General features: G+C 38.4%; 7 protein-coding genes, 1 long non-coding RNA gene and 2 pseudogenes across 19 annotated transcripts; 7 read left to right on the plus strand and 3 right to left on the minus strand.

The window, feature by feature from the left end:
• Positions 1-20,304: 20,304 nt before the first annotated feature.
• On the minus strand, positions 20,305-22,737 carry LOC121995419. Its single transcript, XM_042549164.1, has 8 exons — positions 22,704-22,737; positions 21,848-21,939; positions 21,676-21,762; positions 21,396-21,611; positions 21,149-21,319; positions 21,006-21,059; positions 20,774-20,917; positions 20,305-20,697 (listed from the first exon to the last, which is right to left on the minus strand). The coding sequence occupies exons 1-8, from the start codon at positions 22,735-22,737 to the stop codon at positions 20,305-20,307; spliced, it is 1,191 nt and encodes a 396-aa protein (XP_042405098.1).
• A 942-nt stretch (positions 22,738-23,679) lies between these two features.
• LOC121998443 (60S ribosomal protein L7a-2-like) lies at positions 23,680-27,914 on the plus strand. The gene is made up of 7 exons (XM_042553377.1): positions 23,680-23,795; positions 23,887-23,934; positions 24,022-24,223; positions 26,937-27,106; positions 27,213-27,341; positions 27,420-27,512; positions 27,595-27,914. The coding sequence occupies exons 1-7, from the start codon at positions 23,793-23,795 to the stop codon at positions 27,724-27,726; spliced, it is 777 nt and encodes a 258-aa protein (XP_042409311.1). The 5' UTR covers positions 23,680-23,792; the 3' UTR covers positions 27,727-27,914.
• A 1,165-nt stretch (positions 27,915-29,079) lies between these two features.
• On the plus strand, positions 29,080-75,224 carry LOC121998447 (peptidyl-prolyl cis-trans isomerase CYP40-like). 7 transcript variants are annotated; one of them, XM_042553384.1, is made up of 10 exons: positions 29,081-29,438; positions 33,252-33,752; positions 34,022-34,109; positions 34,213-34,265; positions 38,063-38,167; positions 38,900-38,975; positions 39,087-39,124; positions 39,192-39,283; positions 39,393-39,496; positions 39,562-39,860. In XM_042553384.1, exons 1-9 carry the CDS (start codon positions 29,220-29,222, stop codon positions 39,484-39,486), a joined length of 1,266 nt encoding a protein of 421 aa, XP_042409318.1. In that variant the 5' UTR covers positions 29,081-29,219; the 3' UTR covers positions 39,487-39,496; positions 39,562-39,860. The 7 variants fall into 7 exon arrangements, 5 of the variants coding, with proteins under 5 accessions (XP_042409316.1, XP_042409318.1, XP_042409317.1 ...); XM_042553383.1 differs by having other exon boundaries at positions 39,565-39,860; XR_006116500.1 differs by having other exon boundaries at positions 29,082-29,438; positions 39,192-39,272.
• On the plus strand, positions 40,034-50,434 carry LOC121998444. 2 transcript variants are annotated; one of them, XM_042553378.1, is made up of 18 exons: positions 40,034-40,465; positions 41,575-41,756; positions 42,121-42,228; positions 42,338-42,412; positions 42,503-42,650; positions 44,096-44,178; positions 44,267-44,322; positions 45,869-46,005; positions 46,112-46,202; positions 46,410-46,475; positions 46,567-46,789; positions 48,138-48,239; positions 48,512-48,597; positions 48,683-48,805; positions 49,605-49,674; positions 49,768-49,859; positions 49,951-50,055; positions 50,122-50,434. In XM_042553378.1, the coding sequence occupies exons 1-18, from the start codon at positions 40,137-40,139 to the stop codon at positions 50,236-50,238; spliced, it is 2,193 nt and encodes a 730-aa protein (XP_042409312.1). In that variant the 5' UTR covers positions 40,034-40,136; the 3' UTR covers positions 50,239-50,434. The 2 variants fall into 2 exon arrangements, with proteins under 2 accessions (XP_042409312.1, XP_042409313.1); XM_042553379.1 differs by having other exon boundaries at positions 40,035-40,465; positions 42,124-42,228.
• LOC121998446 (probable dipeptidyl-peptidase 5) lies at positions 52,704-70,157 on the plus strand. Of its 2 annotated transcripts, none has more exons than XM_042553380.1 (18): positions 52,704-53,134; positions 54,227-54,405; positions 54,771-54,878; positions 54,988-55,062; positions 55,151-55,298; positions 56,678-56,760; positions 56,848-56,903; positions 59,170-59,306; positions 59,419-59,509; positions 59,716-59,781; positions 59,873-60,095; positions 65,583-65,684; positions 68,205-68,290; positions 68,376-68,498; positions 69,304-69,373; positions 69,465-69,556; positions 69,652-69,756; positions 69,825-70,157. In XM_042553380.1, exons 1-18 carry the CDS (start codon positions 52,947-52,949, stop codon positions 69,936-69,938), a joined length of 2,046 nt encoding a protein of 681 aa, XP_042409314.1. In that variant the 5' UTR covers positions 52,704-52,946; the 3' UTR covers positions 69,939-70,157. The 2 variants fall into 2 exon arrangements, with proteins under 2 accessions (XP_042409314.1, XP_042409315.1); XM_042553381.1 differs by having other exon boundaries at positions 54,774-54,878.
• Positions 71,288-71,821, minus strand: LOC121998449. The gene is made up of 3 exons (XR_006116502.1): positions 71,800-71,821; positions 71,491-71,734; positions 71,288-71,362 (listed from the first exon to the last, which is right to left on the minus strand). It is a non-coding gene; the product is annotated as an uncharacterized LOC121998449 (long non-coding RNA).
• A 671-nt stretch (positions 75,225-75,895) lies between the features above and the next one.
• On the plus strand, positions 75,896-104,257 carry LOC121998448. Of its 2 annotated transcripts, XM_042553387.1 has the most exons (17): positions 75,896-76,306; positions 96,652-96,833; positions 97,198-97,305; positions 97,415-97,489; positions 97,586-97,733; positions 99,092-99,174; positions 99,261-99,316; positions 100,081-100,217; positions 100,327-100,417; positions 100,685-100,750; positions 100,841-101,063; positions 102,579-102,664; positions 102,750-102,872; positions 103,637-103,706; positions 103,787-103,878; positions 103,974-104,078; positions 104,144-104,257. In XM_042553387.1, exons 1-17 carry the CDS (start codon positions 76,119-76,121, stop codon positions 104,255-104,257), a joined length of 1,947 nt encoding a protein of 648 aa, XP_042409321.1. In that variant the 5' UTR covers positions 75,896-76,118. The 2 variants fall into 2 exon arrangements, 1 of the variants encoding a protein (XP_042409321.1); XR_006116501.1 differs by lacking the exons at positions 96,652-96,833; positions 97,198-97,305; positions 97,415-97,489; ... (11 more) ...; positions 103,974-104,078; positions 104,144-104,257 and adding exons at positions 77,321-77,416; positions 77,501-77,682; positions 79,277-79,346; positions 79,439-79,530.
• A 1,162-nt stretch (positions 104,258-105,419) lies between these two features.
• LOC121999028 lies at positions 105,420-105,531 on the plus strand (annotated as a pseudogene).
• A 13,193-nt stretch (positions 105,532-118,724) lies between these two features.
• Positions 118,725-128,926, plus strand: LOC121995420 (annotated as a pseudogene).
• Positions 128,927-128,951: 25 nt separating this feature from the next.
• On the minus strand, positions 128,952-132,890 carry LOC121998450. Of its 3 annotated transcripts, none has more exons than XM_042553390.1 (7): positions 132,731-132,890; positions 132,339-132,647; positions 131,593-132,262; positions 130,876-131,230; positions 130,676-130,757; positions 130,367-130,610; positions 128,952-129,331 (listed from the first exon to the last, which is right to left on the minus strand). In XM_042553390.1, the coding sequence occupies exons 3-6, from the start codon at positions 132,251-132,253 to the stop codon at positions 130,398-130,400; spliced, it is 1,311 nt and encodes a 436-aa protein (XP_042409324.1). In that variant the 5' UTR covers positions 132,254-132,262; positions 132,339-132,647; positions 132,731-132,890; the 3' UTR covers positions 128,952-129,331; positions 130,367-130,397. The 3 variants fall into 3 exon arrangements, with proteins under 3 accessions (XP_042409324.1, XP_042409322.1, XP_042409323.1); XM_042553388.1 differs by having other exon boundaries at positions 130,876-131,242; positions 132,731-132,889; XM_042553389.1 differs by lacking the exon at positions 132,731-132,890 and having other exon boundaries at positions 130,876-131,242; positions 132,339-132,658.
• Positions 132,891-143,610: the final 10,720 nt, after the last annotated feature.

Raw genomic sequence — 143,610 nt, forward strand, 5'->3', positions numbered from 1 at the left:
GTTTAATGTCTGGGCTAGACGGCGCGGATATTTATAGCCGATCGACGCGGCTCTCGATCTTTAACGACGGTGCTCGTCGGTCTTCCGCTCGGAGGGTTTATAGACGCCGGCTCGTCTCTACGGTTTAACGTCTGGGCTAGACGGCGAGGATATTTATAGCCGATCGGCGCGGCTCTCGATCTTTAACGACGGTGCTCGTCGGTCTTCCGCTCGGAGGGTTTATAGACGCCGGCTCGTCTCTACGGTTTAACGTCTGGGCTAGACGGCCTTCGAGGTTGACTCCTTACCAGGTCAAGCGACCTTGGCCTTCATATCCCGCGCTTGAACAATATTTATGCCCGGCCGAACAGCACGGGTCATTCGCTTGCGAACCTGATCGGCAGGGAGGCTTTCACTATTCGGGTGCTTGGCTCGGATAATCCTTATGCCCCTTTTACCCAAGAACGTACTCCTGGCCGAACGGCTCAGGGTCTGCTCCGAGATTTGATCCTGTCCGAATGGTACGGGGCTTCCGTTTTTAGAGCGTTTGGCGCCAATTTGATCCGTATACCTCCGGCCGAGCGGTTCGGGGCCTTCGTTGTCGAGCACTTGGCTCGGAAAACCATATACCTGGCCGACCGGCTCAGGCCTTCGCTCCAGGCAATAACCTCCCTCTATCATCCTGAGCAGCGCAGGGCTTTGGTTTCCTTCCTGCCACACTAGTATGCAGCCCGGCCGAACTGCTCGGGGTCTTCGATTTCGAATGCTGCTTATATTCTATACGCAGCCCGGCCGAACGGCCTGGGGTCTTCGGGTTCGAGCTCCCGACTCGGATACAAACCTCCCGGCCGATCGGCTCGGGGGCCTTCGGTTTACGATGATAATGCCTTATATTCGATCTTTTGACTTTTCATCTCTGCATTTCAAGTATTTAGTCGAAAAATGAAACACACAGGGTGATTTACAGTGATACACCTTTCACCCCGCCCGGTAAGGCTGGAGGTGATTCGCACTCCACGGCCTATCTAGCTGCCGTCCGTCCTCATCCTCCAGATAATACGCGCCCGAGCGGAGCTTTTCGATGATTTTGAAAGGGCCTTCCCATGGAGCTTCAAGCTTGCCGACGTCGCCGACCGGCTTGACTTTCTTCCAGACAAGATCGCCGACTTGGAACGATCTGGGAATTACGCGCCGGTTGTAGTTTTGCTTCATCCGCTGACGGTATGCCATCAGCCGAACGGACGCCTTTGCCCTCTCCTCTTCTACCAAGTCCAGCTCCATGTTTCTTCGTTCGGCGTTGTCATCATCATAGCTCTGGATCCTGGCTGACTCAACGCCGACTTCGACCGGTATAACAGCCTCACCGCCATATACCAAATGGAACGGTGTGACTCCCGTCCCTTCTTTTGGCGTCGTTCGGATAGCCCACAAGACGCTCGGCACTTCATCCAGCCAACTCCCTCCCAAATCCGAGAATTTTCCGGTTGGCGACTTCAGCTTGACCGTTGCTCGAGGATAGGCCACGGACGTGAAATGTTGCTCAATGCCGTAGCTTTGCACCAATCCTCTAACATCTTCCCCGTGAACTGCCGCCTGTTGTTCGGACACTAGTCGGCGAGGGATGCCGAACCGACAAATGATGTGTTGCCGGATGAATTTTTAACCATCTGCTCGGTGATCTTGCTGCGGCCCGGCCTCCACCCACTTGGAGAAATAGTCTACCGCCACTAGTAAAATTTCCTCTGCCGGCCGCCATCGGAAATGGACCCACAATATCCATTCCCATTGATCGAAGCGGACATGAGATGGTTGATGCCTTCATCTCCTCCGCGGCCGGTGGGAGAAGTTGTGATACTGCGGCATGATAGTGAAGGTCCGAGCGGCATCTGCTTGTAAGTTGGCAAAAGTATCCCGCCAAGAGGATCTTCTTGGCCAATGAGTGCCCCCCGGATGACCCCGCATGATCCTTGATGTACTTCCGGAGGATGTAAGCTAAGTCCTCCGAGCTTACACATTTCAACAAAGGGCGCGAGAAAGCTTTCTTGTAAAGTCGATCTCCGATGAGTGTGAACCGACCGCTCTTCTTCCGAGGAGCCGGGCTGCATATTCATCGGATGGTGTGGTGCCCGAACGGAGGAATTCTATAATAGGTGTCCTCCAGTCACTGAAATGCGAGGCCTTGCATCCGGTCGACATGCGCCACCATAGCGTTTTTCAATTGGTTGCTGAACGGCGACCGGCGTTATTGAGCTCGCTAGTTTGGCTAACTCATCGACTGGTTCTCCGTTCGGGATCTTGTGAATAAGCACCTCTCGGAAAGTAGCTTTGAGTTTTCAAAGGCCTCGCCAGAGAGTTTGAGCGAACACGCTTGATTTCAAAGGTGCTTAAAGTTGCCGAGCGCCAACTGTGAATCGAATAGAGTGTCACCCAGTGCCTCCCACATGCCGTGGTCGCCTGCAATCCCGCCATGAGGGCCTCATACTCGCTTCATTGTTAGTAGCTTTGTAATCTAGCCGACGGATAGGTGCATCTTTTCTTCCCGAGGTGAGAGTAGTAATATTCCGATCCCACTTCCAAGCCGAGCTGAGGATCCATCCACATATTCTCCACATAGCTTCCGGCTCCGGCCTTTGCACTTCGGTCACAAAATCACCAAGGATTGGGCTTTAATCGCCAAGCGGGGCTGATATTGGATGTCAAATTCACTTAATTCGTCCACTTGATAAGCCGTCCGACGCTCGATTCAACAAGACTCTTCCAAGTGGACTGCTCGTCCTGACAATAATGGTATGAGCCAAGAAATACGGCCGCAGGCGCCGAGCGGCTAGAACTAAAGCAAAGGCCAACTTCTCGAGCCCAATGTAACGAGATTCAGCATCTTTTAAATGTGGCTTAGAAAATACACCGGTCTTCGCCGTTCGCCCTCACAAGTGCCGAGCCTACAAGATGCTCGTTGACGACAGATACATATAAAGTGACTCACCCCGACCGGCTTGGCTAACACTGTAGAGAATTAAGATGTGTCTTCAACTCTTCAAATGCTCGGTCACATTCTTCATCCCATTGAATTTAGTAGCCTTGCGAACTTGAAGAATGGCAGGCTCCGATCGGTGTCGGAGATGAATCTCGATAGAGCGGTTATCCGACCGTCAACCTTTGCACTTCTCTTGTATTTCTTGGGGGTGGCATGTCTTGCAGTGCTTTAACTTTGCTGGATTTGCTTCAATTCCCCGTTCGGTCACTATATACCCCAAACGCCTTTGGCTCCGAACAGGCACTTTTGGGGGTTTAGTTTGACTCCATATTTGCACTTCGGAAGGTTTCTTCCATATCCTTGAAAAGATCGGCCGCTCGGACGGATTTGATAAGAATGTCGTCCACATAAACTTCCAGATTCCGCCCGATCTGCTCCTTGAAAACCTTGTTCATCAAGCGTTGATAGGTGGCTCCGGCATTCTTCAATCCGAACGGCATCACATTGTAACAATATGTGCCATCAGCCATTACGAAGCTTACTTATTCTTGATCTTCCCGGGCGAGCGGTACTTGATGATATCCTTGGTAAGCGTCAAGCATGCAAATTAGTTCGCAGCCGGCCGTGGAGTCCACCAGCTGATCTATCCGGGGCAGAGGATAAAAATCCTTGGGGCATGCCTTGTTTAAATCTCGAAAGTCGATGCAGACCCTCCACTTGCCGCCCGGCTTGAGACCAAGACTACGTTGGCCAGCCAGCTCTGCACCTCGCGTATGTGGCCGACCTTCGAAGTTTTTCCACCTCCGCCGGATAATGGCATCGCGGCGCTGAAGTCCCTTTTTCTCCGCTTCATCTGGTCGAGCGTCCGGCCGGACATGGAATTCATCGCGCTAGGCTCGCGAAATTCCGTGTAACTCATGTGTCACCAAACGAAGACATCATGATTTCGTTGGAGGCATTGAATCAGCTTCTCCTTCTGTTTTCCCGATCGAGGCGATAAAGTCGTGGCCTCCGATCGGGTCGGATGGATCGGACTTCCTCCCTTTCATCATAAATTAAAGCAGGAGGTTTCTCGGTTGCGTGTACCTCAATTCGGGCGCCTTCCGAGCGGAACAAGCTTCGCCCGGATCATCTCTATATAGCACCGCCGAGTTGCTAGCTGATCTCCCCGCACTTCTCCTACTTTGTCCTCCACGAGGAACTTTATCTTCGATGGAAGGTTGAGACAACCGCTCGGAATTCGCCGGTCGTCCCAAAATGACGTTGTAGGATGAGGGAGAGTCGACCACCACGAAGTTTATTGTCCCTGGTCCTCCCGAGCGGCTCTTCTCCCGAGGTGGCTACCGGATTTGTCCGACCTACCGAACTTGCTGTCTGTAAACCCGAGAGCGGGTCGTCATGGCGCAGCCGGCTTGATCAATTTGCACTGATCGAACGCTTCTTGAATATGATGTTGACCGAGCTCCCCGTGTCAACAAATATGCGTGAATGGTGTAATTTGCTATTACCGCTTTAATGAGCAAGGCGTCGTAGGGCACTTCAACTCCTTCTAAGTCCCCGGTCCGAAAGTGATTTCGCCCACTTGCCCGCCTTGCACCGCGTGGATCTCGCAATGACGGACGCCCGCCTTTGCTCGGTTGGAATCTCCTACCGGCCCACCAAGAATAATGTTGATCTCGCCCGGAAGTATTGCTCCTATTTTCCTCCTCCCGAGCGGACGGTCGTGACCGTTTCTCGACGCCCGGCGATTCTCCCGCCTCGGGATCGGTGCCGATCGGTGTCTCACTGTGTCGTCCCTGTGCGGGTCCGGCCACCATGAGTCCCACGCCTCCGCCGATGGGAGGCGCACTGCTGCTCGCTTTCCGGGAACAGGATTGGTCACAAAGGGAAGGCTTCGCAATCCCTCGTGTTGTGCGATCCGTCTGGTGGAATTTGCGAACATAGGGTCCACCTCTTCTTTGGCTTCACGAGCGGCACCACTTTGTACGCATGCGATCCGACGTGAGGATCGAATTGCTCGCCCTCGGTCCTCCTGGGTGGTGCTGAGCGGTGTCGCTTCCGCCGCATGAACAAAGGCCACCGAGTTTCCTTTTTCCGAAGCGGCTTGCGCTTCTTCCACATTTATATATTCGTTGGCCCGATGTAGCATGTGATCATAATCTTGGGGCGGCTTTGGATGAGCGACCGGAAGAAGTCCCCATCCACAAGGCCTTGCGTGAAGGCATTCATCATCGCCTCCGATGTGGCGTTGGGATATCCATCGCCACTTGGTTGAATCGAATATAGTCTCAAGCGATTCTCCGGCCTGCTTGATGGCGAATAAGTCGACACTTGTCTTTGCGGACTCATCGCGAAGTGGTGGAGGAAGGCCGTTCGGAATTCCTTGAAGCTCGTGATGGATCCGTCCGGCAACCTCCGAAACCACCGTTGAGCCGATCCCGAGAGGGTGGTAAGGAAGACTCTACACTTTACTCCATCTGTGTACTGATGGAGCGTGGCTGTATTATCGAACTTACCCAGATGATCATCCGGGTCCGTTGTTCCATTGTATTCGCCGATCGTCGGAGGCACGTAGTGCTTGGGCAGAGGGTCTCGTAGGATAACCTCCGAAAATTGGCGATTGATCCGCTCGGGGGAGGAGTCCGCTCGGGGAGCTTTCCCCTTCCTGTCATCCCGCCTTGGCATTTCATCTGAGGAAGATCCTCTATCTCTTCGGGCTGGTATGGCTTCAGGGGTGCGAAATAAGGCCCGATGGAATGCGAGGTGGTTGGAGGTGCTTCCGCGCCACCTGACGCAGATGTTGCTTGTTGCTCCTTGCGGATGCTTTTTGTTTTGCTCCATGAGTTTGGCCCTCATCTCGACCGAGCCTCGAGTTCTTCTGAAAGCGCCACCGTGTGTTGTCGCCCAGCCCGTCCATTGTCTCCGATCGGATGCGTGAGCTGCCCCACAGACGGCGCCAATTTGATCCTGTCCGAATCAAGAATCAAGGACGCTGGCACGCGGCGCTCTCCTAGTCGCTGGCGAACCTGCAACAAAACCAAGCCGGAGGGGGTTCCGGCGACGGTCCTCCGATGCTCAAGTCAGGTAAGTGGTGGAGAAAGTGGCTGCCAAATTCGTATCCTGCGTACCTTCGGCGAAGTAATAGCCTCTTTATATAAGACGGAGAAGGAACTGATGCACGCCCACCGAGGTGCGTACGTGTCAGCAACCCATACCACGGTATGCACTTGTCAGAGAGCTTACCTGACACCATGCTGCCACAGTCCGAGCATGTTCTTTGATGGGACGGCAGGACCACCCGTTGTCAGACTAGAACTATGGCACAGCCATACGACTTGACGGCTGTCAGAAGATGTCCCCGTCTTTTACCCACCGTCTGACTGGGGTACCTGGCCCGCCGAGCGGGCGATGGACGTCGTCCGGACGACCTTGATTCTTTGCGCCGTCCGGGCGGCACCTCCTTCCGCTCGGTTATTACGCACTGCTTTATTTGAGCGTCGGACCCCTGGTCCCTACCAGGGTGCCTTTTACTACCAGATTTCCCTTTCTTCTGAGTCCGGTCGGCTCGCCCTTTTCCGGCGAGCCACTGGACCCTTTGACCTCCCCTCAGCGTTGACTTCTTATGGGGTTCCAGATTTTTACCGCCGGATCAGTGTCGATTTAAATTAAGTTCAAAACCTCAAAGTTTGACACATTTTACTCTTCCAAAGAGTAAACATCTTACATTAGGATCTAGATTTTCCTTTAATTACCCTAAGAATATACCAAACCCCCAATTTGGTATTTCTTATGTTTTTCCACATTGTGCCAATTTAATTCAAACATAATTCCTTAAGATTTGACACATGTTACTCTTTCCAAGAATGACAATTTGGATTAAGGTTTGCATTTCCCTTAATTCCATAAGAAAATGTCGAATTCCAAATTTGGCATTACTTTTGTTTCTCTCTAGTGTGTCAATTTAAATTATATTTAACTCCTCAAATTTTGACACATATATTACTCTTTCAAAGAGTAACCCAATAACCTTTTTCTTTTTCAAAGGTTAACAATAACCTTGGAAATGCTCTCAAGTGTCAACTTTACAAAGGTTGGGTTAACTACCTTTCCAATTGGAGTTGACACTCTCTAACCTATCTAGGGTGTAGAGAATATGCTCCTAGGAACCCAAAACCTATTGGTGCTCCTTGGATGCTCTAGGTACTCACTAGGGATGACTTCCATAGATACCTTCCTAAGGACCTTTCTAGACTTCTTAGAAATCTTGGTCACTTCCACTATGTCACTTCTAGGGCTAACTCCCCTTGTAACATTATTTATGACTTTGTTTAGCCTTTTTGGAGCCTTAGTCACCTTTACTAAGTCAACTCTAGGGATGACCTCCCTTGTGACCTTCTTTGTGACATTATTAGACTTCTTAGAAGTCTTAGTCACATTGGTCTTTGTAAAAGTACTTTTAGGGACAACTTCCCTTGTACTTTTAGCTTGACCACTAAACCTAGGGTTGGTCCCATAACTATATGGAACTCTATGAAAGGAAGTCACATCCTTCTTGGCTTTAGGTCTGTATCCCAAACCTATATATCCATTGGATGGCTCTTGTCTAGCTTTTCCTAGGTTATGCTCATTTTGACCCCTAAGAATATTTTCCATTCTTGCTAGGGTTCTTTCTAAATTATCAAGTCTTGACCTCAAGACTTGGTTTTCCGTCATTGAATCCATAGACTTGGATTTTTCTTGACCCCTATGAGTATTTCTATATCTAGGCATATATCTATAATCCTTAGAGTTATTGGCTAAATCATTATTTATCTTCCTAGCCTTAGGTGTGATAAATCTAGCATGAGGAGGGATATATTTATCCTTAGATTTATCATGCATTCTATTTTCATGATAAATAGCATTATAATGATTTAAATTTGAACTAGCATTCAAGTTAGGGTTTACCTCCCTTACCCTTGAAGCTCTCTTCTTCTCCCACTTCTTCAAGTGCACCAATTTCTTGAGCTCTCCTCTCCTTGGGCACTTTGTGTGGTAGTGACCCCACTCACCACATGTAAAGCACCTAATGTGCTTCTTCTCCTCCTTCTTCTTCTTCCTACAACTCACATTAGTTTCTAAATTAACTTTAGTGAGTTTAAGGTTTACCTCCTTTACCTTCTTGAGTGAAGGACACCTACTCTTGTAGTGCCCCATCTTACCACACTCAAAGCATTTGATGTGGTCCTTTGTGCTCTTCTTGGTAATTGAGGTGGAGGGTTGAGCTTCCAAGATCTCCTCTTCCTTGGATTGCTCTTCTTCCTCTTCACTTGAAGATGTCGATGATTCCACTTCTTCCTCCCTTGAAGATGTGGATGATACCTCCTCATCTTCCTTCTCCTCCTCGGATGTTGACCTTATGTCAACATCGGATTGGTCATTCTCTTCTTGGACCAATGAACCCTTCCCCTTGGACTCCTCTACTCCTTGGAATTGTGACGGGTCTTCATGATAGGCAATGATCTTTTTCCAAAGATCACATGCACTTGTGCATTCACCTACACTCACAATGATATTAGAAGGTAGTAAATTATGTAAAATTCTCGTTACCTCCTTGTCCGCCTCCGATTGCTCTCGTTGCTCTTCGGTCCAATGCCGAGGTCGGAGGCGTTTACCCTTCTTGTCCGTAGGAGCTTCAAATGGGTCACTCAAGACAACCCATTGATTCCAATCCATTTGGAACCATGTCTCCAACTGCTTCCTCCAATAATTGAAGTCTTCTTTGTCATACGGAGGTGGAATTCGGATATCCCATCCGAGCGGTCCTTCGGACTCCATCTTCTTCTTCCTCTAGCTTCTTGCTCTCTTGGCGGTTAGTCCGTAGAAGAGCGACCTCGCTCTGATACCACTTGTTAGGACCTTGACGTCCGCTAGAGGGGGGGGGGGGTGAATAGCGTCTCACCCAAAACTTTACTTCCTATAATGTTAGTGCACAGCGGAATACAAAAACAAACTAACAAATACGAAAGTTAACCTAAAACAAGAAAGAAGAAGACAACAAACCAAACACAAACCCTAACACAAGGTGTTTACGTGGTTCGAAGATAACTTGCACCTACTCCACGGCGTGTCCGTAAGGTGGACGATCCCTCAATCCGTCGGTGGATTAGTCCCCGACAAACTCTGGCTAGCTCAACCTCCTTGTGGGTGGAGAAACCTCACCACAACTCCAACCAAGATCTCTTGGCACACAAAGATCTCTTGAGCACAAGTAGACTACTAATTAGACTTTAACCAAGTCCAATTTCGTCGCCTTGGCCGGCCATACCAAGCTCCTTCTTATAGAACTTGGAACAAATCAACAACCTGATTTGCCCGTTACCAGTCGATTGGTCCTTGCACCAGTCGACTGGTGCCAGCCCAACGGCTATCTCAACGGCTCTGCTACAGTGCATCAGTCGACTGCTACATTACTGCTACAGTAACCCCTAATTCTAGGATTTTACCTCGAGTACATTCACTCAGCACTCGTTCTCGCCCGACCAACCTAGATCTAGCCTTCTAGCCTCCTCCATCAGCCTTGCGTCCCTCGGATGTCTCCCCATCTTTTACGTCTTGCCTTCTGGAGCTTCCATCGGCCTTGTCATTGTTGTCGGGTCTTCCTTTTCCAAGAGGTCGCACCTCCGGGACTTCATCCATTGTCAAGTCACACTTGGACTTACGTTGCCAAGACTACATGCTTGGACTTACACCGCCAAGATCACACTTGGACTTACGTTGCCAAGACTACATGCTTGGACTTTCACCGCCAAGACTCACCCTTGGACTTTCCTTGTTGTACCTGTATCCTGCACACTCATAATGCATATCAAATACAACAATAAACCTAACTTAAACCTTTGCCCAAACATCAAAACTTAGGGCACCTAGATTGCTCCAACACAAGTCACCTTATAAGTTTTTGTGAGATGTAAAGTTTGGTTTTTCCCTAAACCAGGGATCATGCATTTCTAGCTAGGCATTTTGGAAATTTTGAACATCCACCAAGGATGTTGCTTGTTAATAAATGTCATTAGTCCTTAATTGCAAGGAATTTAAAGTGATGCATGATGAGTTATGACATATATCAAAATAAATAATTTTCAGACGAAAATTTGTTATGACTACATGATGTATGTATAACATGACATGGTATTTTTATGTTTTTCATAATAAAGCATGAATGTAAAAATGATGTTATGACATGTGATGGGCAAACAAAGCATGACAGTTTAGCTTAAATAAAGTACCTAGATTATCTATCTAAGTATCCTTAAATCCTTAACTAAACATAAAAATAATCCTAGATTGCCCCTTATCTACTCATGAAAATGCCAAAATCCAAATTGGCATTTCTTTAACTTATGATTAAATTTATGCCAATTAAAATTAAGTATATTCCTCAATGTTTGGCACACTTTACTCTTTCAAAGAGTAATAACTTAAAATTAAGGCCTAGATTTGTCTTTAAATCCCTAAGAAAATACGAAAACCTCAACTTGGTATTTCTTATGTTTTCCCAATTTTTACCAATTTAAAATAAAATCAATATTTTCAAATTATGGCACATTTTACTCTTTTAAAGAGTAAATGAAAATTCACTTCATTTTCAAAGGTTAATAATAATCTTGAAAATGCTCTTCGAGTGTCAACTTCATCAAAGTAGGGTTAACTTCCCTTCCAATTAGAGTTGACACTCTCTAACCCATCTAAGAGGTAGAGAAAATGCTCCTAGGAACTCAAAACCTATTGGTGCTCCTTGAATGCTCTAGGTACTCACTAGGGATAACTTCCCTAAGTACTTTCCTAATGACATTGTTAGGCTTCTTAGAAGCCTTGGTCACCTTTTCTAGGTCAACTCTAGGGATTTCTTCCCATGTGACCTTCTTAGTGACTTTCTTAGAGTTCCTTGAAGTTTTAGTCATATTTGTCGCAAAAATACTCTTAGGGATGACTTCCCTAGTATTTTTGACTTGACCATTAGACCTAGACTTGGTTCTATTGCTATATGGAACCCTATGGTAAGAAGTTACATCCTTCTTAGCCTTTGATTTGTAACTCAAACCTCTATGACCATAGGATGACTCTTGTTTCTCTAAACCTAGGTTATGCTCATTTTGCCCTTTTAAGATATTTTCCATCCTTTTTAGGGTCTTTTCCATTTTATCAAGTCTTGACCTCAAGACTTGATTTTCTTTCCATATAAATTTCTAGATTTTGGTCTTTCATTAAATCCTTGAGCATTTTTATTTTTAGGCTCATAACTATGATCCTTAGTTTTCTTGCATAGATTTTTATCTACCTTCCTAATCCTAGGTGTAGTAGTTTTAGCATGAAGAGCTACATGCTTTTCCTTAATGCTATCATGCTTTTTATTTTTATGATAACAGTATTAAAATGAAATAAATTAGAGCTAACATGCTATTTACCATTATTTAAAGGGGTATGCTCAATAAATGATATCTTGGATTTTACCTTGGAAGCTCCCGCTTAACTTATGCTTCCTCCTTTAGCCTTGACCGCTTTCTTCCCTTTAGGACATTGACTTCAGTAATGCCCTTTTTGATTGTACGAAAAGCACACAATGTGCTTCTTACTCTTCTTTGTTGTGGGGACGGTCTCTTTGGGCTTCTCCTTGCCCTTAGGTGCCACCTGACCCTTCTTCTTGGCCAAATTAGGGCACTTACTCTTGTAGTGCCCATGTTTCCTACACTCAAAACATATGATATGATTTTTGTTATTAACCATTGAAATTTTTATACCTTTGCTTGTAGGGGTGGTGTCTTCTCCTTTTGATTCGGATGTAGATGGTTCACGCTCCCCCTTAATCCTGGAGGTGGAAGCTTCTTCCTCTTCATCATCGGATGTTGAGCATCTCTCAACTTCCGAATCCTCATGCACATGAAATAAGGAGTACACTCCTTTGCCTTTATCTTCGTGCTCTATTGAGGATGGACTTTCTTCTTCTTCCTCCGGTGCTGGGCACCTCTCAACCTAGGAGACATCTTCCTCTTGGTCTTGCTCCAATGAGTTGTCCTCTTTGAATTCGTCTTTATTTGGTACAGTGGAGGGTTCTTCATGAAACTTGGCCAATTTGCTCCATAGCTCTTTGACATCTTTAAATTCTCCAATTTGCTCCAAGATGTTGCTCGGCAAAAGATTGACAAATAGCTTAGTCACTTTATCATTGGTCTCACATCTTTGAATTTGTTCTTGGCTCCACTTGCTCCTCTTGAGAATTCTTCCTTTTGAATTTGTTAGAGCCTCAAAACCTTCCATTAGATTAAATCATTGCTCTATCTCCATCATCAAGGAATTTTCGATTCTTGATTTCCAAGAATTAAAGCTCGTCATAGTGAATGGTGGAGGCACCCTTGTGTCGAATCCGAGTCTATCTCGGAATTCCATCTTGAAGTTGAGCTTTTGATGAATTCTTTGACTTTTGAATTTGCTTCAACTTTTTCACCCTCTAGCTTTGTTGCCCCTTCTGGCGATGATTCCGGTGAAGAGCGACCTTGCTCTGATACCATTTGTTAGGGTCGAAATGTGCTAGGGGGGTGAATAGCTCGTTGTGTGCTTGTCGTCTTGTCGTAACTTGTTTCTTGGTGATGATATGCAACGGAAAATACAAGAAACACAAATATAATGTTAACACGAAGAATTTACTTGGTATCCACCTCAAGAAGAGGTGACTAATCCAAGGATCCACACACGACATGCACTCTCCACTATGAAAATACTCCTTTATGGTAACTACCAAAGGATGAGAAGCCCTACAACACTCTCAGTACAAGAAGAAAGAAAGGGAAGCAAATACAATAGAAATCTTACAAGACTTACACTTGAAACCCTAACTCTAGCTTCTTCTTATTGTCGTAAATCGCCTCTTAACTTGGACATGCACAAGCACTTGCCTCCAAGAACCTTTAAGAACTGGCGTGAGAGCTCGGAGAAGTTGCTGTGAGGATCAGAGATGAATCGGGTTGTAGTCGTGTGACCAATGCGAAGAAGAACGCTCGCTAACGAATATAATCTACGCCAACGGTCGAATCCCAATCTATTGGATTGCTCCCAATCGATTGGGGAGGCTTTGGAACGATCGGTCGATCGATCTAGAGCACCTTTGTGCTCTCTGGAAATCGCCTGAATCGATCAACCGATCGATTCAAAGCTATCGTGCGATTTCCTGCGCTCCAATCGATCGCCCGATCGATTGGAGGCTCCCAATTGATCGGGTGATCGATTGGGAGGGCTTCTGTGCGACAAACCTTCCCAATCGATCCACTGATCGATTGGGAGGAGAGTTTGTCGTGAGATACACCCAATCGATCAACCAATCGATTGGGCATGAGCCAATCGATCGGTTGATCGATTGAATCAGCTTGATTTGCCCTAATCAAGTCCCAAGCCCCTAAAACCCAATATCTGGTCAACCATGACCTGTTGGGACATCATGCCTAGCATCCGGTCACCCTCGACCTGCTAGGACTTCCTTACCAAATGTCCGATCAATCTCTTTGACCCATTTGGACTTTTCTGGACTTCTCAATACCAGGTGTCCGGTCAACCTTGACCCACCTGAATTTCCGTGTGCCTGGCTTCACTCACCAGGTCTTCCCTTCTGCCTAGCTTCACTTACTAGGACTTCTCATCTACCTAGCTTCACTCACCAGGACTTTCACCTAACTTCACTCACTAGGGTTTCCCATCTGCCTGACTTCACTCACCAGAACTTTCACTTAGCTTCACTTACTAGGATTTTCATATTGCCTAGCTTCACTCACTAGGTCTTTCACCTGACTTCACTCACTAGGATTTTTCAACTGCCTGGCTTCACTTACCAGGACTTCTCAGTCAAGTATCCAGTCAGACCCACTTGACTATTTTTCATATCTAACTGGTCAATTTTGACCAGAGGAGAATTGTACCAACAATCTCCCCAAATGAACGATTGCACCTACAATCTTCATGTATTATCAGTTTCCATGTATTGTCAAACATCGAAACTTAAACATCAAGACTCAAGCTTGTGCCTTCTCAAGCTTAGTCAACCAGGTCAATCTTAACCTAGGGAATATTGCACCAACATCTGGTACCCCGATGCTCGAGGCGGGTTCCATGAATATATAAGCAGTCGAATAATAGCAGAGCAATGAGATAAATATAGGATGAGTATGGTGACGTACCCTGGCCCCGGGGGCGCCCTCGGATGGATTGGTGAGCTAGTCGCGATGCGGATCGAGTCGTCGCGGTTCTGACGAGTAAACAGATGTGAGGCAGCCGAGGAGCTGGATCTGAGGGCGACAACACGGAATCCAGTGTAGCATGGATCCAAAAGGCGGCATGTCAACCGAAATATGACAATGGCTCCTAAGCCGGAATACCACCGCGGCTCGTAGGCCGGAACATGACACGCAGGCCGGATAATACCAATAACTCACGATCATAATAGCGATACGAAATATAGCGGCTCGGTGGCTGGAACACAGCACACAGTGCAAAACGTAGGTCACAAAGGTAGAGTGACATAGCAGTAGACCGAAGGGTGGATCAGCGGTGGCTCGAGAGCTGGATCAATGTCCGATAGGAGTGCCGACAGCGACGATGGCGCTGTGCCCCCGACGAAAGCCAGGGGTCGGCTGGTGGTTGTCACTGGAGGTGGCATCGGAGGGCGACAACGACCACTAGAGGTGGCCGCAGTGGTCGCTGGACTCACCGACAACAAAGGATGGCATCAGCCGGCGGGGGCGACAACGCTCACAGAGGCAGCGTGGATGACGAAGGTGGCTATGTCGTCGACGTACAGGGGGGAGGGGAGGGGCACTGGATGCCCTGCATAGGTTGCCAGAGTCCGGTGGGCAGCGGTTGTCGGGGGCAGTGACTGTCACAGGCATCCTGAACCTGACCTCGCGACGACGGCGTGCGTTCGAGAGTGAGTAGTCGGCAGCGGCAATGTCGGGGATGCGTGACGGGCGCAGGGCGGAGACGGCGCGATGGCGTTGGCCTGGAGAGACCTCGAGGGATGCGGACCAGCGATGTGCCGGCGAGTTCTGGCGGAGGTGACGGCCGTGGGTGCCTCGCCCGTGGCGACGACGGAAAAAGCACGGAGGAAGCTCTCCCCTTCGCCCATGAACAGTGCTGCCTTTAAAAACAAAACCCTAATTCCCTAATTGCTCCTATGCCCTCAGTTGTATCCACATCAAATATTATAAATGATGATAGGTGATGGTTGGGCAGTCAGTGACTGTCTCGACCACCTAGGCTGTTGAATTTTTTTCCCCACTATTTTTACCTAATTAAATAACATATTAACTAAATGATAAAAAATTAGAAAAAAATACTATAAAATATATTAACTAAAAATAAAAAGTTAATATAAATATTTTTTTAAAAAAATAATAAAAATACCAATTATATATATCAGGATTATTTTATTAGTCATCATTAAGTCTGTTTAAATTATTTAATCATAGTTAGAAGTTGATTAAATTATTAATATAAAGTTTCGATTGAATCGTAACTTAAAAAAAACCCTATGTTTCAGCTTTGGCATTTCGACGTAAGACGTGCCACCGGACCTAGGCGACACGTCATCAGACCTAGGTGATGCATCCGGATGTGTCGCCTGAGCCTGGGGACGCCTCACCGAACGCAGGTGACGCGTCCGAACGTGTCACCTAAGCCCTACGACGAGTCCGGACCTGTTGTCTAGGTTTGACGTTGAGTCTGGACCCATCGTGCGAGCTTGGATGCGTCAATTAAGCCCCACGACGGGCCTAGAAGCGTCACCCGGGCCCATTAGAAGCATCGCACGATCATGTCGGCCACGTCGCCCCGAGTCACTCAGGCCCGTCGTACATGTCACCCAAGTCGGTCGGATGCGTCGCTTGGGTTTGACATGCATCCGAAGTTGAATCATCGAAATTGAGAGTTAAAGCCTAACGTAACGATGACAGCAGGCGATGGCGGCAGCAACAATAATAGCTATGGCAGCGACAACGGGCAATAGTAGCAGTTTGAGGCAGAAGGAGGAGTTTTTTTTTTTTTAAACTTGCATTGACTTTGACCGCCGCCTAAACCACCACCTTTCACAAATGTGGTGCGGTTGAGGTTTGCCTCTCGCCTAGGCGCTACGTAGTGTGCGTCTTTGTGAGATTATGCTGCACCCAACTTTTTTTTTATTTTGTATTTTTTTTGACTTACAGTTAAGTCATTTAGGATTTTTTCCTTAAAGGTTTTGTTTTTAGAGGTTATGGGTTGGGTTATAGTATTAAAAAAAAATTAAAATAATTTTTTTTTAAGTACTCACGGGGTGTGCGACATTAAACTAATGAGATAATTTTATTAGGATTTAATTAAATCTATTTAAATTATCTCACTCATAATTAGGAGTTATATTTACTAAAGCCTAAGTTAAAATCACCATTCACCCATCCCTTGTGTTATACTGTTCCGCAATGACTGTGAACACATGAGGCTCGTGCGACATGTCTGGATGCGTCATCGTGCTCACATGAAATGACTCAAGATTTTAATCAATTCCTAAAACTCTATTTCATTCCCTAAGATTTACTCTTCATAATTACTTGCCATTTCCCATCAGTGAACAAATGTAGTATTAGGTTTTAGGGATTATATGGGAGTTAGCTTCCTCTTGTCTCAAACAGAACTATCTTATAACAATTCAATAATTCAAGGAATATAGATTACTAATTAGATAAGAGGTGCTAGTCAACTAAAGCATAGAGTTGAGATGTTGTTGGTATGCCAGAAACCTATCTTTTGTTTCCTTTTGGTAGATGAATACTTTCCATGCTCTCTCAAGTAGAGGTGTCGATTTTTGCTTGAATCTCCTAGGCAAACTGATCAGTTTAGACTTTCATCTTTAGTATTCACGATCAGGCTTGAGTGAAAAGGTGATCAACTGATCATCTAGTTGGGTATTTCCACTACTAAAATAAGACTTTTTAAGGACACATATAAACGTCCTCAGAGTATACTTTTAGTGACAGTAATACTATGGTGACATCATCAAATAAACACAAGAAGCAGGTCGATGAGCTTGATGCATCTAAGGATGATAAACTACGGAAGAGTACACCGTGGACGAGAAGAACGTGCACGACGCTTTCGAAGACGAGAAGTTGGGGAAGATGTCTGCTAGAGGAGAAGATTAGAGTTGGGTTCAGGTGAATTCAACTCTGGACGGCCGGAGTATCACCCAAACTATCGGATGAGAAAATGATCAACTCTGAGTTGACAATGTCCAAGCGACCAGACCAAGTCTAGGTGCCCTTACTCTAGGTACACGGACCGGGTCCAGGTACTCGGATTGTTTCGCCACGTCAGCGAGCCGTTTCTATGAAGAGTATCAACATAGAGTTCACATTAGCCTACTCCAGTGCCCAGATTAGGTCCAAGTGCCTTGGAAGCGAAAATCCGTTGGAAAGAAGTTGTTGCAGAGTAGATCGAGTCGACCAAGTCTAGGCACTCGGACTGGATCCAAGAGCCTAGGAGGTTCCATATCAGCCAATAGCTAGCTTCGATCAGTGGTTGTAATTAGAACCGTGGCACTCGAAGTCAAATACAACACAATTCTACTTTCATTTAGAAACTTTATTTTACTTTTCTTGTTCTTAATCGCTGTAAGCAAGGGCGGAACCACCCTTGGGTTAGGGTGGACTCGAGCTCCATCTAACTTTTACTTTTATTAAAAGTTAAGAAGGAGAGGGGATGCTGAAAAGGGGTTGCAATTTACCGTTGGTGAAAAAAGAGAAAGAGAAGTAGATAAGAAAGGGAAAAAAAAAGTAGAGAGACACATTGAGTGAAGTTGTTGGCATGTGGAAGAGGGTTGACGCAAAAGAGAGGAAGAGAAATAAAAAAGAAAGTTTTCAAAAACATCCTAATTTATTTTAAATCAATCGAACTAATTTAATCTATCACTTGGTCTATAACTTGACCAAATCAAATCTAAATCAATTCTGGTTTAAACCAAAGTAATATTTATTTCAATATCTACCCATTAGATTTAGTTCGAATCTAATCTAATATTAATTCAATACCCTCACTTCTTGTTCCATGAGTTGGCTTATTTGTTTTGTTTTTTTTAATTAGCACTTAACAACTGCTATAACATTTAAGAAAAAATATCTGTTGCTCTTAGTAGTTATGAGTTGTAGATTTATAATATAGGAGGACAAAAATATGATGATGTTAGTAATATAGGTGACTCTTGTAATGAATTACAAGTTCTTTTCTTGAAAGATTATTCATATGCATTTATGTACATTGTTTCGCTTACTGATTTCAACTAGCATTAACTAGAACTTGAAAAAAAAAATAGTTATTTTCTTTCAAAATTTAATTTCATTAATACATATCTTAAACTTCATGTTGAGATACATTATGCTCAAAGAATTGAATTTGCGCATATAGTAGCTACCGGTGAATGTGATACTGGTAGAGGATGTAATCAAATTGAAAATTTACTACGACTTGAAAGATTTGTTGGAGTTCTAATTTTGACCTAATTTGTAATATGATTGATATGTATGGTTATGTGATTACTATATTAGAAAACATGATGGAAGATGAGTCTTCTAACTTAATCTATGGTGAAAATAGTAATTTATTGATTGCGATAAAGTCTTTTGATTTCATATTTATATTACACTTGATACAAATCATAATGGGGAAAACAAATCTGCTTTGCCAAATATTACATAAGAAATTTTTAGATATTTTTAATGCAATGAGCTATTTTTTAACTACTAAAACTTTGTTTCGTTCTTTAAGAGAATAAAGATTTGTTATTCCATTTAGGTGAAAGAAGTTTGTGCCAATAGAAGAAGCATTTTCAACTATGAAATTTATTAAAATAATTTTTCATAACAAGATAAAAGAAGAGGTTTTTTTTACAGATTCTATAGTCATTTTATTGAGAGTTGGTTATAAAAATTAATAATGATATAGTAATTAATCAATTTGATTTTAAGAAAAATCTAAAATCACAACTTCAATAATAATTTTACTCCCTGCTTTTAAATGTATTGAATATTAAATATTTTATTTCATATTTTCATAAATTAATGTTCACATACTTTTTATTTTATTTATATTTTTAAATTAATTAATTTTTTATATTAATTATAGTCTACAGTTAGCCCCAAGTAGTTTTGCATTCTGGCTAGTGTGGCTACGCCCATGGTTGTAGGAGCTACTCTACCTTCGACCGTTGTCGAAGAAGGAACTACTTAGTGTGCATTTTAACATTTTGGATTAATAGTCATCCATGTTATAACCAAGTAAATAATTGTGTCCCATACTTTCTGTTTATGTCTTTTATATTATTTAATTAATGTGTGTTTATCCTTGCTAAATTGGGTAACAAGACAAGTGTTAAATTTTAATTACAGAGTTATTCATCCTCTCTAGTTGGCCTGTCCAAACCTACAGTCAATACACCTGATAACTGCTTTCTATGTCGTGCATGTTTGCAATTTAATTATTGAACCTTGCTACATTAGTGTAACACAAAGGTATTGCTCGGATCATCTCTCGAAGAACATAATGGTGAATATTAATTTCTAGACAAGGTTTCCGTGGGATTTTGGGGGTTCAATTAAATCCTAAGATCAATTCCAGTGCAATTGCACTTAATGAGAACCTAAGCACCTGACCAAGGTCTTGACAAAGGAAATGAAACTAATCCATGACCACAATGAAATCAATAGAGAAATGATCCACAACCAACTAACAAGCTTAACCAACTTGAAACACATAAAGAAAATATTGCAGGAATTTAAATAAAAGAAAATTGCATGACTAAAGCAACACTATTGTAAGAAGCATTTCATCAAACACATTATAAACAGGAATTAATTAAATGAAGCTAAAGTACCAAACTCAAATGTAACAACTAAGAGCAGGGAAAATGAATAGAAAACTCCAACAATTAACAAGAGCAATTACGCCTAAAAGTTAAGTGGAGGATTGGATCGTTGCTTGAGGACGAAGAACCTCTTGCGGTTGTGGTGCGCTGGAAGAGATTGTAACCCTAAATCTCGCATTTGGTCTATTTACAGCCCTGAAACATCTGACTTTTTTAACCATTTACCCCTTTTTATAATTACTTTCTGTAGATGGCCATATTTTTTATTTAAATTCTAACTTGGTTCATCTACAAGTACATAAATTCTACTTAAAATAGAGATTATGGAGATACAAAATTGTCCATGAAGAATGATAGAACAAAGTCACCACCAACACCTTTCCTTTCTTATTCGATAAAGAGATGAATTGCAATTATATCAGTGATAAACACAATCAGTATACTACCCAGTAGCAGCAACCAACCCACCCGGTCCGCCATAATAAACATTGAAATCACCAGTTTCTGGAGGATCCCCAGAAACTTTATAGTAATTGTCCAGCGAGTCATTCTCTGTATACACTGAGCCCTCACTCGGAGTGAAAGCTTGGTGGTCTGTCCCAATGAACTGCGCTTGCATAAAATGGCTGGCTCTGCCAAACCCTTCTTCGGGAAAACTACCACTCCCCATGGGAGGAGACGCTACATTGGTGGGCGTATAAACTTGACCTCCAAAGTCTATATATGACGAAATCTCTAAATTCGGGAAAAGCTCCTTCGGCCAATATCCAATATCTACACTCCCAGTTAGCCCCCCACTCGGAAGAGTCAACCACCAGTTACCACTTTTAGGATCCTGCAATCCATTCATTAACATGTTTAAATAATTACTTACAAAAATACTAGCTATATAATTAAACAAATAATACTACCTTTGCTATGAGTAGGTCTAAGTATTCTGGTTTGCCACGGTACAGAGAAACTTTGGGGAAGGCATATCCAGGTGCATAGTTTGCTGAAACTTGCACGAACCCTTTGCAATTTAAGTTCATGCAGCCCGTCCGGTAACCGTTAGTCTGAATATATATATACATTATCATATGTAAGGTAATTAGTCAAGCACCTAAAACGCAGTTTAGTTGTTTTAATTTAGAGTATACTTACTGTCCAATAAATGAAAAAACGAGTGAACGTATCGTTATATATTTGGGGATGAACCTGAAATAATTAATAAGAAAACACATCATCAACAAATTGATTTTACGATCAGAAATATGTATGCATATGAATGCATCAAGGTAACTTACGTGCCATCCTGATTGAATAGCATTCAGGCTTCCATCAGGACCATCGATGTCTCCCATAATCCATACTTGACTGGCAGAGACTTGATCTGACCCCACATTTGGTAGTGCCCACGTAGAGATCTTTGATCGAAAGCCATAGAAACTACTTTTCTTGCTCCGAACTATTGCATACTTCACCCACGGATACAACAGGATGATTATTCGATTTAATTGTAAGGAAAGATATTTGTGAGTTTTTGGAACTTACATAATTCTGGCCCACAGAATCATCACGAACACGATATCCGGAGCCATAGTTTCTAAAGTATTTGGTTAGTTCTTTCGATATGATCAGATCTTCTTTTCGAGTTCGCCTAATGAGAACAGTTCCCGGAGGACAAGTATCGTTGAAGCCTGGATCTAGAAGTGATTTAAAATTTTCATCCATAGTTACATTATTCTTCGTTTGAAAACTTGGCCGTATCTGTAAACATAATAAAATAAATCTATTTGTTGGATAGTTTAAAAAATCTATTTGTTATATATACCTGTAGCTTATGGTTTTTCAACGCAGGATGATCGAATGCAGGTTGCTTGTCCTTTTCGATACAGTCAAAAAGATCTCCACTGAAGGACTGCAACGAAGTAAACATATATATAGAGAGAAAAAATTATCATTAATTTGACAAATAATAATATCAAAGTGAATAAGACTGACACCTGCTTGATGATTTTGACAGGGGGTTTGTTGAGACTTTGGAGTTCTTTGTCTAACTCCAGGTCTTCTTCCTCGGTTAATGGAATGTTTCTTCCTTCAATTGAACAAAGCAAAAGAGAGAAGATCAATGACAAGTAAATCAGGCACATGAATGCCATGATGAAACTATTTTGCTCCTACTTCTCATGTACATATATCTATTTATATTATAAGGATTCTAATTAGATCTGTATATTATTATTATTAAATATAAAATATGTATTTTTGTAAATACAGCTGTATATCAAAATTCTGTGTACTATATATATACGTACTATATTTACATAAATATAACAAGCAATAACTTATATAATACTACTAATAAAATTTGTACCGCAACTTTCTCTTTTTTTTTTTCAAAACATATACAAAGTATTATTTTCAAACTGTTTAGTCAGTTCTCCTTATACATGGCATATGGAAAAATATCACACACGCTGCTGACTGTAAGTATTTCACACGATTGATCCCACAACTATATATAGAGAGATAACTCATGTGGGGGCTGTGGCCTTGATGCAATGACCCATGTACGAAGGAGGTCATGAACTTAATACATATTTCATCGTTGAATATTGATCTTAAAATCTCACATGGAACCTCTAATGTAATTACCATCTGTACCATTTAGGATTGATAAATCATATATTATTATTAGTCATTAGAATAATGATTAATACATGAAAAAGACATTTATCTAGGTTTTAAATCATAAATTTATAATTGATCTTATCCGTGCGCTGAGTCGATGAAAGCTGGGGGCGTGCGCTTCCTACTACCTTCGGGTGATCTACACGATGATGTGGACCTCTGGTGAACCTGCAACAAAGTCGAGACGAGAAGGGATTCCCATTGACGACCCTCCGATGCTCAAGTCAGACAACGACGAGATGAAGTAGAGACAAAATAACGACTGTGGCTACAGTAGATGGGAGAAAAAATCATACCTCCGTCGAAGTCTAGGGTCTTTATATAGGACCCTGGAGAGGCGCGTGCACGCTTCTCAAGACATGCACGTTCCTCAAAAGCATACCTCAGAATGACTGTGTCAGAAAAGCGTGTCTGACACCATACCGCAACTGCCCGAGCATATCTCTGTCACGGCAGCGGAAACTTCCCTTATACGATCCTTGGTACGGCTCGGCCGCCGACCATGTTGTTTGTCAGCGGCAGGTGTCTCGAGAATGATATCACAAACTGTCCCTTTCGTCTTCTTCTAAGCCTTTTGTCATTACGTGGCCCGGATGGGCTAGTTGCTCGGACTCCCAGGCCCTCGGTCCAAGCGAGACGGACGCTCGGTCACATGCTCGGACAGGGCACCAGCTAGTTGTTCTGTAGTTCGGCCGAGCGGCTCGACCACTTGGCAAAACGACTCCTCTATAAGGGAGCTTGTGAGCGTCGGAAGCTCGACCCGAGGTCGAGCTGTCTTCATGTCGGCTCGCCAACTACTCCGGCCGATCGACCAGATGACTTTCGCCCTACTCAACTAAAACTTTGACTCTTCTATATAATTAACCCCCGATCCTTACCACCGGATCAATAACATCACATGCTAATCATTATATCGTCCGAGAGGACGTCCAGTAATCTTAAGGAAAAAATAGTTTGTTGTCATCCACCTCGGTTTGCTCGGGTTTGATTTAAATGGCGTGGTCCGTTTGATGACGATTAACTGATGATTCACCCCACCCCTTTCCTCTACTATCCTTCCAAGTAAACAAAGAGAGTTATTGGGCTTCCTTAAATATTATTGGACACAGGCTTTTGGGCTTTTGTCTTTCCTTCCGAAACATCTCGCCCTTTAAAAAGTATTCATTGCACGTGACTCGAACATAAACCCTAGCTCTATAAGAGGATCGCCGTCTCTGCCGCTCCTCGACGCCGTCTCTACTGCAAAGCCGAGAGGAAATGGTTTGTTGTCGTCCTCCTTTTTCTGCTTGGATTCTTTTGGTTTTGTTTTTGAGATTAATGAACTCCCTTTGTGTGATTGTTCGTGTTATAGGCCCCAAAAAGAGGTGAGAAGGTGTCTGTTCCTGCGAAGAAGAAACATGTAAATTCCCATTTTTGTTAACCGTCATGCACTGTGTGTTGTTTGAAATTTGGATTTTGGTGCTGATTAGTGGTGTTTGGACAACAGGAGAAGGTTGTGAATCCTCTGTTTGAGAAGCGTCCGAAACAGTTTGGAATCGGAGGAGCAATACCACCGAAGAAGGATCTGAAAAGGTTCGTGAAATGGCCGAAGGTTGTCAGGATCCAGAGGCAGAAAAGGATACTGAAGCAGCGGTTGAAGGTTCCTCCGGCTCTGAACCAGTTCACGCGGACTTTGGATAGCAACCTCGGTGATTTGAAATTCACTCTCGTTGCTAATGCGTTATATCTATTTTTTACTGCTATGCATACATTCTGCGAACTTCCTTTTATGCTAAAGTACGTCAGATCAATTTGTTAAACATCATTCCTTCCCTGGGTTTATGTTTGTGCCCTTACAAGAAATAGTTATCTGGCTACTTTGGTAGTTAAAAAAACTATGAAGATGTTTGTTTGTTTTACATTTCGCTATTTTCTGCTGGCTAACTGATATTTATTGCTTAGACAACTATAGATATGCTCAATCGTGTAATTTGTTTGATCAAATTGCCTATGCAGTGTAGGTAGCCACGTTGATTACTAGAGTATGTTAAATGTTAAATGTCATTGTGCGGATCAACTTGTGTCAACTTTTAATACCTTATCAATGTACTATATGTTTGTATTAGTAAGTTGGTTAGCATGTGCCTTTGGTAATCATGAAATTGCAGAGGGTTAATATCTGAATCTATTGTATGCTTTGAGTGAATTTTCCAAAACCATTACAATATTTCAAACTTTTAAAATATATAACATGCTTTAGACCACACTAACAAACCTATCACCCATTTCCATCCATCTGTGATTAATTCATTGAAGTGACATTGATGTGTACAACACCAACTTAGGTAATATAGCTACATCACCTACCAACTCAAAAACTATTTTTTAAAAAAAGTTATGATTAAATACGCTAATTTATGACTCTCAATCCCCAATGATGCATGCATTTTTGCTTATCTTCCAGTCCATCTACACTTGTCTTTCAATGACTGAGAGTTTCAATTGTCAATTCTGCATGACTCATTATGGTTGGGCAGTCAACAGCAATAACAACAGGGTTTGAATTTTGGTGGTGTTTGGGGATGTTCTTCATGATGGTGATGAACCCTATGTTTTTCGGGTCAAGGTAATGATTGGGTTGCAAGTGTGACTTTCACACAATTCGATTTCATGAGGGAAATAAAGATAGATAATATGATGGGATTGAGGGCGGAGATGAAAAAGTTGACAATGACAATATTTCTGTTTTTGATCCTGTCTTTGGGTATTTTATGATACGTCTTGTTTTGTTTATTTTTCACTAAAATTTTATAAATAATCCAATTTAATCCTGGCTAGTAAAATTTGCTAAATTTTGATTTTTTTTATTAATCCTTCCCAAGTCCCAAGATTGTGCTTCGCACCTTGTACTTTTGGACACAAGACAGTTGCTCTTCTGTGTTCTTGTCCTCCTCATCCGCCTTCTTCATGGATCACATTAAGGGGGTGTTTGGTTCGGGGTTATCATTGATATCCTTGGTTGGTTATCAACAAAAACATTGTTTGGTTTAGGTAATGAGCGATTTCTGATCATGAGCGATTCCCGCCATGTTAGCAATTTGGGAATACAATCCGGAATCAAAAAACTTTAAGTTTTCACAATTCCAGGGTTAACAAATTATTTTTTATTTTTTATTTTCCAAAATTACCTTTTGATTTTTTGTTTGCCCCTCTTCATCCTCCCTCGTCACGTCACCCACTTCCTCCATCTTCCCTCCCTCCCTTGGATGAGGCGGCGAAGCGAGAGGAGCAGTGAGGAGGAAGCTGTTGGTGAAGCTGGTGAGGAAGCAAGAGGCGGCGAGGAGGACATGGTGGCTTCGTTAACTCTTAGGATCTACTGCCTCCTGCAAATCTTCTCTCCCTCCTTCAGCGGGGCGCTGTCATGGCTCTGCCTGCTGAGATGGAGAAGCCAAAGGAGATAGGAAAGAGAGGGGAAGGACGTGGTGGATTGATTGTGCATCGAGGAAGATGAATCCGCCGGTAGGTGAAGGTGATGACAGCGATGCCATGGCGGCACCAATAATGGTAAATCAGAAGAGAAGAAGAAGAGTAAGCAAGGATAAATCAGTAAAATGTAAAACTAGGTTGTTGCATAATTTAATTTGAATCAAATAATATTAAGGTTATATAATTGGTTATGTGATTATCAGGCAATCACATAACCAAGGTTATGAACGATAACTTGAACCAAACACGCTTTAAGGTTTCATAGCTTTTGCTCTTATTAAGAAGAAAAATGTCAAAATCTTCTCAAGTTAACAATTAATTGACTATAGTTTATCTGGTATAGACTATTTAATGTCACTGAAAATCTAAACCATACTATATTTTTGTCAAGTTTGAAATGTTATGATCTGAAAAAATTGGTATAAAGTACAACATATGTATATACTAATCAATTTATGGATGATATAGACACACATGAGGAAGCTTGATTATTTATGCTGAAAAATGACAAAAAAAATCAGATCATTTGAAGGTCTTCTTTGCTATGGAAAGCACTGTTTTCTTTCTTTGCCTTTGTACATCTTAGTTCTAGCACATGTAAGATGAATTATTTTTAATTTAGTAAAACTCATAATATACTTTTCCTTTTCTGAATCTATCTTTGTTCCATTAAAAACTCTTGGGCTGCTTCTCATATTTCTATCTGCCAGTGGAAAAAAATTATACGTGTCTGTTTATATATTAGAGCATTACTTATATTTCTAGTGGGTCTCCATCTTATATTCAAGTGTTATGCTGAATATTTTTTGTACTGTCAGTTTATTTTGTAGACTACTTGACTTACGTGTTAGCTTTATGATTTATTATGTTTTAGATTGGGTTTCACTCAAAAAGAGGACTGATCGATCTAATACTTGAATCATTTTTGTTCTGCAGCGAGAAATCTTTTTAAATTGCTTTTGAAGTACAGGCCTGAAGATCGAGCTGCAAAGAAGGAAAGGCTTCTTATGAGGGCACAAGCTGAGGCAGAGGGAAAGACTGTTGAGTCGAAGAAACCAATTGTCGTGAAGTATGGGCTCAATCATGTCACTTACCTTATCGAACAGGTATTTATCTATCTTCACTATTCTCCCTAACTTCAGTACTAGATAAACAATATGTAATTTTTATTTAGAATGTTAACTGATGTGATCTTCAACTTATATATCATAGAACAAGGCCCAGTTGGTTGTGATCGCGCATGATGTGGACCCAATTGAGCTTGTTGTTTGGTTGCCTGCCTTGTGCAGGAAGATGGAAATTCCCTACTGTATTATCAAAGGGAAATCCCGTCTTGGAGCGGTTAGTATCTTCTCTGTACTCTTGACAATCTACTAAACTTTATTTGTTTTTGATCCTAATATATCAATTTGTCGACAGATCGTCCATAAGAAAACTGCATCAGTTTTGTGTCTGACTACTGTTAAGAACGAAGACAAATTGGAATTTAGCAAAATCCTTGAAGCTATCAAGGTGAATAGAATAGTTGAAATTTACCTGATTGTGATAGCTGTATGCATTGTAGAACGCCTATACTGACTTTTAGTTTCTTCAGGCCAACTTCAACGACAAATTTGATGAGATCAGGAGGAAGTGGGGTGGTGGAGTCATGGGCTCCAAATCCCAGGCTAAAGCAAAGGCCAAAGAGAAGCTGCTAGCAAAGGAAGCTGTTCAGAGAATGACCTAGTCTTCTTGACTATCTGGTGTTACCCTAGACATCATGTCGTAGGCTGTTTCTTAATTCTGTAGTTGGAGTGAGGAATCATGGAATTTTATTGGTACGTGGAGTTCAGTTTCTTGGAACTTTGGTGCTTATCTGATAACTAAGTCTCTTTCCTTATATTCTATTGAAATGCATACTCTGGTTAATTTGAAGTGGTTGACTTGTCCGTGTTTGTGGTAGATCATGTATTTAGAAAGGCTATTTCTTCATGTTTGTTGATGTTCTAAGTTTCAACTAACATTTGTTTTTTTTGTGTTTATTTTCAGGATTCAATATAGGTTCTCATAATATGAAAGCTACGTTTTTTTTATTACGAAGTGGAATAGATTAGATTTATTTGAAAAAAAATTGCTTTTGTATTTGAAAATAAAAGGGCATCTTATTTTGAGTTTTTTTTATCAGAAGGGCCTTTTACTACTGTTTACTATTGTTATTTTTTTTCTTCTAAATTTCTTGTCAAATTTTCGAACGTTCACAAATATTAAGCAGTTAATTTAGTTGGTATAACGTTAGTTTAGGCCTTGAATTTGCTCGTTACGTTTTCTTGGGACGGTCTAATCGTTGGTCCATAAGGTGTTGTCGTCATAAAATTTAGGATTTGAATCTCGATAATTTAGGATTCGAATCTCGATAAAGTTGAAGTAAATATCTTTTTTATATGTTAGTTATTATTTTAAAAATTAATAATCATTCGTGATTTATCTCTTCCGTGTTGATCTTAAGACAGGTTGACGGGGTCGTTGGGATGAATATATTCATCTTTTCCATCTTGAATCTGCTCGTTACTAAACTATAATAATTAATTCACTGTTATAGTAATTATGAAATCAATGTTATTCTAACTATGAAATCAATGCGATTCAACTGCTATAATAATTGTAGCAGCTTACAGATCCTTCAATCTGCTCGCTGCTCAGACATTGTTAACAGTTTGCTTATCTGCTCGCTGCACGCACCACTGAAACGGGGGCACAATCAACCAACCGCTCGCTACGTTGCTGGCCTTCCTTCCTGACTAGGACAAATTGCAGCGCTTTTCACAAGCTTTGCCTGCTCAGAACATAAATTAAAATCTACCGCAATTTAATTCCACCAAAAACAGAGCGACAACAAAATAAATTAAAAAAAAAATAAATAAATTGAAACGTCAAAATGCATGGATGATTCCAGAAGAAGCCAGGCTAAAGAAATCTGTTGCAGGCTCTTTGCGCAGGCCATTCCGCTAAGGTCCCCACATGGGGACCACCTGCCCCAAGATAATCATAATAATTACCAAGCAGTACACATGCCCCATATTTAGTTCATGCAGTTAAAAGGACCGCACCTCTATTTTGTGTGTGTGTGTGTGTTTCAAAGCCTTTTAACGAGTGAGTTTGAATTGAGTAAAGGGAGCGGCCATTTCTCGCGAGAGGAGGAGGATTAGGAGTGAAGGTAAGGTTAGGGTTTCTTGGGTCAGGATGGAGACGGAGAGGCGCGATGCGGACTCCTCGGCGACGGCGGAGGGGAAGAGGAATCCTCGGTGTTACATGGACGTCAGCATCGGCGGGGAGATGGAGGGGCGGATCGTGGTGGAGCTCTTCGCCGACGTGGTTCCGAGGACGGCGGAGAACTTTAGGGCGCTATGCACCGGGGAGAGGGGCATCGGTCCCAACACAGGCGTTCCGCTCCACTTCAAGGTGAGTGCTGCCGCCTTTGTCGTCGCCTTCTGACCTATCTGTAGGCAGTCTACCGCTACCTGCTTCCATTTGTCTTGCTCTGTCTTGTTTGCCCTTGGAGTTGACATATATGTCGTATTTGTCAACTGTTTTTCTGGGTTTTGGTGGGGATATTGTTGTCTTTTTGTTTGAAGTTCGACCGGGTGGACCGTAGGCTTGGCATTTGGTTGATATTCGAAGACTTGGTCGATTTTGTTTATTTTTGGCCCGATCTTTTCCTTTTTTTTTTTTTTTTTTGCTTTATTCTTCTTATCGAGTTTCATATCTGGTTGCATCAGGGATGTAAATCTACGGATGTATAGTAAAGCGAATTTCCGTGTGAATCACCTCATCCTTTTCAAACTGAAGATAATGTTGTCGCCTAAGTTTTTGATCAAGATCGCTGAGGCTTTAGTTAACTATTACCAAATTTAAATATCTTCCATGTATGTTAACTCTATTATAAGAGGTGGTAAAACAGCTGAAGGATTCTTTCAACTAAATTCTATGTATACAACAAAGGAAAGACAGAATTTGACTCTTGCTATTTGTCTTCTCACCATCTTTTATACAACTCTAGGATTATTCTTTAGCTTCACATTCTGCCTATTTTTATTTTAGGTTTCAAAAATAGGCATATATATTTATGATTTGGCAAGTAGTTTCTGTTTGTGGGTGTACAACAACATGAATATTTGAATATTATTTCATTTAAAACTCATCAATTCTTGCCCAAAAAACCTGAGAGTCCAACCGCACCAAGGAGAAGCTTTCTTCATAAAGCAGTTCAACAATAAGAGAGAAAGGGGGGAATCATGAAGGAATCCACCTTCGAGAGATTGAGAAGGAATCCAACTTACTCTAAACATACAAAGAAATTCATCTTTAAAAAAAATGCTAATTCATTTATTCCAAACTGTCATCATTTGAAAGATCTACAATGAGATTGTTATATACATAGGCAAATTTAGAGAGTATAAAAAGATATAATGATTAAGAAAACGGGTGCCTATGCAACTCAAATACTCATTTCAAAACAATAAAAAATTCTAGCTATCAGAACAAGCATGCTTGTATTTCTGCATGCAAAATATTCCCTATTGCCGCTTTTTTAGATGTTTGAGAAGGACGGCTTACTTTCAAAATTTATAGTATCACCATCATACAATTCTTTGAATGTGACAAATCCACTACTTCACTTGCATAGTGGTAAACAAATCATGTTTTTACCAAGAATTATTCACCACTTGATTTAGAACACTTGCTTGTGCTTATTCGAAAAAATATACACTTGAAAAAATTTGATCCATTTCTTCAAATAAGAAATAACATAAGCCTTCCTAGAGCCTTCTGATTTCATAACAAATCAAAATTTTAAAAGAAATCAACTATCCTATTCTTTATAAGATTTGGGGTTACATAAGTTTGAAAGAGTCTAGGGTTATCTTTATTCCATCTTTAACAAAAGAGTCGGTATCCTTTCTTTTGATCATGCATAAAGTATGTCATGCCATACTTTATTTTTTGTAATGAATGTGAATGGAAAATCAAGGAGACAATGTTTATTGACTTTTAGTTCTTTGACCTTTTGAAGCCAAGAAAAATTTATAGGGTTTAGGCTGCTCCGCCTCCTTGAGCATAATTTCTCTATCATAATTTGAGCTGCATATTCTTACAACTTTCTCCATCATTGATACTACCATAAACTTTGCCATGAGAAATAAATCTAGTATGGAAAATGTTGTTGGGAAGACAATCATTATCATCTTGAATTAGAGAAGTTTTCAAAGCTTGATGAGCAAAAAAAGTTTCACAAATATGACCATACGTGAGATTATCCACTTAAATCTTCCATCATACTTTGAAGTCACATTTTTTTTTTCTTTTTGAATAATATGAAATAGTATAACCATAGCTTTTGCATTTAAACATTCCATGGATGCCCATATATATCTCTTGATTGTGGTGGGCTTATCAGGCTTATCAGGATAAGTAGTCTTGGGCTGGGGAACTTTGTGCTTTATGAAATTCTTCCATGAACACAAGATTGAGGCCCACCAACATTCATAAACTGTTGAGCCCTCTTTTGCCTTGAGTTGTTTCTCCACATCTGTAGCTAACATAAGAATATCATTTTAAGAATAAAAAAGTTGAGCATTGATGACATAACTCCTCTTTTGCCTTAAATATGTAAGATATCACACTATTATTTATTCCATTGGCTTGGGAATGCTATATTTGATCATAAGTTGATTGAACTCCTTTGTGCATTCTCCAACAAAACAGAGGACAACACTGAGGTTAGTGATTTGCAAATAGTTCTTCAGTAATAATGTTTCTTCATTTTCTATCATGTTCTATTGAGTAGCTTGCCTTCATGAACTCTTCGACGATGTTCCCACCAAATAGAAGCATTATTAGTAAATTTGATAACAAGTAGGATCATTAGGTACATCCTTGTAATCAAAGAGACTCAGTGGAGCTGAGCCAATCTATAAAAAGATGTAGATGACTTCTATACTTTAAAATCAAGGATGTTCAGTTTGAAATTAAATTTTCATTGAAATTTATTTCACCTTCTAGTACATTGTCAGGAAAGAGCTTCTTTATCATTTCATATTTATTTGTAGCAACATGAAAGGGGTTATCCCCATTTTTTTTTAACATTTTGATCTTGAAGCTTCGGAACATTCAAAGCAACAACATTCCCAATGTTCAGCTTATCCACGTAGTTTCACTATCTTTACATCATGCAAATCATGTTCATGAGACGTTGGGAGATTGAGGTTGGATCCATTATACAAGGCGCTCTTGGAGAAGCACAACTTATCCACTTAGTTTCACTATCTTTACATAATGCAAATCATGTTCATGGATCGTTGGAAGATTGAGGTCAGATCTATTACATTTAGCCATCCGCCCTAGGCTCTGATACTAAATACTGTCGACATCCAGTGAATGAGGAAAATGAAATGGATGATTAGTAGTCACTGCTACACTAGATAGACCAAACACATCAAGGAATTTTTTCCCCTTATAAGAATTATACCAAGAAGAGAGTAAGGGGATAATTATAAAGTAATATGCCTTACTCGGTAGACATAAAAAACCCATCTTTAAAAGAAAGTTAAACTAATTCATCCATCCCATATTATTATGATCCAAAAATTTAACAACGTGACTTGTAGACTTATAAAAACTTAGAGAACAACAAAAAGAATAGATTTTACAAAAGTTGTATCAATGCAACCAAATACCATTATAATAAAAATTCCAATTATAAAAATAGACATTTGCATGTTTACATGAAACATATTCCCCATGACAACTTTTTTTCATGTTTGACTATCATGACGTAGTGTGGGTATATTTCAAGGTTTACTTAGATTGTCATGTTGAACTTTATGATTAGAGACATCAGAGAGTTGTGGGATCAAAGGGTTTGGTGTTGAATGTTTGGAAAGTCAAAAAGTCACGTTGATAGCTTCTGCTTCATTTTACTTTTCATATACAAAACTATTTGCTTGTGATTGTATGGTCCATCTTTCTTTTCTTCGGTAGAAACTCAGAATTCATAGACACTATGGCGTTGGAGTTAATGTGATGTTTGCTTATTTGTCTTAGTAAAAGTTGTGACAGATACGTTATTGAAAATTTCCAAACATTGTTTTTTTTTACATGTATGAAATGTATTATAGTTTGAAAAGATCAATTACCTGTTGATTCCAAAATATAACTATTTTTTTAAATTATTCATATTACTCAACTCGTTCTTATTTTTATTGTTGATTTCAGGGATCATGTTTTCATCGGATTATAAAGGGTTTCATGATTCAAGGAGGAGATATATCTGCTGGTGATGGAACTGGAGGAGAATCCATTTACGGACTTAAGTTTGAGGATGAAAATTTCATAATAAAACATGAAAGAAAAGGAATGCTCTCAATGGCCAATTCTGGTTCTAACACAAACGGGTCTCAATTCTTTATTACTACAACTCGAACATCTCATATAGATGGAAAACATGTTGTTTTCGGGAAGGTGCTTAAGGGCATGGGAGTGGTTCGTTCAATTGAGCACACTCCTGTTGGTGATGCTGATTATCCTACCATGGATGTCGTGATTACGGACTGTGGAGAACTTCCTGAGGATGCTGATGATGGTGTAACAAATTTTTTCAAAGATGGCGACTCGTACCCTGATTGGCCAATTGATGTAGATGACAAGCCAACTGAGGTTTCTTGGTGGATGAATGCTGTGGAGGCTGCCAAAATATTTGGAAACAATTATTTCAAGGTGGAACTTGATGCTGCTGCCTTGTTCACGAGCTATTTGTTTTTATACTATTATTAGTTTAAGAATGAATGTCTAAATTAACCTTCTCAGTTTTCTTTTTTTGTTTTATTTGGAATATTATAATGGATGTTTCATGATCCTTACCCAACTTGACTACCTGTTAGTATGGCGGTCCCACACTCTATGATACCTTTGGAGTTTATGGGGCATATCAATTCTTCTAATTGCTCTAATGTGCTGCTTCAAGATTGTTGTTTTCAATCTTGCAGAAACAAGATTACAAGATGGCGCTTAGAAAATACAGGAAAGCTTTGCGCTACTTGGATGTATGCTGGGAAAAAGAAGAGATCAATGAAGGCAAGTTATTCTCTTCAAGAGTTATTTAGTGCTATTAAACCTGTTATTGGTGGTTTTTTTCCCAATTGTTTACTCTTTCTTCTATTCATATTGGATTTGACAGAGAAGAGTTCATTGTTGAGGAAGACAAAGTCCATCATATTGACAAATAGTTCTGTAAGTCGACTTCTAATTATTAATGCAAGGTTTATTTATTTATTATTTTCAGTGCGCATGACATGGTTGCATTATGTTATTTTATTTACAATTTTGCAATTTTTTTTATCAAGTTTGTTGGCAGCATACCTGCATATGTACCAATATGACAAAATTGGCTTAGGGTTGATATGACTACTCCTCTTTGCAAGCATAGTTATTTAAGACGTGAGGTGCTAAAAAACGCATAGGTGCTATGAGACCTAAGGCACACGATGCAAAGTGAGGCACACACCTTTAAGATGCTCTAGGCATAAATTTTTACAATTCAAACATATAAAGGGAATTTTTGTCAAAATATTTCACTAACAAAACTATAGTCCATAAAATATTAAACAATAACGTAAATATAAAATTCACTAGCAAATAAATACGTTATACACATAATTCAAATTAAAAAAAACTTCAAATATCTAAATCATCAAAATATTCATCATCTTAATCATATCGTTATCATCATCACTAGATGTTTTAGATTTGTATAGCTGAATCTTTTTCGGTTTCCTCAATACCGATTTCTTCCTCTTCATCAATAAGTTGACTTGTAGAAGATCTTCTCTTAGTTCCTTTTGGTGTAGTTGCCCTTACTTCTTTTGAAGAAGATGAAATTCGATATCTAAAATTGTAGGCTTCTTCACCAACTCCAGAAACTCGTGCAACTTCACTCCAAGTCAAATTGTCATAATCAAATACTAAAACATTTACTTCAGTGTTATCATTCAATCCCCATCAGTGTTATCATTCAATCCCCCTATCAACTATTCATTGCTATTGCCTATCTCATCCAAAGAAATAGCATAGTGTTATGCATATCATATCGACACCTCAAAGCCCTATTATACTTAATAAAACTAAATCACTTGGTCTTTTTTTCTTCAACCTATTTATTCTTTTGGAATAAAGCTTCACACAAAATAAAAAACTATTTTAATTTTATTTTTTATAATAAATTTATTTAGTATTTCCTTAAATATTTATACTTACATGTTCAAAAATACTACAGTTTCATTCACAAGCAGAGAAATAAGTGTCGCATACATGCTACGTAATTAAATAAAGGGTAATTAAAGGTATGAACTGGACTTTAAAAAGTTTTTTTTACATGATTTGCATTTGTGCGTCTCGCTTCAACGAGGCAAGAAAAATCACGCCTCAAACACATCTGTCGCCTCTCACAAGGCCCACAGATACAAGAGGCTCGCTTGGCTGTGTTTAGGTGCAGCTAGGTGAGCGCCTTTAATAACTATGTTTGCAAGATCTGCTGGATGCCTTTATTTTAAAGTTTTTTTTTTTTTATCTTTCATGCTATCTTAGTAATGCATTGTGGAGGATAACGGATACATTCTGGAAAATATTTGTTTTGCGAATCAATTCTTTATGTATAGATTTGTTACTAAATGGTCATTCTATGTTTCTTCATTAGAGATCTAAGGAAAATTTTGATCTCATCCTCTGAGATCCTACATAAGTTCACTTTCATTTTCTTTTGCCTTTTGGGCAAATATTTTAATTTGTTGCTTTCTCATCAATTGGCGGAGGTAGAACCACCGATCATCTTCTATTCTTCTTCAATTACTTCTAAGTTTATTTCATTTTAGGTTCTATCACTTAGTTATTTTCTTTGAAATAAATACTTGTAGCTACTATTAAGCCACATTTGGTTCATCAAAAATTTATTCTCTAAGAAATTGAAAATTATAAAATGAAAATCTTTAAAAACTTCTTTGCTATGACCATGGATTGAATGTACCAACTAGCATGTGGAACTTGTTCGAATCAACCAAATGTACTCCATGTTTAGGAATTTGTGTGAACATCACAACAAGGTCGATTTCTACCATGCTTGTGACGTCTGTGAACATTGCAACGACTTTAGACAGTTCTCACGAGGCTTTTATGCACCAACAACAATTGCAACAATGCCGGAGAGTTTGAGCAAGGCTTTTGCAATGTTGACACTATCGCAGTGACATCAAATCCTTCACGCAAGGATTCACGGGCTTCACATGGATGGTGACAAGGTGGGATACTCCCATGAGTTGACCATGTTGAAGTCTAGTCTAGGGTTTGCGACTACAACCACTATAAGGTAATAGCCTCTTCTATCTTTTTTCTCTTTTGACCTTTGTCCCATCCTCATTGCTCATCACTGTATTGGGGTTGGTGCAACACCAATTTATCTTCTTCAGGTGGGGTAGCAAAATCTTAACTTGGAACGAATTTCAGACCTTGGTTATGACAACATAGCAATTTTAAAATAGATGGAAATTGCAATCTTGTTTGATAATCCAAAAGTATTGCCATTGTCCTAGATTTTTATTTGAAAATGAAAAAATTGCATATGGTTTGGACCGACTTTGTATCTTATTTAATGCTATTTATAATACTACAACAACAACCAAGCCTTTTCCCATTAGGTGGGGTCGGCTGTATGAATCCGTTTACGCCATTGAGCTCTATCTCCTATTATATCATCATCTATATTTAAATAAATTTTATCTTGTTTTATTGTTGCTAACCAAGTCTTTTTTGGTCATCCTCTTCCTCGTTTGATATGCATGTTTATCATAGTTTCACATCGCCTAACTAGAGCATTTATTGGTCGTCTAAGTACATGTCCGGTACATGTCCGTACCATCTTAAACGTATCTCTCGGAACTTCGATTTTCTCTCTATGCTCTCATTCCTTATTTTGTCTATCTTCGTATGTCCACACATCCACCTTAACATCCTCATCTCTGCAACTCTCATCTTATGCTCATGTGCTCGAGTCATAGCCCAACATTCAGCTCCATATAACATAGCAGGTTTAACTGCGGTTTTATAGAACTTACCTTTAAGTTTAAGAGGTACTTTACGGTCATATAAAACACCCGACGCTCCCCTCCATTTCACCCATCCTGCTTGTATTCTATGTAAGACATCTCTCTCAATCCCTCCATCATTTTGTAAAAGTGATCCTAAATATTTAAATCTCTCGGTTCCGGGCAACTCGTCCTCTCCTATCTTAACAATTGTTTCATTACTTCTAATATTGTTAAACTTAAATTCCATATATTCTGTCTTTAATCTACTAAGCTTAAAACCTTTCCCTTCTAGTGTTTCCCTCCAAGATTCTAGCTTAGCATTTACTCTTTCACGTGTCTCATCTATCAAAATGCTATTTATAATAACAAAATATAAAACAAAAATCAAATTTTATATATTACTTATATATCATCAAATAAGATAAATACATTATAGTATATTGTTAGTATTGTAGCATCGCATATGGGCATATAAAAAAGTCCACTAACCAAAGAAATGTCAACAGCCACTGGCCTTTTGATTTTTCATCAGAAAGGGAATTTGATAAGCAAGAAAAAAATTTCGTTTTCAGTTTTCATACTTCAATAATTCAAGTTGTTATGAAAAGATTTCTGCACAGTTTGCATTATTGGGAGGATCTGAAAGATGCCAATATTTTGCATCTAACAGTTGTTTATTCTGCTTGATATATTCAGTCTGGGATACAGTACATATACTTGCAGTAAATTACCTTTACTAAGTTTATTGATGATTAGCTTACTTTTGATGCATTATCTTAGTATTATAATGTTCAAGATATTGTTGCTGAGTTAGGTAGTTCAAAAAATGGTCGACGTTAGAGCTCAATGGCTGAATAAGTTTCATTTATCTGTTCTCAGTTTCAAACAGTCAGAGTTATGAATTGTCCTATGCTTGTGGTCACTTTCTTTTTCTTTTGTCATTTTTCTTAGGCTTGCAAGTTAAAGTTAGGAGATTTGAAAGGTGCTCTATTAGATGCCGACTTTGCAATACGGGAGAGAGAGAATAATGCAAAAGCTTATTTCCGGCAAGGGCAGGTTATTCTTGTCTTTCTGATGATTCATATTTATTATGCAATTATCTCCAAACTGTATTATAATTATCTTGTCTATTTCTAAACTGGCCAAACCTTGGGGATGATATATATATATATATATATATATATATATATATATAACTGTAGATCTTAATGACCTATAATTCTCAATATTGTTTGTCTGCTTGGAATTTTCGAGATTGTAACTACCTGATCTTGCATTAATTGACGTAATAATGATTTAATCTGCAGTGTTTTGTTTGTTACTGCTTTTGAACAATCTGTACTAGAGAGGGCATGATAAGTTGACCTGGATCTTAGATGTATTCTAGCTTCCTTTTTTGCCCTTCTAGTTTGGATATGGAACATGCACTTGCTTGAGATATGAACTATCAGACTGTAACCTTAGATTGTCTTTTATTTGTGTCGATATTTAGATTTATACAAAAACATGTGTTGATCATGCAGTATGTATTCCTATAAAATATGCTGTTCTATATTTATACTCTTGTTATTTCGTCTTGTTATTTCGGGGGTCTGTTTTGTGCACGCTTTACATATAGGAATACTTATCATTTGTATTTTACCAGCATTTAAGGGCATTTTATTTGCATGAGTTTACGTAATGCAAGTTACTTGTTTGGACATTCATTTGCTTCATTTTAACCATTTACTTCTTTACAAACTTGACAAATTTAGTACTAAACAAACTATTCCTTTAAAATTCTACAAGGCGCACACAGCACTTAACGATGTGGATGCTGCTGTTGAGAGCTTCAGAAAAGCCTTAGAGTTGGAGCCCACTGATGGTACTTATCTTTTTTATTACAATTTCATCAACTTGTACAAAATAAATAAATAAATATATAAAATCTGTGCTACATGGTGGTTATTGATTTGATTGTCTGGCACTTTTCAAGGGGGCATAAAGAAGGAGCTTGCAGCTGCAAAAAAGAAGGTATTTAATGTCTATTTTATGAGCCATTGGTAAACTCTTTTCCTTTTAATTACTTATTTGCCTGCAGATTGCTGATAGGCGAGATCAGGAACGGAAGGCTTACTCCAGAATGTTCCAGACCTCTGCCAAGTCGGATGCTTCAACTGAGGTGATCCAAATGTTAGATTCTTAGGTGTAGAAGCATACTTTTATTCTAATTGAATTCTTTGAAGAAAGTCTTCTCTTTGTAATTAAATTAGCTGAGGGTATTCCATTTCCCTATTTGCAGGATAAAATTGTCTGAAAAGTCTGCTCTGAATTCTGTGGACGAATATCTTAGTACATTTCCTATATTTGCTTCAAATGTTTTGATCAAAGTTTAGAAAATTTGAGGTACACGATTATTTACTTGTCAGAGGGTATAATTTTTTTTCTTAATCTGATGATACACTTTTCAGCAGGCAAGTATACAATCGGGGAGAAGTCAAATTTTCGGATACCTTGGTCCATGAAGAGGAAAAAAAAAAAATTCCAGATCAATTTCTTTTTCCTAAACTTTTGACGTTCATCTGTAATTCTGGCATTTTAGTGATGGATAAACGGGTTACCCAAACATCGAGGACATTTTTGAGTTTCTGGTGATAAAAACTTTTCTCCCATCGACACACGTTAAAATACATGTAACTTGAAGCTTACCGGTCGTACTGGAAGTTAATAGATGTTGCAATCAATAATTTTGGGATCGGTTAGTGTTCAATATTCCTGTGGTAGTGTTGCAATCTTATCCATTATTGAATCCAGCATGGCTTTATTTATATATGAGGAACATAAAAACGAAATTTAATAATTTAAATGAAAGAAAAAATATCTGTTTTCACTTTATTTCATGTTTTTTTTAGTAGTGTTGCAATCTTATCCATTATTTTATCATCGTCTACTACGAAACTCACAAACCAACCCACTACGCGACTCGTAACGACTCCGAGCCGCTCTGGTTTTGAACGGGCTCCAATTTTATATCCCTAGTCATCGCATGGCAGCGCCCGTTTCGACGGCTCTCTGGGCCACTCGGTACTCTGCGCTGTTGCTCGCCTCCTCTGCCCATCTTCGCTTCCCGTTCGGACCCGCACGCACGAGGCAACACCTGATCCGGCGCTTTCGACCTTTCACTGCCATGGCCGCTGCGTCGACCTCGACTTCGTACCTTCCCGACGCCGCCGAGAAGGTTACTTCGCCTTATGGCTCTTGGAAGTCCCCGATTACCGCCGACGTCGTCTCCAGTTCTGGCAAGAAGCTCGGAGGCCTGGCCGTCGCCGGAGACGGCCGGCTTGTTTGGATCGAGACTCGACCCGACGAAGGAGGGTCAGTGGAGGAGGGTTTACCTTTCGATTTGCTATCATTTGGTTATAATTCGAGATCATGTGAAGCATTTCTAGTTTTCTTTAGCCTACGATCTTAATTTTTATTCTAAACCCTGTTGATGCCGTATGGATATAATTGAAGATTCATTAGTCAACTAAGTGACTTGTAGTGTGGCCGCGCAATAATGCCTAGATAAGCCAACACACTAGAACTTGAACGGTGAGAAAAAATTTGTTTTGCTATAAATTCTTGCTACTTGACCTCACATTTACTGTTAATCACTAAATACTGACTGCTCTTTCTACAAGTGGTTTAAGAAAGTGGCATTTGGATTTATGATGGTTCCCCACTTTGTAACAAAGTGTTCATTTCCTGTGTATGGTTTGTTTGGAATAGCTGCAGAATTGGCAACATACATTAGTATAGTTCCACAACCTAGATGTGATTTTCAAACATTCTTCAAGGCTATTAAGGAGCCAAGAACTGGCTTTAGTGTGCTAGAAGAAGCCTTGCCTAATTGAATGCTAAGCTTTTGCAGCACTTGTTTGTTAGACTCAAGGAGGTAGGGACGGGCTAGTTCATTATCAAATCAAGAAATTAGGTGATGGTAGGATTTTGCACTGATATTGGCATGATGTAGCTTTGTTCAACAAGAATAACTTGGCGCTTGTGGCTCCAAAACTGCCAACAAATGGGACTGGTATTAAGTTACAAATCATAACAATGCCCTATACACATAAATTGTCTTTATGTCTTCATTTTCTCATCCCAACTACTTTTTCTTAATTAGCTTGCTTTGTGTATGAATAGTTGATGGTATCATATTATTAATTTCTTTTCAGGGTCTGTTTACCTTCTGTACCTATTTGATTGGATGAGTAAATGCCACTCATTATTGTGTAATTTTTTTAATTTAAGTTGCAATTGTCGAGTACCAACTTTCAGTTTCCAAGTTGAGGACAATCTAAATTCAAAATCATCCCACCGATTGGATGCCTCTCTTTGCGTCATTTTTTCTTATAAAAGATATGATATCTAGAAAACTCAAGTTAACATTGCAATTTCTCACATGTTTGTCATTGGAACTACTAACTGCATTATGCATTCAGGCGAGCTGTGCTTGTTAAGGAATCAGCAAGTATAGAAGAAAAACCAATGGATATCATACCTCCAGAGTTTGCATCAAGGACATTGGCCCAAGAGTATGGCGGCGGCGATTTTGCTGTACTGGACGATACAGTTATTTTTTCAAACTACAAGGATCAACGGTTATACAAATTAACTATTGGAAGTATGACTATTACTCCTCTTTTTTGCCTTATTGGTTCTTTTAGATGTTTCTCTGCTTTTGGTTTAAAGGCTTTTGATGGGAGGCATTTTCATGGATGAAAAACTAAGAACATGAACTTGAAAAGTGATTATGTCAGTGTTTTGGCTTACTTGCTCCATAAAAGGATACAAAACACTGCATAGAACAAACTGGGAAATTGTCATTAGAGCTACCATGATTTGTGTAAAACCATTACCTTTTTATGTATATAAAGCACATCAAGCAGAAAAAGGTTTCCTACTTATTTGGTGCACTAATACTACTCTATTTCTTATTTATTTTAATAGTCTAATAAATAGTACAAGATATTTCTGTTCACTTCTAGCAGGTTCTGCACCAATTCCAATTACCCCCGACTATGGTGGGACTTTAGTCTGTTTTGCTGATGGAAGTTATGATCCTCACTTCAATCGCTATCTTACTGTCATGGAAGGTCTGTTACAATCTAGTCTAGAAACCCTATTTGCTGGACACATTGGAAGTCAAAATTTCATTTTATAAATCAACTGTTTATCTTCTATTGGTACATGTTTTCTTCACAGATCACCGAAAAGGTAGCTTAAACAACCCCAGTACTATAATTGCTTCTATAGATCTGAATGCGATAAATATTGATGGTAAGACATTTTTAATTTCTCTTCACTCGACACTTACTTACAGTGACAAAAATTCAAGCACTTTTTTGTTTTCTGAATCATGTACAAAAGAACCAAAGGAACTGGTCGTTGGCAATGATTTCTATGCCTTTCCGCGGGTAGATCCAAATGGAAAGAGAATGGCATGGATAGAGTGGAGCCATCCTAACATGCCTTGGGACAAAGCTGAACTTTGGGTTGGGTATTTCTCTGAGAATGGGTGAGTATTGTGCTGGTTGTTATTGTATTAGGCATATAACTTTTACTCTAGTTGCTTCGAAGACTTTGCAACTTTTTTACATCTGAACTAGCATTTCCATTAAAGAAGGAAAGAGTTGCCCTGCAGGTATCTTTCTATCATGCTGGATGGGCACGTTGATGCAGGGCGAAAAAGAGAAGAGAAATAGAATTAAAAAGGGTAGTCCGGTGCACGAAACTCCCACTATGCGGGGTCCCGGGGAATGATCCCTTGTACACAGCCTTACCTTGCTTTTTGCAAGAGGTTGTTTCTAGGATTCGAACCCGTGACTTTTTGGTCACAAAGCAACAACTTTACTGTTGCTCCAAGGCTCCCCTTCTAGAAGAGAAATAAAATAAGAGTATAAAAAAACAAAGAGAAGATCAGTGAGCGGTGGAGAATAGATGGAAAAGAAGAGAGAATAAGAGATCTAAGAAAATAATTTCATTAATATCTCACTTCACAACCTGAGTTCACTTATATAGACTTTATGCCCAAAATAAAGGTAATAAAATATGAAAAAAAATATGGAGATTTTCGTGATACTCTTGCCAATTATAGCATTGCATAGCGTTCAATGATGAGATAAGATTCATGTAGCCAATTTTATATAGTTGGGCAAAGATTGTATGTGTTGTGTATGGATAACCTCACCAATTGATTCATACATTAATTACAATAGCAAAAAACAAAAAATATATAAAAAGAACAAATTATGAGAAAACATCTGAAAATGTCTGTACTCTATATCACATGTCTTTGTGGTCATCAATTAGTTATCCTAGAGAATGATGCACTCTGATATTGCATGATAATTGGTCTGCATCAGTTTATTTATTCTGGTATTGCTCTTGGACATCTACTAATAAACATTGTACATGCTGAACCAGAGTTGCTTCATACTTGCATTATTCAATTATGTTATCAATTATTATACAGTACAATTCATATCATCATTTTCTTATTTACATGGAAATTCTTGGACAGACTTAACTTGCTTCATCCAGTATTTTTCTTTGGATACATTTTTTTTTTCATGATTAACATAAAACTATATCCATTCTTGGCAGACTTTTGTTACAGCAAATAGTTATGCTCCTAAAGTTTTTTATTAACTATTGTGAATCTGATTCATCTTTAGAGTTTTCCATAATATGTTATTTCAAAGTGGTATGAGAATAACAGACTTTACAGTGCATACTTAGATTGTTATGAAATATTTCTAGTTTCTTAAAACAAGATTTTCTCATTTCGTTTCTATACTTTGCTAATTTAAGGCAGACCTCTAGAGTTTAACCTTTGTTATATCAAGATGGAGGTAGGATTCTCTTCTCCTTTTCTTGTTGATATGTAGCTTTAAACTCTGTTTATTTTTTAAGATCTACTTAAATTATCCATATAATTTAGTGTGGCTCTTCAACTCACAGACATCTGTCCAACCGGATATGTGTTGCTGGTGGCGATCCTTCAATAGTTGAATCTCCAACTGAACCCAAATGGTCACCCAAAGGTATTTTTTCTGTATGTAATGAAACATAGGAATTTATCCTTGTCTCCGTATTGTTTATATTTGCTATTTTTTTTGTGTAACTCTGCAGGGGAGTTGTTCTTCGTTACTGATCGGGGAAGCGGTTTCTGGAACTTATACAAATGGGTAAAGTTGGCTCTAGCTTTACGTTTTGGAGTCTTAGTAGCACACCGTCTTGGCAAAATAATGTACATTGAAGTATACAATTGAATGTATATAGGAAAGCTAACGCCAAAAGTATCCTTTAAATTTTATTGGTTTGCTTATGTATAATTTTAGTGTTATATTATTTATTATTTTTGAAAAAAAATTAGGGACCTAGTTGAAAATTTAATTTTTTGATGGCTCATTTATGAATTTCTATTTAATTTCCTAATCTAATCCTCTTTCCCGACCCTTGTTCTATCTTCTTCCTCACACACTCTCCGTTTCTTCTTCGCGACAAACTCTCAAACCCTCCGAGCTTTCTGCCTATTCCACATGCCTACTCCATGTTTGTCGTCTTCGCTATAGCAATAATGCTCGAGGTGATTGTATATGATTGCCATTGCCATGCTCGATTGCCATATACGGCCATCATCTTCAGCTATAATGCACGAGATCCTACAACATTGCTCCTTCTTCCCTCAGGAATTCTCTTCCCTCACATTCTTGGGTGATCCAATTTCATCTCTATTGTTGAGTTGTCATAATTGAATCCTCCTCTTTTTTCCTTTGTCAATTTGGTGCATCCTCATAGATGCACTGGTTAGGGGAGTTTTGAGTTTTCAGGGTGAGGTTGTACGATCTAAGTCCTTGTTCATATGAGTGTTTTACCACAGAATAGGTGTATGGACGAGTAGGCATTGAGTGCCAACACAGGAGGAAAGTTTGAAAAGGTTTGGGATTTGTCATGAGGAAGAAAAGGGAGGGTGATAGCGCTTCTCATGAGGAAGAAGATAAAATATGGATTGGGGATGAGGATTAGGTTGGGGTATTAAATAGCAATTTTGTAAATAAGTCAATTTTAAAAAATTTAAAACTAGGTTCTTTTTTTTTTTTTTCTAAAAATGATAAATAATTTAGCATTCTCTTACCATGTTGATCCCTTTCAAATTGGTTGGGCAATTCAATATATGACAAGTTAGAAACTTTGTTGTTCTGTTAAATGTCATGAAGTTATGATTTATCTCTTTTTTCCCCCTTTTGTTGGAGTTTAAAGAAATGAATTGTGTGAATAGGAGAACTAATTTCAGTTCCATTAAGAGATGACATGCAGCATTCATGGCCCTCTTTTTTCTCAATGAAAAATTTGATGTGAGGTTTCCTTAATAAAACATTTGATGGGGACACAATTTGAGTAATAACATGAGAGATGGTTCTTCTGTAAGATTTAGATGTCTAGTGAAAAACACCTTACCAACCTTTTCAGACTTTGAGTTGAAGACAAAATTATGTTTGGTGGGTGTAAGGTGTATGATGATAAGGAAGAATAGCCTCTTTTTTTTCGTTTTTTTTTTTAAATTATGATTAAATTTCAGATGACCTTGTAAGATTGTTTTAAAAATCACCCCATTAGCAAATTATTTGAGCATGCTAGTTCAGTGGAATAATATATTTTTCACCCCATTTTTTCCCATTTGATGTTCTCTTTTGTTATTGATTATCTGTTCATTGCATCTTTGTGTCACAGGATGAAAAGAAAAATGAAGTGATAGCTATTTATTCTTTGGATGCTGAATTTACCAAGCCACTCTGGGTATTTGGCATCAGTTCATATGATTTTGTTTGGAAAGATGGGGAGAGTAGCAAAATTATCTGCACTTACAGGTTTCTAAATTCATTTATTAAAGTACACTCTACTTTTATACTGGCTTTGGGACCTTTGGGTATTTGTCTTTCTTTTAGTATGATCAGAATACTTTCGGCTTTGCAGACAGAATGGGAGCTCATACCTTGGAATCTTGGATTATGGTACAAATTGGTTCTCATTGCTTGATATTCACCTTACTGATATTGGAAATTTAGTAAGTTTATAATTTTTTACCATTAGTTATATGGTTCTCTTATGCTGTTGTTAGAATTAATATACTATTTCCTTACCTGATGAGGCAAGCATTTACAACATGATATGCACCCCTCAAAATAATATACAATTAATTTAGTTACTACTAAGTACCAAGTTTTAACATATTTGTTTAGGCATCAAAGTTTGATACATTTGGCTTTAATAGGTTAGTCGTGGCTCTTGTTTATATGTTGAAGGGGCATCTGCAGCCCATCCACTGTCAATTGTCAAGGTTTGACAATGTGTCATTTAAATTTGTTAGCATATATGTGACCACACTTACACCAGAATTGGCTACTCTCTACGTTCTTTTACTTGATCAGGTGAACCTGGATGTGAACCAATCAAATGCAACAAAATCTTCAGTACTTTGGTCTTCCTCCCCAGATGCAACAAAATATGATTCATACTTCAGCTCTCCAGAAGTTATTGAGTTTCCAACTGAGCATCCTGGTCAGAATGCTTATGCATACTTTTACCCTCCTTCAAGTCCCACCTACAAAGCATCCGTAGATGAAAAACCACCATTATTGCTTCAAAGCCATGGTTTGTCTTTTAATTATTTCTTTTCACACACATTCTTGGAAACTGCTACCCCTTATCTTTGTACATTTTACTTGCTGCCCTTGTCACTTACATGTTGAGCTGGGAATTGCATTCTTTTTACAATGTGTTTGTCATTGGATTTCTGCAGATGTATAAGTTGTAACAGAGACCTTAATAGGAGCTAGTCACAGCTAATAAACACAAAATGTACCTAATGTCAGCATTTTTTTATACATGTAAATGGATTGTTGAAACGAAGAAACATTTTGAGTCATATGTGATAGACCAATTTAGTTCCACATGGTGATTTGTGGCCTAATGAATTTTTTTATAAGTTTGAATGAGTAACTTGGGATTGAGCACTTTGGATATAGTTGATGGGTCAATTCTCTCCTTCAAAGAGGTTGTGATAATTATATAAAAGTAGATCTAATTCTAAGCATGATGAGATGTTAATGATTGCTCAAGTAATAGTTTAGCTACATCTTGCTATAAATTAGAGATGATTTAGGTTGTGAGTCGGACTTTGGGAACACTTAGATTTGTGATGATACTCAAAAAAAAAAACAATGTTGCTGTTGTTCAGGAGCAATTACAAGTAGCTCCAATAAATGATAAAAATGGGAGAAAACATCTTAAGATGTTAAGATGATATGGATGTATTAAAAAATGATCAATGAATTATAGGTAGGAAAGTTGAATCAACTAGAACTGAAGGTTTGAGGTAAAATAAGCAAAAGAAGAGTTAATATAATTGAAAATGACTATAGAGTTTTGAATATTACTAATTATGCAGCTTAACATATATACAATGGATAAATATGGTCCATGAAGCCCACACTAAATGGTTCAATGGTTCATGGTTGATCTGGCGATGTTGATGACGATGACGATAAGAGTATCAAATTCATTTGATTTAATGTTACAAATCTTTCACATGGTTAATGGCTCAGCTACGCCAAATTCATTTGATTGAGTTTATACTTGATATGTTAAATTCATTTCATTCAATGAGGTCATACTTTATCTCAGTGATGAATTTTCTGGATTATGTACCATTTGGATATCATAATCTTGTGCTTGTTGCTTCTTAAATGTAAGATAGGGAATCCATAGGCCTAAGATCCTGATGTGAGCTTATTGATGTGTTCACTTTGTATTGCAATACGCACATCATCATTTAAACAAGTAGGCCAAGTGTCAAAGTGCAATTCTTGTAGAATATCCTAAATTGACAAAAAGACTTTTGTTTTCTTAAATTTAGTGCTGAAATTTATCTGTGAAGATCTAATCTGAGTGTCTATTTTGATAAAAAATTGCAACATTTGGTCTCTTAACAATCTTGCAGGAGGGCCCACAAGTGAAACAAGTTCTGGACTGGATCTTAAAATCCAGTATTGGACCAGTCGAGGCTGGGCTTTTGTCGATGTCAACTACGGAGGAAGTACTGGTTGTATATCTAAACTCTCTGGTTTTTTTTCCTGTTATTGTGCTGAACTTCTTCTGAACCTTTTACTTAACTCTATTATTTTCTAGTACCATATATTAATGGGTGCTTACTGCTATGGCAGTTTGATTTTAGTAGCCCGTTATAATGGATTTTATCCCTTCAAAATTGCCACCTAAAATTTCGTGGTGTTCATTATTTTAACAACTTGTGGTTATAGAATCCAAGTTGGTAAAGAATTTTCATTTTATTGATTAAACTAAATGGCTTTCTAGGTTATGGGAGAGCATACCGAGAAAGACTTCTAGGACAGTGGGGTATTGTTGATGTCAATGATTGTTGCAGCTGTGCTAAGTTTCTAGTATGTCATTGGTTGCTCTTTCCTATATTAATTAAACATAACCACTTGATTTATAATTAAGGAAATGAATATCTTTCTTTTCAAGGTAGAAAGCGGGAAGGTTGATGGAGAACGACTTTGTGTAACTGGAGGATCAGCTGGTGGATACACCACATTAGCTTCTCTTGTTTTTAAAGAGACGTTTAAAGCTGGTGCTTCTCTGTATGGGGTAAGGCTCTATTCTATTTAGTTTTACTTTGATCGGAGGCGTCACAGGTAATCTTCTTAAGTTTAACCATATTGTTTTTCTTCCACTTATTTATTCCTATATTCTTGGCAGGAGCTATTATTTTTTTTCTTCAGATTTTAAAGCATGGCCCCATTTTTTTATTTGTTCCATTTCTTTTGTCGTAAAGAACTAATTTCCACTGACCATGACCTCTTTGCCCAAATCTCGACCTGCAAGCTTTGAGCAAAAGGGGTATGTGCTTGTATCATCAATTATGAGCATCAATGTTTACTGAGATTGCTGTTGCAGAATCAAAGAATTACATGTATTAGTATGACACTTGACTGGTGATATCTTGAGCAAGCATATTTTTATAACTAAATTCCTAACTAGTGGACCATTCTAGTTTCTTCTTATGTTTCAAACTTTAAGGGGAAGCATTATAATACTGAGAACTTTCAATTGTATGTAGATCCTAATAGAAGAAAAACTTGATATAGTGGTTATTGTTGTTGATTATTTGATTGACCAAACACTGCTCGCTTATTGATTCCCCAGCAAAATTCTTTCTACACGTCTCCATACTCCCTAAACTACAGATGTTCATGCTACAAGTTGCCTTGTGATTTTTTTTTTTTAATTAGCGGATTCATGTATGTTCTTGCTAGTATATAGTGTTCCTATTTTATGAAAAAAACAATATGTTATTTTAATCTTTTCTGACATGAGCTAATTATTCACAATTTTTGTGTTATATTTCACGTCAACCAATATTCACTTTTTTGCTGTCACTTTGAAGGTAGCCGATTTGTCTCTTTTGAGGGCAGAAACTCACAAGTTTGAATCCCACTACGTTGATAATCTTGTTGGTGAGTACATTTTGTTGAATTAGATTGTTGAACACATTTTGATTGCAATGGACAAATACACGCATGGTTTATTCTCTATTCTGCTATTTACAGGAGATGAGAAGGCTTATCTGGAACGGTCTCCCATTAACCATGTCGATAAGTTTAACTGCCCAGTGATTTTGTTCCAAGGCTTAGATGATAAGGCATTAATTTAAACTTCCACTTTTATTAGCAATTCTGATTATTTGACAAATCCATGGCCCCTCAAATCCTGACTTCTGATTTTGTATGCAGGTTGTGCCACCTGATCAGGCTCGTACGATACACAAGGCTCTCAAGGACAAGGGCTTGCCTGTTGCTTTAGTTGAATACGAAGGAGAACAGCATGGGTTCAGAAAGGTGATCCATGTAGACTTTGATATCACTTTCAGGCTTTGAGTTGCTGATGCATTTATTTTTCCACAGGCCGAGAACATCAAATTCACACTGGAACAAGAGATGGTATTCTTTGCTCGTTTAGTTGGGCACTTCGAAGTTGCAGATCCTATTATTCCGATCAAAATTGATAACTTTGATGATTAGTATGTTAGCAGTAATTTTAGTTATATTATGTAAACGTCCATAGAGAAATTAACTGACCTCGAAAAGTTTTGAAAAAAAAAATACAATTTGATCTCTTGATGTAAAAGTGAGACGATTCAGAAATAGCATGTTATAATGTGGGTATGAAGTGTAAACACAAACTTTTGTCATGTGGATCGAACAATTTTTCTCCTTCCATGATGCATAAAACATCAAACTATGAACCTATGATTCCTTTTCATCCACATAAGGGTTGATGAAGCTTCCAACTTTATAGATGAGGTTTTACATAGCTAAAGCAGATTGTGTGTTAATAATTATCGTCCAAGTTCATCTGTTTCAACTATTTTTAAGTGTATTATGCAAGAAAATTTCATTTGTTTTTATGATCTTATTTTTTATTATCTTTCAATTTTATTAGAAATAAAAAATAAAAAACAATTTCCTTTACCTATATTTCTTCAAATGGATAAGCACAATTAATCACCTTATTAAAGGTGCATTTTTGGATTATTAATTGTCCCTTGGCAAGATTGAGTTGGTTAGTGTGGAGTTCGATTTATTTCTTTATAGATGGTCGTTTATAGATGGTCGTGAGATTGATCATGTGAGATTGTTGGACGACGGATTCTATTTTTTACTACTATTTTTGGATTACTAATTAGGATAAAAATTATAAGAGACCCTTTCACTTTTGCACAGTTTGTATTGTTGCATTTTAACGATCAACTGCATCAACGGCTACTGTGACACACCAATCAACACTACACGACTTGTGGTGACTCAATTTATCAAAGGACATACTCAAAGTTATGTAATTTCCAAAGGATGCATTAAAGTTTAATATTTCCCAATGGAGGCTCTTATTATTTTTTATTATATCCATCTCCTTTCAACCTTAAATTAAAAAAAAAATGAATTTTCTTTATTTAAACCGAATCAAATCTAACAAAAAAAAATAAATCAAAAGTCACAAAAAAACTCATTTTTAAAAAAAAACGTCATTAATAATATGATCATCTTCTAAATTATCCATATTTTTTAAACATTATATTTTAATAAAAATTAGTAAAATAAAAAATACAAAATAAAGTAAACTATAAAGTTAAACGAACGTTTTGCTTATTTTTTTTTAAATCTTTTTTCACTAGCTTTAGTGTTGTTATGCGAAGAACAACGAATCCATAATGTACTATTGAATAACAAAACGGTAGTACTGATTTTCAAGAATTAACACCACTTTAATGATGTTATTTGAAGAATATAATACTAGTTTCAAATATATGGTATTGTTGTTCAATGATCAGAATTATAATGGTGCTGGTTGTAAGAGATTATCCCAAGGTAATGATATTTTAATAAAAATAAACACTGGTGTTTAATCAAAACAACATCAAAGTAATTTATTTATTTATTATTATTTAATTATTTAATTTTAAAATTTTGATTTCTATTTTTAAAATTTGTTTTATCTTTCTCTTATAATTAGCTATTTAAAAAAATGATTTTTTTTTAAAAATTTTTTATTAACGTTCCTTAAATTTTATAAATTTTTATTATCTTTCTTTTGTATTTTAATTTTTTTTATTAAAATTCTAAATTTAAAAAATATGGATAAATTTAGGAAATGAATGGCGTAAATTTAAAATCTATATATATATATATATATATATATATATATATATTTATTTATTTATTTAGAATTATTAATCCCTTTTGTATGATTTTTTTATAAAATAATTCAGTTTGATTTAAATAAATAAAATTATTATTATTTTTCTTTAATAGAGTATAATGGAAAAGCTTTAGGGAAATAGGTTAGCCTTTTGGGCATCTTAAGCATTAGGACTTTGACAATGATATTATAATTAGGTGTTATTGTAAAAGAGTAGTTTGATGCATGAAGTTTTTGTCATACGGATCTCAAGAAGGATTCATTATATATGTAGTATTATCTTTTTTTTTTTATAAAATATTATTTTTCAAAATTCAAATATGTGTCTTTTTGATCACATTATCATTGGAGGTTATTTTTAATTGGGTGTTACAGTGTTGAAACTAATACGGGAAACATGAGACGGGAACATGGTGCATATTTTAACGAATATCTTAATATAAATTTTATATATTTTTTTAAGACGATGGGTATTATAACGCCAATTAATACGGATGCCCTTAAAAATTTGATTGATAAAATGCCGCTCCAACTGATCGGCTCCCTAGGACACTCGGGGCCCCAGGACACTCGGTATTCTGTGCTAAATCAGATCGTCTGTCTCAGGATTCCTGTATCTCTGTGTCTCCTCGTCGATCCGACGATTATGACATCTTTGAGCTGTGATTTATACGGATCTGATCGGTGAGAGGACACGGGACACGGAACCGTGGACAGAGGATCTGATCTCATTCTGTGCTGCTCTCCTCGCATATCATAGCAGCGGACGTTTCCCGGCTTTCTTGATTGCTGGACCACTCCGGTATTCCGCGCTGCTCTCCTCGCACGGCATAGCAGCGGTCGTTTCACGGCTCTCTGGGCCACTCGGTATGCATCCTGCGCTGCTCTCCTCGCGTAGCAGCGGGCGTTTCACGGCTCTCTTGGCCACTCACTATTTCTACGCTGCTCTCCTCCTCTGCCCATCTTCTCTTCCTGTTCGGACCCGCACGCACGAGGCAAAACCTGATCCGGCGCTTTCTACCTTTTCACTGCCATGGCCGCTGCGTCGACCACGAGTTCGTACCTTCCCGACGCCGCTGAGAAGGTTACTTCGCCTTATGGCTCTTGGAAGTCCCCGATTACCGCCGACGTCGTCTGCAGTTCTGGCAAGGAGCTCGGAGGCATGGCCGTTGCCGGAGATGGCCGGCTTGTTTGGATCGAGACTCGACACGACCAAGGAGGGTCAGTGGAGGAGGGTTTACCTTTCGATTTTCTATCATTTTGTCATGATTCGAGATCGTGTGAAGCATTTCTAGTCTATCTTTAGCCTAGATTTTAATTTTTAATTCTAAACCCTGTTATGCCATATGGATATCATCGAAGATTCAATAGTCAACTAAGTGACTTGTGGTGTGGTCGCGCAATAAGTCCTAGAAAAGGCAACACACTAGAACTCGAAGGGTGACAAATTATTTTTGTTACAAATGCTTGCTACTTGACCTTCCATTTACCGTTAGTCACTAAAGACTTCTATTTTTATAAAATGGTTTAAGAAAGTGGCAGTAGGATTTATGATGGTTTTCCACTTTGTAAAAAAGTGTTCACTTCCTGTGTATGGTTTGGATGGAATAGTTGCAGAATTGGCAACATACATTACGATAGTTCCACAACCTAGATGTGATTTTCAAACATCTTAAGGCTATTAAGGAGTCGAGAACTGAGTTTAGTGTGCTAAAAGAAGCCTTGCCTAATTGTATGCTAGGCTTTTGCAACACTTCAAGGAGGTAGGGATGGGTTAGTTCCTTCTCAAATCAAGAAATTTGGTGATGATAGGATTCTGCACTGATATTGGCATGATGTAGCTTTGTTCAACAAGAATAGCTTGGCACTTGTGGTTCCAAAACTGCCAACAAATGGGAATGGTATTAAGTTACAAGTCATAACAATGCCCAATACACATACATTGTCTTTATGTCTTCATTTCCTCATCTCAACTACTTTTTCATCATTAACTTGCTTTGTGTATGAATAGTTGATGGTATCGTATTATTAATTTCTTTTCAGGGTCTGTTTACCTGCTGTACTTATTTGATTGGATGAGTAAATGCCACTCATTATTGTGTAATTTTTTTAATTTAAGTTGCACTTGTTGATTACCACCTATCAATTTCCAAGTTGAGGACAATCTAAATTCAAAATCATCCCCCTGATTGGATGCCTCTCTTTGCGTCTTTTTTTCTCATAAAAGATATGATATTCTAGATAATTCAAGTTAACATTGCAATTCCTCACATGTTTTAGTGATCACAACTATTAACTACATTATGCATTCAGGCGCGCTGTGCTTGTTAAGGAATCAGCAAAGATGGAAGAAAAACCAATGGATATCATACCTCCGGAGTTTGCATCAAGGACGTTGGCCCAATATGGTGGCGGTGCTTTTGCTGTACTGGACGATACAATTATTTTCTCGAACTACAAGGATCAACGGTTATACAAATTAACTATTGGAAGTATGACTATTACTCCTCTTTTTTGCCTTATTGGTCCTTTTAGATGTTTCTCTGCTTTTGGTTTAAAGGCTTTTGATAGGAGGCATTTTCATGGATGAAAAACTAACAACATGAACTTGAAAAGTGATTATGTCAGTGTGTTGGTTTACTTGCTCCATAATAGTATACAAAACACCATATAGAAAAAACTGGGCAATTGTCATTAGAGCTACCATGATTTGTGTAAAACCTTTATCTGTTTTCTTTATATATGGTGTATCAAGCATAAAAAGGTTTCCTACTTATCTGGTGCACGAATACTATTATATTTCTTATTTATTTTAATAGTCTGATAAACAATACAAGTTATATTTGTTCACTTCTAGCAGGTTCTACACCAATACCAATTACCCCGGACTATCGTGGAACTTTAGTCTGTTATGCTGATGGCAGTTATGATCCTCACTTCAACCGCTATCTTACTGTCATGGAAGGTCTGTTACAGTCTAGTTTAGAAACCCTTTTTTCTGGACATTTTGGTAGCCAAAATTTTGTTTTATAAATCAATTGTTTATCTTCTATTGATGCATGATTTCCTTACAGATCACCGGAAAGGTAGCTTAAACAAGCCTATTATTATAATAGCCTCTATAGACCTAAATGCTATAAGTACTAATGGTAAGACATTTTAATTTTGCTTTACTAGGCACTTGCTTACAGTGACAAAAATTCAAGCATTTTTTGTTTTCTGAATCATGTTCTAAAGAACCAAAGGAACTGGTTGTTGGCAATGATTTCTATGCCTTTCCACGGGTAGATCCAAATGGGAAGAGAATGGCATGGATAGAGTGGAGCCATCCTAACATGCCTTGGGACAAAGCTGAACTTTGGGTTGGGTATTTCTCCGAGAATGGGTGAGTATTGTGCTGGACTGCTGGTTGATATTATATTAGGCATATATACGTATACTCTAGTTGCTTGGAAGACTTTGCAACTTTTGTACTTCTTAACTAGCATTTCCAGTAAAGAAGGAAAGAGTTGTATGGGCACGTTGATGCTGGGCAAAAAAGTGAAAAGAAATAGAATAGAGTATAAGGAAAGCAAAGAGGAGATTAGATAGAGGTGGAGAATAGATGGAAAAGAAGAGAGAATAAGAGATCTAAGAAAATAATTTCATTAATATCTCACTTCACAACCTTGGTTCACTTATATAGATTTTATGCCCCAAAATAAAGGTACTAAATTATGAAAAAATATGGAGTTTGCCATGGTACCCTTGCCAATTATAGCATTGCATAGAGTTCAATGATGAGATAAGATTCATGTAGCCAATTTTATATAGTTGGGCGAACATTGTCTGTGTTGTATGGATACCCTCACCAATTGATTCATACATTAAAAATATATATTACTATGGTTTTTAATGTATGAATCAATTGGTGAGGGTATCCATACAACACAGACAATGTTCGCCCAACTATATAAAATTGGCTACATGAATCTTATCTCATCATTGAACTCTATGCAATGCTATAATTGGCAAGGGTACCATGGCAAATGTCTGTACTCTATATCACATGTCCTTGTGGTCATCAATTAGTCATCCTAGAGAATGATGCACTCTGACCTTTCATGATAATTGGTCTGCATTAGTTTATTTATTCTGGTATTCTCTTGGACATCTACTAATAAACATAGTACATGCTGAACCAGAGTTGCTTCGTACTTGCATTATTCAATTATGTCATCAATTATTAAATAGTGAGCAATTATCATCTTGCATGAGTCAGCATTCCCAGTACCTCCCTATTATACAGTATGATTCGTATAATCATTTTCTTATTTACATGGAAATTCTTGGACAAACGTAACTTGCTTCATCCAGTATTTCTCTTTGGATATTTTTTATTTTCATGATTAACATAAAACTATATCCATTCTGGCCAGACTTTTGTTACAGCAAATAGTTATGCTACTCAAGTTTATTATTAACTATTGTGGATCTGAATCATCTTTAGAGCTTTCCTCGATATGTTATTTCAAAGTGGTATGAGAATAACAGCCTTAATAGTGTATACTTAGATTGTTATGTTTGGTTTAATCAACACCGAAATATTTCTAGTTTCTTAAATTTAAGGTAGACCTCTAGAGTTTAACCTTTGTTATATCAAGATGAAGGTAGCTTAGATTCTCTTCTCCTTTTCTTGTTGATATGTAGCTTTAAATTCTGTTTATTTTTTACGATCTACTTTCAAATTATCCATATAATTTAGTGTGGCTCTTCAACTCACAGAGATCTGTCCAACCGGATATGTGTTGCTGGTGGCGATCCTACAATAGTTGAATCTCCAACTGAACCCAAATGGTCACCCAAAGGTATTCTTTCTGCATGTAATGAAACATAGGATTTATCCTTGTCACCGTATTGTTTATATTTGCTTTTTTTTGTGTGTAACTCTGTAGGGGAGTTGTTCTTCATTACCGATCGAGGAAGCGGTTTCTGGAACTTATACAAATGGGTAAAGTTGGCTCTAGCTTTATGTTTTGGAGTCTTAGTAGTACACCTCTTGGCAAAATAATGTACTTTGAAGTACAAAATTGATTGTATATAGGAAAGCTAGAGCCTAAAGTATTCTTTAAATTTTATTGGTTTGCTTTTGTATAACTTTAGTGTTATATTATTTTTCATTTTTTTAAAAAAATTAGGAACCTAATTGAAATTTTAATTTTTTGATGGCTCATTTATAAATTGCTATTTAATTTCCTAATCTAATCCTCTTTCCCAACCTTTGTTCTATCTTCTTCCTCACACACTCTCCGTTTCTTCTTTGCGATAAACCCCCTCCGAGCTTTCTGCCTAATCCACATGTCTACTCCGTGTTTGCCGTCTTCGCTATAGCAATAATGCTCGAGGTGGTCGTATATGACCGCCATTGCACGCTTGATTGCCACATCTGACCATCATGGCATCATCTCCAGCTATAACGCACAAGATCCTACAACATTGCTCCTTCTTCCCTTAGGAATCCTCTTCCCTCACATTCTTGGGTGATCCAATTTCATCTCTATTGACGAGTTGTCATAATTGAACCACCCTCTTTTTTCCTTTATCAATTTGGTGCATCCTCATAGATTCACTAGTTAGGAGAGTTTTGAGTTTTCAGGGTGAGGTTGTACAATCGAAGTCCTTGTTCTTCTGAGTATTTTACTTGCTTGTATTACATTCATAATTAAATATATATATAAATGATATGAGATAATTATGATAATGTTTTCAAAAAAAGGGATTATTACACAATAATTATGATACTGATTTCAAAAAACGGATTATTACATGTGTTGCTTAATTGTAAAAAGGAAAAAAATAAGAGGGTTTGACTATGACAACTCATCGGTTGCAACACAATTGATGAATGAATGTGAGGGAAGAGGGAACAATGTTTTAGGATCTCGTGTGTCATAGTTGGAGATGGTGACCGTAGGTGACAGTGGTGATTGTATATGACCACCTCAAGCGTTGTTCCTATGATGACGACGACAAACACGGAATAGGTCCATGGATGAGGAGGCATTGAGTGCCAACTGAGGAGGAAAGTTTGAAAAGGTTTGGGATTCTTCGTGAGGAAGAAAAGGGAGGCTGATGGTGCTTCTTCATGAGGAAGAAGATAGAACACGGATTGGGGAGGAGGATTAGGTTGGGTTAATAAATAGCAATTTTGTAAATAAGTCCATAATTAAAAAAAAAATTAAACTAGGTTCCTATTTCTTTTCTAAAAAATGATGAATAATTTAACATTCTCTTACATGTTGATCCCTTTCAAATTGGCTGGGCAATTCAATATATGACAAGTTAGAAACTTTGTTGTTTTCTGTTAAATGACATGAAGTTATGATTTATCTCTATCTCCTTTTTTTCCCTTTTGTTAGAGTTAAAAGAAATGAATTGTGTGAATAGGAGAACTAATTTCAGTTCCATTAAGAGATGACATTCAACATTCATGACCCTCTTTTTTCTCAATGAAAAATTTGATGTGAGGTTTCCTTAATAAAACATGTGATGGGGAGACAATTTTGAGTAATAACATGAGAGATTGTTCTTCTTCTTGTTATCCCGTCCCCTTGGGGCGGACAATTGGCTAGCACATGGTGGTGTTGCCACAATGAGGTCCGAGAGTTAAATCTCGGCTAGTAGTTGGGTACTTGTCCTCCCCCATGCGCTATTCAACTGTTCAATACTAGTAGACTCCCATGATTTACCTCTTCTGCGTTGGCCCGATGACGGGTTGACGGAGGTGCGGGGGGCGAGCGAATCACCTTTTGCCACCACGAGAGATATTTCTTCTTTAAGATTTAGATGACTAGTGAAAACACCTTACTGACCTCTTCAGACTTTGAGCTAAAGACAAAATTATGTTTGGTAGATGCAAGGTCTATGATGATAAGGAAGATATTAAGTGGTCATCTGAAAAGAACTAGCAACATTGTTCTTTTCCTTTTCCCTCGCTGTCTTTTCCTTTAGTTAACGGTGATAGCTTTTTTTTCCCTTTTTTGAAAGATTATGATTAAAGTTCAGGATGACCCTGTAAGATAGTTTTAAAAATCACCTCATTATGCTTCATTTACTTAATCAGTTTGTTGTGCCCATAAATTCATGCTTTAAATTCTTAGAAGCAAATTATTCGAGCATGCTAGTTTTGTGGAATAGTATTTTTTTTCACCTCTTTTTTCCCATTTGACGTTCTCTTTTGTTATTGATTCCCCATTCATTGCATCGTTGTGTCACAGGATGAAAAGAAAAATGAAGTGGTAGCTATTTATTCTTTGGATGCTGAATTTACCAAGCCACTATGGGTATTTGGCATCAGTTCATATGATTTTGTTTGGAAAGATGGGGACAGCAGCCAAATTATCTGCACTTACAGGTCGTTTCTAAGTTCATATATAAAAGTACACTCTACTTTTATACTGACTTTTGGGACCTTTGAATATTTATCTGTTCTTTTAGTATGATCAGAATAACTTTTGGCTTTGCAGACAGAATGGGAGGTCATTCCTTGGAATCTTGGATTATGGTACAAATTGGTTTTCATTGCTTGATATTCACCTTATTGATATTGGAAACTTAGTAAGTATGATTTTTTTACCATTAATTATATGGTTCTCTTATGCTGTCATTAGAATTAAGATACTATTTTCTTACCTGACGAGACGAGCATTTACAACATGACATGCACTTCTCAAAATAATATACTATTAATTTAGTTACTCTAAGGTTCCAAGTCTTAACATATTTGCTTAGGTATCAAAGTTTGATACATTTGGTTTTAATAGGTTAGTTGTGGCTCTTGTTTATATGTTGAAGGGGCATCTACAACCCATCCATTGTCGATTTTCAAGGTTTGGCAATGTGTCATTTAAATTTGTTAACATATATGTGACCACGTTTGCACCAGGATTGGCTACTCTCTACATTCTTTTACTTGATCAGGTGAACCTGGATGTGAACCAATCAAATGCAACCAAATCTTCAATACTTTGGTCTTCCTCCCCAGATGCAACAAAATACGATTCATACTTCAGCTTTCCAGAAGTTATTGAGTTTCCAACTGAGCATCCTGGTCAGAATGCTTATGCATTCTTTTACCCTCCTTCAAGTCCCACCTACAAAGCATCCGTAGATGAAAAACCACCATTGTTGCTTGAAAGCCATGGTATGTCTTTTAATTATTTCTTTTTACGCACACACGTATTCTTTTAAACTGCCACCCCTTAGCTTTGTACATTTTACTCGCAATCTTTGTCACTTAAATGTTGAGCTGGGAAATGCATTCTTTGTACAATGTGTTTGTCATTCGATTTCTATAGATGTATAAGTTGTAATAGGAGCCAATCACGGCTAATAAACATGAAATGTACCTAACGTCAGCATTTTTTTTATACATGTAAATGGATGGTTGAAACGAAAAAGAGCATTTTGAGTCATATGTGATAGACCAATTTAGTTCCACATGGTGATTATCAATGGCAAAGATTATGACACTATCAATTGCTAAGATTATGGCAGAAATTATGACTGAGATTTCAAGATCTAATTTATCATAATTTGTGTATTAGCAGTATATATTCTTACCTATTAGTAGTATATATTCTTACCTAAAGAAAGTACAAAACTTAGTCAATGGGAGACAAAGGATGCTCGAATCATCTCGTAAGTTTTAGGTTCTATTGGACCTCATATGGTGAACAATTTACGTTCCTTTAGTTCGGCTAAGGAGATGTGGGATTATTTGCAAAGCATATATCATCAAGATAACATTGCAAGACGATTTCAACTGAAACTTGAGATTGGTAAATTTAGTCAAGGTAATCTCCCTATTGAGCAATATTATTCTGGATTTATTAATCTATGGAGCGAATATTCTGGTCTTATCTATTCAAAGGTACCTAAAGAGGCCCTAGCGTTCAAGAAATTCATGAAGATAGTAGACGTGATCAATTTTTGATGAAACTGAGGTCAGAATTTGAAGTTGCACGGGCTGGATTACTGAATAGAAATCATGTCCCTTCCTTGGATATATGTCTTGGAGAATTGTTGTGTGAAGAACAAAGAATGGCTACACAAGCTATTCTAGGTTCGTCCAAGGAAATATCTGAGGTTGTTAATGTTGCTTATGCGGCTCAAGGGAAGAATTGAGGAACGGGACAAATGCAGTGCTATAGTTGCAAAGAGTTCGAGCATATTGCCCGTAATTGTGGTAAGAAATTTTGCAATTATTGTAAACAGAATAGACACATTATCAAACAATGTCCTACACACCCAGAAAATCGATGAGACCAAGATTTTCAGGCTTCTATCTCAGACCCTACTACAGCCACAATTGCTGGCACAAATCAATCTTTTGCTACTCCAAAAATGGTCCAATAGATGATCATCACAACATTTTCTACTCTTGGACTTCATGGTCAGGGTAAGATTGTTTCTTCTCGTTGGTTTGTTGATTCTGGGGCATCAAATCATATGATTGGATCACCTGAATGATTGCATAATCTCCAGAAGTATATTGGTAAACAAAATATTCAAAATTACGAATGGTAATAATCTTCCAATTACAACTATTGGTGATATTGGACCTTCCTCTCTTCATGTATTTGGCTTTATTGGATTGCCTACTAGTTTAATTTCTGTTGGGCAGTTTAGGGAAGGTGATCGCGAGGGGGCCTACAGTGGGCAGATTATTTCCATTACAATTTTCTATTCCTAGAACTTTAGCTTTAGCTTCTATTATTATTAAAAATAAGGCTGACGTTTGGCATAAACCATCCAAATAATGTGATATTGTCTCATTTGATGAAGCATGGTTTTCTTGGCAACAAAAATTAGTGTTCTTTTAATAGTTTCTCTCTTGATTGCTCTGTTTGTAAACTAGGAAAGAGTAAAGTGTTACCTTTTCCTACTTATGGTACTCGTGCTAATACATGTTTTGAGATTATATATAGTGATGTTTGGGGTGCTACTCCTATCATTTCACATGCGTAGTATAAATATTTCATGACATTCATTGATGACTATAGTTGTTTCACATGGATATATTTTTTTGTATACCAAAGCTGAAGTGTTAACTGTTTTCAGATTTTTGTGGCTTATATTGAGACTCAATTTTCCACCTCCGTTAAGGTTTTACGGTCTGATAATGGTGGTGAGTATATGTCACATGATTTCCAAGCTTTCCTACAACAGAAAGGTATTATATCTCAATGATCATGCCCTTATACCCTTTAACGGGTGGTTGAACGAAAGAATCGTCACTTGCTGGATATGGTTCGCACTTTACTCTTAGAGGCATTAGTTCCGCCTAGATTTGGGTGGATGCTCTGTCGATTGCAGTTTATCTGATTAATCAGTCACCTTCTCAACAATTGAATTTTGATTCTCCTTACTTTCGTCTTTTTGGTATACAGTTTGATTATCATATGCTTCACACTTTTGGATGTGTTTGCTTTGTTCACTTACCTCCACATGAACGCCACAAGCTTATACCTCAATCAGTAAGGTGTGCATTTATGGGATATAACACTACTCACAAAGGATTTATGTGTTATGATGCTGCCACTTATTGTCTGCGTGTTTCTAGAAATGTGATTTTCTTTGAACATAAGTACTATTTTCGACAACAAGATCTCCCTTCAAATGGTGTTCTTCTTCTTAGCTTTGATGATATATCTCCCTCCATTGAGCGTTTTAAACCTGGTTTTGTTTATTAGCGACGACAACTCCTATCATCGCAAATCCTTCCTAACCCTGATCTAGTGCCCACTTCAGTGGCTTCTCGAAGATCTAATCATATCAGTTTATCTCCTGATTAGTATGATTTTTCTACTATTTTAGTTGATATTACAGTTCCTACCTCTTATTCTCAGGCCACTAAATATGTATGTTGAGAAAACTATTCAAGAGAAATTTCAAGCTCTTCAAGAGAACCATACTTGGGATATTGTTCCCTATCCCACTGGTATCAAACCCATTGGTTGCAAATGAGTATATTCTATTAAGATGAGATCTGATGGCTCACTTGATCGATACAAAGCAAGTTTGGTGGCACTCGAAAATCGACAAGAGTATAGAGTTGATTATGAGGAGACATTTGCTCCAGTAGCAAAAATGACAACAACGCGACTTGTTCTAACTATTGTTGCTTCTAAGGGCTGGTCATTATGACATATGGATGTTAAAAATGTCTTTTTACATGGGGATCTTAAGGAAGCAATTTATATGACTCCACCACCTGAATTATTTTCTACACCCTCTTCTGATGTTTGTAAACTAAAAAAGTCACTCTATAGTTTAAAACAAGCTTCGTGTGCTTGGTTTGATAAGTTTTGATCCATGCTTATTTACTTCTCTGTTATCCAGAGTCAATATGATTCCTCTTTGTTTCTTTGCAAGACTGCTAAAGGAATTGTTTTGCTCCTAGTATGTGTTGATGATATCATTATTACAGAGACGGATTCTGATTTGATTGCTCAGCTTCAACAACGCCTTCAAAGTTCTTTTGATATGAAGGACCTGGGTCCTTTATGCTATTTTTTAGGCCTTGAAGTGAACTTTATAGCGGCTGGTATTTTCTTAAATCAGCATAAATACATTTAGAAGATAATTACATTGGCAGGTCTTCGAGATGGTCGATCTGTTGATACTCCCTTAGAAGTGAATGTTAAATATCGTCGTGATGAGGGTAATTTTTTTCCTGATTCCGCCTTATATAGACGTTTAGTGGGGAGCTTGAATTATCTAACTATTACTCGGCCTGACATTTCTTTTGCTGTCCAACAAGTTAGTCAATTTATGCATGCCCCTCTACACCTTCATTTGGTTGTTGTTCGTTGCATTATTCGCTATTTGTAAGGCACTTCTACTAAAGGTCTTTTCTTTCCTATGGATTCTCCTATTCACTTGGTTGTATATAGTGATGCTGACTGAGCTAGTTGTTCTGATACTCGACGTTCCATTATTGGCTGGTGTATGTTCATTGGCAACTCTCTTGTCTCTTGGAAAAGCAAGAAGCAAGATCGGGTGTTGAAATCTTCCACTAAGTCTGAATATCGTGTTATGTCCTCTGCATATTCTGAGATTATTTGGCTTCGAGGACTGTTGGGTGAGCTTGGGTTTCCTCAAATGGAACCTACTTTGCTTCATGCGGGTAATACTAGTGCTATCCAAATTACAGCTAACCCAGTGTTTCATGAGCACACCAAACACATAGAAGTAGATTGCCGCTCTATTCGTGAAGCATATGATGCCCATGTCACTTCTCTACCTCATATCACCACTGTTCAACAGATTGCTGATGTATTTACTAAGGCTCTCTCATGACAACGACATCATTTTCTAGTTACCAAATTGATGCTTTCTAATCGTCTAGCATTAATTTGAGGGAGGATATCAATGACAAAGATTATGACACTATCTATTGCTAAGATTATGACAAAAATTATGGCTAAGATTTCAATATCTAATTTACCATAACTTGTGTATTAGCAGTATATATTTTTATCTATTAGCAGTATATATTTTTACCTAAAGTAGATTAGTCGTAATTAATGTAATTGCTGTAAATATTTTCTTGTTTAAAATAGATTGTACAGTAATTCTTATTTAAAGAAAAGATCATCATAGAAAGAGGCAATCCGCCATTTTATCAAATATTGTCGGTGATTTGTGGCCTAATGAATTTTTTTTTTATAAGTTTGAGTAACTTGGGATTGAGCACTTTGGATATAGTTGATGGGCCAATTCTCTCATTCAAAGGGGATGTGGCAATTACATAAAAGTAGATCTAATTCTAAGTATGACGAGATGTTAATGATTGCTCAAGCAATAGTTTAGCTACAATTAGGTCTCACTTGCTATAAATTAGAGATGATTTAGGTTGTGAGTTGGACTTTGGAACACTTAGATTTGTGGTGATACTCAAAATTTTAAAAAAAAAAAATTCTGCTGTTGTTCAAGAATCAGGAGCAATTATAAATGATAAAAATGAGAGGAAACATCTTAAGATGTTAAGATGATATGGATGTATTCAAAAGTGATCTATGAATTATAGGAGGGAAAGTTGAATCATCTAGAACTGAAGATTTGAGGTAAAAGAAGCAAAAGAAGAGTTAATATAATTGAAAATGACTTAAAGAGTTTTGAATATTACTAATTGTGCAGCTTAACACATATACAATAGAGAGATATGGTTAATGTAGGTGACACTAAATGGTTCATGGTTGACCTTGCGATGTTGATGACGACAACGATGAGAGTATCAAATTCATTTGATTTAGTGACTTTATACTTGATATGTTAAATTCTTTTCAATCAATGAGGTTACACTTAATCTCAGTAATGAATTTTCTGGATTATGTACCATTTGGATATCATTATCTCGTGCTTGATGCTTCTTAAATGTAAGATAGGGAATCCATAGGCCTAAGATCCTGATGTGAGCTTATGGATGTGTTCACTTTGTAGTGTGATAAACACATCATCATTGAAACAAGTAGGCCAAGTGTCAAACTGCAATGCTTGTAGAATATCTTAAATTGACAAAAAATTACTTTTATTTCTTAAAATTTAGTGCTTATCTGTGAAGATTTGATCTGAGTGACTATTTTGATAAAAATTTGAAACATTTGGTCTCTTAACAATTTTGCAGTAGGTCCCACAGGGGAAGCAAGTTGTGGACTGAATCTTAAAATCCAGTACTGGACTAGTCGAGGCTGGGCTTTTGTTGATGTCAACTATGGAGGAAGTACCGGTTGTATATCTGAACTCTAGTTTTTTTTTTCTTGTTATTGTGCTGAACTTCTTCTGAATGTTTTACTTAACTCTATTACTTTCTAGTACCATAAATAATGGGTGCTTACTCCTATGGCAGTTTGATTATAGTAGCCAGTTATAATAGATTTTATCCCTTCAAAATTGCCACTTAAAATTTCATGGTGTTTGTTCCAGCTCTGAGATGCTCTAGGATGACTCGCTGGTGAGCTAGCTCAAGTTTTGACTAAAAAAAAAATGATAATCCCAGTTAACCTCATTGACTATCCGGGGGGGTTGGCCGGCCTGTCCCCATGGAGCTCAAGCTTTGACTACCATTGCCAAGAAGAGGAGAGATCAAGGTTTAAAATCTCGACCCGTGCCAAGGTTTCGGTCTCAGACCGGAACGATACGGTTTTGGTATCATATCGTGCCGTGTCGATACGGTTTCGATATTTTTTATTTATATAAATTAATTATTAGATAAATATGTTTATTGTGTATAATTTAAAAATAAGTTATATATTGATTTCATATAAGTTCTCCATTATTAAACAACTTAATATTGTTAGAAAAAATAATTAAATATATATTTTTTAAAAAATATTGATATATTAATAATTCAAATTAAAATTGATACATCATAATATGATAATATGTTACATTACTAATATTAAAAGGAGTGACGTGAATCAAATTGAAGGGTTCTTGTAATATTTTGCTTAGATAATCTTTATAGTTCTACAATATCCAGATTAAATAATTATAATTATATAAATTAATATAAAATACTATTTTGTATATAATAATCATATAAATTAAATATTTATTTACTTAATTAATAATTTAAATAATATATATTTAAAATAGTAAAAAAATATAAAATAATTAAAATATATAAGAATATAAATTTGATTTATTAGAATATTTATAAATTTTTTTAATTTTTTAGAATCTTTAAATAAAATTTAAAACACTAAAAGTAATTTCAGAATACTATTTAATAAAATTTATTATTTTAAAAAAATTTAAATATAGTTTTTATATTTTAGTAGGATAATTTAATTAGAATTTATGAAAGTCTATTTAAAATATCACTGTTAAATGAGAATTGTTTGATTTAATTAGGGTTAATTTTGTACAGTAACCCCGGACACGTGCGCTCGTGCCCGGGACGCACTCGCGCCCGGGACGTACTCGCGCCCGGGACGCACCCGCGCAAGTGACCGCGACGCACTTGCGACCCGCTGGTGCCTTCGACTGCGTCGAAGGCGTCCGGCGACACCGGAGGTGTCCAGCGACGCTTCCGGTGTCGGGACGCGCGCCCGCGACGTGCCCCCGATTGTGACCCCATGGATGCCTCCGACTGTGCCGGAGGCGTCTGGCGGCACCTCCGGTAGCACCGGAGGTGTCCGGCGACGCTTTTGGTGGCGCCGGAGGCGTCCGACGACACTTTCGGCACTGCCAGAAACGTCGCGACGCTTCCGGCGACACTACCCATGCTGTCTTGCGCACGCGCGATTCTCCCTGCCGCACGTGATGACGCGACAAAACCTTTGCTGGCCCGGTGCCGGTTTCGATGCACGGGCGGAAAAGTAAGTTTCGCCCGTTCCACCCGGCACGGAACGAAATTTGAACGTTGGGAGAGATCACAACTTCCGGGAATATCTACAAACAAAGATGTCGGGGAGTGACCTAGTGTTTACACTCTGACCCTCAAGTCAGAAGCAATAACAGAAAGAGGAATTGAAATAATAGAGGAACTTGGAGATGGAGATCAACCTTGCTTTCTTCGTACTCGACATATCATTTTATACCTTTTTCGATAACCTTCCATCTTTCCCTGTCTAATGGTATTAATTGCCGATAGAAGACATCTTTATCTTGACTTTTTTACATTCAATGAAGCCATAATAAATATAGATAGAATGTTCTCTTTTATTTCTCCTTCCCCTTATTAAGTATATCTGTCTTTTTACCTTTCCCTATTTTATTGGTTTATTATTATTTTATCATTAATACGTACAACGGTTTTCTTCAACATCTGTCGATTATTAATGCCCCTGACCCAACCTATTAATGCTATTATATGCTCGACAGAGCCCTCTTAGCCCCAGTCGGTAGAGTACTTGGACATTTACATTTACCCACTACTGTCAGAGCGATCTTCGTCCCGGTCGACCGGGCCAATTTGATCTTGAGTGACCGCGCACTTAGAATGGTCGGGCATTCTTCGTCTCAGTCGGCAGGGTACTTGGATAACCAACCCGGTCTGCAGGGTACTTGGACCGCCAGTCTGGTCCAAGCAATCTTCGTCCCGGTCAGCCGGATATTCTTTATTCTAATCGGTCCATTTTTTACTTTTCCCTCCATGTAGGTAAAATATCTTGACTTAGGAAGAACACGTGGAGGCTTTACCTTTTCCCCACATCAGTGTTCATTATTTTTACAACTTGTGGTTTGTAGAATCCAAGTTGGTAAGGGATTTTCATTTTATTGATTAAACTAAATGGCATTATAGGTTACGGGAGAGAATATCGAGAAAGAATTCTAGGACAGTGGGGTATTGTGGACGTTAATGATTGTTGCAGCTGCGCTAAGTTTTTGGTATCTCTTTAGCTGCTCTTTCCTATATTAATTAAACATAACCACTTGATTTATAATCAAGGAAATGGATATCTTGCTTTTCAAGGTAGAAAGCGGGAAGGTAGATGGAGAACGACTTTGTGTTACTGGAAGATCAGCTAGTGGATACACCACATTAGCTTCTCTTGCTTTTAAAGAGACCTTTAAAGCTGGTGCTTCTTTGTATGGGGTAAGACACTATTCTATTTAGTTTTACTTTGATCCAAGGTGTCACAGGTAACCTTCTTAAGTTTAACCATATTGATTTTATTCTACTTATTTATTCCTTTGTTCTTGGCAAGAGCTATTATTATTTTTTTTCTTCCAGATTTTAAAGCATGGCTCCATTATTTTATTAGTTCCATTTTCTATTGTCATAATGAACTAATTTCAAATGACCATGACCTCTTTGTCCAAATCTCCACCTGCAAGCTTTCAGCAAAGGGGATATGTGCATGTATTAATATTATTGATTATGGGCCGCTGTTCAATGAGATTGCTGTTGCAGAATCAAACAATTACATGTCTTAGTGTGGCACTTCGACTCGTGACATCTCAAGCAAGCATAGTTTTATAACTAAATTCCTAACTAGTGGACCATTCTAGTTTCTTCTATTGTTCAGAACTTAAGGGGAAGCATATAATATTGTGAACTTTCAATTGCATGTAGATCTTATAAATAGAAGAAAAACTTGTTATAGTGGTTGCTGTTGTTCATTATTTGATTGTCCAAACACTGCTCGCTTATTGATTCTCGAGCAAAATGCTTTCTACATGTCTCGGTACTAACTAACTACAGATGATCATGCTACAAATTGCCTTGTGATTTTTGTTTGAATTTGCAGATTCCTGTTATGTTCTTGCTAGTAGTGTACCTTTTTTTATGAAAAAAACTATATGCCATTTTAATCTTTTCTGACATGAGCTAATTATTCACATTTTTTTTGTTATATATTACCTCAACCAATATTCACTTTCTTGCTGTCGCTTTTAAGGTAGCCGATTTGTCTCTGTTTACAGTAGAAGCTATCAAGTTTGAATCCCACTACTTTGATAATCTTGTTGGTGAGTTCATTCTGTTGAATTACATCGTTGAACACATTTCTAACTGCACTGGACAATTCATACGGTTTATCCTTTATTCTGCTACTTACAGGAGATGAGAAGGCTTATCTGGAACGGTCTCCCATTAACCATGTCGATAAGTTTAGCTGCCCAGTGATTTTGTTCCAAGGTTTAGATGATAAGGTATCAATTTAAACTTCCACTTTTATTAGCAATTCTGATTATTTGACACATCCATGGCCCCTCAAATCCTGACTACCTTCTGTTTTTAAATGCAGGTTGTGCCACCTGTTCATGCTCGTATGATACACAAGGCTCTCAAGGACAAGGGCTTGCCTGTTGCTTTAGTTGAATACGAAGGAGAACAGCATTGGTCCAGAAAGGTGATTCAACGTAGACATTGATTTCACTTTCAGGCTTTGAGTTGCTAATGCATTTAGTTTTGCCACAGCCTGAGAACATCAAATTCACACTGGAACAACAGATGGTATTCTTTGCTCGTTTAGTTGGGCACTTCGAAGTTGCAGATCCAATCATTCCGATCAAAATTGATAACTTCGATTAGTATGCTAGCAGTAATTCTAATTGTATTACGTTAACTTCCATAGAAGACTTTAAGTGGCCTCGAGTTAGAATAAAAAAAATGCAATTTGATCTTTTTGATGTAGTACATGTTATAATGTGGTTATGAAGTGTAAACATGAACTTTTGTCATGAGGATTGAGAAATTATTCTCCTTCCATGATCAATAAAACAAACTACAGACCTACGGTTCCTTTTTCAACCACATGAGGGTTGATGAAGCTTCCTACTTTGTAGAAGAGGTTTTACACAGCCAAAGCAGAAAGAAATTTATCATCCAACCAAGATCCATGCAGTGAAGTAAAGAACAAGTGGTCGACCGAATTTTGTCCTGATCTCCAAACAACTCATGTTTTGGTAAGTTTATTGGACCACTACGTCTATTTAGGGCTTACATTGCATTTATCTTCAGCATTTAATTTCCAGAGCTGGAAGACTTTTCATGTCACACCATGACAGAATTCATGACCTGCCACCTTGGGTACTATCCCCTGTACCTGTCACGGCCAATGCAGTGTGAAGTCTCCCTATGGTGATCTGAAAGGCACTCAGATTTCTTCTCTAACATAGTGCATCTCTCCTGGCCAAACAAACAACGGAAAAGTAAGTCTTCAAAGCTTATATGTGTTTGAAAGCTACTTCTTTTACGATCTGCCTCTTTGAAATTTATACACAAGTGACTCATTAATGCTATTGCAATGAATCTGCATTGTGTTTTGTTGCTTGCATTATCATGGCAACTCCAATAGACTAATACAGTGCATGCCTCATACTTTTATTGTGATTGAAAGACAGAAATTAGGCTAACAGAGTATATATACGTTCACATCACATCACTTCAATCGCTTATTAAATGAAACAGTATAATTGTAGGATGCTCAGATGGCATTATCAGATGTCTGTTCTCTACACTCCATTTACTGCTACTAAGCAACATTTATCTGTTAGCTCAGAAAGTAAAATAACAAATAGAAAACATCTTCATCGTGGATCGATAGTTTCAAGAAAGTCCCATGTGTAAATTATGAATAAACATCTTCGATTATAAGCTAATTCAGAGAGGCCAAAATAGAACAGTTTTTGCGTAAGCAAACTAACGAGCTTTTCTTGCTGTGGTCAGCTCCTTTAGTTGAATATTCATGAATGCTCACCCTGTTCTACTCCAGACCTGTAACTCATATTTACACATCATAAGCAACTTTTGCTAAATAGCATCGACATTCATCATCACCGAGATAATTTTATTACAAAAATTGACTGCAATAAGCATGTAGGAAAATTTTAAAACCCCCAAATGAGGAAGATTGCTCTAGATGTATAGATGCATGTGTTTGTTTAACCTAAATAATGAATCTTGATATCCATGTTGAAGTTCCTTTCGCAGTCATCCACCTATTGTTTGTTAATCTGACATAAATAAAATGAATGTAACAACCGATGAACTTCTAATGAATACCAATGTCAACAAACAACAAGTAGTAGAAGATAGTCAACAAAACTTGAAAGTCAAATTACATAAAGCAACATGAACTTACTGGCGAAGGCTTCATTTTAGCGAGGTTCACATTACAGAGGGCTAGTGTGGCAAGCAAAGCAGCCAGTCAGGGAGCTTAAACGACCACTCTTGCAGAAGAACTTGGTGTTTTTGGCAGTCGCTGCTACCCGGTTGGTTCGTCTATCAGCCACTGCATTTCGCATTTCCTCGGCTTTCGTCTGAGCTGATCTAAGTTTGTTCAGAATTTTCCCCATAGAGGAAGATCTTTTCTTTTCCAGTTTCATCTGCAACAAGATATATTGAATTACAAAACAATTTAATGAGGATAACTACACAAGTTCTGAATCACCTCTAATTTCCTAATCTCTGTCCTCCGCCTTTGCGTTCTGTAAGTTCTCCCATGCTGCGATATTGGCTTTTCCCTTTTACACCTTTCCAAAGTTTTGGAGAATGGTCAGATAATAATGACACTTGCTTTCAAGCAAGAACCATTGCCATGGTTGTCCATAGATATTGCAAGGGAATCAAGTGAAATTGGAGGTAAAACAGAGATAGAGGTGTTACTTTGACGTGAAGTTTTTGTTGGGAGTAAACCCGTTACAATCTGTGTGATTGTCTCAAAAGTTCTTTTCCACGCTTCTGATGCGTACCAGAGTCACATGGACTTATAATCAAGTAGGTTTGAGCAGATAATCTCAAACTGTCGACTCTAGCGAGCCGAGCCACGCGCCGAGTAGGTGAGTTGTGGACACCGTGAGTTGTCGAGCGGCGTCACGTTGCTGCTGAGAGTTGCTGACAGGACGTCGAGTGCTACAATACGAACTCAGAGTGGATGCCGAGTTCAGCAGAGCGCTGTGTCCTTAAAATAGATTCGGCCCTTTCGCAGTGCTCAGAGGATTAGGTGGATGTATGTTTCCAGGATAAAACGACAGGATCACGAGCACAACCGAGCACTGGTTGTCGTGACGATCTGAATTAGATCTGAAAACTATTACTATTTCTATCGGCAAAAGAAGTGCACAACAGAAGGGAGGGAAACATGGGGATTCAAGGAGGAATGGAAGCACGTGCTCACTTGTGCTCTTCTCACACAACGCTCATTTGAGCTTTTCTCACACAAAGCTTACTTGAGTTTTTCTGTGCTTTTTCTTCATTCTTCTTAAGGGTCTTATATAGACCTTGTCTGTTCTTGCCAACAAGTTGGCTTGCAAGCACAACGAGCAAACAACGTTGTGGCTTGCATGCTTGCCAACGAGCAAGCCACGCTGTGGCTTGCATGCTTGCCAACAAGCAAACCACATGCTTGCCAACGAGCAAGACACGTTGTGGCTGACCTGCTTGCCAACAAGTCACAACGTGGCTTGCATGCAAGCTTGCCACATGGCTTGCAGGTAAGCTGGCGACCTTCCTTGTCTTGCATGCTGGCCAAACCTCTCAAATGTCTTATATAGATATTGTCTGTTCTTGCCAACAAGTTGGCTTGCAAGCACAACGAGCAAGCCACATGCTTGCCAACGAGCAATCCACGTTGGGGCTGGCATGCTTGCCAACAAGCCACAACGTGGCTTGCATGTAAGCTTGTCACATGGCTTGCCGGCAAGCTGGCGACCTTCCTTGTCTTGCATGCTGGCCAACAAGTTGTCTTACGTGGACATATCATGTCCTGACCGATTTTATGAGCAATGGGGTTCACAAAAAGACCCCTCGAGTTGATGTTATCCGGACCCTGGATTCTCATCCCTTTTGTTCCAAATCAGTCGGGAAGCTTCACTTTCTTTGTGGGACTGAAACCCACACGTCATGTTTCCATTCAAATTTTTCCAACAATTTTCTGTCTCAGCAATTCCTCAAGCAGAAGTATTTGCCTCCAGTCTTTTTCTTCCATTCTATAAAGCTCGATGAACGCCTGTCAGATCCCCGTGAGATTTGTTTTTTGGACCATCTAGTTACAGTGACCTGATCATCGACTTGCACATCCCGAGCCTCAAATTTTGAGAAATGGTTCTCTAATTCTTCGAGGACAGGAGTTGAGGCAGAAGGGGAAAACTGACTCTCTTGGGGTGAGGATGGAGGGCTTCTCTCATCTGTGTTGCTACATCCTTCGTAAAAACTGAGATTGATGCAAATTATAAAATGAAAATCTTGATTATTAGAATATTAAAATCTTCTTAGCCCTGGGCATGGTTGAGTTAGTTTCTGTATGATAGATATTACTATAATGGATAAGGAATTGAATCTCGATAAAGTTAAGAAAAATATCCTCTCCCGTAGTGGTCAACTATAGTTTTTGGATGTATCAGGAGCCGACCGTGTGGGGCCATTGGATGGTGAATTTCGCCTTTTACTACAGTAAATTAAATGTACCAACTAGCATGGGCAAAACATCTCACTTTGCTTGTAGACATGCGGAACTTGTTCCCATCAACTAAATGTACTCCATGTTTAGGAATTTGTGTGAACATCACAGCAAGGTCGATTTCTATGATGCTCGTGACTTCTGTGAACATGGCAACAACTTTAGACAGTTCTCATGAGGCTTTTATGCATTGACAACAATTGCAACGATGTCGGAGTGTTTGAGCAAGGCTTTTGCAATGTTGGCACTATTGCCATGGCATCAAATCCTTCATGCAAGATTCACGGGCTTCACATGGTTGGTGACAAGGTGTGATACTCCCATCAGTTGACCATGATGAAGTCTAGTATAGGGTTTGCGACTACAACTACTATAAGGTAATAGCCTCTTCTCTCTTTGTTTCTCTTTTGACCGTCGTCTCATCCTCATTGCTCATCCATGTATTTGCGTCGCTGCAACACCAATTTATCTCGTTCAGGTGGGGTAGCAAAATCTTAACTTGGAACGAATTTCAGACCTTGGTTATGACAACATAGCAATTTTAAAAATAGATGGAATCCGAAAGTATTGCAATTTCCCTAGATTTTTATTTGAAAATGAAAATTTTGCATATGGTTTGGACCGACTTTGTATCTTATTTAATATTATTTATAATAATATAATATAAAACTAAAATCAAATTTTATATATTACTTATATGATACTTATATATCATCATTTTAGTATATTGTTAGTATTGTGGCATCACATATGGGCATATAAAAGTTCATTAACCAAAGAAATGTCGAGAGCCAAAAAGGGAATTTGAGAAGCAAGAAGTGCTTTATTGTTTGCTTCATGAAAATTCATACTCCAATAATTCAAGTTGTTATGAAAAGACCAATAGAAATTAGAGTTTTCTTTTAACCATATGAATTTTAAAAACGGATAAGAATTTGAGAAGAGAAAATATCTAGAATAAGGATATAGTTTCATCCGTAAACTTGGCATAATAATTAAATATATAATTATGAAGAATTTGAACGCAATAGAATTATCATTGTTCTTCATATAGAGTTCGTCAATTCAACAATTCTACGAAAAAAAAGGAGAAGAAGCAAATGTTCCAGAATGTTCCCGACCTCTGCCAAGTCAGATGCTTCAACTGAGGCGATCCAAATGTTAGATTTCTTAGGAGTAGAAGCATACTTTTATTCTAATTGAATTCTTTGAAGAAAGTCTTCTCTTTGTAATTAAATTAGCTGAGGGTATCCCATTTCCCTATTTGCAGGATAAAATTGTCTGAAAAGTCTGCTCTGAATTCTGTGGACGAATTTCTTAGTACATTTCCTATATTTGCTTCAAATGTTTTGATCAATCCCTCCATATCCATGGAGCCGGCACTAAGAGGGCAGCTAAGATAACGGATCTATCTTTTTTTCAAATGTTTTGATCAAAGTATAGAAAATTTGAGGTACACGATTATTTACTTGTCAGAGGGTCTAATTTTTTTTTCTTAATCTGATGATACACTTTTCAGCAGGCAAGTATGCAATCGGGGAGAAGTCAAATTTTCGGATACCTTGGTACCATGAAGAGGAAAAAAAAAAAAAAAATTCCAGATCAATATCTTTTTCCTAAACTTTTGACGTTCATCTGTAATTCTGGCATTTTAGTGATGTAATATCTTTTGGGATTCCTGTGGTAGTGTTGCAATCCAGCATGGCTTTATTTATTTATGAGGAACATAAAAACGAAATTTAATAATTTAAATGAAAGAAAAATGAATCTGTTTTCACTTTATTTCATCTATTTTTTTTGTTTGTTGTGTTTGTCATCATCATCAAAGTTTATTTGTTTCAACTATTGAAAGTGTATTATGCAAGAAAATTTCATTTGTTTTTGTGAGATGTTTTTATCTTTTATTTTCATTCAAGTTTAATAGAAATTTCAAAAAATTGGATAAGCAAAATTAATCACTTTAAAGCTGTCTTTTCGGAATACTAAATGAAACTTAACTGTAGATATTTTACATCATGTGGATTGTGGATACATAAAGCCAGTTGCATTCTAACTGTCGATTGCATCATCGACTACCACGAAACACACTAACCAATCCACTACACGATCACGACTCGTAATGACTCCGAGCCGCTCTGGGTTTTATCGTGACCCCGTCACCGTTTGAACGGGCTCTAACTTTATATCCCTAGTCGTCGCATGGCAGCGGCCCGTACTCTGCGCTGCTCTCCTCCTCTGCCCATCTTCGCTTCGCGTTCGGACCCGCACGCACGAGGCAACACCTGATCCGGCGCTTTCTACCTTTCACTGCCATGGCCGCTGCGTCGACCACGACTTCGTCCCTTCCCGACGCCGCCGAGAAGGTTACCGCGCCTTATGGCTCTTGGAAGTCCCCGATTACCGCCGACGTCGTCTCCAGTTCTTGCAAGAAGCTCAGAGGCATGGCCGTCGCCGGAGACGGCCAGCTTGTTTGGATCGAGACTCGGCCTGACGAAGGAGGGTTAGTGGAGGAGGGTTTACCTTTCGATTTGCTATAATTTGGTTATCATTCGAGATCGTGTGAAGCATTTCTAGTTTATCTTTAGCATGTGATCTTAATTTTTATTCGAAACCCTTTCGATGCCGTATGGATATAATTGAAGATTCAATAGTCAACTAAGTGACTTGCAGTGTGGTCGCGCAATAAGGCCTAGATAAGGCAATACACTAGAACTTGAACGGTGAAAAAAAAAAAATCTCTACAAATTCTTGGTACTTGACCTCACATTTACTGTTAATCACTAAAGACTGACTGCTCTTTCTATAAGTGGTTTAAGAAAGTGGCATTTGGATTTACGATGGTTCCCCACTTTGTAACAAAGTGTTTATTTCCTGTGTATGGTTTGTTTGGAATATCTGCAGAATTGGCAACATACATTAGTATAGTTCCACAACCTAGATGTGATTTTCAAACATTCTTAAGGCTATTAAGGAGTCAAGAACTGGCTTTAGTGTGCTAGAAGAAGCCTTGCCTAATTGAATGCTAAGCTTTTGCATCACTTGTTTATTAGACTCAAGGAGGTAGGGGTGGGCTAGTTCATTCTCAAATCAAGAAATTAGGTGATGGTAGGATTTTGCACTGATATTGGCATGATGTAGCTTTGTTCAACAAGAATAACTTGGCGCTTGTGGCTCCAAAACTGCCAACAAATGGGACTGGTATTAAGTTACAAATCATAACAATGCCCTATACACATAAATTGTCTTTATGTCTTCATTTTCTCATCCCAACTACTTTTTCTTAATTAGCTTGCTTTGTGTATGAATAGTTGATGGTATCATATTATTAATTTCTTTTCTCCATTTTCTCATCCCAACTACTTTTCTTCATTAGCTTGCTTTGTGTATGAATAGTTGATGGTATCATATAATTAATTTCTTTTCAGGGTCTGTTTACCTTCTGTACCTATTTGATTGGATGAGTAAATACCACTCATTATTGTGTAATTTTTTAATTTAAGTTGCAATTGTCAAGTACCAACTTTCAGTTTCCAAGTTGAGGACAATCTAAATTCAAAATCATCCCACCGATTGGATGCCTCTCTCTACGTCATTTTTTCTTATAAATAATGTATGACATTCTAGAAAACTCAAGTTAACATTGCAATTGCTCACATGTTTGTCATCGGAACTACTAACTACATTATGCATTTAGGCGCGTTGTGCTTGTTAAGGAATCAGCAAGTATGGAAGAAAAACCAATGGTTATCATACCTCCAGAGTTTGCATCAAGGACGTTGGCCAAAGTGTTTGGTGGCGGTGCTTTTGCTGTACTGGACGATACAATTATTTTCTCAAACTACAAGGATCAACGGTTATACAAATTAACTATTGCAAGTATGACTATTACTCCTCTTTGTTGCCTTATTGGTCCTTTTAGATGTTTCTCTGCTTTTGGTTTAAAGGCTTTTAACGGGAGGCATTTTCGTGGATGAAAAACTAAACATGAACTTGAAAAGTGATTATGTCAGTGTGTTGGTTTACTTACTCCATAGAAGGATACAAAACACCACATAGAACAAACTGGGAAATTGTCATTAGAGCTACCATGATTTGTGTAAAAACTTTTTACCTTTTTCTGTATTTATGGTGCATCAAGCAGAAAAAGGTTTCCTACTTATCTCACACACTAATACTACTATTTCTTATTTATTTTAATTGTTTGATAAATAGTACAAGATATTTCTGTTCACTTCTAGCAGGTTCTGCACCAATTCCAATTACCCCCGACCAAGGTTTAAAATTTTGACCCGTGCTGAGATTTCGGTCCTGGATTGAAATGATACGGTTTCGGTATCGTATCGTGTTGTGCCGATATAGTTTCGGTATTTTTTAAATATAAAATATATTAATTAAAAACTAAAATATTTAACATAAATATTTAAAAAATAAATAATATAAAAAATAATCTTAAAAAAAAGGAAAAGATATGAAAATAGATAAATAGATAAATAAAAATTTTATTATAATTTTTAAATTAAAATAAATGAAATATAAAATTAATTAGATAATTTTATTAGGATTTAATAAAATCTCTTTAGATTACCTTCATCATAGCTAGGAGTTGATTAAAATAATTAACCTAAGTTTAATTAAAAAAAAATCTAAAATTCGACACCATTCACGAGCCCGCACGACTTCGGTGTTGTCGTGGGGTTGCCCGACTAGCCATGACCGCGGGGATTGTGTGACTCCTTCAATGCGACCGCGTTGGCCGTGCTACCCCTATGTAGTGATTGCAGGGTCGCACGATGCCTCCGCGGCGACAGCGGAAGGGTTATGCGACCCCTCCACTGCCGTCGCAGGGTCGAGTGACCCTTCCGCTGTGACCATGGGGTCGAGCAACACGTCGCACCTATCGCGGGTTTGGTGCCGAGGTCATGCCGGTGCCGGTCGTCGAGCGGAACGAGATGTTTTGCCCGTTTCGACCGTCTCGGCACGACACTTTAAACCATGCCCCCGACTATGGTGGAACTTTAGTCTGCGATGCCGATGGCAGTTATGATCCTCACTTTAATCGCTATCTTACTGTCATGGAAGGTCTTTTACAATCTAGTTTAGAAACCCTTTTTGCTGGACATTTTGGAAGTCAAAATTTCGTTTTATAAATCAACTGTTTATCTTCTATTGGTACATGTTTTCTGTTGTTGATTATTTGATTGACCAAACACTGCTCGCTTACTGATTCTCCAGCAAAATTTTTTCTACATGTCTCCGTACTCCCTAAACTACAGATGATCATGCTACAAGTTGCCTTGTGTTTTTTTTGAATTTGCTGATTCCTGTATGTTCTTGCTAGTAAATAGTGTGCCTATTTTATGGAAAAAAACAATATGTTATTTTAATCTTTTCTGACATGAGCTAATTATTCACAATTTTTGTGTTATATTTCACGTCAACCAATATTCACTTTTTTTCTGTCGCTTTGAAGGTAGCTGATTTGTCTCTTTTGAGGTCAGAAACTCACAAGTTTGAATCCCACTACCTTGATAATCTTGTTGGTGAGTACATTTTGTTGAATTAGATTGTTGAGCACATTTTGACTGCAATGGACAATACACGTATGGTTTATCCTCTATTCTGCTACTTACAGGAGATGAGAAGGCTTATCTTGAACGGTCTCCCATTAACCATGTCATAAGTTTAGCTGCCCAGTGATTTTGTTCCAAGGCTTAGATGATAAGGCATTAATTTAAACTTCCACTTTTATTAGCAATTCTGATTATTTGACAAATCCATGACCCCTCAAATCCTGACTTCTGATTTTGTATGCAGGTTGTGCCACCTGATCAGGCTCGTATGATACACAAGGCTCTCAAGGACAAGGCCTTGCCTGTTGCTTTAGTTGAATACGAAGGAGAACAGCGTGGGTTCAGAAAGGTGATCCATGTAGACTTTGATTTCACTTTCAGGCTTTGAGTTGCTGATACATTTATTTTTGCCACAGGCCGAGAACATCAAATTCACACTGGAACAAAAGATGGTATTCTTTGCTCGTTTAGTTGGGCACTTCGAAGTTGCAGATCCTATTACTCCGATCAAAATTGATAACTTTGATTAGTATGCTAGCAGTAATTTTAATTATATTATGTAAACGTCCATAGAGAAATTAACTGACCTCGAAAAGTTATGGAAAAAAAAAAAATGCAATTTGATGTTCATGATGTAAAAGTGAGACGATCCAGAAATAGCATGTTATAATGTGGTTATGAAGTGTTTATAAACATAAACTTTTGTCATGTTGTAAACATGTTGTAAACATAAACTTTTGTCATGTGGATCGAACAATTATTCTCCTTCCATGATCCATAAAACAACAAACTAAAGGCCTATGATTCCTTTTCATCCACATAAGAGTTGATGAAGCTTCCAACTTTATAGAAGAGGTTTTACATAGCTAAAGCAGATTGTTTGTGTTTTTAATCATCATCAAAGTTCATTTGTTTCAACTATTTTAAAGTGGGTTATGCAAGAAAATTTCATTTGTTTTTGTGAGATGTTATTATTATCTTTTATTATCTGTCAATTTTATTAGAAATATGAAAATAAAAAATCCTTTACCTATATTTCTTCAAATGGATAAGCGCAATTAATCACCTGTATTTTTGGATTATTAAATAGGATAAAAATTTAAAAAGTCCCTTTCACTTTTGCACTGTTAAATAAAACTCGCCTAATCGTATGATAGTTTATATTGTTGCATTTTAACTATCAATTGCATCAACGTAACGTCGTCTACAGTGAAACACTTAGCTTTTTTAAAGATTTGTTAAGTTAAAAAAGTTTTAAAAAAACACTATAATGAGCGTGGAGATAAATTTTTAAGGTTTTAATTCAAGAGTATATTTAATTTTTTAAATCTATTTTTTTTCTTAGAAATAGTGTCATTAATCATTGAAAAAATATGTAACTTTTTAAAATCACTAAATATTTTATTTAATGGTTAAATTATGCACCTTTCTTTTAAAAATAAATATATTTTATAAGTTAAAAAATTACACTATAATTAAATTAAAATTCATAAGTTAATTAAATATTAAATAAAAAATATTAAATTAAATTAAATTAAAAATCATAAGTTTATTAATTACAATTACAAATAAATTAAATTAAAGATGAGAATTAATTAAAATAATATGTAAAAATTATATAGAGATATAAATAAAAAAAATAATAAATAAAGATATATGATTTATAATATATGATCTATAAAAAAAATTGTATAAAGGTTTTTTTGATTGTGGATAGAATAGTATGTTTTTTTAGATGGGGTATTTATGTGACGTATTGAAACTAGGGGTGATCGTGGATCAAATTAGTTTTGTCATTGGGATAAAAAATTATCCGGCTTTACTAGATTAGATAATGCAATATTAAAATCCTACATCCGACCCTATATCCGGCGGTTCTTATGTATTAGATATTCAGCAGTTTGTTAGTTATTTGGATATTCGACCCTATATCCAATGAAATATAAAATATAAATATAATAAAAAAATAAAATATTTTAAAATGATAATAGACATTACTCATTATATGTTGTAGTAGCTAATCGACAGTAACCACTACAATGTATAACAGCTTTTATGAACAATTTATTGTATTTAATTAAATAAACAAGGTAATTAATGGAGTATTCACATTATTAAGTTTAATATATGTGTTTATTATGGAGTTATGAGATATGAAACAATGGGCTGAAGAAGGAGATTGTGGATTAATGGAGGAGACATGAGATGGGATCGAGTCCTTGGACGTTACACCGCTCTTTTTCACTTGCACTCGAATCATTAATACATTAATTTTCCTCTGTCGATCTCCAAATCTACACGACGTTTGTGAATATTTCATTAGTATAAGTGAGATAGTATTTTGATTAGGGATGATCATGGATCGGATTGGTTTGGTTATTCGGATAAAAAATTATCCGATTTTATTAGATCAGATAATATAATATCAGGACCTTACATCCGGTCCTATATCCGGTGGATTTATTTTTTTCGATTCGATTTGGATCGATATGAGTAGGTTGGTCGATTTAACGGATTGATTGCTCACCCCTAAATGAAAGTTAAAAAATTTATAAAGAGATTTAATTATTATGGATGTCCTAAATATTCTCAATGGGATAGTCGTGAGAGCCGTCCAGATGGATTTTAGTTTTTGTTTTTTAACTGAAAAGATGAATGAACAGCAGCCAACACATTTCGAACTCAAAGTTATAGTAAAGTTTATTATTTCCCCATGGTGGCTCTTATTATTTTGTCATACCCCTCTCACCTTTGAATCTTAAATTAAAAAGAAAAACTGATTTTTCTTTATTTAAACCGAACCAAATCTAACAAAAAAATAATTGAAAACTCAAAAGTCCCCTAAAATTTTTTTTTTAAAAAAATTATGTCATTAATAATATGATCATCTTCTAAAATTGTCCATATATGTATTTATATATTTTAAAATTTTATATTTTAATAAAAATTAATAAAGTTTAAAAAACAAAAGAAAGTTATTATAAAGTTAAACGAACGTTTTGTTTATTTATTTTTAATATTTTTTCAATAGCTAATTATAAAGATAAAAATGAAACAAAAATAAAAATTAAATAAGTAAAAAATAAATAAAAATTTTTTGGTGTTGTTTTGATTAAATCATCACCGCCCTAGCACTGATTCCATCAAAATATCATTACCTTGGTGTTGATTACACTACTTTGGTGTTGATTTTCGAGAATTAGCACCATTGCAGAGTTATTATTCAAAGATTAGAATCAATGAAATCTATTGATCTCACAAATGGTGGTGCTGATTTTTTAATTTAGTATCATGATGGTGCTGATTTCTAAAGTTCAATACTACTGTAGTGCTGTTATTCGAATATCAAAACTAATGTGAACTATTGATTCTATAAAATAATGGTGTTGGTTTCCAAGGATCAATATCACTGTGATGTTATTCGAATATCAAGACCAAAGTCTGAAACTTTAAAATCATTTTGAACACCTTCAAGTTGGCAACTCAAGCATTTGGACTCCGTGACACTTAAAAAATCTATTGAACTTGAAATAAGTCAAATCAGAATTTACTAGATCCATCAATGAGTTTTAACCAAAATATATTGATAAACCTAGACAATATGGATGTCTAAAAAAATTACCATGCACTAGAAGAGGATAGTGTAAAGAATGTATTTATGGTATGAAATCCTAGTTCTAAAACTCCTACAAGAAGTTATGGGTAGGTGGCCATTGTCTTAAAGTCTTAAACTCTAAAAACCTTTTGAGCACGATTAAGAATACTTTTAAGTTGATAACTGAGGGCACATTTGGACTCCTAGACACTACAAAAGCCTATTGGACTTGAAATGAGTCCAATCAAACATTGTTAGATTACTACAAGAAAAGCTGCAATCAACAATAGTTAAAGGACAACAATTTTGAGGGAAAATCATTATTTTAGAGTCTTTAACAATGATTTTAACAAAAATCATTGTCTTTTTATGTTTTGTTTCAACAAAGACAACTTTTTTTGAAAAACCATTGTCTTTTAGCGTTGTTTAGAGGGGCTACGACAACGAATTTTTAAAACTGTTGTGTTTAACTATTGTTACAAGGGCTACGACAACAGTTTTTCCGACCATTGTCTTTTTTTTTTTCATTTTTTTGGGTTTTAAAACAATAGATATTTTGGTTAAAATATTAGTTTTCTTAAACCTATATATTTCACAAAGTCTCGAGCGGCAAAAAAACCCCTTCATTCATCAAAGACCCGCCTTCTATGTCAAAGATTCACCTCCATCGCCCCGACGCTTCTCCTGCAACTCGACGGTGAGGCGTTCGACTCCCGCAACTCGACGGTGAGGTGTTCGACCCTTCACTACGACTCCTCTCACATTCTTCGACTTCTTGGCCTGGCGCTGATGAGACTCCTCTCACGGTCAGACTGATTTACCTTCGCCTTCCTTCGCTTTGCCCCGATGACATTCCTCGCAGTGGCGTGCTCCACTCCTCTAACTCTAAGCCCCTCCACATCTCCTCTCCCTTGTCGTCGCTACTCGCCGTCTCCGCAAAGGAAGCGATTACTCGCCTCCCGTGAACTCTGCTGCCAGAAGATGTATGCTCCAGATACCTCTGCATAAATCGATCTTTCACAAGATTAGTAATAATTCTAACTCAATATAACCTAATTAGCCTTTTGTATAATTTCTAAATCAACAAATTTCAATAAAGTTTATGTGTTCAACTTTAATCCTGCTTCCATCTGAAGAGTATATGGAATATTTAGAAATAGGAATGTCTTTCATTTAAGCATCTACTTTTGTAGGAATATAAATATTTTTTTAACGATGATCAAATGTGTAAATCTTAATGACTTAGAAAAGTCGACTCTCGAAAAATCCTAAAATCATAGTAATTTAATTTCTTTTTAATGGCTTGATGATTTGAACAAGCTAACTTTATGGATGGATATAAGTTTTCTCAAGATGAATTGGAAAATATGAAATTGATGATACAAAGTAATATTTACAAGTATTTAAGTATTTTACTGGAAGGACGAGAACACTTTGAAGAGGAGGCTTTGGCTAAGATTGGAAAGAAAGTATCTGACAAAGAATATTCTACTGAAGGTACCATGGATTTTTATGTTATAGATTTGTTGGTACTCTAAGGTAGTTTTGATGTGATCAACCAAATCAGGTTAGGTCCTGTTTGTGTTTGACCTTTGTTAAATATCAACTCCAACCCAAATAAAGGATAAAACTTATCCAATAAAAGATAAGAGTTATAGATAAGATTTGCTATTTAATTATTTATTTTTCTAATAGATAAAGATGACGACTTGGTAAAAGATAAAATTAAATGTGTGGTCAAGAGTTTTTTTTCTCATTTCATGGATAAGAATTAGAATGTCAATGGTTAGGATTTAATTTAATTGAACGGTCCAGATTGTATGAAGAGTACTATAAATACTCTACCTTTTATTTAGTTTCAATCAATCAAGTATCAATTTGTGAGTTAAAGTTTTTTGTTTTTCTTCTTTGTCTTAGAATTGTGAGTGATCCACAAAAAGGGTGTTGTAGTGTTGTTATTGTTAGTGTAAGACAAGTAATTTATTTACTTGTTTGTTGGTCCAATTTTCAACAATTGGTATCAGAGCCAGGTTAATCAGGGATTATTCTTGGTGGAGCTATCTTAGATTGTGAGGAGTTTTATGCTTTACAAGTTTTTTAATCAAACTTGTTTGGTATAATCAAAGCTTTTCGACGTGATGGGGGACCTTCAAGTAGTAGGAGGTATCAAGAAGCTCAACAACAAAAACTACAACACGTGGGCAACATGCATGGAGTCTTACCTACAAGGTCAAGATCTTTGGGAGGTTGTTGGTGGTAGTGAAGCTACGCAGCCGGCAGAAGACACCAATGACATTTTGCGAAAATGGAAGATTAAGGCAGGTAAAGCAATGTTTGCCTTAAAGATCACAATTGAAGAAGAAATGTTGGAGCACATCCGAGATGCCAAAACACCAAAGGAAGTGTGGGATATCTTTGCTACACTTTTTTCAAAGAAGAATGATACAAGATTGCAACTTCTGGAGAACGAGCTATTATCAATAGCGCAATGTGACAAGACGATTGCCCAATACTTCCACAAGGTGAAGTTGATATGTCGCGAAATTTCAGAGCTAGATCCATCAGCTCCTATTGGGGAAGCAAGGATAAAAAGAATAATTATTCATGGTTTGAGGCCAGAATATCGAGGATTTATTGCTGCTATACAAGGATGGCCAACACAACCATCGCTTCTTGAATTTGAAAATTTACTTGCAGGTCAAGAAGCTATGACTAAGCAAATGGGAGGACTCTCACTAAAAGATGAAGAAGAAGCGCTCTACACCAACAAAAATAAAGGCAGCTTCAAACGGCACACTGGTGGATCTAAAAAGGATGGCGACAAAGGAAAAAACTATCATGGGAATGGAGGCTCTCGTCCAGGGGGAGCCTCGAAGAATTATGGTGATCGTAAAAAATTTTCTGGCGAGTGCTACAATTGTGGGAAGGTGGGCCACATGGCAAAAGATTGTTGGTCCAAGAAAAGGTTCGTTCAAAGCAACACGGCTACTTCCAATTCTAAAGAGAATAGCGAAGATGATTGGGATGCTGAAGCTTTGATGGCTACGGAGGAAAAAGACTTGGCTCTCACAACAACGTCAGAACAGATTGACTACAAAAATGATTGGATCGTGGATTCAGGCTGCTCAAATCATATGACGGGTGATAAAGAAAAATTGCAAAACTTATCTCAATACAAAGGAGCTCGTATGGTGGTTACAACCGACAACTCAAGAATCATGGATAACAAGCAATGGCTGTGGAAGAGGAAATCTTTAGAAAATAACATTGAGAAAGAGAGGACTCTAGAGTTAGAGAGATCCCTCGAAGAGTTAAAGGATCAACTTTCATTAGTTCGCATCGAGTCCAATACTAAAGATGATCTCTTGGCAAAACAAGCAAAAGTGTCGGAGGAAGCAATTGCAGGATGGCGAAAAGCCGAAGCCGAAGCCCTTTCTTTAAAGCAACAACTGGATGATGCTTTACTTCAGAAGAGAACTGCTGAACAAAGAGTAGCCGATAGAGATGTAGCATTAAAAGAATGCATGCAACAGCTTCATGTGACCAAGGAAGATCAGCAGTTCATTGTCAACAATGCCTCCTTGAAGATATCGAGAGAGCAGGAGAAGATTCGCACATTAGAACAGAGGTTAGCAGATACAAATCAGAAGCTCACCGAGTCGGTGGTTGAAATTAGCAACTTGAATAGAATTCTAGTGGTCAAAGAACAAATGCTCAAAGAAATGTGTGAGTCTAAATCGAATGTAGAAGCAAAGCTCACGGAAGAGATGAGTAGACTTGATTCATCTGAGAAACTCATTGCTTCGCTGAAGTATGAGCTATGCATGCTTCAGAAGGAGATTGAGATCAGAAACGAGGAGAGGGAATACAGCCATCGATCAGCAAATGCTGCTCATAGACAACACCTTGGGAGCATTAAGAAGATTGCTAAGCTAGAAACGGAGTGCCAACGATTGCGTATCATGGTCAGGAAGAGGCTGCCGGGACCAACAGCTTTAGCGAAAATGCGAAGCGAGGTTGAGTCCATTGAAACAAGGAAGAGAGCTTCGAGCTCCATGGCTGAAGATTTCCACTTAAAGGATACGGTTCTAGAGGACTGTTATGATCTATCAAGCAAGGGTGCTGTTGCTCTCGTCGATCGACTGCGCACCACTGAAGACGAAAACAAGATTCTCAAAGAGTCACTGACCAACAAAAACAATAACCTACATCAACCAGTTGGTTATGCAGTTCCAATATATTATGACAATCAATCGGCAATTCGTTTGACGGAAAATCCGATCTTTCATGCAAGAACTAAACATGTTGAAGTGCACTATCATTTTATCAGAGAAAAAGTTCTCCAAGAAGAAATTGAGATGAGACAAATCAGGACAGATGATCAAGTTATAGATTTGTTCACAAAAGGCTTGAGCGCCAGCAAATTCAAAAGGTTTCGTGATCAACTCGGCATAGTACAAAGGGTTGGTGTTGAGGGGGAGTGTTAAATATCAACTCCAACCCAAATAAAGGATAAAACTTATCCAATAAAAGATAAGAGTTATAGATAAGATTTGCTATTTAATTATTTATTTTTCTAATAGATAAAGATGACGACTTGGTAAAAGATAAAATTAAATGTGTGGTCAAGAGTTTTTTTCTCATTTCATGGATAAGAATTAGAATGTCAATGGTTAGGATTTAATTTAATTGAACGGTCCAGATTGTATGAAGAGTACTATAAATACTCTACCTTTTATTTAGTTTCAATCAATCAAGTATCAATTTGTGAGTTAAAGTTTTTTGTTTTTCTTCTTTGTCTTAGAATTGTGAGTGATCCACAAAAAGGGTGTTGTAGTGTTGTTATTGTTAGTGTAAGACAAGTAATTTATTTACTTGTTTGTTGGTCCAATTTTCAACAACCTTATGTCTAAGTGTGCAGGAACTAAGGAGCACAGGAAGTCGAGCAAAAGAGGCAGCTAGCGAGAAGGATGACACGAGAGAGAGCCGATGGGCTCGGTGCGTCTGATGGACGAGGTGCTGCGGAAGAGTACATAGGCAGACGAGAAGGAGGCGCGCGACGTTTCCGAGGGACGAGAAGCCAGAGCGAAAGTTTGCTCAAGAAGGCCGGAAGTTGGGTTCGGGTGAGCCGTATTTCGGATGGCTGAAATCACCCAAGTGAGTGGAACCAAAGTGGAATACCCTGATCGAGGAGAGAAAAATCAGAGCAGAAGGCCCGGACTGAAAAAGTCAATTGCTATTGACTTTCTGGTCTGAGCACCCGGAACCACTCCGGGAAATTGGAATCAAAATCTCAGCCAAAATCGACGTGGCACGTACCGTTACATTGGGGATAAAATTTTATCCCATTCCAGGTGCCTGGAACCCTTCCAGGCACCCCAAGCAGGGCTATATAAGTAGCCCTACTTCCGAAGCTAATAACAATAAGAAAAACTAGAAAACAACACGTGTAGGCGCTTCCTGTTTTGTTTAGCTTTCTGATTCTGTGCTTTCATTGGTGTAAAGAAGCTTCTCCTCCTAAAGGAGAAATTAGTACGCTTTCATCTGCCTTAGATTAACAATCTCTCTGGTTATAACCAAGTAAACCTGCTGTGCCTCTGTCTTTTAGTATTTTTTATTATTCTTATGCAAGTATTATTTTAATTAAGCTATAAGTCGGGAAAGGTTTCATTTGCTTAATTTGTGCAGGGCTATTCACCCCCCTCTAGCTGACCGCCAAGGGTCCTAATAAGTGGTATCAGAGCCCAACAGCTTCAAGAGGACTAACCGCCGAACGAAACACACGAGATGACCGGACCGAGCATCTATCCACCGAAGTTCAAGGGGGAATTCACAAGCTGGAAAAAGAAAATGGAGGTATTCTTTAAAACTAATTTTGAATTACTTTTAATAATAAAATTTGGTTTTGTAGCACCTGAAGGTAAAGAAGAATACCAATGGACGAAGAATGAGCAGGCAAACTTCATGGCAAACGGTAAAATAGAGTTCTACCTGTTGAGCGTCTTACCGCCACAAGAAGTCAACCAGATCGGCACCTATGAATCAGCAAAGGATCTTTTGGAGAAGTTTCTTGAGCTACACAAAGGGATGTCCGAAGCCAAGCTCGCAAGACGAGATCTGCTAAGGAACCAATTAAGTAACATAAAATTGGAAGCAGAAGAAACCGTTGCACACCTTCACTCGCGAATGAAGGAACTCATCACCGAACTTACGAATCTAAGAGAAAAGGTAAGCAACCGAGTTCGCTAAGGTACACGCTTAATGCATTTCCTAGAACTACCGAGTGAGTATCATTAGTAGATCCTTACTATATATCTAAAGATCTAGAATCTGTTACCTTAGAGGAAATGTTTTCAACATTTGAAGTCCATGAAACGAGATGTGCAGATCCGAAGAAGGAGCCAAAGCACAACATTGCCTTTAAGGCGAAGATGGATGAACAAAGATTCAGAACCCTCTCTCGATGACGACGAAACGATAATGATGGTAAGGTAATTTAAAAAAATATTTAAATTTAGAAAATCTAATCATCTGCAGAGTAGAAAATGAAGAAGAATCAGATGCTACCACTGTGATGAAGAAGGGCACGTAAAAGACAACTACCCTAAATTTAAGAACAATGACAAGGGAAAGAACAAGAACCCGTCCACATGAACAAGCACAAGATCCCAAAGGCGACGTGGGATGAAACATCGTCCGAATCAGAAATTGAAGCCATCGCGGACTTGCGTTAGCAGCAAGTCATCAAGAAAATGAACACGGAGCAAGCTGATCCAAAATGAGCATCGAGAGCATCAATGAAGGGGGAGTGACATCGAAAGAAGGCAGCAGTTCAGGGGGAGCTTCGGATAATAGGATCGACAAGGTAAGTCAGGTACGATTTCTTCCACTTGATAAGTTATTCAAATTTGTCAAATTACTATCGAAAAATTGTTGCATGTTGGAGAAAGAAAATAAGGAGTTAAAATTAATTTTAGATAAATCTGGCTTATTAGAAGATTTTAATAAATTAAAATTAGAAAATGATAAATTGAAAATACAAATAGAAAACTTAAAAAATCGTACATGCTTAAATGTTCAAATTCAAAATTATAGATTTTGTTAGTTCAGTGTTGTTAGCTGATTCTTATCCTTTGTGGATTATAGATTCGGGAGCAGCCAACCATGTAGCTCGGGAACAAGTTACATTTGTTGAGCACCGTTGGGTACCAACTGGCAACAAGTGGATCTATGTGGGAAACAATGCAAGAGTTGAAATCAAAGGAGTCGGCACTTGCAAACTCAACCTCCGTGGTGGTGAGTTTTATTTCTACATGATGTCCTGTATGCTCCTGAAATTCGACGGAATCTTGTTTCCGTTACATGTCTTCTTGATTTAGGATATTGTATTAATTTTTACAGTCGGTCTGTTGAACTTAAGATTAACTCAGTGTCAATCGGACATGGTTTTTAACAAATGATTTTATGGTTCTTGATGTAGAACTAGATGCCAAATATGCTATTGATGGTTGTTTTTCAAACATTGCTCTAACTAGTGATGCAGATATAACTAATGAGGTTTGACATGCTAGATTAGGACACATAGGACAAGAACGTATGAATCAGTTGGCTAGAGAGGGTCTATTGGGCACTCGGGCTAAGATTCAATTGTCTATATGTGAGCATTGTCTTGCTGGAAAAGCAACTAGGAAACCATTTGGTAAGACTATTAGATCTGAATCAACATTGCAGTTAATTCATTCAGATATTTGTGGTCCAATGAATGTGAAGGCTAGACATGGAGCTTCCTATTTCATTACATTTATTGATGATTTCTCTAGGTTCGGTCATGTGTATTTGATTTCTCACAAATCTGAAGCATTAGATTGCTTCATTCGTTATATGAACGAAGTTGAGAATCAAACAGAATGTAAAGTTAAGACTTTACGCACTGACCGTGGAGGAGAGTATTTGTCTTATTTGTTCAAGACAATATGTAATGATAGAGGGATTATAAGAAAGCTGACATCCCTGGAACTCCACAGCAAAATGGGATAGCTGAAAGAAGAAATAAGACTTTTCTTGAAATGGTTAGGTCTATGATGGCGCAAGCTAATTTGCCTATCTCCTATTGGGGAGATGCATTATTAACTACAGCCTATATACTTAACAAAGTGCCTTCAAAGTCAGTTTCATCTACCCCATATGAACGTTTGACAGACAGAAAACTAGATTTAAGTAATCTGATACCCTGGGGGTCAGCTGCTTATGTTCATAATAGTTCTCATAAGTATGGAAAACTGGGACCTAGGGGTAAGAAATGTATCTTTATAAGATATCATAAGACCTCCAAAGGTTATGTTTTCATAGGTGAGCAACTTGATGGAACCATCTCCGAAATAGACTCGAGAGATGCGACTTTTCTCGAAACAGAGTTTCCAATCAGAGGTGATGTTGATAAAAAATGTTCCTCTATTTGAGGAGGATGAGATATTATCAACAAGAGAGGTGTTAAAAGGGACACCTGAGTCTAGTCAACCGAGTGGGAGTGATATGTCGAGTCATGAGTTGACTTCTCAAAAGCCCAACTTACAGAGAAGTGTTCATAAGATAAAACCTAATAAGAGGTTGATATTGAGAATGAGGCATTGGTTACACTTCCAATTGACGATGACGAACCTCAATCCATTGAGGAAGCATTAGGATGTAGAGTTAGAGAAAAATGGAAAGCTGCATGGTTGAAGAGATGGAGTCCATGATTCAAAATCATGTTTGGGACTTAGTCGATCTTCCTCCAGGCCGAAGGGCTATTGGGAATAAGTGGATTCTCAAAATAAAGAGGAAAGCAGATGGATCGATTAACAGATACAAAGCTCGTTTAGTTGCAAAAGGATATATCCAAATGAAGGGTATTGATTTTGAAGAGACATTTTCTCCCGTAATAAAATTTATGTCAATACAAGTTATTTTGGACTTTGTGGCACATTATGACTTGGAATTACATCAAATGGATGTAAAAACCACTTTCCTTAATAGCGATCTTGACGAAGAAATCTATATGGTTCAGCTAGAAGGTTTCATTGTTGAAGGCCAAGAGCATAAAGTATGTAGACTTAGAAAGTCTATATATGGGCTAAATTAAGTGTCAAGACAATGGAACATAAGATTTAACGAAGTCATTTTATCTTATGGTTTCAAGATGATCAATGAGGATCATTGTGTTTTCCTGAAAAGGGAAAAAAGGAAGTATGTCATTTTATCATTATATGTTGATGATATGCTGATAGCTGGAAATGACATAGGATATGTGAATGAAGTCAAGAAGTGACTGTCATCACAATTTGATACAATAGATATGGGAGAAACTGAATACATCTTAGGAGTGAAGATCATAAGAGATCGTCCTAAAAGACTTTTGGGTCTGTGACAAGAGTCTTACATAAATAAAATGTTACATCATTTCAGCATGTCTAATTGCAACATAGAACATATACCTATTGTGAAAGGTACTATTTTGAGCAAAAGTATGTGTCCTAAAACTCTAGAGGAAATAGCTGAGATAAATAAAAAATTATATGTCAGTGCTATTGGTAGTTTGATGTACACTATGTTATCAAATTGGGCTTGGTTAGCTATGTTGTGGGCTTGGTCAGTCGCTTCCAGTCAAACCCAGGACCGAGACACTGGAAGGATATTCAGATATCTGAAGGCGACAACATATTATTGTCTCTATTTTCAAGGATCAGATATGAGTCTGAAAGGTCATTCAGATGCAGATTGGGGTGGAGACCTGGATGATAGAAAATCCACATTAGGCTATGCATTCTTGTTGAATGGTGGCACCATCTCTTGGAACAGCAAGAAACAAGCTTGTGTAGCTTTGTCGACTATGGAAGCTGAATATGTGGCATGTTCAGCGGCTGTGCAAGAAGCAGTCTGGTTGAGAAGATTTCTGAAGCATATGAAAATTGCTGAGGATAGTGGGAATCCAATAACTGTCTACTATGACAGTCAAGCTGCAATAGCTTTTTCCAAGGATCCCAAATATCATAGCAAAGGCAAGCATATAGAAATTAAATATAATTTTGTAAGGGATATTATGGTTAAAAGAAAAGTGATTCTTGAGTATGTCCCTACACGTGTTTGGCTTGCAGATCCTTTTACTAAGCCAATGACTAAAGAGTCATTTAAAGAATATGTAAAATCTTTAGGACTTCGTAGAATGTAACACTATTGAAATAATAATCAGACTTTGTGTTTTGATGGTGTCATTTGCCATAATTTATTCAGTGTATATATTGTATTTGTTACATTCATATAAGATCTCGGTGAGCATGTTGACAGGTGGAGATTGGTCCACTCACATGGACAATCATCTCTGTTTGTTAAGTACAAATAGGGGTAAAACCGTTACTTATGGAACAACTTGTGTAGCTGAAATTAGAGACAGATCCATAAGTTGAGGTTGCCTTGATAATTGTTTCAAGATGAGATCATTTATGTGTTAATAATGATCGAAGTAAATGAACCCACCATTTACTGAACTTGTTGAAGGCCAGATTAGAATTCATTTGTTGAATTTAGGATTAGACATTATGTATGTCTAGATCAAAATCTGTATGATGTTAAATTTGAGAAAAACATGCGCTTTTTTTAGTAAAGAGAATAACATCGCAATATGTAATTCATACCACATATGCTATTGCGACAATAAAGGTAGTAGGAGAATGAATTCCTGTTTCTTTACGATGTGAGACCTTTAAGATTATAAGTTAATTTCAGTTTTTACCTTAGTGACTATTTAGCTATTTACTTGAAGTTTTAATCAGTGTTTGCTACTTTAGCGTGTATCCTATGGCTATGGATGATTCAGTCTATGGAGCATAACTAGGAAAGTGACTGATTAAAATGAATATATTCTAGCTAAAAAGGAAGATTAAATATATTTATATCTTTTAATGTTATTCACTGGTCGACCTATTTCTGTTATGTATAGAAATGAATGTGAATATTGGATATGGAACATGCTCTTGACATAATGGTCATTATAAGGGATTAGAGATGTTCATATTGATGTAAATAAAACTTATTTAATCTGGGTAAATAGCAAGACATGGATATCTCCAAGATAATGGTTGTGTGTCACTTGAAGATTGGATGAATCTTGGATAAAGGCTATGTGCCACCAGGAAAGAGGCTATGTGCCATGAAGAGTATGTCTCTAATTTATTTGAGCAGCTAAGCAAAGTGTAACAACTTTATTAGCATTGATTGCTCAAGGAGCGGCTAAGTCAAGTTGTAACAATCTTCTTAACAACTATCGCTCAGTGTGCTTTCTGTCGCATGAACCATTTTATCTAAGTATGGATTGGATGTTCTCATATGGTCTATGTGACCGAACTCTCTAATAATCTATGTGACTTATTAAGTCTTTGTGACTTATCTGAATGAACTAGTCTTAGTGACTTACCTTGGACGAGTGGAAGATGTTGGAAATGGGGAGAGTGGGGACGTGAGAACATGTCCACGTTCCCCACTACTCATAATGGAGAAGTTCATTATGCCCCTGATTTATTTTCCTATATAAAGGGGTGCGCCCAAGGATCAGGGGTCGAAAAAAAAAGGGTTCGAAGGTTCGAAAGACGTTCGAAACGTAGAGAGCAAGAGGAAGGCATTTGAGGCGGTGAGATTTAGTTCGTGGAATCGTGAAGGGTTTTCCGATCTTGTGATCGTTCTTTCGACATCGAGTTTTTCCATTGGCGATTACGGATCTGCGGGAGATCACTGTAAATTTTTACCGCTTTAATTAATTCATCTTTCATGCATTTAGAATAAATCTACATGATAAACTTAGAATTTAGATTTTAATAAATAAATAGGGTGCTATGTTTAAATTGGCATTAAAATACCAAAGCCCGATATATAACATTAAAATATAATAAAATTTATTTTAGTTTTTTAAAAAAATCTAAAATATTATAAGCATATAAATTTATTTTCTTATTATTCTAAATAAATTTAATTATTATGATCCTACATATAATTATGCTGTTTAATATTTTAGACCCATGAGTACATCATTAAATGTTTAATATATGTTATTTTCATAATTCTTAAACTACAAATAATCTACACTTAAATTATAAACTAAAAAAATTTAATTAAGCCAAATTTTTAAATATAGCGGACGTTTCCCGGCTCTCTGGGCTACTGGGGCACTCCGGTATTCTGCGCTGCTCTCCTCGCATAGCAGCGGTGGTTTCGCGCATAGCAGCGGTCATTTCACGGCTCTCTGGCTCCAACTTTATATTCTGCGCTGCTGAACTCCTCCTCTGCCCATCTTCGCTTCCTGTTCAGACGGCACGAACGAAGCAACATCTGATCCCGCGCTTTCTACCTTTCACTGCCATGGCCGCTGCGTCGACCACGACTTCGTCCCTTCCTGACACCGCCGAGAAGGTTACCGCACCTTATGGCTCTTGGAAGTCCCCTATTACCGCCGACGTCGTCTCCAGAACTGGCAAGGAGCTCGGAGGCATGGCCGTCGCCGGAGACGGCCGACTTGTTTGGATAGAGACTCGGCCCGACGAAGGATGGTCAGTGGAGGGTTAACCTTTCGATTTGCTATCATTTTGTCATAATTCGAATCGTGTGAAGCATTTCTAGTTTATCTTTAGCCTAGATTTTAATTTTTAATGCTAAACCCTGTTATGCCATATGGATATAATTGAAGATTCAATAGTCAACTAAGTGACTTGTGGTGTGGTCGCACAATGAGGCCTAGATAAGGCAACAACACACTAGAACTCGAAGGGCGAAAAATTATTTTTGCTACAAATGCTTGCTACTTGACCTTCCATTTACTGTTAATAACTAAAGACTGCTCTTTTATAAATGGTTTAAGAAAGTGGCAGTTGGATTTATGATGGTGGTTCTCCACTTTGTAAAAAAGTGTTCATTTCCTGTGTATGGTTCGGATGGAATAGCTGCAGAATTGGCAACATACATTAGTATAGTTTCACAACGTAGATGTGATTTTCAAACATTCTTAAGGTTATTAAGGAGTCACGAACTGATTTTAATGTGCTAGAAGAAGCCTTGCCTGATTATATGCCAAGCTTTTGCAACACTTGTTTGTTAGACTATAGGAGGTAGGAATAGGTTGGTTCCTTCTCAAATCAAAAAATTTGGTGATGATAGGATTTTGCACTGATATTGGCATGATGTAGCTTTGTTCAACAAGAATAGCTTGGCGCTTGTGGCTCCAAAACTGCCAACAAATGGGAATGATATTAAGTTACAAGTCATAACAATGCCCAATACACATACATTGTCATTATGTCTTCATTTCCTCATCTCAACTACTTTTTCTTCATTAACTTGCTTTGTGTATGAATAGTTGATGGTATCATATTATTAATTTCTTTTCAGGGTTTGTTTACCTTCTGAACCTATTTGATTGGATGAGTAAATACCACTCATTATTGTGTAATTTTTTTAATTTAAGTTGCAATTGTTGAATACCAACTATCAGTTTCCAAGTTGAGGACAATCTAAATTCAAAATCATCCCACTGATTGGATGCCTCTCTCTGCGTCATTTTTTCTTATAAATAATATATGACATTATAGAAAACTCAAGTTAACATTGCAATTCCTCACATGTTTGTCTTCGGAACTACTAACTACATTATGCATTTAGGCGCGTTGTGCTTGTTAATGAATCAGCAAGTATGGAAGAAAAACCAATGGATATCATACCTCCAGAGTTTGCATCAAGGACGTTGGCCAAAGTGTTTGGTGGCGGTGCTTTTGCTGTACTGGACGATACAATTATTTTCTCAAACTACAAGGATCAACGGTTATACAAATTAACTATTGGAAGTATGACTATTACTCCTCCTTTCTGCCTTATTGGTCCTTTTAGATGTTTCTCTGCTTTTGGTTTAAAGGCTTTTGATGGGAGGCATTTTCATGGATGAAAAACTAAGAACATGAACTTGAAAAGTGATTATGTCAGTGTGTTGGTTTACTTGCTCCATAATAGGATACAAAACACCACATAGAAGAAATTGGGCAATTGTCATTAGAGCTACCATGATTTATGTAAAAACTTTACCTTTTTCTATATATATGGTGCATCAAGCAGAAAAAGGTTTCCTACTTATCTTGAGCACTAATAATACTATATTTCTTATTTATTTTAATAGTCTGATAAACAATACAAGATATATTTATTCATTTCTAGCAGGTTCTGCTCCAATACCAATTACCCCTGACTATGGTGGAACTTTAGTCTGTTATGCTGATGGCAGTTATGATCCTCACTTCAACCGCTATCTTACTGTCATGGAAGGTCTGTTACAGTCTAGTTTAGAAACTCTTTTTTCCATACATTTTGGTAGTCAAAATTTTGTTTTACAAATCAACTGCTTATCTTCTATTAATGCATGTTTTCTTTATAGATCACCGGAAAGGTAGCTTAAACAACCCCAGTACTATAATTGCCTCTATAGATCTGAATGCTATAAGTATTAATGGTAAGACATTTTAATTTTGCTTCACTAGACACTTGCTTATAGTGACAAAAATTCAAGCATTCTTTTTGTTTTTGTTTTTTGAATCATGTACTAAAGAACCAAAGGAACTGGTTGTTGGCAATGATTTCTATGCCTTTCCGCGGGTAGATCCAAATGGGAAGAGAATGGCATGGATAGAGTGGAGCCATCCTAACATGCATTGGGACAAAGCTGAACTTTGGGTTGGGTATTTCTCTAAGAATGGGTGAGTATTATGTTGGTTGCTATTATATTAGGCATATATACTTCTCCTCTAGTTGCTTGGAAGACTTTACAACTTTTGTACTTTTGAACTAGCATTTGTAGTAAAGAAGGAAAGGGTTGCCCTGTTGGTATCTTTATATCATGCTGGACGGGCTTGTTGATGCAACACAAAAAAGTGAAGAGAAATAGAATAGAGTATAAAGAAAGCAAAGAGGATATCAGAGAGAGGTGAAGAATAGATAGAAAAGAAGAGAGAGTAAGAGATCTTAGAAAATAATTTCATTAATATCTCACTTCACAACCTAGGTTCACTTATATATACTTTATTGCTACAACTTATATAGACTTTATACCCAAAAATAAAGGTAATAAAATATGGAGTTTGTCATGACCCTTGCCAATTATAGCATTGCATAGAGTTCAATGATGAGATAAGAATCATTAATCATGTAGCCAGTTTTATATAGTTGGACAAACATTGTTTGTGTTGTGTATGGATACCCTCACCAATTGATTCATACATTAATTACCATAGCAAAAAAATATATAAAAAGAACAAATTCTGAGAAAACATCTGAAAACGTCTGTACTCTGTATCACATGCCCTTGTGGTCATCAATTAGTCATCCTAGAGAATGATGCACTCTGATCTTACATGATAATTGGTTTGCATCAGTTTATTTATTCTGGTATTGCTCTTGGACATCTACTAATAAACATTGTACATGTTAAACCAAAGTTGCTTCATACTTGCAATATTTAATTATGTTATCAATTATTAAATATTCAGCAACTTATTGGCATTATTGGTACCCCTATATTATACAATTCGATTCATAATTTCATATCATCATTTTCTAATTTACATGGATATTCTTGGACAAACCTTAGTTGTTTCATCTGGTATTTTTGTTTGGATATTATTTATTTTCATGATTAACATAAAACTATATCCATTCGGAGCAGACTTTTGTTACAGCAAATAGTTATGCTACTCAAGTTTATTAGTAACTATTGTGGATCTGAATCATCTTTAGAGCTTTTCAGGACATGCTATTTCAAAGTGGTATGAGAATAACAACCTTAATAGTGCATACTTAGATTGTTATGTTTGGTTTGTTCAAGACAGAAATATTTTTAGCTTCTTAACATAAGCTTTTCTCATTTCATTTCTATACTTCTGCTAATTTAAGGTTGACCTCTAGAGTTTCACCTTTGTTATATCAAGAAAAATATTAAGGTAGCTTAGATTCTTTTCTCCTTTTCTTGTTGATATGTAGTTTTAAACTCTCTGTATGTTTTTAAGATATACTTTTGAATTATCCATATAATTTAGTGTGGGTCTTCTTCAACTCGCAGAGATCTGTCCAACCGGATATGTGTTGCTGGTGGCAATCCTACAATAGTTGAATCTCCAACTGAACCCAAATGGTCACCTAAAGGTATTTTTTCTTTATGTAATGAAACATAGGATTTATCTTTGTCCCCATATTGTTTATATTTGTTATTTTTTTGTATAACTCTACAGGGGAGTTGTTCTTCATTACTGACCGGGGAAGTGGTTTCTGGAACTTATACAAATGGGTAAAGTTGACTTTAGCTTTACGTTTTGGAGTCTTAGTAGAACACCTCTTGGCAAAATAATGTACTATAAACTACAAAGTTTGTTGTATATAGGAAAGCTAAAGCCTAAAGTATCCTTTAAATTTTATTTGTTTGCTTTTGTATAACTTCGGTGTTATATTATTTATCATTTTGTTTTAAAATATAGAGATCTAGTTGTAAATTTATTTTTTTGATGGCTTATTTAAAAATTGCTATTTAATTTCCTAACCTAATCCTCCTTCTCAACTCTTGTTCTATCTTCTTCCTCATGAAGCAATACAACCATTCTCCGTTTCTTCTTTGCGACAAACCCTCAAACCCCTCCAAGCTTATTGCCTAATCCATATGCCTACTTTGTGTTTGCCATCTTTTCCATAGCTACAATGCTTGAGGTGGTCATATATCATCATCGATGCCACACGCTAGATTACCACCAACACTATTCTTTTCCTTTTCCCTCTCTTTCTTTTCCTTTAGTTAATGGTGATACCCTGTTTTTTTTTCTTTTTTTGAAAGATTATGATTAAATTTCAGGATGATCCTATGCGATAGTTCTAAAAATCGCTTCATTATTCTTCATTTACTTGATAAGTTTGTTGTGCCCATAAATTCATGCTTTAAATTCTAAGAAGCAAACTATTTGAGCATGCTAGTTCTGCGGACTAATATTTTTTCAATTTTTTTTCCCATTTGATATTATCTTTTGTTATTGAGTATCCTTTCATTGTATCTTTGTGTCACAGGATGAAAAGAAAAATGAAGTGGCAGCTATTTATTCTTTGGATGCTGAATTTACCAAGCCACTATGGGTATTTGGCATCAGTTCATATGATTTTGTTTGGAAAGATGTGGATAGTAGCAGAATTATTTGCACTTACAGGTTTCTAAATTCATTTGTAAAAGTACACTCTACTTTTATACTGACTTTTGGAACCTTTGGATATTTGTCTATGCTTTTAGTATGATCAGAATAACTTTCGGCTTTGCAGACAGAATGGGAGGTCATTCCTTGGAATCTTGGATTATGGTACAAGTCGGTTCTCATTGCTTGATATTCACCTTACTGATATTGGAAACTTAGTAAGTTTATAATTTTTTACCATTAATTATATGGTTCTCTTATGCTGTTGTTAGAATTAAGATACTTTTTTCCTTACCTAACAATTTGTTTCATGAAACTTTTGAAATATGCATTAACTGATAATCGAATGACAACAAGTATGGCGAGCATTTACAACATGATATGCACCCCTCAAAATAATATACAATTAATTTAGTTACTACTGAGGTACCAAGTTTTAACATATTTGTTTAAGTATCAAAGTTTGATACATTCGGTTTTAACAGGTTAGTTGTGGCTCTTGTTTATACGTTGAAGGGGCATCTGCAGCCCATCCACTGTCAATTGTCAAGGTTTGACAACGTGTCATTTAAATTGTTAGCATATATGTGACCACACTTACACCAGAATTGGCAACGCTCTACATTATTTTACTTGATCAGGTGAACCTGGATGTGAACCAATCAAATGCAACAACATTTTCAGTACTTTGGTCTTCCTCCCCAAATGCAACAAAATATGATTCATACTTCAGCTCTCCAGAAGTTATTGAGTTTCCAACTGAGCATCCTGGTCAGAATGCTTATGCATACTTTTACCCTCCTTCAAGTCCCACCTACAAAGCATCCTTAGATGAAAAACCACCATTATTGCTTGAAAGCCATGGTTTGTACTTTAATTATTTATTTTATCCTTACACACACACATATTCTTTTAAACTGCTACCCCTTAGCTTTCTACATTTTACTCGCCATCTTCATCACTTAAATGTTGAGCTAGGAAATGCATTCTTTGTACAATTTGTTTGTCATTGGATTTCTGCAGAAGTATAAGGTGTAATGGAGGCCTGAATAGGATCTGTATCTGGTAGGAGTTTAGTAGTCATGGCTAATAAACATAAAATGTACCTAATGCCAACATTTTTTTTATACATGTAAATGGATGGTTGAAACGAAGATGAGAATTTAGAGTGATATGTCATAGACCAATTTAGCTCCACATGGTGATTTGTGGGCTAATGAAATTTTTTTTATAAGTTTGAATGAGTAACTTGGGGTTGAGCACTTTGGATATAGTTGATGGGTCAATTATCTCGTTCAAAGGGGTTGTGATAATTATATAAAAGTAGATCTAATTCTAAGCATGATGAGATGTTAATGATTGCTCAGGTAGTAGTTTAGCTACAATTCGGACTCACTATAAATTAGAGATGATTTAGGTTGTGAGCTGGACTTTGGGGACACTTAGATTTGTGGTGATACTCAAAAAAAAAAAAAAAACAATGTTGCTGTTGTTCAGGAGCAATTACATGTAGCTCCAATAAATGATAAAAATGAGAAAAAAACATCTTATGATGTTAAGATGATATGGATGTATTCAAAAGTGATCAATGAGTTATATGTTGGTGAATCAACTAGAACTGAAGATTTGAGGTAAAAGAAGCTAAAGAAGAGTTAATATAATTGAAAATGACTTTAAGAGTTTTGAATATTACTAATTATGCAACTTAACATATATACAATGGAGAGATACGATCCACGTAGCCGACACTAAATGGTTCATGGTTGATCTGGCAATGTTGATGACGATGATGATAAGAGTATCAAATTCTTTTAATTTAGTGAGTTTATACTTGATATGTTAAATTCATTTCATTCAATGAGGTCATACTTTATCTCAGTGATGAATTTTCTGGATTATGTACCATTTGGATATCATAATCTTGTGCTTGTTTCTTCTTAAATGTAAGATAGGGAATCCATAGGCCTAAGATCCTGATGTGAGTTTATTGATGTGTTCACTTTGTTGTGCAATAAGCACATCATCATTTAAACAAGTAGGCCAAGTCTCAAAGTGCAATTCTTGTAGAATATCCAAAATTGACAAAAAGACTTTTGTTTTCTTAAATTTATCTATGAAGATCTGATCTGAGTATATATTTTGATAGAAATTTGTAACATTTGGTGTCTTAACAATCTTGCAGCAGGGCCCACATTTGAAACAAGTTCTGGACTGAATCTTAAAATCCAGTACTGGACTAGTCGAGGTTGGGCTTTTGTCGATATCAACTATGGAGGAAGTACTGGTTGTATATCTGAACTCTCTAGTTTTTTTGCTCGTTATTGTATGGAACTTCTTCTGAATGTTTTACTTAACTGATTAAACTAAATGACTTTATAGGTTACGGGAGAGAATACCGAGAAAGACTTCTAGGACAATGGGGTATTGTTGATGTCAATGATTGTTGCAGCTGCGCTAAGTTTCTGGTATCTCTTTGGCTGCTCTTTCCTATATTAACTAAACATAACCACTTGATTTATAATCAAGGAAATGAATATCTTGCTTTTCAAGGTAGAAAGCAGGAAGGTAGATGGAGAACGACTTTGTGTAACTGGAATATCAGCTGGTGGATACACCACATTATCTTCGCTTGCTTTTAAAGAGACATTTAAAGCTGGTGCTTCTTTGTATGGGGTAAGGCACTATTCTATTTAGTTTTACTTTGATCCGAGGTGTCACAGGTAACCTTCTTAAGTTTAACCATATTGTTTTTACACTAATTATTCCTATGTTTTTGGAAAGAGCATTTTTTTTTTCCAGATTTTAAAGCATGACTCCATTCTTTTATTAGTTCCATTTCTATTGTCATAATGAACTTCATTCCAACCATGACCTCTTTGCCCAAATCTCCACCTGCAAGCTTTCAGCAAAAAGGGATATGTGCATGCATTATCGATTATGGGCATCACTGGTCACTGAGATTGCTGTTGAAGAATCCAACAATTACATGTATTAGTGTCACTTTGACTCGTGATATCTTTAGTAAACATAGTTTTATAACTAAATTCCTAACTAGTGGACCATTCTAGTTTCTTCTTATTGTTCAGAACTTAAGGAGAAACATTATAATATTGTGAACTTTCAATTGTATGTAGATCTTATAAATAGAAAAAAAAAAACTTGATATAATGTTTACTGTTGTTAATTATTTGATTGACCAAACACTGCATTCTTTCTACACGTCTCAGTACTCCTTAATTACAGATGATCATGCTACAAATTGCCTTGTGATTTTTGTTTGAATTTGCGGATTCCTGTACGTTCTTGCTAGTAGTGTACCTTCTTTATGAAAAAAAACTGTATGCCATTTTAATCTTTTCTGACATGAGCTAATTATTCACATTTTTGTGTTATATATCACCTCAACCAATATTCACTTTCTTTCTGTCTCTTTAAAGGTAGCCGATTTGTCTATGTTGAGGGCCCAAACTCACAAGTTTGAATCCCACTACTTTGATAATCTTGTTGGTGAGTTCATTTTGTTGAACACATTTCTGACTGCATTGGGCAATACACGTACGGTTTATCCTTTATTCTGCTACTTTCAGGAAATGAGAAGGCTTATCTTGAACGGTCTCCCATTAACCATGTCGATAAGTTTAGCTGCCCCTTGATTTTGTTCCAAGGCTTAGATGATAAGGTATCAATTTAAACTTCCACTTTTATTAGCAATTCTGATTATTTGACAAATCCATGGCCCCTCAAATCCTGACTACCTTCTGATTTTGTATGCAGGTTGTGGCACCTGATCAGGCTCGTACGATACACAAGGCTCTTAGGGACAAGGGCTTGCCTGTTGCTTTAGTTGAATACGAAGGAGAACAGCATTGGTTCGGAAAGGTGATCCATGTAGACTTTGATTTCACTTTCACGCTGAGTTGCTAATGCATTTATTTTTGCCACAGGCTGAGAACATCAAATTCACGCTGGAACAACAGATGGTGTTTTTTGCTCGTGTAGTTGGGCACTTCGAAGTTGCAGATCCCATCACTCCGATCAAGATTGATAACTTTGATTAGTATGTTCGCAGTAATTTTAATTATATTATAGAACAGATGCAATTTGATCTTCATGATGTAAAAGTGCATGCTATAATGTTGTTATGAAGTGTAAACATAAACTTTGTTCATGAGGATGAGCAATTATTCTCCTTCCTTGATCCATAAAACAACAAACTACAGACCTAGGTTTACTTTTCATCCACATGAGGGTTGATGAAGCTTCCAACTTTGTAGAAGAGGTTTTACACAGAAAAAGCATGTTTACAATCAACATCAAAATTCATTTCTTTCTAGTCGTATGGATAATTCACATTTGCACTATTAAATAAAACTCAACTAGTCGTATGGATAATTTATATTGTTGCATTCTAAGTATCAATTGCATCATTGGGGCCGATAATAGATTTATTTATTTATTTATTTTTCCAAGCCACTCTGAGTTTTATTGTGATCCCTCATCGTTTGAACGGGTTTTAACTTCTGTTTTTATTGAGAAAAATAATTAATTAGATTGGGATGATCGGTCCGGTCTCATGAAAGTTTTTAATCGAGTCTGAGGTGATCGGTCCGGTCTCACGAAAGTTTTTATAGGAAAAATATCTATAAATATATTATAACTAGGAATCAAATCCTATATACCTAGGAGACAAGTGAAGATCTTTATTGCTTCTATTGTTTTTACAGACGATGCACTCAAAGTTATGTGATGCCTAAAGGACACGTATTAAAGTTTGATATTTTTGAACGAGCGTACTTATTTTCGATTACACCCTCCCACTTTTAAACCGAATCCTAAATTTTAATAAGACTAATTTCATTTATTTACACTGAATCAAATTAAATAAAAAATAAAAACTTAATTATTTCATTGAGTAATTTCATAAAAGTCATTGACCTAAAAAAACTTATCTTTTAAAAAATTTATATCATCTAACTATTTAATTAAGAATCTAGACACTTTAATAACTAATTTTGATGAACCCAAAATAAAATTATGTTAATATATTTTTTCTCTTATCATACTAAAAATAATTTTAAGACTTATTAGTAATTTTCTCTGATTATTTTTATATAAACAATATGCATTATTATTGTTCTCTTTAGTCCCACATCTTAGGATTGGTAACACTACGAGTAGAGAAGTTTCTATAAATATTTTGGACCGACAACATTAGAAAGCATATCTTTCTTTTCCTTTTGGCTGAGATCAAGTGTAGTATTTGTTCTTATTAATTTAATATCTTATATAAAAAATTAAAATAATTTTTTAAGAGGAAGAGTCTGGACACTACTTTATATGCATTATATGACATATGCGATGACTAGTTAATAATATGATCATCTCCTAAATCTATCATTATTTTTTTTTAAAAAAAATACAAAATAACTTTATTATAAAATTAAAGGAACATTTTATTTTATTTTTAAAATAGTTAATTACAAGAGAAAAATGAAACAAAATTAAAAAGAAAAACTAAACAATTAAATAAATAAATTATTTTGGTGGTATTTTGATTAAATCATCACTACATTTATGCTGATTTTGTCAAAACATCACCATCTTGTGTTGATTTCTTACAACTAGCATCACTTTGGTATTAATTTATGAGAAGTAGCACAATTATGATGTTATTATTTGAATATCATATCTAATAAAATCTGTTGATCTCACAAACTGTGGTGCTGATTTCTAAGGATAAGTACTATTGTGGTGCTGTTATTCGAATATCAAAACTAATGAAAACTATTGATCTCACAAAATAAATTGTACTAATTTTCAAGGATCAACACCTCTATGGTGTTATTATTCAAATATTAGAACTAAAATCTAAAGCTTTAAAAACATTTTAAGCTCTGTTGGGAATACCTTTAAGCTAATAACTCAAGGTACATTTGGACTCCGGGGCACTTAAAAAAAAACCATTGGACTTGGAATAAGTACAATTAGGGCTTGCTAGGCCCCTTAATGAGTTTTGATCGAAATCCATTGATGGACCTAAGAAATTTGGATGTCTAAAAAATTGACATGTACTAGAAGAGGATAGAGTAGAAAAGATATCTGTGGTGTGAAATTCTAGTTCTGAGACCCTTATAAGAAGTTATGAGTACATGCCGGTTGTCTCAAAGTCTAAAACTTTAAAAACCTTTTGAGTATTGCTGGAAATGCTTTCAAGGGGATAACTCAAGACACATTTGGACTCCGAGATACTACAAAAATCTACTGGATTTATAGTGGGTCAACTTACACCTTGCTAAAGGGTCAACTTACACCTTGCTAAATCCATCAATGAGTTTTGACGATCGATCTAGGAGATTGGATTTTTGAAATATGTACTGGAAGAGGGTAGTGTAGGCGAGATATTTATGGTGTGGAATTCTGGTTTTGAGACCTCTACATGAAGTTATGGGTTTGTGCCAGTTGCCTCAATGTATGAAAATTTAAAAATCTTTTAAGCACTATTGGAATGCCTTCAAGCTAATAACTCAGAGCATATTTAGACACCGAGGCATTGTAAAAACTTATCGGGTTTGGATTAGGTCCAATCAAAGTTTGTTAGGTCTATCAATGAGTTTTGATCAAAACCTATCGATGGACCTAGGGGTTTTGAATTTCTAAAACTTTGACATGTACTGAAAGAGGGTAGTATAGGGAATATATTGATGATGTCGAATCCTAGTTTTGAGACCCCTACAATATCTTATGAGTCTGTGTCAATTCTATTTATTCGAACCCATGACCTATAATATTCTGTTGATATCACATAGGGGTAGTGCTGATTTCCAATGATCAACACCACTATGGTGTTGTATCGAAGAACAACACCTCATTGTACGGTTGATATTACAAAGCGATGGTGCTAGTTTACAATGATCAACACCACCGTGGTGTTGTGATTCGAAGAACAAAATCACGATGTTATGTTGATATCACAATAGGGCGATGTTGGTTTCTAAGGATTAACATCACTATGATACTGTTATTCAAAAAGCCAATACCATGATATTATGTTGATATTGTTGGTGCAATATCCCTCAGGTCAAGGTTGACCTGGGTAACCAAGCTGAGTCTTGGTTTGGGTTTAGATGTTTGACAATAAGATATTGATTGAAGAAGAGTCAAGTAGGTCAAGGTTGACTGGATACTTAACTGGGAAGTCCTAACTGGGATGTTAGGCAAAATGAAAGACCTAGTGAGTGAAGCTAGGCAGTATGAAAGTCCTGGTGAGTGAAGCCAGGCAGAAGAAAGTCCTAGTGAGTGAAGCTAGGCAGATGGAAATCCTGGTGAGTGAAGCCAGGTGAAAGTCCTAGTGAGTGAAGCTAGGCAGATGGAAATCCTGGTGAGTGAAGCCAGGTGAAAGTCCTAGTGAGTGAAACTAGGCAGATGGAAAACCCTAGTGAGTGAAGCTAGGTGAAAGTCCTGGTGAGTGAAGCCAGGCAAGGGAAAATCCAGATGGATCAAGGATGATCGGACATCTGGTGTTGGGAAGTCCAAGTAGGTCAAAGGATTGACTGGATACTTGGCATGAAAGAAAAGTCCAAGTAGGTCAAAGGGATTGACCGGATACTTGGCACAGAGAAAAGTCCAAGTAGGTCAAAGGGATTGACCGGATACTTGGCATGAATGAAAAGTCCAAGTGGGTCAAAGGGATTGACCGGACACTTGGTAAGGGAGTCCTAGCAGGTCAAGGGAGTGACTAGATGCTAGGCATGACATACCAACAGGTCAAGGTTGACCGGATGTTGGTTTGGGAGGTTTGGGACTTGGTTTTGGACAAAAATCAAGTGCTGGATCGATCAGTGGATCGATCCAGACCTGTCCCAGCGAACAGAGAGCCTCTGGATCGATCCGTGGATCGATCCAGAGGTCCCAATCGATCAGTGGATCGATTGGGACGCGGCTGCTTCGCGCGATAAGCGCTGGATCGATCCGTGGATCGATCCAAAGCCTCCCCGATCGATTGGGAACATTCGAATCGATCGGGATCCGACCGTTGGCGTCGTTTATAGTTGCAGGCGTTCGATGGCTGCGGTATCTCTTCACGGATACACTCCAGAGCTCTCGCCAACTCCTCCACAGCGCTCACAAAGCTCAGATCGCCAGTTCTTGAAGGATCTTGGAAGCTCTCCAAGTCAAGAGGCGGATCAAAGCCAAGAAGAGAAGCTAGTGTTAGGGTTTTGTACTCATTGTAAGCTTGTAAGCTTGTATTTCTTGTATCCTTTCCCTCTCTTCTTGTATTGAGTATTGTAGGGCTTCTCCGCCCTTGGTAGTTACCAAAAAGGAGTGTTTTCATAGTGGAGGGTGTGTGTGTTGGTGTGGATCCTTGGATTAGTCACCTCTTGTGAGGTGGATACCAAGTAATACCAACCGTGTTAGCGTTGTGTGTTTGTTTCTGTATTTTCCGCTGCACATCTTTGAAGGAACAAGCAACGCCGAGCAACGAGCGAAGCGTGACGAGCTATTCACCCTCCCCCCCTCTAGCTACTTTTGGTCCTAACAAGTGGTATCAGAGCGAGGCCGCTCTTCACCGGAATCATCGCCGGAAGGGTCAAGCATAACAAGAAAAGCTAGAGGGTGAAGAAGTTGGAGCAAATTCTTCAAGTTCAAGACTTTATCAAGCTCAACTTCAAGATGCAATTCCAAGATGGGCTTGGATTTGACACAAGGGTGGCTCCACCATACACTTCTACGAGTTTCGATTCTTGGAAATCAAGAATCGAAAATTTTCTTATGATGGAGATAGAGCAATGGTTTGCTCTCATGGAAGGTTTTGAAGCTCCCACAAATTCCAAGGGCAAAGTACTCAAAAGGAGCAAGTGGAGCAAAGACCAAATCCAAAGATGTGAGGCCAATGACAAAGTGACCAAGCTTTTGGTCAATTTATTGCCAAGCAACATCTTGGAACAAATTGGAGAGTTTGAAGATGCCAAGGAGCTTTGGAGCAAATTGGCAAGAATTCATGAGATCCCCTCCACTGTATCAAATCAAGGAGAATCCAAAGAGGGCGACTCATTGGATCAAGACCAAGAGGAGGACTCCGAGGTTGAGAGATGCTCAACCTCTGAAGAAGAGGAAATCCAAGAAGCTTCATCCTCAAGGGAATGCAACGAAGGGAACAAGGAGGGAGCATACTCCTTGTTTCATATTCAAGATGATGAAGCCTCCACCTCTAGGATTGAGGGGGAGCAATCCTTGGTGACACCGGATCAAGAAGAAGGAGAAGCTTCTACATCCGGGTCAAGAGATGAAAAGGATGAAGAAGCTTCCACCTCCACAAGTCAAGAAAAATCAAATGGAGGAGCATCACTATCGGATCAAGAGGAAGCCCCTACATCCACATCACATGGAGGAGAAAGCACCACCCCTACACAAGAAGGTATAAATGTTTCAATTAAAAATAAAAAGCATATAATATGTTTTGAGTGTAGGGAAAGTGGGCACTACAAGAGCAAGTGTCCCAACTTGGCCAAGAAAAAGGGTCAAGTGACACAAAAGGGCAAGGAGACCACCCCCGGGACAAAGAAGAGCAAGGAGAACATTGTGTGCTTCTTGTGTCAACAAAAAGGGCATTACCGAAGTCAATGCCCCAAGGGGAAGAAGATGGTCAAGGCTCAAGGAGGCACTAGTCAAGGGGGAGCCTCCAAGGTAAAGAAGAAGGTAACATTCATTGAGCCTATTCCCTTGCAAAATGGTAAAAAGCATGCTAGGTCAAATTTTTATCATCTTAATGCGATTTATCATAAGAATAGGAAGCATGAGGGCTTTAAGGAAAAGCATGTGGCCCTACATGCCAAAACTACTATCCCTAAGGCTAGGAATGTAGGTAAAAAACGAGGCGATAACTCTAAGGATGTAAGATACAAGCCTAGAAACAAAAATGCTCATGAACTTAATGGAAAACCAAAAACTAAGGACTTAGTGATGGAAAATCAAGTCTTGAGGTCAAGACTTGATAAAATTGAAAAGACCCTAAAAAGGATGGAAAATATCCTATTAGGGCAAAATGAGCATAACCTAGGTCTAGGGGTACAAAAGCCATCCAATGGCCATAGAGGTTTGGGATACAAGCCAAAGGCTAAGAAGGATGTGCCCTCTTACCATAGAGTTCCATATAGTTATGGAACAAACCCTAGGTCTAGTGGTCAAGCCAAAAATACTAGGGAAGTCATCCCTAAGAGTATTTTTGCAACAAATGTGACTAAGACTTCTAAGAAGTCTAAGAAAGTCACAAATAAGGTCACAAGGGAGGCTATCCCTAGAGTTGACCTAGAAAATGTGACCAAGGCTTCTAAGAAGCCCAACAAGGTCACTAGGAAGGTATCTAGGGAAGTTATCCCTAGTGAGTACCTAGAGCATCCAAGGAGCACCAATAGGTGTTGGGTTCCTAGGAGCATCTTCTCTACCCCATAGATGGGTTAGAGAGTGTCAACTCCGATTAGAAGGGTAGTTAACCCAACTTTGAGGAAATTGACACTCAAGGAGCATTTTCAAGGTTTTTGTTAACCTTTGAAAATGAAATGGAATTATTGATTACTCCTTAAAAGAGTAAAATGTGCCTAATGGTGGAAGAATTGATTTTAATCTTAAATGGCACATATTGGAAAATTCATAAGAACTATCAAGTTGGGTTTTTGGTATGTTCTTAGGCAATTTAAGGCAATCCGGGCCTTAAATTTAAAAGTGCTACTCTTGAGGAAAAATGGAATATGCCAACATTTGAGGACATGTTTATTTTAATTGGCATAAATTAATCAAGGGAATAAGAAATGCAAACTTAGGCTTTGGCATTTTCTTGAAGCACTTTAGGGCAATCTAGGTTTAAGTTGTAAGTTTAGCTAAAACTTTACGGATACTTAGATAGTTAATCTAGGTATATTTTATTTATGCTAAATCTTGCCATGATTGTTTGCCCATCATATGCCATGACATCATGTCTAGTTTTTACATTCATGTCTTATTATGAAAAATCCAAAAATACCATGTCATGACATTCATACATCATGTAGTAATAGGATATTTTCTTTTGAAAATTATTTTCTTTTGATGTATGCCATAACATAATCATGCATTAAGTTTAATTCCTTGTAATTAAGGATAAATGGCATCTAACGACACTTATTGACAAGTGACATCCTAGGTGGATGTCTAACATTTCTAAAATGCCTAGATAAATATGCATGATCCCTAGATTAGGGCAAAAACCAAAATCTACATCTCACAAGACTATAAGGTGACTTGTATGTGTTTTAGTGCATATTATATACAAGTGAGATGTTAGGATGATGAACAAAACTCAAGATGTTGATTTAGTGCATTCTTTTGAGTTTTAGGTTCATCAAAACACATAGTTATGTGTTTTCCCATCATTGGGAAAGCTAATGTACAAGTCATGTGCATTATGCCCAAGGAACATGATGGGATATTGGTTTTGAAAATGTTTTTAAAATGTTTTTGGAAAACCTTGGTGAAGGCTATCTTTTGATAGTAATCACCATTGAATAGTTAGACACAAACTTGAAGAAAAACACTAAAGTTTTTGCAAGTTTTCAAGTTTGTGTCAATCTTTGAAAATATGATGTATTTTCATAGAAAGCTATTTTTCCATGATTAAGTATGCCCTAAATAATGTCTACACGAAATTTCATAATTTTTGGATTTTTGTAGAATTTTCTAGGGGTTTCTGAAGTTGACTGAAATGGAATTTCAGCAACTATCAGAGCTCCGATCGATCCATGGATCGATTGGAGTTCCTGAATCGATCCGTGGATCGATTCAAACGGCAATTCCCGCGAGCAGAAGCTCGCTGGATCGATCAGCCGATCGATCCAGGGAGTCTGAATCGATCAGTGGATCGATTCAGAAAGGTTCAATCGATTGGAACCCAACTCCAATCGATCCAAGTTGCTGATTTTGGCTGGGAAGGCCTGATTTCAGCATCTTTGAACCTCTTTGAGTCTAGGTAACCATTCCAAACCCCTTAAATACATTTGTATACATACAAAGGGTGTTTTCATGTTGAAAACAAGGATGGATTGGTTAACGAAGACTAAGTAGAAGTTTAGGTTGAGTTTGTTTCAAATTTTGAATATTTGAACCTCAAAACTTCTAAATTTGGGTTTCCTAATGGTTTAGGGATTCCAAGTCATTGTTGGTGCAATGACAGAAGTTACCACCATGTCTTTAGGGGGAGGGACTCTTTAAAGACATGAAAATTATTTTTCATGAACCTTGGAAGGTGGTTAACCTTCTGTTGTGAACTTGCTCAAGGTTGAGCATTTAAACTTGAAATGGGGAGAAATGGGGAGTGGATATCCTCATTATTTCAAGTGGACACTCATGTGGTAGATAATGCTCAAGGTTGGGTAGTTGTCTACATTGAGGGAGAAGTTAAGGATAAATGAAGGGTATGGGACCTTCATTATCGTGTTAATCACAACGAGTGATGTTGTGAACAACGATGAGCAACTCTTCAGGGGGAGAGTCTTCAACAAATGGATTTGTTGAAGTGTGCCCAGAATTGGAGCATAGGTTGATGTGTGTCCAACGATGGGTTGATGTGTGCCAATAGGGGGAGAATGTATGGTTAAGCTTAGTCCTTCATTACCTATGGGAAGGTCATAGGGGGAGAATGAAAGGACTCATGAAAGGGAGTAAGTTAGGCTTTCATTACCTAGAGGGAGTTTGCCCTCTTAGGGGGAGAATGAAGAGCTTAATTTATGCTTTCATTACCTAGTGGCATGAAGAAGGAGGCTATGGGATTAGCCTAACTTACATATGGGATTGTAAGTGTTATTGTGGTATTGTCAAACATCAAAAAGGGGGAGATTGTTGGTGCAATATCCCTCAGGTCAAGGTTGACCTGGGTAACCAAGCTGAGTCTTGGTTTGGGTTTAGATGTTTGACAATAAGATATTGATTGAAGAAGAGTCAAGTAGGTCAAGGTTGACTGGATACTTGACTGGGAAGTCCTAACTGGGATGTTAGGCAAAATGAAAGACCTAGTGAGTGAAGCTAGGCAGTATGAAAGTCCTGGTGAGTGAAGCCAGGCAGAAGAAAAGTCCTAGTGAGTGAAGCTAGGCAGATGGAAATCCTGGTGAGTGAAGCCAGGTGAAAGTCCTAGTGAGTGAAGCTAGGCAGATGGAAATCCTGGTGAGTGAAGCCAGGTGAAAGTCCTAGTGAGTGAAGCTAGGCAGATGGAAAACCCTAGTGAGTGAAGCTAGGTGAAAGTCCTGGTGAGTGAAGCCAGGCAAGGGAAAATCCAGATGGATCAAGGATGATCGGACATCTGGTGCTGGGAAGTCCAAGTAGGTCAAAGGATTGACTGGATACTTGGCATGAAAGAAAAGTCCAAGTAGGTCAAAGGGATTGACCGGATACTTGGCACAGAGAAAAGTCCAAGTAGGTCAAAGGGGTTGACCGGATACTTGGCACAGAGAAAAGTCCAAGTGGGTCAAAGGGATTGACCGGACACTTGGTAAGGGAGTCCTAGCAGGTCAAGGGAGTGACTAGATGCTAGGCATGACATACCAACAGGTCAAGGTTGACCGGATGTTGGTTTGGGAGGTTTGGGACTTGGTTTTGGACAAAAATCAAGTGCTGGATCGATCAGTGGATCGATCCAGACCTGTCCCAGCGAACAGAGAGCCTCTGGATCGATTCGTGGATCGATCCAGAGGTCCTAATTGATCAGTGCGCGTGCGATAAGCGCTGGATCGATCCGTGGATCGATCCAGGCGCGTTTCCAGAGCACAGAGGCGCTCTGGATCGATCCGTGGATCGATCCAAAGCCTCCCCGATCGATTGGGAACATTCGAATCGATCGGGATCCGACCGTTGGCGTCGTTTATAGCTGCAGGCGTTCGATGGCTGCGGTATCTCTTCACGGATACACTCCAGAGCTCTCGCCAACTCCTCCACAGCGCTCACAAAGCTCAGATCGCCAGTTCTTGAAGGATCTTGGAAGCTCTCCAAGTCAAGAGGCGGATCAAAGCCAAGAAGAGAAGCTAGGGTTAGGGTTTTGTACTCATTGTAAGCTTGTAAGCTTGTATTTCTTGTATCCTTTCCCTCTCTTCTTGTATTGAGTATTGTAGGGCTTCTCCGCCCTTGGTAGTTACCAAAAAGGAGTGTTTTCATAGTGGAGGGTGTGTGTGTTGGTGTGGATCCTTGGATTAGTCACCTCTTGTGAGGTGGATACTAAGTAAAACCAACCGTGTTAGCGTTGTGTGTTTGTTTCTGTATTTTCCGCTGCACATCTTTGAAGGAACAAGCAACGCCGAGCAACGAGCGAAGCGCGACGAGCTATTCACCCCCCCCTCTAGCTACTTTTGGTCCTAACAGATATCACAAAATGATGGTGCGGGTTTCCAAGGATCAACTCCATTATGATGTTGTTATGGGAAAAAATAACCACAATGTACTGTTGATATCACAAAACAGTAGTGTTGGTTTCCAAGGATCAACATTATAGTTTGTATAATCATATGGCAAAAAGTGATTCGCTCGCCCCTAGCGCCCCTGCCAAACCATCCCTATGCCAACACGGAGGAGGTAAATCACTGGTGGTTACTAGCCATTAGTGTAAGTGGCAAGACATGAGAGGGAGACATGCTCGGACACGTTGAGTTTCGACCCCAAGACCTCATGTGGCAACACCCCATGCCTTAACACCACACTGCCCCAAGGGGACATAGTTTGTAGAATCATGATGTCAAAAATCGGGTTGGTCGGAATCAGATCATAGAATTATACGATCCTACCAAAAACCCTTAAAATTTTATGATACATGATTAATAATTAGAAAAAACATCTAAAAAAACTCATTTACATATAATAGATTAATAATTTTGCACATTCAACTGTTGACACTCAACACCTTAAATTACATTATTATCTATACACATTTAAATTAACTAGTGATTTAACTACCATTCTCGCATATCACTTAATAATATTTCTATTTTAATATCATAAAATGAAAGAGTATAAAATTTCTATTAACAAAATAATAATAATAATAATCAATTCAAATCTTCAAGAATGTTCTGGTTTACAAGATGATCCCATTTAAATACCAACAAAACACCTAATATAGCATAAGCTATTGAATTCTTTGATTCAAACATGAACTTCAAAAATAATCTTCTAATGACTCATTGATTTTGTAAAGTACTAGACAATAAATATCCAAAAATTTATAATTTTGGGGAAAAGAAATGACAGAATATTATTAATAAAAAATTAATTCAAAAAAAAAATAGACAAATGTTTAAATAATTTCAAAATCCTAACCCTAAGTTTGCAAAATACGAAAAAAAGATAATAAAAAAGACAATCTTTTTGTCCTTCGAAAAAGGTTTAAACGATATTTTTTGGTCTGAAATTGTGCGGTTAAGGGTAACCCTTGAAACTAACAATATATTCCTGAACGAGTTTTGATTTGATATATTATAAGTTCAGTGGTTCAATCCGAGTCAAAAGTTATGGTCTCTCAAAACTTTCACTGATCCTGCTTCGATCTTGTTCGTTCCTATAGATCCTGTTTCAATCTTGCTTTGATCCTACGGTAAAAAATTGATTCTTCACGATCCAGGATGGATTTGTGCTTTCAGATTATAGGATCGTGTGATCTTACGATCCAAGATTGTGATTTTACAAACTATGAACACCAATTTAGTGATGTTATTCGAAGATCATAACCATAGTAGTGCTGGTTTCAAAGATCAAACATGTGTGATACTATTGTTCAAAGATTAGAATCATAATAGTGCTGGTTGTAAGAAATCAATACTAAAGTGATTATATTTTGACGAAGTTAGCACCAAGGTGGTGATTTAAAAAAAAAGTAATTTATTTAATTTTTAATTTTTTATTTCTATTTTTTAAATTTTGTTTCATTTTTTCCTTTCTAATTAGCTATTTTAAAAAATAAAATAAAATAATTTTTATTTTTATTAACAAATCTATAATTTTATATTATTATTATTATTATTATATTATTATATTTATTAAAATTTAAAATTTTAAAAAATATATAGATAAATTTAGGAGATGATCATATTATTAGTGATCATATCATAAATTAGGAGATGATCATCACAAATATTCTCCAACACTTGTATCGCTGAAGGCAATATAGATAATAGGCGAGCCAATGTCAAGTAGTGTGATCCCAATGAGTATCTCCTAGCCTTACTAAATTAGTTTCTTGATTTTTGCCACTGTCAATACTAATCTCTCCACCCTCCAACATTACAACAATCCTATCATGTTTAATTTTCCTAAGTTGATCTCTCTTTTTACATGATGCTCCATTCATATTCACAATCATAGAGACATAGTTAAAAAAATCACTCACATTGAGATTACTCTTGGCAACAACAACAATAACTAACTGTAATTGGTGAGAAAAATAATGAATATACTTTGCATATGGATTTTCTTGCAAAATGAGATATTTCAACCCATTGAATTCACCTCGCATATTTAAAGCTCCATCATATCCTTGACCTCTTAGTCCGGATAATGATAATCTATATTTTACAAATAAAGCATCGATATCATCCTTCAAAGAATGAGAGCGATACATGAACAATTGCAAGGAATCGTTCAATCACCTATCCTCTTTTGTTCACATATCTCAAAATAACTCTCATATGCTCCTTCATTGAAATGTCTCGAGACTCATCAACCATTAAGGAGAAAACATTGTTTCTAATATCTTTGATTATGGAAAGTGTGATTTCATAGGCACAAGCACGCGTAAGATCTTTTTGAATTGCTAGAGAAATCATTTGATTGATTCTAGGAGCATTTGATTAACAATCTTGGAAACTTTCTCATTTTATTGACTGTACCATTGAAACCATTCAAGAAAGTTTCCTCTATTTAAAGAACTACTTGACTTATCATGTCCACATGAAGACAATCCCTATTTCAAAAGAAATCACGTAACATCCAACATTGTTGTTAAATGGGTGTGATGAGAAACCTCCATATCTTGTCCATGTGCTCGTAATATATTTGAAACATTATGTATTTGATCTTGAAAAAATTCAAACTATACTTTAGCATGATTGTGACAACTATCCACAACACCATTATGCAAATTAAATCTTTCTAATGTATTTTTTCAATTAATGAATCTAGTTTTTATAAAGGCATCCTCTTTATATCGACCTCTTTTATTTGATGGTTTTAAAAGATAACACCATAAGCAAAATACTACATCTTTCGATATGCTATATTCTAGCCATATATATATTTTATATCAACTATCTTGGAAACTCCTTTCTTGATTACCCAAAGATCTTTTTGGATACATATGTCCAATTGGTTGACAAGACCCCTTAGTCAAGTACTCTTTTCGAACTTGATGTCGAATAGAAATATCAAACTCTTTAATTAGTTTTCGTAATCCCGAATCATTAACAATATCATTTAAATCTAATTCCACAAAAGATTGATTTTCCATAGCTTCATTAATATTAGGATCATTGGAAGAATCCTCACAACGAAAACTTTTATGTTTAAAAAATCTCTCCATAATCTACATTTAAAAATAGAGTCATGTACATTATGTAATTAAATCAACATTCACAATTAATTTAAAAATAAAAATAAATAAATGAAATATAATTGTCTAATTTATAGTTCCCTAATTTCAATTTAAAATTAAAAATTTTTCAATCATACAACAACAACCAAGTCTTATCCCAACACTGTTCTTTTCTTTTTCCCTCTCTTTCTTTTCCTTTAGTTAATGGTGATACCCTTTTTTTTTGTCTTTTTTGAAAGATTATGATTAAAGTTAAGGATGACCTATAAGATAGTTCTAAAAATCATCTAATTATGCTTCATTTACTTGATCGGTTTGCTGTGCCCATGAATTCACGCTTTATATTCTAAGAAGCAAATTATTTGAGCATGCTAGTTCTGCGTACTAATATTTTTTTCACTTCTTTTTTTTCCCATTTGACGTTCTCTTTTGTTATTGATTATCCTTTCATTGCATCTTTGTGTCACAGGATGAAAAGAAAATGAAGTGGTAGCTATTTATTCTTTGGATGCTGAATTTACCAAGACATTATGGGTATTTGGCATCAGTTCATATGATTTTGTTTGGAAAGATGTGGATAGTAGCAAAATTATCTGCACTTATAGGTTTCTAAATTCATTTGTAAAAGTACACTCTACTTTTATACTGACTTAGGGACCTTTGGGTATTTGTCTGTGCTTTTAGTATGATCAGAATAACTTTTGACTTTGCAAACAGAATGGGAGGTCGTTCCTTGGAATTTTTTATTATGGTACAAATTGGATCTCATTGCTTGATATTTACCTTGCTGATATAGGAAACTTAGTAAGTTTTATAAGTTTTTACCATTAATTATATGGTTCTATGATATTGTTGTTAAAATTAAGATACTTTTTCCTTGCCTGACGATTTGTTTCATAAAACTGTTGAAATCTACATTAACTGATAATCGAATGACCCTCTTACAAGTATGGCGAGCATTTACAACATGATATGCACCCCTCAAAATAATATACAATTAATTTAGTTATTACTAAGTTACCAAGTTTTAACATATTTGCTTAGGTATCAAAGTTTTATACATTTGGTTTTAATAGGTTAGTTGTGGCTCTTGTTTATATGTTGAAGGGGCATCTGCAACCCATCCACTGTCGATAGTCAAGGTTTGATAATGTGTCATTTAAATTTGATAGCATATATGTGATCACACTTTCACTAGGATTGACAGCTCTCTACATTCTTTTACTTGTTCAGGTGAATCTGGATGTGAACCAATCAAATGCAACAAAATCTTCAGTACTTTGGTCTTCCTCCCCAGATGCAACAAAATATGATTCATATTCCAGCTCTCCTGAAGTTATTGAGTTTCCAACCGAGCATCCTGGTCAAAATGCTTATGCATACTTCTACCCTCCTTCAAGTCCCACCTACAAAGCATCCTTAGATGAAAAACCACCATTATTGCTTGAAAGCCATGGTTTGTACTTTAATTATTCTTTTCTCCTTATTTATATATACACACACATACACATATTCTTTTAAACTGTTACCTCTTATCTTTGTACATTTTACTGGCTATCTTTGTCACTTAAATGTTGATCTGGGAAATGCATTCTTTGTACTGTGTTTGTCATTGGATTTCTGTAGATGTATAAGGTGTAATGGAGGTGAATAGGATCCGGATCTAGTAGGAATTTAGTAGTCACAACTCACGGCTAATAAACATAAAATGTACCTAATGTTTGCATTTTTTTATACATGTAAATGGATGGTTGAAATGGAGAATAGAATTTAGAGTCATATGTGATAGGCCAATTTAGTTCCACATGGTGATTTGTGGGCTAATGAAATTTTTTTGTATGTTTGAATGAGTAACTTGGGATTGAGCACTTTGGATATAGTTGATGGGTCAATTCTCTCATTCAAAGGGGTTGTGGCAATTATATAAAAGTAGATCTAATTCGAAGCACAACGAGATGTTATTGATTGCTCAAGTAATAGTTTAGCTATAATTAAGTCTCACCTGCTTAAATTAGAGATGATTTAGGTTGTGAGTTGGACTTTGGGAACACTTGGATTGGTGGTGATACTCAAAAAAATAAAAAAATGCTGAAAGTTGAATCATCTAGAACTGAAGATTTGAGGTAAAAGAAGCAAAAGAAGAGAATGTAATTGAAAAATACTCAAGAGTTTTGAATATTACTAATTATGCAGCTTGACATATATACATTGGAGAGATATGGTCCATGTAGCCACACTAAATGGTTCATGGTTTATCTAGCGATGTTGATGACGACGACTATGAGAGTATCAAATTCATTTGATTTAGTGAGTTTATACTTGATATGTTAATTTCTTTTCATTCAATGAGGTTATATGTTATCTCAGTAATGAATTTTCTGGATTATGTTCCATTTGAATATCATAGTCTGGTGCTTGTTGCTTCTTAAATGTAAGGGAATCCATAGGCCTAAGATGCTGATGTGAGCTTATGGATGTGTTCACTTTGTAGTGCGATAAGCACATCATCATTGAAACAAGTAGGCCAAGTGTCAAAAGTGCAATGCTGGTAGAATATCCTAACTTGACAAAAAAAGACTTTTATTTGCTTAAAATTTAATGCGTATCTGTGAATATTTGCTCTCAGTGTCTATTTTGATAAAAATATGCAACATTTGGTCTCTTAACAATCTTGCTTAGGGCCCAAGGGGAAGCGAGTTCTGGACTGAATCTTAAAATTCAGTATTGGACTAGTCGATGCTGGGCTTTTGTCGATGTCAACTATGGAGGAAGTACTGGTTGTATATCTGAACTCTCTGATTTTTTTTTCCTGTTATTATGTTGAACTTCTTCTGAACGTTTTACTTAACTCTATTATTTTCTAGTACCATATATTAATGGATGCTTACTGCTATGGCAGTTTGATTTTAGTTGCCAGTTATAATATATTTTATCACTTCAAAATTGCCACCTAAAATTTCATGGTGTTCAATATTTTAACAACTTGTGGTTTATAGAATCCAAGATGGTAAGGGATTTTCATTTTATTGATTAAACTAAATGGATTTATAGGTTATGGGAGAGAATACCAAGAAAGACTTTTAGGACAGTGGGGTATTGTTAATTTGAATGATTGTTACAGCTGTGCTAAGTTTCTAGTATCTCTTTGGCTGCTCTTCCTATATTAATTAAACATAACCACTTGATTTATAATCAAGGAAATGAATATCTTGCTTTTCAAGATAGAAAGCAGGATGGTAGATGGAGAACGACTTTGTGTAACTGAAAGATCAGCTAGTGGATACACCGCATTAGCTTCTCTTGCTTTTAAAGAGACATTAAAGCTGGTGTTTATTTGTATGGGGTAAGGCACTATTCTATTTAGTTTTATTTTGATCCAAGGTGTCACAGGTAACCTTCTTAAGTTAAACATGTTGGTGCGGGAAGCATCCGACGATCGAACCCAAGTTTTGATAATGGTAAAGGGTTCAAAGTTAAGTCTTGTTATTATCTAACATGTTAAATGAGTGTTTCAGGAAAGTCCTAATTGCGGTTAGGCAAAGGTGAAAACCCTAGGGGTGGTAACCCTAGGTCCTAGGGGGCGGTAACCCTAAGTGGAGGAAAGTCCTAGCTGCGGTTGGGCAAAGGGAAAACCCTAGGGGGTGGTAACCCTAGGTCATAGGGGGTGGTAACCCTAGGTCATAGGCGGTGGTAACCCTATGCAGAAAGTCTCGGCAGGTCGATGGCTTCAGGCAAAAGTCTTAGGGGGTGGTAACCCTAGGTGAAAAGTCCTGGTGTCGCGAACCAAGTGAAAGACTGGACTAGCCGGGAAGCGAATGTCCAGCAGAAAGTCCGGAAGCGTCAAGTGCTGAGCAAAAGTCCAGTCGATCTGGAGGATCGCACTGGCAGCAGGTAAATCTCCTGAGTGGAGTAGGTGAGGACGCGTTCCCCGTAGAGGGAACAGTAGGCGTCGGATCGACCTAGGGTTTCCTGATGGAAATCCGAAGTCAGACCCAGACAGTCCGGAGACTGCCATAATATTCTTTATCATATTCATACTGTTGTTTTATGCTAACTTTGTGTTGCAGGATATTGTTTGGGACTAACATGTCTTGCAGGTACAAAATAACGAAGTTTTCCCTCGGATGAACAGTGTCCGAGGCACCTCCATGGAGCTTGGAGGCGCCTCGGGTGCAAAAGCTGACCTGGCCGCGAAGCAGGGCTGAAGGCGCCTCGGTTCGCTATGGAGGCGCCTTGAAGACCTATGAAGGCGCCTTTAAGGTGATAAACGCAGAATGGTCAGCGCTCATCTGTACGGTGGACTCAGAGCTATGGAGGCGCCTTCAGAGGCCTTCAAGGCACCTTGGATGCCCTTTATAAGGGGACTTCGAGCAGCATTGAGGTACAACAACATCCAAGCGATTCTTCTGCATTCAACGGCTAACGAACTCATTCCGAAGTGCTGCAACTCTACACCGACGACCTGGAGCTTCAATTTGGCAGTTTAGTTGTCGGTATAAAATTATATTTATATTCTTCATTTTGCTTCTTGTACTTTAACTTGTAAATCTATTCGAGCCTATAGTTGTTGCCCACGGAAAGCGATCAAAGATCGCGGGCCTTCGAGTAGGAGTCGCCTTAGGCTCCGAACGAAGTAATTCCTTGTGTCTCTGTGTTTCTTTATTTTATTTCCGCTTATTCCGCTGCACGTTTTAACTCCGATAGTTTTTCGATAATCGAAAAACGAAATAGCCGCGAGCGCTATTCACCCCCCTCTAGCGCGTCTCGATCCAACAAAATCATATTGTTTTTTCTACTTATTTATTCCTATATTCTTGGCAAGAGCTACTATTTTTATCTTCCAGATTTTAAAGCATGACTCCATTCTTTTATTAATTCAATTTCTATTGTCATAATGAACTTCATTCCAACCATGACCTCTTTGCCCAAATCTCCTAGTTCGGATCCTCTGTCCCCATTTCCCTCTGTCCCTGTGTCCCATTACCGATCGGACGGATCAAATTAAATCTTAAGGCATCATGACATCTTTAAAATATGTGCAGTATCCTCGTGATGTGTAATGATGTCTTGAGATTTAATCCGATCCATCCGATCGGCAATGGGACACGGGGACAGAGGGAAATGGGGACAGAGGATCCGAACTGCAAATCTCCACCTGCAAGCTTTCAACAAATGGAATATGTGCATGTATTATCAATTATGAGCATCAGATTGCTGTTGCAAGATCAAACAATTACATGTATTAGAATGGTTAGATTATATATATATTTACTTATTTAAAGTTTTTAGGGTAATTGGGTCTTTTCCCTTTTCTATTTAGGATTTAGGATTTCTTAACTTAACTATATAAGAATTTATATTCTGTATTTCTGACTATGAATTTTGGATTCAATAATATAACTAGCTTTTTCCTTTTCTTAATTTTTATATGGTATCAGAGTGTTATCCTTCCCTGACTTAATTTTTTCTATCATCCCCTGTTATTGCTTTTTGTTGTTGCTCTCGTCTTCTACTGCTGCTGTCGATTTTGGCGTCGATATCCTTTTCTGCTGATTTCGACGCCAACGCCCTGTGCTGTCGATTTCGGTGCCAACGTTTTGTTTCTGCCGATTTCGACGTCGACGCCCTGTGTTACCGATTTCAACACCAGCGTCCTTTTCTGCTAATTTCGACAGTGATGCTTGTGTTGCCGATTTCTACACTGACATCCTTTTCAATCTCGGATTCTTCGTGTGACTACGGGTCATCCTGACACCAGTTTTTATGGATCGTACAGATGTATGTCCTTACAGTTTGATTATTCTGAGCATTATTCGTTTTGTTATCATGCTGATCGTACAAATACTTCATGAAAATCTGATCTATATATATTAGAGCAGTTTCAACAGTTTCTTGCTTTACAATCCTCTGTCATGTCAGCTTCCTCTCATATAGGTTTGTCTTCGTCTGGTATTTCAGGTATAATTCATCATTGTGAATTGTGAATTTTGAATTTTGGTGTCTTCCATCATATGTCATCTAATTTATAATCTTTTATTTCTTTTTCTCCCAATCCATCTATATCTATTGTGATTGTTGATGGTGCTCCTATATCATTAGTAGGTGTTGGTTTAATTATTACATTTTGTTTATCTCTTACTAATGCTTATTATATTCCAAGTCTTACTTTAAATCTTGTTTATGCTAGTCAATTATGTAAGTCTGGATACTTAGTCTATTTTTCTTCATCTAATTGTTATATTCAGGACCCGTAATCTCAGAGATTGATTAGGACAGGCCATAGGCAAGGAGGACTCTATATTTTAGATTAACTCAAAGTACTAGAAGTTATAGCTTTGAGCGTGGATTTACATTTTTTCATATGAGTCGTTTATCTTCTATTTTTTATTTGTGGCACTCTCGTTTAGGTCATATTTCAGAGTCTCATTTGCAGTTTTTAGCTTCTACAGGAGTATTAGAATCTTTAAAAAGTTCTGATATTTCTGATTGTCGTTGTTGTAAACTGGCCAAATTTTTTGTTTTACCATTTTCTAAAAGTCTTTCTTTTTCTTCTGCTCTATTTGATCTTATCCATTCTGATATGTGGGGACCCTCTCCTATTCCTACAAAAGGGGGTCAAGATATTATGTTTCATTTATTGACGATTGCACTCGTTACTCTTGGGTCTATCTTATGAAACACAAATATAATTATCTTATAATTTTCAACAATTTTAGAGCTTTTATGAAAACTCAATATTTTAATATCATAAAGTGTTTTCATTATGATTTGGGGGGTAAATATACTTCGAATAATTTTTCACATTTATTTGCTTCTGATGACACTATTCATCAAATCTCATGTTTAGAAACTCCTGAATAGAATGGTGTGATTGAATAGAAACATATGCATCGTGTTGAAACAACCCATTCATTTTTATTATCTGCTAGAGTTCCTAGTGCCTTTTGGAGAGAAGCAATCCTTACTGCTGCTCACGTGATTAATAGAATTCCAGCCTCACACAATTCAGGCTTGTCACCTTTTGAAAAATTATATCGGCATGCTCCTGTCTATTCCTCTTTGCGTGTTTTTGGTTATACTTGCTTCGTCCTTCATCCACATGTAGAGCATAAGAAGTTAGCCTCTGGTCTGCCCTTTATGTTTTTCTAGGTTATGGTGTTAGTCAAAAAGGATATCGTTACTTTGATCCCATTAGTCAAAAATTATATGTTTCATCATGTTGTGTTTCTTGAGTATATTTCATTCTTTTCTATTCTGGTTAGTTCGCATAATATGACAAAGTCAGATTTACTTTGCATTGATCCTTTCAATACCAACACCAAGGAAGCTTCACCCACATCTCCTACTGGTAGCTCAACTGAATTTATTATTTTGGTTCCCGAGATATCTGCTCCACATGCTCAACCTTCTGCCACTACCCAATCACCTCTTGAGGTTGCAGATGATCTTTCTCTCCACCATCGTTAATCCACTCGTATTCGTAAGTCTATTAAACTACCAGATTTTACTTACTCTTGTTATTCTTGTTCTTTTATTTTATTTGTTGCATTTGTTCATTGTCTTTTTGAGCTTGTGTCCTATAAAGAAGCTGTTTGTAACCCACTTTAGTAGAGTGTTATGGTTGATGAACTAATTATTTTGCATTAGACTCATACATGGGGTTTGGTACCATTGCCACTAAGAAAATACATTATTGGTTCTCGTTGCTAAAGGTCAAAACTAAATTTGATGGATCTATCGAATGATACAAAGCTCATCTTGTTGCTAAAGGTTATTCTCAGGAGTATAAAATGAATTATGAGAAAACATTTGCTCCCATTATAAAAATGATGACTATTCGTAATCTGATTGTTGTTGCTTCTGTTTATCGATGGAGAATATCTCAGATGGATGCCAAGAATATATTTCTAAATGATGATCTTTATGAAGAAGTTTATATGACACCTCCTTCTGGTATTTCACACAAACCTGGTGAAGTTTGTAGGCTTCGTAAAGCGTTTTAGGGTCTCAAATAAGGACCTTATGCTTGGTTTGAGAAGTTTTCTACAGTAATAGTAATTACTTGGTTTTCATCCTAATAATCATGATTCAACATTATTTGTCAAATGTACGAGTGTAGGTCGTATTCTTTTATCATTATATGTTGATAACATGATTATTATCGGTGATGATTCTGATAGAATTTCTTCCTTAAGTCTGAGTTAGCTCGTTGTTTTACTATAAAAGACTTGGATTTACTACACTACTTTTTGGGTATTGCGGTCGCTTATTCTCTAAAAGATTATTTCTTATCCCAATCAAAGTATATATCTGATATGTCTGAGCATACTCGTCTTATAGATAATAGAGTAATTGATTCTCCTATTGAGACTAATGCTCGATATTCTCCTATTGAGACTAATGCTCGATATTCTCCTATTGAGACTACTGCTCGATATTCTCCATCTGATAACTCACCTTTGGCGGATCCTAGTTTGTACAGAACTATTGTTGGAAGCTTAGTTTATCTCATTATAACTCGTCCAAATATTGCGTATATTGTTCATGTGGTTAGTCAATTTATCGTTGCACCAACTATAGTTCATTGGGTTGCTATTCTTCGTATTCTCAGGTATCTTCGGGGCACTCAATTTCAAAGCCTTTTATTTCCTTCTACTTCATTTCTAGAGATGCATGCATACTCTGATGATGATTGGGCTGGTGATCCTACGGATCACAAATCTATCACTGACTTATGCATTTTTCTTCGTAATTCCCTTATTTCTTGGAAGAGTAAGAAATAAGATGTTATTTCTAGATCTTTCACAGAAGTTGAGTATCAAGCCATGCCCTCAACTATTTGTGAGATAGTTTGGTTGCGTTAGTTGCTTGCGGATATGAGTATCTCTCTTCATCAACTTACTCCGTTATATTGTGATAATCAGAGTGCTATTCAAATTATGCGTAATTTAGTTTTTCATGAGGGAACGAAACATATTGAAATTGATTGCCACATTACTCGTCATCATCTTCAGATTTACACCATCACATTACCTTTTGTTCCTTAAAATTTATAGATTGCTGATATATTTACCAAGGCACATTCCACTTTATGCTTTTGTTTCTTGTCTGACAAACTCTCAATGCTTCTAGATGTAGTATCGTGAGTTTGAGGGGATATTAAATTATATATATTTATTTGTAGGGCTGTGAATGAACCAAGCGTTCGTGAACAAGTTTGGTGTTCGGCTTGGTAAGAGTTTGTTTATGTTCGTTCAATATACACAAGATTGATTAAATAAATAAGCTTGAACACATATATGTTCAGCTCGTTAACGTTTGCGAAGAATGTCCGTGATCAATTTCGTGAATAATGTTCACGAACCATATTCATTAATAAAATTGTTTTTAATATGCTAAATAAATAATAAAATAAAATAAACAAATAAGTTTAAATTATCAAGCTCAATAACCAATCAAATAACTAAAGTTTTCAAATAATCAAACAAGTTTGAATTGAGAGCTCGATAACATCTAAACAAACCAAGCTTGAACTAAACTCAAGCCAGGCTCGAATCAATCTCAAGTCAAGCTTAAATTGAGAGCTCGATAACATCTAAACAAGTCAAGCTCAAGTCAAGTTTCAAACAAGCTCAAGCTTATAAAAAATAAACCAAGCCAAGCTTGAACAATCATTTCAAAAGTTTGGTTCATTTTAAGCTCGGCTCGGCTCGATTCGGTTACCTTATCAAATAAGTTTGAATACCCCAAAGCTCGGCTCGGCTCGGTTCATCTACAACCCTATTTATTTATTTAAAATTTTTAGGACAATTTAGTCTTTTTTCCTTTTCTATTTAGGATTCCTTAATTTAACTATATAAAAATTTATATTCAATATTTGAGATGAATTTTTAGATTCAATTCTTATTTCTTTATCTTAATTTCTACAAGAATGACACTTTCAAGGGGAAGCATTATAATATTGTGAACTTGCAATTGTATGTAGATCTTATAAATAGAAGAAAAACTTGATATAGTGGCTACTGTTGTTGATTATTTGATTGACCAAACACTGCTCGCTTATTGATTCTCCAGCAAAATTCTTTCTCCGTATCTCCGTACTCCCTAACTACAGATGATCATACTACAAATCGCCCTGTGATTTTTGTTTGAAATTTACGGACTCCTGTATGTTCTTGCTAGTAGTGTACCTTTTTTATGAAAAAAAAACTATATGCCATTTTAATCTTTTCTGACATGAGCTAATTATTCACATTTTTTGTATTATATATCACGTCAATCAATATTCACTTTCTTGCTGTCGTTTTTAAAGTAGCCAATTTGTCTCTGTTTACGGCAGAAACTCACAAGTTTGAATCCCACTACTTTGATAATCTTGTTGTTGAGTTCATTTTGTTGAATTACATTGTTGAACACATTTGTGACTGCAATGGACAATACTCATACGGTTTATCCTTTATTCTGCTACTTTCAGGAGATGAGAAGGCTTATCTTGAACGGTCTCCCATTAACCATGTCGATAAGTTTAGCTGTCCCTTGATTTTGTTCCAAGGCTTAGATGATTAAGGTATTAATTTAAACTTCCACTTTTATTAGCAATTCTGATTATTTGACACATCCATGGCCCCTCAAATCCTGACTACCTTCTGATTTTGTATGCAGGTTCTGCCACTTGATCAGGCTCATATGATGTACAAGGCTCTCAAGGACAAGGGCTTGCCTGTTGCTTTAGTTGAATACGAGGGAAGAACATAGTTGCTTCGGAAAGGTGATTCACGTAGACTTTGATTTCTCTTTCAAGCTTTGAGTTGCTGTTGCATTTATTTCTGCCACAGCCTGAGAACATCAAGTTCACACTGGAACAGATGGTATTGTTTGCTCGTTTAGTTGGGCACTTCGAAGAGCAGATCCTATCATTCCGATCAAAATTGCTAACTTTGATTAGTATGCTAGCAGTAATTTTAATTATATTATGTAAACGTCCATAGAGGACTTGACTGGCCTCGAGTTAGTATAAAAAAAATGCAATTTGTTCTTCATGATGTAGAAGTAATGTTATAATGTGGTTATGAAGTGTAAACATAAACTTTGTCACGAGGATTGAGAAATTATTCCCCTTCCATGATCAATAAAACAACAAATTACAGACCTAGGATTCCTTTTTCAACCACATGAGGGTTGATGAAGCTTCCTACTTTGTAGAAGAGGTTTTTACACAGCATAAAGAAGTTTATCATTAAACCAAGATCCATGCAGTGAAGTAAAGAACAAGTTATCCCCCGAATTTGTCCTGATCTCTAAACGATTCATGTTTTGGTAAGTTTATAGGACCACTACATCTCTTAGGGCATACAGATGTATTTATCCTCCGCATTTAATTTCCAGAGCTGGAAGACTTATCATGTCACACCATGACAAAATTCATGACCTGTCGCCATGAGTACTATCCCCTACACCTGTCACGGCCAAGGCAGTGTGAAGTCTCCCCACGGTGATCTGAAAGGCACTCAGATTTCTTCTCTAACAGAGTGCATCTCTCCTGGCCAAAGAAACAAAAGTCTTCAAAGCATTTACTTGAAAGCTATTTTTTTACTCGTTAGATAAGACAACATATAAAAAATATCTCCTCCTACTTCTTAATCAATTTAGAAACAAACTATTAAAAACATCTCCAGTAAACATAATAATCTTTTTACTGCCATTCTACATTTTACGATCTGCCTCTTTAAAATTTATATATAGTGACTCATTAATGCTATTGCAATGAATTTGCATTGGGTTTTGTTGCTTGCATTATCATGGCAACTCCAATAGACTAATACAGTGCATGCCTTATCCTTTTATTGTGATTGAGAGACAGATATTAGGCTAACAGAGTATATATACGTTCACATCACATCACTTAATAAATGGAACAGTGAAAGTTGCAGGATGCTCAGATGGCATTATCAGATATTCAGATGTCTGCCCTCTACAGTCCGTTTACTGCTACTGAGCAACAGCTAACTGTTAGCTCCGTAAGTAAAATAACAAATAGAAAACATCTTCATTGTGGATCGCTTGTCCTGATTGTGAAGAAACATCTTCGAATAGAAGCTAACTCGGAGAGGCCAAAATAGAATACTTTTTGTAAGCAAACTAACGAGCTTTTCTTGCTGGGGTTAGTTCCTTTAGTTGAATATTCATGAATGCTCACCCTGTTCTACTCCACACCTTTAACTCACATTTACACATCATAAGCAACGTACTAAATAGCATCCACATTCATCATCACCGAGATAATCTTGTTACAAAAATTAACTGCAATAAGCATGTAGGAAAATTTTAAACCCCCCAAATGACGAAGAATGCTCTAGATACGTAGATGCATGTGTTTAACCTAAATAATGAATCTTGATATCCATGTTGAAGTTCCTTTCGCAGTCATCCACCTATTGTTTGTTAATCTGACTTAAATAAAATGAATGTAACAACCGATGAACTTCTAATGAATACCAATGTCAACAAACAACAAGTAGTAGAAGACCGTCAACAAAACTTGAAAGCCAATTTACATAAAGCAACATGAACTTACTGGCAACGGCTTCATTTTAGCGAGGTTCACATTACAGAGGGCTAGTGTGGCAAGCAAAGCAGCCAGTCAGGGAGCTTAAACGACCAGTCTTGCAGAAGAACTTAGTCTTTTTGGCAGTCGCTGCTACCTGGTTGGTTCGTCTATCAGCCACTGCATTTCGCATTTCCTCAGCTTTCTTCTGAGCTGATCTAAGTTTGTTCAGAATTTTCTCCATAGAGGAAGATCTTTTCTTTTCCAGTTTCATCTGCAACAAGATATATTGAATTACAAAACAATTTAATGAGGATGACTACACAAGTTCTGAATCACCTCTAATTTCCTAATCTCTGTCTCGGCCTTTGCGTTCTGTAAGTTCTCCCATGCTGTGATCTTGGCTTCTTCTCTTTTACACCTTCCCAAAGTGTTGGAGAGTGATCAGATAATAATAACACTTGCTTTCAAGCAAGAACCATTGCCATGGTTGTCCGCAGATATAGCAAGGGAATCAAAGAGAGAGAGAAGTGTGTTACTTTGACATGGACTTTGCTGTCTCAGCAATTCCCCAAGCCGAAGTATTTGCCTCCACAGTCTTTTTCTTCCATTCTATAAAGCTCGACGAACGCCTGTCAGATCCCCGAGATATTTGTTTCTTGGACCATCTAGTTACAGTGACCCGATCATCGACTTGCACATCCCGAACCTCAAATTTTGAGAAATGGTTCTCTAATTCTTCAAGGGCAGGAGTTGAGGCAGAAGGGGAAAATTGAATCTCTTTGGGCGAGTATGGGGGGCTTCTCTCTGGACTCATCTGTGTTGCTACATCCTTCCTAAAAACTGAGATTGATGCTGTGGAGGCTACTTCTTTTGTACCTTCAAATTGCTCATCTGTATTTGAATCTAAATAAGATCTAATAAGTTAAACATCTCACAAAGTCAAATATTATGCAATCATATCCAGATGGGCAATTGAATAAGCTTGATGAAGTGAACATTGATAGTTTGGTTTACTTTCGATAGATGCGAATGAGTTTAAAGGATTCAAACAAGGAAAACAATATTGAAGTTAACATAGATTTTCATATTAGGATTCAACATAAGATTGCCTTGCAGAAAGTTCAATGGGTCATGCAAAAGAAAATATAGAACTCCTCTAATTGCACGTGGAATAGGCAAGGAAGAACCCTAAAAATGGTTGCAATTGCTACTTGTTGGTGAATGGGATTGTGAAAGTGGAAGTTCAGTAGTACCATGAGAGCGGGGAAGGGAGGAAGAAGACTCCATCACTGAATCAGAACACCTGCGAGTGCTAGCAGATCTGACCGTGTATGGTTCTCCATCGGCAGAGCGAGCTTTGCCACCCACACTGCTGCCGCCGCTGACGCTGCCATCGGCTCTTCCTATTCCTCCCATGTTCGAACTCGCTCCTCCTCTCGCGCTGCCGTCATTGCCCAAAAAGCTGTGTTCCGGCATCAAAACTCCTGCCATGAACGGCGAGGCCGCTGTGAAATTTCCAACTCTGCCACTGTCGAAGCAAGGAACCAGCGGGGAAGTCGACGAATAGGCGCCGGATTTCCCAGCGTGTGCTACGAGAGGGCCACTCTTCGACTTGGGTCGCCGGTGATGCAACGGCGGCATGAGCGAACTCCCGTACGGGTCGCCGGAGACGGGGCTGAGGATCCACCTCTCGGCGTCCTCCCATTTGGAGGGCAAAGTCCTCCCATTGGCGAACGGCAACAGAACGCCGCTCCCCGCGTACCTCCGGTTGCCGCTCCCCGGCAACGGCACCCTCTCCGAGCTCCACCCTTTCCGGTATCCAGCAGCGCCAGCGCCGTCTCGGTAGGTGGGCGTTCCGGGGCTAGGAAAGGTGCCGGATCTGACGGAAGAGGAGGCAGTGGAATTCTTCTTCATCTCCAGCCGCTACACCAAAGAAAAAGCTTCAGATCTGCAACTGAAGCTACACAAAACTTCAAAACCAAGCAAAATCCACACCTACCTGTTTCGTGGGATACAAAAATGGCCTTCTCTAACTCAGCACCAAACGCATTGTGAGAGAGACCTGCAGGCCTTCCGAGTTTGGGCGATTCGCCTTTCCATAATTGCGATTCGCGGATTAGGTGACTGAATGCCGCAGCATGGGGAAGGTAGAGTAAGAGCGTAGGACCTCCTCCTACTTCTCTCTGATCGCGGCGGAAGGGCCACCAGCGGAACCAGCAAGGGTTGTATCGAGTTGTATCGATCAATGGCCTAGTGTGTCTGTTAATAGGGCGAGTGACCACCGCCCACCGACTCCTCACAAGGCGCTCTGCATAAGAACAAAAAAAAAAATTGGAGGTTGCGAGATGGGCAAAAACCCTCAAAATGTCGTTTCTCGATCCAAGATCCTACTTGTTTTCTGTTCTCGCCTCCTGCTTGTCTGATCAAAGATCGGCAGCTAGACGAAATCACACAGAAATCAGATCTGGTGATTGAAATGTAGCAATCTGGAAGACTAAAGAAAACATTCTTTTATTTTTCTTTAAAATTTTACTATTAAATGTTATTGCATTCGTCTCAAGAAAGAAATCATATGCATTTAGTAAATATCACATTTCTTAGAAGAACGAGGCTAGCGTTTGTGAACGAGATGTGAATCGCCGCGCTGCCTCCCTTCCGTTTATTCCTTAGCTTCGCCACGTGGTGTAAGAAATTGACTGAATATCTGATTTACTTTATTTTCATCTAGCTAGGCGAAATACCTTCTAATCTCTCAAGTATTTTTGTAAATACCCACAATTTACCTCATCTCTCGTTATCCTGGTGGCAAAAGATGAATACATTCGGCTCCTACGCTCTCGTCAATTTATCTCAGGGTCAACACGAAGAAGATAAATCACCGACGACTGCTAACATTTAGAATAATGACTAACATAATTATCTCTCCTTATCCTGATATACATAGGGATAATCGATACATATATCGATATCAATTGTACTAAACGATTCAATATAAAAAAATTTATACTACATCGTACTAAAAATTTAATATACTCAAAATATTAATATACTAAATTTTTAATATGATATAAATTTCATATTAAAAATTTCGATATATCAAAAATTATATTATAGTAACTACTGATTAGTAGTTACTACAACAGAGAAAATTATAGTGTAGCTGTTATAATATATTTGTTGAGTAAATTTGAGAGATCATAACTTTAGATTTAGATTGAATCACGAGACGTATAATATATCAAATCGAAACTTGTTCAGATATCTTCGATTTGATATATTGTATATTATATGGTTCATCCAAAATTAAAAGTTTGGACCTTTCAAACTTCACTCATGTACAACATAATATTATTGTAGTAGCTACTGGTTAATAGCTATTGGTTAGTAGCTTCTATAATGTGTTTGTCAAGTAAATTTTGAGAGGTCATAACTTTTAACTCAAATTGAAGTACAGGATGCACAATATATTAAATCAAAGCTCGTTCAGATATCTTCAATTTGATATATTGTGCATTATATGGTTCATCTAGAATCAAAAGTTATGACTTCTCAAATTTCACTCGATAAATATACTATAATAGCTACTAATCAATAACTAATACAACATAATTTCTTTGCTGTAGCAGCTATTAACCAGTAATTGCTATAATATAATTATTTTATTTTTGTACAACTGTGCTATTGTAAAATAATTTATTCAGTATTTCAATTTATATTGAAATATCAAAAAATAATAAATTTTATATTGATATCGAAAATTTTAATAGGAATGATATATATCGGTATAATATATACGATATACTAAAATTTTTAATATTTTTCATATATTTCTATTAGAAAAAGTTATTCCTTTTAAAAAGTATGGAATCTGTAGTGACGATAAGATATTTTTCTCTAATAAAATAAAAAATCTAAGACATAAAACTACTGGGCTGTCTATTACTTGCTACCTGATAGATGAAAAAATTTATTTAAGACTGCCGCCGTCTGTGGGAACGCTCCTGCATCCGATCGGAGACAATGGACGAGGCTGGACGACAACACACGGTGACGCTTTCAACAGAGGAACTCGACGCCCTGGTCGAGATAAGGGCCGCCAAACTCATGGAGCAAAAACAAAAAGCATCCGCCGAGCGGGCGGAGCAGCAAGCAACATCTGCATCTCATGGCCGAGCGGAAGCACCTCCAACCACCGTCGCATTCCATCGGGCCTTGTTTCGCACCCCTGAAGCCATACCAGCCCGAAGAGATAGAGGATCTTCCTCAGATGAAATGCCAAGGCGGGATGACAGGAAGGGAAAAGCTCCCCGAGCGGACTCCTCCCCCGAGCGGATCAATCGTCAATTTTCGGAGGTTATCCTACGAGACCCTCTGCCCAAGCACTACGTGCCTCCGACAATCGGCGAATACAATGGAACAACGGACCGGATGATCATCCGGCAAGTTCGATATCTGACCACGCTCCATCGACACGATGGAGTAAAGTGTAAGTTTTCCTTACCACCCTCTCGGATCGGCTCACGGTGGTTTCAAGGTTGCTGGACGGATCCATCACGAGCTTCAGGAATTCGAACGGCCTTCCTCCACCACTTCGCCGGTTGTCGGCGGCACTAAAGACAAGTGTCAGCTTGTTTGCCATCAAGCAAGAGCCGAGAGAATCGCTTCGAGCTTACATTCAGCGGTTCAACCAAGTGGCGATGGATATCCCAACGGCCACATCGGAGACAATGATGAATGCCTTCACGCAAGGCCTTGTGGACGGGGACTTCTTCCGATCGCTCATCCGAAAGCCGCCCCGAGATTATGATCACATGCTGCATCGGGCCAACGAATACATAAATGTGGAAGAAGCGCAAGCCGCTCGGAAAAAGGAAGCTCCAGCCGAACGGGCACCTATTAATGCCGAGCGGAAACAGCAAGCCGCTCAGCAGCCGCCTAGAGGACCGAGGGCCGAAGCAATTCGATCCTCACACACCAGATCTCACGTACAAGAGGTGGCTGCCACTCGGCCCAAGTCAAAGAAGAGGTGGACCCCTATGTTCTGCTCCTACCACCAGACGGATACGCATAACACGAGGGATTGCCGAAGCCTTCCCTTTGTGTCCAATCCTGTTCCCAGGAAAGCCGAGCGACGATCTCCTCCCACCGACAGGAGACTTAGGACTCATGAAGCTGACCGAACCCGCACCGAGAGGCGACATCAGCATACACCCGATCGGCACCGATCCCCGAGGCAGGAGAATCGCCGGGCGTCCAGAGAACGGTCACGACCGTCCGCTCGGGAGGAGGAAAATAGGAGCAATACTTCCAGGGGCGAGATCAACGTTATTGCTGGCGGGCCGACCGGAGGAGACTCCAATCGAGCCAGAAAGGCGGGCGTCCGGCAACTGCAGATCCACGCGGTCGGTTGCAGCCAGGAGTGGACGAGTGGACCGGAAATCACTTTCGGACCCGAGGACTTAGAAGGAGTAGAAGTGCCCCACGACGACGCGCTGCTCATTAAAGCGGTAATAGCAAATTACACCATTCACCGCGTATTTGTTGACACAGGAAGTTCGGTCAACATCATATTCAAGAAGGCGTTCGATCAGTTACAAATTGATCGCGCCGAGCTGCTGCCCATGACAACCCCGCTCTACGGGTTTACGGGTAACGAAGTTCAGGGACAAATCCGGCCACCTCGGGAGAAGAGCCGCAGAGGACCAGATTAACCGTGGTGGTCGACTCTCCCTCATCCTACAACGTCATTTTGGGACGACCGGCGCTCGGCGAATTCCGAGCAGTTGTCTCAACCTTCCATCAGAAGATAAAGTTCCCCGTGGAGGACAAAGTAGGAGAAGTGCGGGGAGATCAGCTAGCAGCTCGGCGGTGCTATATAGAGATGATCCGAGCAGAGGCTTCTTCCGCTCGGAAGGCTCCCCGAATTGAGGTACATGCCATAACCGAGAAACCTCCTGCTTTAATTTATGATGAAAAGGAGGAAGTCCAGATCCATCCGACCCGATCGGAGGCCACGACTTTTATCGCCTCTGATCTGGCGGAAGAACAGAAGGAGAAGCTGATCCAATGCCTCCAACGAAATCATGATGTCTTCGTCTGGTCGACACATGAGTTACCTGGGATTTCGCCGAGCCTAGCGCAACATGAATTGCATGTCCGACCGGACGCTCGGCCAGTGAAGCAGAGAAAAAGGGACTTCAGCGCCGAGCAGAATGCCATTATCCGGACGGAAGTAGAAAAACTTCTGAAGGCCGGCCACATACGCGAGGTGCAGTTCCCGAGCTGGCTGGCCAACGTAGTCTTGGTCTCCAAGCCGGGCGGCAAGTGGAGGGTCTGCATCGACTTTCGAGATTTAAACAAGGCATGCCCCAAGGATTTTTATCCTCTGCCCCGGATAGATCAGTTGGTGGACTCCACAGCCGGCTGCGAACTAATTTGCATGCTTGATGCTTACCAAGGATATCATCAAGTACCGCTCGCCCGGGAAGACCAAGAAAAAGTAAGCTTCGTAACGGCTGACGGCACATATTGTTACAATGTGATGCCGTTCGGATTGAAGAATGCCGAGGCCACCTATCAACGCTTGATGAACAAGGTTTTCAAGGAGCAGATCGGGCGGAATCTGGAAGTTTATGTTGACGACATTCTTATCAAATCCGTCCGAGCGGCCGATCTTTTCAAGGATATGGAAGAAACCTTCCGAACACTGCGCAAATATGGAGTCAAGCTAAATCCACAGAAGTGCCTGTTCGGAGATAAAGGGGGGCGTTTCTTGGGGTACATAGTGACCGAGCGGGGAATCGAAGCCAACCCCGGCAAGGTGAAAGCTCTGCAAGACATGCTTCCTCCCAGAAACACAAGGGAAGTGCAACGGTTGACCGGTCGGATAACTGCTTTGTCCAGATTCATCTCCGGGACCGCCGACCGGAGCCTTCCATTCTTCAAGGTTCTGCGCAAGGCTGCTAAGTTCCAGTGGGATGAAGAATGTGACCGAGCATTTGAAGAGTTGAAGATATATCTTAATTCTCTGCCAGTGTTAGCCAAGCCGATCGGGGGTGAGTCACTTTATATGTATCTGTCGTCAACTGAGCATGCTGTGGGCTCAGCACTTGTGAGGGCGAACGGCGAAGAGCAGCCGGTGTATTTTCTAAGCCATATTTTAAAAGACGCTTAATCTCGTTACAAGTTGGTTTGCTTTGGTTCTTGCCGCTCCGCGCCTTCGACCGTATTTCTTGGCTCACACCATTATTGTCCGGACGAACAGTCCACTCGGAAGAGGTCTGTTGAATTATCAAGTGGACGACAGAATTGAGTGAATTTGACATCCAATATCAGCCCCGCTCGGCGATTAAAGCCCAATCCTTGGCTGATTTTGTGACCGAGGTGCAAAGGTCAGAGCCTGAAGCTAAGTGGAGAATATATGTGGATGGATCCTCCACTCGGCTTGGAAGTGGGATCGGAATATTACTACTCTCACCTCAGGAGGAAAAGATGCACCTATCCGTCCGGCTAGATTACAAAGCTACTAACAACGAAGCAGAGTATGAGGCCCTCATAGCCGGATTGCAGGCAGCACGGCATGTGGGAGCAGCTCGGGTGACACTCTATTCGATTCACACTCAGCAACTTTCCGGCACCTTTGAAATCAACTGTGTTCGGCTCAAACTCTACGCTGAGGCCTTTGAAAAACTCAAAGCTACTTTCCAAGAGGTGCTTATTCAGAAGATCCCCCGAACGGAGAACCAGGCAGCCGATGAGTTAGCCAAACTAGCGAGCTCAATAACGTCGGTCGCCGTTCAGCAACCAATTGAAAAAACGCTACTGGTGGCGCATGTCGATCGGATGCAAGGCCTCACATTTCCAAGTGACTGGAGGACACCCATTATAGAATTCCTCCGTTCGGGCACCACACCATCCGATGAATATGCAGCCCGGCTCCTCAGAAGAAGAGCCGGTCGGTTCACACTCATCGGAGATCAGCTTTACAAGAAAGCTTTCTCGCGCCCTTTGCTGAAATGTGTAAGCTCGGAGGACTCAGCTTACATCCTCCAGGAAGTACATCAAGGATCATGCGGGGTCATCCGGGCGGACGCTCATTGGCCAAGAAGATCCTCTTGGCCGGATACTTTTGGCCAACTTTACAAACAGATGCCGCTCGGACAGTATCTACATGCCTTTCATGCCAGAAGTATCACAACTTCTCCCACCGACCGGCAGAGGAGATGAAGGCATCAACCATCTCATGTCCGTTCGATCAATGGGGAATGGATATTGTGGGTCCATTTCCGATGGCGGCCAGAGGAAATTTTACTAGTGGCGGTAGATTATTTCTCCAAGTGGGTGGAGGCCGAGTCGCTAGATCACCGAACAGATGGTTAAAAATTCATTTGGCAACACATCATTTGTCGGTTCAGCATCCTCGCCGACTAGTGTCCGACAACGGGCGGTTCCGTGGAAGATGTTAGAGGATTGGTGCAAAAGCTACGGATTGAGCAACATTTCACGTCCGTAGCCTATCCTCAGAGCAACGGCTGAAGTCGCCAACCGGAGATTCTTCATTCTGCGCTCGGCTCGACCATTTGGGAGGGAGTTGGCCGGATGAAGTGCCGAGCGTCTTGTGGGCTATCCGAACGACGCCAAAAGAAGGGACGGAGTCACACCGTTCCATTTGGTATATGGCGGTGAGGTTGTCATACCGGTCGAAGTCGGCGTTGAGTCGGCCAGGATCCGAGCTATGATGATGACAACACCGAACGAAGAAACATGGAGCTGGACTTGGTAGAAGAGGAGAGGGCAAAGGCGTCTGTTCGGCTGATGCCATCACGGATGAAGCAAAACTACAACCGTAGCGTAATTCCCGGATCGTTCCAAGTCGGCGATCTTGTCCGGAAGAAAGTCAAGCCGGTCGTCGACGACGTCGGCAAGCTTGAAGCGCCATGGGCAGGCCCTTTCAAAATCATCAAAGCTCCGGCGCGTATTATCTGGAGGATGAGGACGGACGGCAGCTAGATGCAGTGGAGGCGAACCACCTTACCGGGCGGGGTGAAAGGTGTATCACTGTAAATCACCCTGTGTATTCCATTTTTCGACTAAATACTTGAAATGCAGAGATGAAAAGTCAAAGGAGCGAATATAAGGCAGTATCATCGTAGCGCGAAGGCCCCCGAGCCGATCGGTCAGGAGGTTTATATGGTTAAGACTTGTAAGCAAATAACCCGTGCCGTTCGGCCGGAAGTAAATTGGTCTAGCCAAGCGCTCGAGGAACGAAGGCCCCGCGCCGTTCGGCCGGAGGTAAATGGGTCGAGCCAAGCGCTCGAGAAACGAAGGCCCCGCGCCGTTCGGCCGGAGGTAAATGGGTCGAGCCAAGCGCTCGAGAATCGAAGGCCCCGTACCATTCGGACGGAGGTATATTATCCGAGCCAAAATACTCGACGAAGTAGATCCTAAGTCGTTCGACCAGGAGGGCATTATCCAAGCTGGGTGAAAGGCAAAGAGCTACGCCGAACGGAAGTGTCAAAATTAGCCTTAACGGCCGTCTAGCCCAGACGTTCAACCGTAGAGCCGCGCCGACCGGCTATAAATATCCGCGCCGACGAGCACCGTCGTTAAAGATCGAGAGCCGCGCCGACCGGCTATAAATATCCGCGCCGACGAGCACCGTCGTTAAAGATCGAGAGCCGCGCCGACCGGCTATAAATATCCGCGCCGTCTAGCCCAGACGTTAAACCGTAGAGCCGCGCCGACCGGCTATAAATATCCGCGCCGACGAGCACCGTCGTTAAAGATCGAGAGCCGCGCCGACCGGCTATAAATATCCGCGCCGTCTAGCCCAGACGTTAAACCGTAGAGCCGCGCCGACCGGCTATAAATATCCGCGCCGACGAGCACCGTCGTTAAAGATCGAGAGCCGCGCCGCCCGGCTATAAATATCCGCGCCGACGAGCACCGTCGTTAAAGATCGAGAGCCGCGCCGCCCGGCTATAAATATCCGCGCCGTCTAGCCCAGACGTTAAACCGTAGAGCCGCGCCGACCGGCTATAAATATCCGCGCCGACGAGCACCGTCGTTAAAGATCGAGAGCCGCGCCGACCGGCTATAAATATCCGCGCCGACGAGCACCGTCGTTAAAGATCGAGAGCCGCGCCGACCGGCTATAAATATCCACGCCGACGAGCACCGTCGTTAAAGATCGAGAGCCGCGCCGACCGGCTATAAATATCCGCGCCGACGAGCTCAGACGTTACGACCGGCTATAAATATCCGCGCCGACGAGCACCGTCGTTAAAGATCGAGAGCCGCGCCGCCCGGCTATAAATATCCGCGCCGTCTAGCCCAGACGTTAAACCGTAGAGCCGCGGCGACCGGCTATAAATATCCGCGCTGTCTAGCCCAGAGGTTAAACCGTAGAGCCGCGCCGACCGGCTATAAATAATCGCGCCGACGAGCACCGTCGTTAAAGATCGAGAGCCGCGCCGACCGGCTATAAATATCCGCGCCGTCTAGCCCAGACGTTAAACCGTAGAGCCGCGCCGACCGGCTATAAATATCCGCGCCGACGAGCACCGTCGTTAAAGATCGAGAGCCGCGCCGACCGGCTATAAATATCCGCGCCGACGAGCTCCGTCGTTAAAGATCAAGAGACGAGCCGGCGTCTATAAACCCTCCGAGCGGAAGACCGACGAGCTCCGTCGTTAAAGATCAAGAGACGAGCCGGCGTCTATAAACCCTCCGAGCGGAAGACCGACGAGCTCCGTCGTTAAAGATCAAGAGACGAGCCGGCGTCTATAAATCCCCGAGCGGAAGACCGTCGAGCACCGACGTTAAAAATCGAGAGACGAGCCGGCGTCTATAAATCCCCGAGCGGAAGATCGACGAGCACCGTCGTTAAACATCGAGAGCCGCACCGATCGGCTATAAATAATCGCGCCGACGAGCACCGTCGTTAAAGATCGAGAGCCCCACCGATCATGATTGTTCGCAAGTACCAGATTGATTGACCCGATCGGCCGTCGGTTTGCAGACACTTCGCATTCACTGAAGGCAATTATTATAGCCAAGCGCTAAACGATTCTGAGGAAATAAGTCAATTGGTTAACCCGATCGGCCGTTTAGTAGGAAGCTAGGGGAGTCCAACTGATGCTACGAATACGCAGCAACACGCTAAAACGAGACAATGAAGGGCAAACAAAAAAATACAAGCAAAGAAACATAAGGACGCCGAACGGCACGTACAGAAATTTTTGCATCCGCTGAGCGGATGAAATACAGAAAGCACTTGAAACAACTCGCCTCACTCTGGGTCTTCAAAATTAAAGAAGGCGTCCGGGATATCATCAATCATGGCCGCCAGGTCGGAGGCTGGAATGTGCATTTCCTCGGGAAGGTGGCCACCCTTCTTCAAGTACGCCATGGTGACCTTGACCGCCTCGAGGAAAGTTGAGGAGACGTTGCCACCGAATTTTGCGCCGAACCGCTCCGAGCGGAGGTATTCTTGGCGCGCTGCAGCTAGGCGACTCGGCTCTCCCTCTTTATATTTTCTGAGGGCCGCTCGGGAAGCGGTTAAGGTGTCTTGTACAGCCTTCAAGTCCACCTCGGCCTTTGTGCGCTCTGCCGAACGGATCTCCCGCTCGGCATTCAGCTCGGCCTCTAGTTTCTTAGATTGCTGATCTAGGGCCCGGACTTCGACTTTCATTTTATCCAGATCAGCAATCGCTCGCCTCTTCCGGCCACTGGCGCGCTTCACGTCCCCGTCCCGTTTCTTCACCAAGTCTTCGAGTCGGGCCACCTCCGCAGCCAGATCGGCAGCCTTCTGCTGTTCGGCCTCGAGGGTTTGTTTCCCCCGCTCGGCCGACGGACCCCCCGACAATTGAAGTTTTTCCAGGAGACCCTCCAGCTCGGCTAGCCGACGGCTAGTGGCGATTTGCTCAGCCCAGCGCTGTAAAGGAAATAACGAAATCAGGAATCAAATAGTGGCATGGAACAGGAAGAAAAATGAATACCTGAGTGGCCTGTTGCATGTTGTTGTCGCCGAGCTGCTTGGGCGTCATGAGGGCCGCTTGAATCTGCGCGTCCTCAAAAAGCTTGGCAAGCGGACCCGTCAAGGTTATTTCGTGAACGGGACTTGAGGGCCGATCGGCGGACAGTAAATATTCCTCCGATGGGAATCGGAGGGTGGTCTTGATGGTTGGGTGGCCGGTCGGCGCTTCTTCAGTTGCAGTCGCCTGGCCAGAGGACTCCCCTATGGTGGAAGTTTCGCCCAACCGATGTAAGCGGCGACGAGTCCGGGGAGGAGAGTCGGCGGGCTGCGCAGGAGGCGATGACACAGGAGTCCCGATCTGCGACGGCGTGCGATCGGACGAAGTAACGCCGATCGGCTCGTGTGGTTCCCCCTCTTGGGGTGGCGGAGGACCGGAGTCTCTTCGACGTTTTCGCCGAAGTTCTAGCGGTGGATCCCCGGCCTGGGGGACTCCCAGCTCTGCTGGAGCAGAGGAAACAGGATCCGCCTCAACCTCCGTTGAAGCGGCTGAGGTGACTTCTGTTTCAGGGGCCGACTGCGTCCCCCCCTCTCCTGTAGCTGCCGGGCGGCTGGGGATAAGACCCCGCTCGGCGAGTTCTCTTTTAGTCGCCGCTTCGATTTCCACGGACTTCAACTTCAGATGATCGGTGGCCTTGGAGCGCCACATGACTTCAGCTGCAGTAAAAGAAATTAAAATCAATTAGACAAAAAAGACTAAGAGTAAAGAATCCTTACTCATGCGGATGGGGAGGTTTGCCCGAACGGGAGACAATCCGAAAATATACAACACCCCCTTGAGAAGCAACTGGTCGATCTTGTATCGCTGACCGGATAACCAGTTCGCCGCATGAAGATAGGATGGGTTGCTTCTGAACTTGCCGAGCTCCGGCTGAGTCGGCACAGCGGTCTGCCATTTGGTGCGGAAGGCTGGCCGCTCGGGAAGTCGGATGTAGAAGAAAAACTCCTTCCAGTGTTTGTTGGAGGTCGGCATATTATCAAAAAATCTAAAGCCTATTCTACTTTGGAAGATAAAGGTGCCCGGCTCAGATTGTTTAGGGTAGAAAAAGAAGTGGAATATTTTGGGGTCAAGAGGGATACTGTGCAGCTTAAAGAGGACGACTACCCCGCTCAGCAGCCTAAAGGAATTCGGCACAAGTTGGCCGAGCGGGATGCGAAAATAATTACAAACCTCCAAAATAAAGGGATGGGTAGGAAACCTAAGGCCGCCTTGGAATTGGTCCAGAAAGAAACAAAT

This window comes from Zingiber officinale, chromosome 6A (genome assembly GCF_018446385.1).
Source record: "Zingiber officinale cultivar Zhangliang chromosome 6A, Zo_v1.1, whole genome shotgun sequence".
NCBI classification, from domain to species: Eukaryota; Viridiplantae; Streptophyta; class Magnoliopsida; order Zingiberales; family Zingiberaceae; genus Zingiber; species Zingiber officinale.

Excerpts from the sequence above, each read along its gene's own strand:
- LOC121995419 (XM_042549164.1), bottom strand. The coding sequence starts at position 22,737 with ATGGGAATCCCTTCTCGTCTCGACTTTGTTGCAG. Across the intron at positions 21,763-21,847 it reads CTGTCAAAATCATCAAGCAG|TCCTTCAGTGGAGATCTTTT; the intron begins GTGTCAGTCTTA and ends ACTTCGTTGCAG. Across the intron at positions 20,918-21,005 it reads GTTTTTTCATTTATTGGACA|ACTAACGGTTACCGGACGGG; the intron begins GTAAGTATACTC and ends ATATATATTCAG.
- LOC121998443 (XM_042553377.1), top strand. Across the intron at positions 23,935-24,021 it reads TTCCTGCGAAGAAGAAACAT|GAGAAGGTTGTGAATCCTCT; the intron begins GTAAATTCCCAT and ends TTTGGACAACAG. Across the intron at positions 27,107-27,212 it reads TCACTTACCTTATCGAACAG|AACAAGGCCCAGTTGGTTGT; the intron begins GTATTTATCTAT and ends TATATATCATAG.
- LOC121998447 (XM_042553382.1), top strand. The coding sequence starts at position 29,220 with ATGGAGACGGAGAGGCGCGATGCGGACTCCTCGGCGACGGCGGAGGGG. Across the intron at positions 29,439-33,251 it reads GCGTTCCGCTCCACTTCAAG|GGATCATGTTTTCATCGGAT; the intron begins GTGAGTGCTGCC and ends TGTTGATTTCAG. Across the intron at positions 34,110-34,212 it reads AAAAGAAGAGATCAATGAAG|AGAAGAGTTCATTGTTGAGG; the intron begins GCAAGTTATTCT and ends TGGATTTGACAG.
- LOC121998444 (XM_042553378.1), top strand. The coding sequence starts at position 40,137 with ATGGCAGCGCCCGTTTCGACGGCTCTCTGGGCCACTCGGTACTCTGCG. Across the intron at positions 41,757-42,120 it reads ATACAAATTAACTATTGGAA|CAGGTTCTGCACCAATTCCA; the intron begins GTATGACTATTA and ends GTTCACTTCTAG. Across the intron at positions 44,323-45,868 it reads TCTGGAACTTATACAAATGG|GATGAAAAGAAAAATGAAGT; the intron begins GTAAAGTTGGCT and ends TTTGTGTCACAG.
- LOC121998446 (XM_042553380.1), top strand. The coding sequence starts at position 52,947 with ATGGCCGCTGCGTCGACCACGAGTTCGTACCTTCCCGACGCCGCTGAG. Across the intron at positions 55,299-56,677 it reads GGGTATTTCTCCGAGAATGG|AGATCTGTCCAACCGGATAT; the intron begins GTGAGTATTGTG and ends TTCAACTCACAG. Across the intron at positions 68,499-69,303 it reads CTGGTGCTTCTTTGTATGGG|GTAGCCGATTTGTCTCTGTT; the intron begins GTAAGACACTAT and ends GTCGCTTTTAAG.
- LOC121998448 (XM_042553387.1), top strand. The coding sequence starts at position 76,119 with ATGGCCGCTGCGTCGACCACGACTTCGTCCCTTCCCGACGCCGCCGAG. Across the intron at positions 97,490-97,585 it reads GAATGCTATAAGTATTAATG|AACCAAAGGAACTGGTTGTT; the intron begins GTAAGACATTTT and ends CATGTACTAAAG. Across the intron at positions 100,418-100,684 it reads TTACTGATATTGGAAACTTA|GTTAGTTGTGGCTCTTGTTT; the intron begins GTAAGTTTATAA and ends CGGTTTTAACAG.
- LOC121998450 (XM_042553388.1), bottom strand. The coding sequence starts at position 132,253 with ATGAAGAAGAATTCCACTGCCTCCTCTTCCGTCAGATCCGGCACCTTT. Across the intron at positions 131,243-131,592 it reads CTCCCTTCCCCGCTCTCATG|ATTCAAATACAGATGAGCAA; the intron begins GTACTACTGAAC and ends GATCTTATTTAG. Across the intron at positions 130,611-130,675 it reads CAGAGATTAGGAAATTAGAG|ATGAAACTGGAAAAGAAAAG; the intron begins GTGATTCAGAAC and ends ATCTTGTTGCAG.